The 141,270-nt window shown below is 31.2% G+C and overlaps 19 protein-coding genes and 2 pseudogenes across 30 annotated transcripts in view; 12 read left to right on the top strand and 9 right to left on the bottom strand.

Annotated features, from left to right (window-relative positions):
• Positions 1–2,788, top strand: part of LOC126674196 (protein CHROMATIN REMODELING 20) — a 15,421-nt gene extending 12,633 nt beyond the window's left edge. For all 3 annotated transcript variants that reach the window (XM_050368605.2, XM_050368606.2, XM_050368607.2), the window contains 6 exons: positions 140–201; positions 423–649; positions 750–953; positions 1,072–1,150; positions 1,229–1,488; positions 2,010–2,788. In XM_050368605.2, the coding sequence (XP_050224562.1) occupies positions 140–201; positions 423–649; positions 750–953; positions 1,072–1,150; positions 1,229–1,488; positions 2,010–2,451 (1,274 nt within the window). In that variant the 3' untranslated portion in view covers positions 2,452–2,788. The remainder of the gene's footprint in view (positions 1–139; positions 202–422; positions 650–749; positions 954–1,071; positions 1,151–1,228; positions 1,489–2,009) is intronic.
• A 178-nt stretch (positions 2,789–2,966) lies between these two features.
• LOC126674197 (hypothetical protein At1g04090-like) lies at positions 2,967–6,359 on the bottom strand. The gene is made up of 2 exons (XM_050368608.1): positions 5,902–6,359; positions 2,967–4,957 (listed from the first exon to the last, which is right to left on the bottom strand). Exons 1-2 carry the CDS (start codon positions 6,011–6,013, stop codon positions 3,354–3,356), a joined length of 1,716 nt encoding a protein of 571 aa, XP_050224565.1. The 5' UTR covers positions 6,014–6,359; the 3' UTR covers positions 2,967–3,353.
• A 3,818-nt stretch (positions 6,360–10,177) lies between these two features.
• Positions 10,178–13,234, top strand: LOC126672136 (F-box/FBD/LRR-repeat protein At1g13570-like). Its single transcript, XM_050366079.2, has 4 exons — positions 10,178–10,472; positions 11,353–12,172; positions 12,261–12,419; positions 12,694–13,234. Exons 2-4 carry the CDS (start codon positions 11,381–11,383, stop codon positions 13,054–13,056), a joined length of 1,314 nt encoding a protein of 437 aa, XP_050222036.1. The 5' UTR covers positions 10,178–10,472; positions 11,353–11,380; the 3' UTR covers positions 13,057–13,234.
• An 818-nt stretch (positions 13,235–14,052) lies between these two features.
• On the top strand, positions 14,053–16,440 carry LOC126672138 (F-box/FBD/LRR-repeat protein At1g13570-like; annotated as a pseudogene).
• Positions 16,441–20,872: 4,432 nt separating this feature from the next.
• LOC126672137 (F-box/FBD/LRR-repeat protein At1g13570-like) lies at positions 20,873–22,460 on the top strand. The gene is made up of 2 exons (XM_056104986.1): positions 20,873–21,827; positions 21,909–22,460. The coding sequence occupies exons 1-2, from the start codon at positions 21,054–21,056 to the stop codon at positions 22,458–22,460; spliced, it is 1,326 nt and encodes a 441-aa protein (XP_055960961.1). The 5' UTR covers positions 20,873–21,053.
• A 596-nt stretch (positions 22,461–23,056) lies between these two features.
• Positions 23,057–25,549, top strand: LOC126672157 (uncharacterized). The gene is made up of 2 exons (XM_056105175.1): positions 23,057–23,829; positions 24,629–25,549. Exons 1-2 carry the CDS (start codon positions 23,530–23,532, stop codon positions 25,469–25,471), a joined length of 1,143 nt encoding a protein of 380 aa, XP_055961150.1. The 5' UTR covers positions 23,057–23,529; the 3' UTR covers positions 25,472–25,549.
• A 4,666-nt stretch (positions 25,550–30,215) lies between these two features.
• LOC126672156 (uncharacterized) lies at positions 30,216–32,794 on the bottom strand. The gene is made up of 4 exons (XM_050366101.1): positions 32,198–32,794; positions 31,538–32,111; positions 30,809–31,422; positions 30,216–30,647 (listed from the first exon to the last, which is right to left on the bottom strand). Exons 1-4 carry the CDS (start codon positions 32,792–32,794, stop codon positions 30,216–30,218), a joined length of 2,217 nt encoding a protein of 738 aa, XP_050222058.1.
• A 5,177-nt stretch (positions 32,795–37,971) lies between these two features.
• LOC126672139 (F-box/FBD/LRR-repeat protein At1g13570-like) lies at positions 37,972–41,062 on the top strand. Its single transcript, XM_050366080.2, has 6 exons — positions 37,972–38,030; positions 38,112–38,152; positions 39,228–40,046; positions 40,135–40,293; positions 40,395–40,628; positions 40,793–41,062. Exons 3-6 carry the CDS (start codon positions 39,255–39,257, stop codon positions 40,871–40,873), a joined length of 1,266 nt encoding a protein of 421 aa, XP_050222037.1. The 5' UTR covers positions 37,972–38,030; positions 38,112–38,152; positions 39,228–39,254; the 3' UTR covers positions 40,874–41,062.
• Positions 41,063–42,322: 1,260 nt separating this feature from the next.
• On the bottom strand, positions 42,323–42,944 carry LOC126674160 (mini zinc finger protein 1-like). The gene has a single exon (XM_050368548.2). It carries the CDS (start codon positions 42,804–42,806, stop codon positions 42,393–42,395), a length of 414 nt encoding a protein of 137 aa, XP_050224505.1. The 5' UTR covers positions 42,807–42,944; the 3' UTR covers positions 42,323–42,392.
• Positions 42,945–45,145: 2,201 nt separating this feature from the next.
• Positions 45,146–46,783, bottom strand: LOC126671606 (uncharacterized). The gene has a single exon (XM_050365387.2). The coding sequence runs from the start codon at positions 46,637–46,639 to the stop codon at positions 45,494–45,496; it is 1,146 nt and encodes a 381-aa protein (XP_050221344.1). The 5' UTR covers positions 46,640–46,783; the 3' UTR covers positions 45,146–45,493.
• Positions 46,784–50,731: 3,948 nt separating this feature from the next.
• Positions 50,732–57,399, top strand: LOC126675246 (histone-lysine N-methyltransferase SUVR4-like). Of its 6 annotated transcripts, none has more exons than XM_050369854.2 (10): positions 50,732–50,949; positions 51,118–51,333; positions 52,271–52,428; positions 52,557–52,738; positions 53,197–53,984; positions 54,630–54,895; positions 55,344–55,410; positions 55,804–55,863; positions 56,673–56,767; positions 57,145–57,399. In XM_050369854.2, the coding sequence occupies exons 2-10, from the start codon at positions 51,121–51,123 to the stop codon at positions 57,224–57,226; spliced, it is 1,911 nt and encodes a 636-aa protein (XP_050225811.1). In that variant the 5' UTR covers positions 50,732–50,949; positions 51,118–51,120; the 3' UTR covers positions 57,227–57,399. The 6 variants fall into 6 exon arrangements, 5 of the variants coding, with proteins under 5 accessions (XP_050225811.1, XP_050225809.1, XP_050225808.1 ...); XM_050369852.2 differs by having other exon boundaries at positions 53,188–53,984; positions 55,813–55,863; XM_050369851.2 differs by having other exon boundaries at positions 53,188–53,984.
• A 16,657-nt stretch (positions 57,400–74,056) lies between these two features.
• Positions 74,057–82,772, top strand: LOC126672155 (histone-lysine N-methyltransferase SUVR4-like; annotated as a pseudogene).
• Positions 82,773–84,269: 1,497 nt separating this feature from the next.
• On the top strand, positions 84,270–86,663 carry LOC126672153 (uncharacterized). Its single transcript, XM_056104985.1, has 2 exons — positions 84,270–86,069; positions 86,220–86,663. The coding sequence occupies exons 1-2, from the start codon at positions 84,270–84,272 to the stop codon at positions 86,661–86,663; spliced, it is 2,244 nt and encodes a 747-aa protein (XP_055960960.1).
• Positions 86,664–87,127: 464 nt separating this feature from the next.
• Positions 87,128–87,967, bottom strand: LOC126672152 (uncharacterized). Its single transcript, XM_050366099.2, has 2 exons — positions 87,453–87,967; positions 87,128–87,374 (listed from the first exon to the last, which is right to left on the bottom strand). Exons 1-2 carry the CDS (start codon positions 87,965–87,967, stop codon positions 87,128–87,130), a joined length of 762 nt encoding a protein of 253 aa, XP_050222056.2.
• A 710-nt stretch (positions 87,968–88,677) lies between these two features.
• LOC126672151 (uncharacterized) lies at positions 88,678–91,228 on the bottom strand. The gene is made up of 6 exons (XM_050366098.2): positions 90,968–91,228; positions 89,804–90,631; positions 89,481–89,702; positions 88,967–89,398; positions 88,850–88,900; positions 88,678–88,701 (listed from the first exon to the last, which is right to left on the bottom strand). The coding sequence occupies exons 1-6, from the start codon at positions 91,226–91,228 to the stop codon at positions 88,678–88,680; spliced, it is 1,818 nt and encodes a 605-aa protein (XP_050222055.2).
• A 1,736-nt stretch (positions 91,229–92,964) lies between these two features.
• LOC126671930 (protein PHR1-LIKE 1) lies at positions 92,965–99,063 on the top strand. 3 transcript variants are annotated; one of them, XM_050365760.2, is made up of 8 exons: positions 92,965–93,136; positions 94,496–95,005; positions 95,432–95,615; positions 95,708–95,784; positions 95,893–95,932; positions 96,195–96,252; positions 97,159–97,228; positions 98,377–99,063. In XM_050365760.2, the coding sequence occupies exons 2-8, from the start codon at positions 94,517–94,519 to the stop codon at positions 98,746–98,748; spliced, it is 1,290 nt and encodes a 429-aa protein (XP_050221717.1). In that variant the 5' UTR covers positions 92,965–93,136; positions 94,496–94,516; the 3' UTR covers positions 98,749–99,063. The 3 variants fall into 3 exon arrangements, with proteins under 3 accessions (XP_050221717.1, XP_050221716.1, XP_050221715.1); XM_050365759.2 differs by having other exon boundaries at positions 94,443–95,005; XM_050365758.2 differs by having other exon boundaries at positions 94,396–95,005.
• A 1,026-nt stretch (positions 99,064–100,089) lies between these two features.
• LOC126671931 (peroxisome biogenesis protein 12) lies at positions 100,090–104,884 on the top strand. The gene is made up of 10 exons (XM_050365761.2): positions 100,090–100,315; positions 100,506–100,611; positions 101,466–101,614; positions 101,852–102,101; positions 102,673–102,782; positions 103,290–103,364; positions 103,475–103,561; positions 103,897–103,983; positions 104,135–104,272; positions 104,413–104,884. The coding sequence occupies exons 1-10, from the start codon at positions 100,208–100,210 to the stop codon at positions 104,482–104,484; spliced, it is 1,182 nt and encodes a 393-aa protein (XP_050221718.1). The 5' UTR covers positions 100,090–100,207; the 3' UTR covers positions 104,485–104,884.
• Positions 104,885–105,200: 316 nt separating this feature from the next.
• Positions 105,201–106,976, bottom strand: LOC126674017 (uncharacterized). Its single transcript, XM_050368367.2, has 3 exons — positions 106,750–106,976; positions 106,594–106,667; positions 105,201–106,200 (listed from the first exon to the last, which is right to left on the bottom strand). Exons 1-3 carry the CDS (start codon positions 106,831–106,833, stop codon positions 105,570–105,572), a joined length of 789 nt encoding a protein of 262 aa, XP_050224324.1. The 5' UTR covers positions 106,834–106,976; the 3' UTR covers positions 105,201–105,569.
• A 10,653-nt stretch (positions 106,977–117,629) lies between these two features.
• LOC126675310 (uncharacterized) lies at positions 117,630–122,380 on the top strand. Of its 2 annotated transcripts, XM_050369930.2 has the most exons (9): positions 117,630–117,729; positions 118,154–118,572; positions 119,304–119,683; positions 120,242–120,491; positions 120,825–120,990; positions 121,074–121,176; positions 121,373–121,501; positions 121,628–121,843; positions 121,937–122,380. In XM_050369930.2, exons 2-9 carry the CDS (start codon positions 118,335–118,337, stop codon positions 122,213–122,215), a joined length of 1,761 nt encoding a protein of 586 aa, XP_050225887.1. In that variant the 5' UTR covers positions 117,630–117,729; positions 118,154–118,334; the 3' UTR covers positions 122,216–122,380. The 2 variants fall into 2 exon arrangements, with proteins under 2 accessions (XP_050225887.1, XP_050225888.1); XM_050369931.2 differs by lacking the exon at positions 117,630–117,729 and having other exon boundaries at positions 118,066–118,572.
• Positions 122,381–122,479: 99 nt separating this feature from the next.
• Positions 122,480–127,465, bottom strand: LOC126675309 (uncharacterized). The gene is made up of 3 exons (XM_050369929.1): positions 127,110–127,465; positions 124,876–126,840; positions 122,480–123,307 (listed from the first exon to the last, which is right to left on the bottom strand). Exons 2-3 carry the CDS (start codon positions 126,469–126,471, stop codon positions 122,918–122,920), a joined length of 1,986 nt encoding a protein of 661 aa, XP_050225886.1. The 5' UTR covers positions 126,472–126,840; positions 127,110–127,465; the 3' UTR covers positions 122,480–122,917.
• Positions 127,466–133,134: 5,669 nt separating this feature from the next.
• Positions 133,135–138,890, bottom strand: LOC126674140 (diphthine--ammonia ligase). Of its 2 annotated transcripts, XM_050368530.2 has the most exons (12): positions 138,657–138,890; positions 138,478–138,549; positions 138,308–138,387; positions 137,627–137,852; positions 137,503–137,535; positions 136,888–136,970; positions 136,716–136,788; positions 136,049–136,394; positions 135,616–135,947; positions 134,939–135,276; positions 134,168–134,525; positions 133,135–133,705 (listed from the first exon to the last, which is right to left on the bottom strand). In XM_050368530.2, the coding sequence occupies exons 1-12, from the start codon at positions 138,732–138,734 to the stop codon at positions 133,490–133,492; spliced, it is 2,235 nt and encodes a 744-aa protein (XP_050224487.1). In that variant the 5' UTR covers positions 138,735–138,890; the 3' UTR covers positions 133,135–133,489. The 2 variants fall into 2 exon arrangements, with proteins under 2 accessions (XP_050224487.1, XP_050224488.1); XM_050368531.1 differs by lacking the exons at positions 138,308–138,387; positions 138,478–138,549; positions 138,657–138,890 and having other exon boundaries at positions 137,503–137,602; positions 137,691–137,782.
• Positions 138,891–141,270: the final 2,380 nt, after the last annotated feature.

The raw sequence follows: 141,270 nt of genomic DNA, 5'->3' as shown, positions 1-141,270 counted from the left end.
TTTGAGATTGATTTAATATTGTAATTTAAAAAAAAAAATTATATAGTTAGAAACTAAGTGAACTTTATTCAATGATTCATATCTAAATACCATATCTGCTCCATGCTTTTATTTAGTGACGGTGTTTAATTATTCACAGAGAAGCCGAGGAATGCAAATGATTTGTTGCAGGGAAAAAGCGGGAATGGATTTTTTCAAAAGGTATGATTGTTATGAACAATGATGGTAATTTGTTGATGGGCCCTATTACAGTTTACATAAGGTTTAATTGGCGCACTTCTTAATTTTGCTCACTCACTGGAACCCAGAAGTAAATTTGTCGTGTCCATATGATTTATTTCCGTATAGGTGTACTTTATTATCATCTTCCTGTCTTCTAGTTAATGGGATCTTTTTTTTACTCATTCTTTTTCTTTTATTAGGGTTGGTGGCATGATCTTCTTCAAGAAAATAATTACAAAGAGCTTGATTACAGTGGCAAAATGGTATTGCTGCTTGACATATTGACTGCCTCTTCTCATGTGGGTGATAAGGTGTTAGTTTTTAGCCAGAGCATACCAACTTTAGATCTCATTGAATTTTATCTTTCAAGATTGCCTCGGCATGGGAAGAAAGGAAAGTTATGGAAAAAAGGAAAGGATTGGTACAGGTAAGTACTTATTTTGGCGTAAATTTCTTGAAATGGACATGAGATTCCTTATAGTTAAAATACAATGGATATAAATTTTCCTCTTTTATTTATCCCACAGATTGGATGGAAGAACAGAGAGTTCTGAAAGGCAAAGAATGGTTGAGAAATTTAATGATCGTGAGAATAAAAGAGTTAAATGCACTCTCATTTCAACCAGAGCTGGGTCTCTAGGGATTAATCTTCATTCTGCTAACCGTGTAGTTATTGTTGATGGTTCGTGGAATCCAACATATGATCTTCAAGCTATTTATCGGGCTTGGAGGTGGGTCTCTTAACTGATGATTTCGTCTTTTTAAAAAAAAAAAAAGGATGTTCTCTCTATTTAAAAAACTGATATATCTAAATCAATAGAACCTAATAGGAATCCTTCCCTTCTTCAGGTATGGCCAAACCAAACCGGTGTTTGCTTATAGATTGATGGCACATGCAACCATGGAAGAGAAAATCTATAAGCGTCAGGTACTGAAATCACAATTTGCATTATTAAAGTAGTCGTGTTTCCTGAAGGGATTTTTATTAAGAGAATGGTGTAAACAGGTGACAAAGGAGGGGCTTGCTGCAAGGGTGGTTGATAGACAACAAGTCCATCGGACTATATCGAAAGAAGAAATGTTGCATCTCTTTGAATTTGGTGATGATGAAAACTCCGACCCTCTAACTGCGCTTGGCCGAGAGGATAGACAAATAGATGACCAGAACACGAGCCACCTAGTTGGAAATTCATTGAAGCAGAAGGTGCCTGCCAGCTGCTGCTCTGACAAGTTAATGGAGAGCTTACTTAGCAACCACCATCCAAGGTTTTGCTAGAATATCTTAGATTTTAACTTAATTCATTTATAATACTGATTCGTCTTTGGACATTTGCATCAATTGATGAAATTGGTATTAGATATTATTGTGATTTTTTTTGGGTTAATTACTTTTTTTTTTTGGATAAATAGGTTAATTACTATTACCCTCGAGTTTAGCTATGAATTACTATTTCCCCATGAATTTTGAAAATTACTTTTTCCCTCCTAACATTTCAGTTTTCTTTAACTAAAACCTTCTTTTATAAGGCGGTTTCAGTTATATAAAACATTAAAGTCGAGAGAGAAATAGTGATTTTTCAAAATGAAGGGAGAAACCAGTAATCCATACCTAAACTTAGGGGATTATAGTAATTATCTCATTTTTTTGAAAGAAAGATTCTTTAGTTTCAACTTTCATTCTGCATGTGAGTTAATTTTGTTACTTATTGAATCACTATAGTCTGCTGGACTCTGGATTTGATTTGACTTTGCCTGTGGTTGATACTGATAAACTGCGTCCCTTTTAGGTGGATCGCCAATTACCACGAGCACGAGACTCTTTTGCAAGAAAATGAAGAGGAAAAGCTAACAAAAGAAGAGGAAGACATGGCTTGGGAAGTATATAGGAGATCATTGGAATGGGAAGAAGTGCACCGAGTTTCTCTCGATGAATCCACTTTCGATCGAAGGCCATTTATACCGAACGCTGTTCCACCTGCACCAGATACAAGCAAACTACCAACATCAAGCACGGTCCCTCCTGCACCGGATATGTCCACCTCTAATATTGTACCTTCTTCAAAAGGCATTTTGAGGAGTCGTATGGCGCAGCGAAAATGCACTAATCTTTCACACTTGCTAACACTTAGAAGTCAGGGCACAAAAGCTGGTTGTACTACCGTGTGTGGCGAATGCGCCCAAGAGATAAGCTGGGAAGATCTCAACAAGGACAGCAGGGTAGCACGGTGAAGGGTACCGTTTTTTGTGCATTGCTGTTCTTATTAATGTAACTTATGGTGATCGTAAAGGGCAGCAATAATTGTATCCATTTCATTAATTTGGCTAGCCATACTTGTTGTGCCTAATATTTCTCATTTTGGCTGTTTAGTTGTTGATTGATTATAGCAATCCAGGGGGTTTTTGGCGGGTTCGATATTGTAAATTTATACCTGAGGGAAATAGGCATATGTAAATTTGAGGTCATTGTTGTTATTCCTGACTTGTAGTTGTAATGAATGTTAAATCTCATTTCTAATGAGTAAAATATTGCAAAATATGTCTGTTTGGCCGTTATAGCCGTTGTAAATTCTCACTCTATAACATTTCAGTCGCACATTACTTTGATTCATTTGTGCAAGCACATCAACTCATTAGAACTCATGTTTTGGTAAGAAGTTCTTACTAAGAACACATAGTTACTCTATTTTTGTAAGAATTCAAGTCCACTAACTACACAGTTTTCTATTCCAAATGCATCAGACTACTTTGATATAACAATCATTAAATTTCTTTAACAATTCACCAAGTACAATCCATATATTTATCTAGTAGTTATCCCATGCAAATGTTCTACATCATTTTACAACACACCTCTTATATGTAATAGGACACGTGTTATACAAGAGATGTGTTGTAAAATGACGTAGCACATTGGTCACATTGGATAATCTCTCATATCAAAATACACATTATCGACCAATGCCATTGCGTTGATCTTAGTGAAAGCGTAATCGTACCCTGTTCTCGACTCCTTTGCATCCTTGGGAAAGCATACCACAAATAGAGGATGGCCTTCCTTATAGCATTAAGAGCATACTGTACATAAAGGGGTCAGTCCACCTGCTTAAAACTAACATCTGCATGCAGCTGAACTAGCATATTTCATCTCCCAGCCAATTATCTTTTTCCTTTGGTCCAGTTGGCCCCTCCTCTCCGTAGAGTTCCGTAGGGAACAGGTCAAAGATGTTCTCGACTGAAAATCGAACAAAAAATGGAAGCAGATTAATAATTTTCTCTGCTTCGGATCGCGAATCATATACAACGGTCGGACCCCATTCTCTCATATACTGCAACCAACATGGTTCTTTGACAACTCCCTCTCCGAGATACTCAGCAGCAACAAGCTGATATTTTGTGCTTGAATCTATATAATATTTGCTTCGAGCAACATCATTTCTCACTCCGACTCCAAACTTTGTTGACCCTTGAAGAAAAGTACCGGGATGTGGGAAGCTAGCATGACCATGTTTTGATGAGTAAACAACCGTCTTATTATCTTTGATAAACTCTAACTCGGAAACATCTACCCATCGCCCTCCACTGTGCTCGGAGAAGAAGATTTGCCACAACTGTCCATTGAAGTTGCTTACACGAAGAGTGTAGTGTTCCCAATCACCCACATGTTGTCCGATTCTGGTCATAGGTATACTCATGAGCCCAACTTTAAGCGTGGCTGGTCCGTTGAAGGGACAAAATATCCACATTGCAATATCCGTAAATGTTCCTCCGAATGCTGGTTTCACATTAACATAAAGCTCGGCGCTATCCATATCTCCTCTTTTGATGCTATCTATAGCATCATTATCCCTCGGTAAATCTATCCAAAATTCCCCATCGTTTTTCCCTCCGGCAGGCAAGTTTGAGCCCCTATAGTCAATTGGTTCACCTTTCTGCTCGCCATCTCGATATAAAAGTGTTCCATTTTTAAAGTACCACTGTACTGATGATGGCAAGTACTTTTCGTCAGGATGGAAATACACGGTAGGACCATAATTCTTAATGAGCGCATGGATTTGGTCCAAATTTGGCATTGCGTTCAGGGTGCTGTCGCAATTCTTCAAGCATCTAACCTCTATCAGATCATCTTCGGAATTCAAGTAGCTACCGCAGTAGAATGTCCCAACATTAACACCTTGAGCAAACATCCCCCTTTTGCAGGGTGTTGTGTTCCAAACCTGAAACTGGTTCTTTACAGTTTTCGAATCTGAAGAAAACATGAGATTACAGGTTTCGCATTTTTCTGTAAGATCTTCACGAACACATCTAACTTCATCAACATCGGGCTCCTCTGAATCATCTGTTACCACAATACCCATAGCCTTATAGCCAGATGGGGGGTTTGGCAGCCAAAAGTAAGCACTATCATCATCATTTGAATTGGTACTCCAAATCAATGAGTAATTACACGGTTTTCTTAAAGCCGGAAAGTCTGCTTTTGAATTGCAGATCTGGCCAACTTCATTGTCATGAGCATTAGAGTCACGAGCCACAAGAACATACCCGTTCAATGGTTGGTCACTGGACTGACAGTAGTGGCCTAGGCTGTAAAATCCATCCGGTATATCAACAGGTCTATAAAATATGATTCTTTTCTTTTTAGCATGCGGTAATTTACAGCTCCAAATGCTCTCAAATTCAGTGATTTGAATGACTTCTATTTCTCCTAAGTTTATCCTTTTAGTAGCAAATCCTTTACCTAAAAACACAAGAGCAATGTAAGCAAGCGGAAATATAATCTTCGATTGCAGGTTCATAAAATGTGGTTATCAATCAAATACATGAACACACAAATGAGCATATTTATAATAAGAAACTCATTGAAGAAATGACATTCCAACAATCAAAAATCATCTCATAGATTTTACAAATGAGTTACCCCATATCCAACACTCTTGCAATTACTTACCCGTTTAATGTACCAAAAACAAACTTGGTACATTAAAACAGATCTTAATAGCAGATTCTCCCTAGCATCCATCACAACCGAAGATTAAAAAACTTTGAAATCACATATAGAAAATAATACAAACAAATTTTGTCCTTTCGAAAAGGATAAGTTTGGGACTACAAGCTTTGAGAATTTTAAAATGTTTAAAATTTCAAACTATCTACAAGCCTAAAGACTTAGCTGTCCAGGCATGCCAGATTCTTCAAGCTTCGACAAAGTTCTCCAATCTTCAAAAAATTATTACTTTAACAGCAGGTTTTTAAATCATTTAACCAATTTATACCGTATATTTCTAGCAAAGTCAATGAAAAAGATTCTTAAAGCTCAAACATTACTTGGTTTACATCTCTAACAGTCTTCTTCATCATACACCAAAGCATCCTAATCAAATTACCCTATCTTGATCAAGATTATAAGCAAATAATTATGTAGGAGCCATAACCACAATAGTTTAAGCTTTCAGGTAACCAGACACCATTATTATCTATTTATAGAAAGCTGATCCACCAGATGATCCTAAGAAAAATTACCTTTCTTGGCGCCAACAAAGAAATTTCTATAATTAACACAAAATATCATAATGAATGAACATAAAAAAAGTCAAAAAATTTAAAAGAAAAACATTTCTTGATCATCTTAGTATAAATAACTAAAGAACCCCAACAGCAAAATTCAAAGGACAAAAATAATACCTTGAGGCCATTGAGGTAGAGGAGCAGGCAAAGAGAAAGGTTTTGGTTCATGAGAAATAAGTTCAAAATCATCAGCAACTTGATTCCAGTAAAAACACTCACAACCAAACATCTCTACTCTCCTTTAACTCAAAAAATATCAAGAACCCACCAACCAGAACCAAATTTAATTTGCAAATTCTTGATCTTTATACACACCCTCAGTCTTGAAAACAGAAATAAAGTCAAAGACTGGTTCTTTTTTCACAATTTTCAAGAAAAATTAATGGGTGAGAGGGATTAAGAAGAGTAAAGAAGGGTTCTTTTTCAAGAAAACAGCATCCACTTGAATACAAACTCAGCTTATTGAAGACACTTTAAAGTGCAAGAGAGAGCAAAAGAAAAATCAAAGAGAGACATTTTTGTGGTTTAGTTGGGTTAGTTAAAACTCAAAAATCTTTTTTGGGTTTGCTTGTAATGTTTTCATTTGATGCCTTAAATTTAATGCTTTAAATTAAAGACTGTTTTGGATGATGCTATCACTTTTACTTTTCTCTACTTCTTTTGCCTTGTGCGTGCAGTCACTCGGGAAAAGGGTCATTTATGCCCCCAAGGTTTGTCTACAGGATCAAGTGAGCCCTTAACGTCTGGAAAGGTTCAAATATGTCCCTAACGTCTTAAAAAATGAACAAACATACCCTGATTTTTACTCATAAATGAGACATTTGGAGTCTAGTTGTCAAAATCGAGGAGTCTGATTGTTCACTTTTTAAGACATTAGGGGTTATATTTAAACCTTTTGGGACGTTGAGGGTTGACTTGATTATCGAGTTAAACGTTAATGGCATAAATGACCATTTTCCCTTTTTTAAAAAAACTTTTGATTCTTCTTGCCTCTAACTACTTGTTTTTGAATAAAGATTAATCCGACCCTCAAATTTATAATCGGGATCAAATGATTCATTTTTCATTTTTATTTTAGTAAATGATAATATTATACTATTTGGACACTCTATCATAAAATGTGTAAAAATGTTTCTATTTACTTGAAAATGTGAAATATTTAAATACCTAATTTAGACTTCAATGATCTTAAGACAAATTAATGAAAATGTCAAAAGCAATCAACAACGTTGAATACCTAATTTTATGAAGCATTTAGGAAGTCAAGTCAACAAGAGCCGGCTAAGTGATGTTCACGCGCTTCAACAACGGGTATAAGTATCATTGAAAAGAAATACTATCATTTGTCTATCTAAAAAAGGGACAATTTTGTCCCTTAAAAGAATTTGTCTATTATGCAAAAACAATTTGAAGAAATTTATTCAATTTATTTTAGAAAAAAATTAAAGAAGACCCCACAATCTTTAACAATTTTAATAAATTAAGTTCTAAAGAAGATTATAATAAAAAAAGGGTTTAATTACTCAAAAACTCCTCATCTATACTTTTTTTTCAATTGCTTTCCAACATAAAACAAATTCCAATTTTATTCTAATTTGTCTTTTTATGTTTAAATTGTATCCCAAATTAAAAATTTCTGACTATTTAATTACTCTAAATATGAAATTATTTAAAACAACTAACGAAAAGGGTAATAATATACTATTTTTTATTTAGAAAATTACAATCAAATCCTTGATCTTTAAAAACATTCAAATAAGTTCTAAATGAATAATTAAATTTTTAATTTTATTAAATAAATAAATAAATAAATAATCGCTTCTGATCCCACCATCATCTATCGTACTCCTCCGATTTACGAACCCGCTGCCGTCCACCGGAAAACCCATCTCCGAACAACCTCGTCTTCTCCACCAGCTGCTGTTGTGATAGAGAAGGAGCAACTCGCCCACTTAGCACAAAATTCATACAGAGCAACTCAAGAAGTAATGACGGGATTCCATAGGATCCGGCAAACATAGATATTCCGAAGATTCAATATGAATCTTATTTGAAAATTTAAAATCCCAATTAAAATATAATACTAATGCGGAGATTCTAAAAGACCCTTATCTTATAGAAGAATAAGAAATACATTTATATTTTAAAACACATTCCTATTTAAGAACACAATCCTATTTAGGAGTTATATTTTTATTTGGACTTATATCGCTAATATCAATCCTTTTTTTATTTGTATTCTACTAAGTATTCCATCAACCATTATATAAAGAGATTGAGGTATTCTCTAAACACATAATTACAATTATTCTAAACTTTTTTAAATTCGATACTGACTTAAGCATCAGAGTGCTTATCGAACAACCACCCATCCGATCAACAGTCTAACATCTGATTTGCAGGTCGAGCCGCCGAGAAGACATACTACATCAATTGGTGCCGTTGTGGGAAAACTTATAAAAATTTCATTGAACGTGTTTTCTGCGAACTAAACAATTTGTCATTGAAGGATGAATTCTGGCGGAGCTGACCTCAGGAACAAACAACCGATGGATCCGAAAAATCTGGAAATCACCCTACCACCAACACTGCCCAGCGGAGGAGGAAACTCGATTATCACAGGGTCTACCCATAGCTGCTCAGTTGTGGATCCACTGTATTAACACTTGAGTACCAAACTCAACAAATGAAGGGATCAAACCCCATTTCTATCTCTAGACGGACCAGGAGGACCAATCCCATACGATGGTCTTCCTAAAAATATATCGCCAGGAACTGATAAAGATGGTTGAATATCAAGTATAAAAATACAACAAGCACTAAATAAAAATAAAGCTTAAGTCTAAGATCGATTTTAATTTTTTTATCAATTTTAATTAAACGTATAAAATAAATTCTAAATGTATAAGTAAAGTTTATTTTAGAGGATTTATCGTCTTGAATGGCCTATAAAATCTCTAATTATATTTTTAAATTAGATTCTAATTGTTGCTAAATGAATTAATTTTAATTAGAATTACCAGATTATCTAGCCTAAAAACTAACCTAAATTATTTGATTTAATTAATAGTGTGATCATACATCGATTTCACTACATTTCACGATTATATATAACCCTTTAGACAGAAATGAATACAGATTAAATAAAATACATGAAATGAAATTAACCGTAGTCGCTAAAAAAGTTGAAGGTCGACAACTAAATGGCTGGGAATGAAACAATGACAGAGCTTGCGAATGACAGACGATGAAGACAAGCTAATAAGGGGCGACAACAACACTCAGACGACCGTTGTTGATGACGGTGCCGCCGGCATAATGACGGTCCTCTGACATCGACTAATGTGTGAAAATAACAGTTCAAAACTCAAAAAATGTAAAAAAACACCTAAAAACTTTGAAAACGTCCAGTTAAGTCTAACTTGAATTATTTTTTATAATTCATTTATTCTAAGTTCTAAATTTGTTTTCTGACTGTCACTATTAGATATTAGCGTATCTTTAAAAAATTGTATTAAAATTACGAGTTTACAAGTATGTTTTTGATAGATTATTGGTAGATTAAAAAAAGAGCGTATTTTTGTAAAAAAATTTAAAATAATAAAATGTATTTTTTACAACAGAAAAAATCAGAACATATTTTTACAATTAAAAAAATAAATAAATAACGTAATTTCCTCTTTTGTAAATTCAATTGACTAGGCCAGTAAGACCTAGCCCGAGCCCAAATAACTTCTAGCCCTAGATGGAGTTCAACTTCGAACTCTAGTCTAAGCCCAAATAACTTCACATACTGGCACACATCTGCAAACAGTATGGCCTACACTCCACTATCAAAGCTTCCCATAGAATCCTCTTTACTTCCTCACTAAGCACATCTTATGCTAATACTCATCACTTTTAATATAAATAATGAATAAAAAAAAACATGAGTTTTTTTAACTCTTTCTTAATTTTTTTTAAGGCAAAAGATAAAAAAAACTCGCATATACAAATTAGCCTTTTTATTTTTTGTGATATAATTAAACTCTCTTTATTTTTAAGTACAACAAATCTCCTTTCTCCAACATTATTAAAAACATTCGTTAACGGCTGACATATCTCTAATAATCATATAGGAAAAACATTTAAAAATAATTTTAATGTTTAAAATATTTACTAAAAATTTAAGAGGATAAGTGTGCCAAAAGTAAAATAAAATAGTTTGTTTGTTCGATTTTAAAAGAATAAGAGTTTAATTATTCAGTTTTAAAAATATAATTGTGCCTGAAAAAATAAAAAAGCTGATCTATATTTTAAAAAAAAAGTGGAGGATTTTTTTGTGCCTTCTACCTCTTTTTTTAACCGATCTGTATAAATAAATTATTACTGTTAAAAGTAGTTGTGCGTGTGAATGAGTTGATGAAGCTTTTGGGGTCATTTTCTAATTTGATAATATTTGTGCCTCAATTTTGACTTTAGGAAAGTGTCCCAGAAACACTACGGAAATCACAAATCAATGATCATCATTTAATCAACTAATCAAAATCGTGTGGTGCAGATTTCAAGAAATTTCCTAGCTTTTGATTCATAAATTAGCTCGCAATTTCATTTTGCCTGTCGTCTGATCTCTATTCAAGGGTTTATAAATAGTGGAAGAAAAAAAAATCATCTCAGACGTGGAAAATCAGTGGTTTTGTTACATAAAGGTACCTTTTTATGCTCTTATCTTACTTTGATTTTGTTTTAATTTTGTGTTTTATTTCTAAATTTGGGTGTTAAATTAGATTCTTAATTGGTGGTGTTGTTAATTCGTTTTCTTTTATTTTATTTTAGTATTGATCAGATTTATGAATAATTCTTAGGGTTTAGAATAATATGCTCAATTATCAATTGAGGTTCATGGGTTTGTTTGGAATCGGTAAAAGATTTATCCTTTTCTGATTTTAATGTTTGCCACAGTATTGTAATCTTGTCAAATTTTCCCAAAAGTTTCTTGGGAATTTTCTTTAAATATTATGGTTTAATAATTGGATGCTGCATATGGGTATTCACAAATCTAGTTGTGGAATTAGCTAAAATTGAAGACTATTTGACAAGTGTGGACTGTGGAGTGATTTTCTTTTTATGTTCATATTGTTCTATGATTCAATTTGGATCTTCATGAAGTAAGTTTGATACTTTACAACTGGGACTAATCAAGTAAATTCATCGCTTCAGTAATATAGTATATCGTCCGTATATATGCGGACTCTGAAAATAAAGAAACGAAGTACTTGAGCTACTCATGTTTTTTCATGAAAGTTGTGCATGAACATTGTTGGTAGGTTTTACCCAAAGTAATAATGGTCATGTTGAAGGAAAGTGTTTGCACGGTTTACAGTTTTTATTATCGTATAGCTTTAAAAATGTTGTCGTGCATCCGTTTGGGATGATCACCGTCTATATTTTTTATGCTTTAGATGTGTAGTTCATGCAAATTTTGATTAATTGTGTAATTGGTATCTGTCAATGCCAACGGTCATGTCATGTCATCTATGAAAAACAGTTGAAAAATGGTTTACTTAAGATTTGGTTTTCCAATTTCAGGCTTTGGGTTCAGATCCTTTAAATTATTATGGAGAGAATTTGTGCTGGTTCTGGCATTGACGGAATCAGTGACCTCCCTAGCAATGTGATAGATCACATCCTGGCATGTTTACCATTAAAAGATGCTGTGAGGACCAGTACCCTATCAAAGAAGTGGAAGGAAAAATGGTATACGGTGCCTCAAATTATTGTCGACGAGAGCTTTTTCCATGAACGATCTCAAAGAAAACTGGAGGGTATTATCAGTTATATTCTTACTCGACATGAAGGGAAAATAGAGACTTTTTCTGTGTCCGTGGAGAAAGTTAAAGACCGTTACAACATGAAGTTGTGGATATGGAGGCTATCAAAGAAGTCTATACAAGAATTGACCCTCCTAATCCGAAGAGGTCGCCGCAATGAAGTCCCATCTGGTTTGTTTTCTTGTCAGCAGCTGCGAAAGTTGAACCTCCGCCATTTTGAGGTTAAGCCATCACATTCATTCAAAGGATTTCAGAATCTTATTAGCCTTCAGTTGAACAAAGTCAACATAACAACTGCTGTATTTGAAAAGCTTATTGCTAGCTGCCCTCTGCTTGAACAATTGACAGTAAGAAACTTGAGTTGTATCGACCATCTTCATATCAATGTCCCAAGTCTCAAGTACTTCTCATTTGATGGAGAATTCAAATCTATTGTTTTCAAGACTCCATTACTTGAGGTATTGTCTATCAATTTTTATCGGATTGGATCTGAGAATAACCAGTTTGATCTAAGATTCAAATTCCGTGGTTTACCACCTGCAATTAAGGAGCTCTACGTGCGATGCCAATTTCAGAAGGTAAGACAACTTTATAATTTTTGTCTGGGCACATGTTTTTAGAAAATTGCGGGCACTAATTTTGTTAGTTTTCTACTTTTGCTTTTAGTTCTTGGCCGCAGGGGATACATTCACTGAAGTTTCAACTTCTTACAATCATCTCAAGACGCTTGGCATAACTGCATTTTGTTTCGAAAAGCTAGATGATATCTCATGTCTCATCTCTTTGATGGAAAGCTCCTTAAACTTAGAAATACTTGATATTACTGTGAGTATTAAGTTGGAGATGACAATTCTAATTCTTTTATATATAGCTTTTTTGTCTACTATGTAGCATGTACATGGATACGGGAAAATGTGACACTTGGACACAAACACTTTGAAAAGGTGTTATTTTGAGGTTGTCTATGTTAAAAGTAAAGTTTGATATCCGAAACGCCAAGTTTCTAAAACAGAAAACGTTGGATGAATGAAGTGTCCGTGCAACTTAATTTGTCTGAATCGTCATCTATAATTGTTGATGATCTCATTCTGTTGTGCAGGCGTGCAACTGCAAAGATGGAGCTGTACCTGAAACAGTTTTAAAATTTTGGGAAGACCAAAACCATTCTTCAGTGTCGTTGAACCGGTTGCAGAAGGTAGCAGTGAGGTCATTCCACGGTAAGGATCACGAGCTGAAGTTTGTCCAATTTCTGCTGGCTAATTCACCTGTACTCAATGAGCTGACTGTTGAGTGCATGAAGAATCCCGATTTTGACGAGGATGAAATAAAATCAGTGCTGTCACTTTTATGTCCTGATTCCGCAGAATTGAAGTTCATTGGAGGTAATTATGATTCGAGCAGTGATGATTCATCAGATTCCGATGACAATTCAAATGGTTCCTACTCTTCCGATAGTGATTAGTTAGCTAGCATTTAAACTTAATTCTGTTTTAGAGGTGAGAAATAGATATGTGAAGATGTTTGATCTCAATTTTTTGTACTTTTATTTGGCTTTAGAATCTGTCATTTGGGAGTAAGGTCGGATTATGTCACTGCGGTTTGCAAAGTCTATATAAATAAATCAGGAATGCTTCTGTTTATATTATTGTGCATCAAAGCCACCTTGAGTTTTTCATATATGCCAGGAGTGAGCTAGGTCGCTTAAATCGAAATAATTGGTTTAATCGATTTATTTTGGTTAAATTTAATTAAAAGTTTTGGTCAATTGGACTCCATCAATAAAAAATTTAGTTCGGTTTAGATGAGAATTTTATAAATTAAGTTAATCAAATTAATTGAATTTTTTTTTATGTGTTCAACTGATTAATTTGCTAGTTCGGTGAGTTTGATTTTGTGTTTTTAAGATTCTTAACTAGTTTAGTTGAATCAGTTTTGGTTAAAATTGATTGGTCGGTTGATAAAAATTATCCATTATATAATTGAGTATTTATATTTATATGATCTCCAATAAACTCTTTAATTTAAAGAATGTATATAAAAAAAATTAAAATTAAATACTATCAAATATCTGGTATATAATAAGTGCAAAAGAAAATTATGAGTAAAATAAACAAAAAATAATCAAAGAAAAATATTAAAAAAATGATAGTTAGTGTAAAAAAACATTTAAAAATGTAAATTATTCAATTTATTATATTTTTGATTGTCATTAGTTGATAGTTAATCTTAAAACCGTCGAGAAAGATGATATTGTACCTGGAAAAAATTAAAAAAATTTAATAAAATTAAAATTAAAAATATGATAAATAATAAATGCATAAATATAATAAACCAAAAAACTAAAAATAATAAAAAAAAATATATTGAAAAACTTGTCTAAAAAATAAATTTAAAAATGTAAAAAAATTTCAAATATAATAATTTAAAATTTTAAAAACTAAAAAGGCCCTAAATTAAGTTTGAAAATGAGGCCCCTACTTAATTTGAAACACTTACCATTCACGTCAAGCTTCAATTTTGCCTCATTTCAAAACCAGTGGTTTTGTTACATAAAGCCGCCATTTTTTTCCTTCTGAAGATTATCGTTCAGGTACTTTTTTTATACCCTTCATTTTGTTTCAATTTTGTTCTAGATTTCCAATATTGAGTGTTAAATTAGATGCCTACTTGCTGTCTTAGAGTTATAGGTCTAGGGTTTAAGGTTTAGAATTTAACGACTCTAAATTCAAATTTGGAGTGGGCAACTATACAATTTTGAATCTTTTAAAAATGAGTATCAGTATAGAATTGAATGATATAGTTTTGCCAACTTAAAATTTATAGAATGCTCAATTTAAATTTTATATTTTGCAATTTTTCCCATACAATCTTGCCCACTTTATATAAATTTTCTACGTCCGCCGCTGATTATAAGCTCGTCTTTTCGATAGTTATTCTTTGGGAAAGTAGTTTATAGATTCTGTGTTGCTGAAAAGTTGATGCTAGCTAGCTAATCACTAGAAAAGTATTATGATGTGATATTGATATTGCATATTAAACACATTCTCACAAGTGTGTGAGTGGTTTACCGAAAGGACTGAGTACTGAGAATGATGAATTGTTGTCGTTCGTCCACCGGGGATGATCGCCATCTATCTTCTTGACGTTTTAGGCCACTTCTTGCGAAATTTGATAAATTGGTTTGGTTTTTCGATTGCAGGTTTGGAATAGATGGGGATTTGTGTTCGTTCTTATTCTGACATAATAAGTGACCTCCCTGGCGATGTGATAGATCGCATTCTGGCATGTTTACCATTTAAAGAAGCTGTGAGGACCAGTACCCTGTCAAAGAAGTGGAAGAAACAGTGGTACACGGTGCCTCAAATTATAGTAGATAACAACCTTTTCCCCTCACAATATCAAAGATCTATGGAGGGCATTATCGGTTATATTCTTACTCGACATCAAGGGGAAATAGATAAATTTTCTCTATCTTTGGACCAAGTACAAGACCCTTTCGACCTGAAGATGTGGATATGTAGGCTATCGCAGAAGTCTATTCAGGAATTAACGCTGCTAATCCGGTGGGGTCTCCGCATTGAAGTCCCATGTGGTTTGTTTTCTTGTCAGCAGCTGCGAAAGTTGAATCTCCGCTATTTTGACGTTAAACCTGCACATTCATTCAAAGGATTTCAGAATCTTATTAGCCTTCAGTTGGACGAAGTCAAGATAAAAACTGCTATATTTGAAAAGCTTATTGCTAGCTGCCCTCTGCTTGAACAATTGACAGTAAGAAACTTGAGAATAACCAGTTTGATGTAAGATTCAGATTCCCTGGTTTACCACCTTCAATTAAGGAGCTTTACTTGCGATGCCAATTTCAGAAGGTAAGACAACTTTTTAATTTTTATATGGGCACATGTTTGTAGAAAATTGCGGGCACTAACTTTGTTAGTTTTCTACTTTTGCTTTTAGTTCTTGGCTGCAAGGGATACATTCGCTGAAGTTTCAACTTCTTACAATCATCTCAAGACGCTTCGACTAATTGCATTTTGTTTCGAAAAGTTAGACGATATCTCATGTCTCATCTCTTTGATGGAGAGCTCCTCAAACTTAGAAATTCTTGATCTAACCGTGAGTATTAAGTTGGAGATGACAATTCTAATTCTTTTATATATAGCTTGTTTGTCTGCTATCTAGTGCACGGATACGGGAAAATGTGATACTGGGACACATATAATGCGAAAAGGTGTTATAGTAAGGTTTTGTATCCGTAAAGGCAAGTTTCTGAATCAGGAAATGTTGATTGAATAAAGTGTCCGCGCTGCTTAATTTTTCGGAATCGTCATCTATAAGTTGATGATCTCATTCTGTTGTGCAGGCGTGCAACTGCAAAGGTGGAGCTGTACCTGAAACGGTTTTGAAATTTTGGGAAGACCAAAACCATTCTTCGGTGTCGTTGAACCGGTTGCAGAAGGTAGCAGTAAGGTCATTCCACGGTAAGGATCATGAGATGAAGTTTGTCCAATTTCTGCTGGCTATTGCACCTGTGCTCAATGAGCTGACTATTGAGTGCATGGAGAATCCTAATTTTGATGAGGATGAAATTAAATCAGTGTTGTCACTTTTATGTCCCGACTCTGCAGAACTGAAGTTCATTAAGGGAGGTAATTGTGATTGGAGCAGTGAATCATCAGATTCTTCTGATAGTGATTAGCTAGCTAGCATTTAAACTTTTTTTTTTTTTGAAACTAGCTAGCATTTAAACTTAATTCTATTTTAGAGGTGAGAAATAGATATGTCAAGATGTTTGATCTCAAATTTTTTTACCACCTCTATTATATTTTGCTATATTTTGTGCTTTTAACTCGCATGATGCTATATTAAATGATAAATTTTAAATTATATAATATCCGCGCGATGTAGCGGAATATTATAATTTATTTTGTTATTATAAATTTAATAATAATTTTATTTATATTATTTAAGTTTAGTATGCTATTTTCTTTATAAAAATATTATGAAAATCTTTTACAATTTATTGCAAAAATAATTATTGAACAAAAGTTTATAACATATGATGGCAGTTTTATCAATATTATCCACCACTATTTATTATTCTTATTTTTGAAATTCATGACTGTAGGAAAAACAATAAGTTAGTTATTTAAATTGTAACTTGTGGAAATGATTTGGTGGAGATGGGAATGGCATCTATAGACTAATATTTTAAAATAAATATCAAATTTTAAATGCTCATATTAGATAAATAAATACAATTATGGAAAGTGTAGTATGAAAAATTTAGAAAAATATTTATCGTGAAACTTTTAATATTATGCACAATTTATTTTGATTATTTTAAATGAAAAATATCTTTGGTTTTCTCTTTAAACTATTGCATATTAATTGTCTTTTTTATTAAATTTATTGTTTACATGTTATTTAGTTTGTTTGATTGTCGATGTAAACATGATTTTATAAAAAAAATCACATTTAATAAAGAATTATTTGTATAAATTATATCCACCATTTATTAGTAAATAGAGCCAATTTTATTTTACCATATTATTAAAATACAAACAATGATATAATTTAATTATTTAAAATTTTCACACATGTAATTATATGTGAAATATTATTGATTGTGTCTGCAAAGGATGTGATAAATACATTTTATTTAAATTTCTTTTGTTTGGCAATGATATTTTTCTCATTTACAATTTTTAAAATTGAAAAAAACAGTAAAAAATAATATAAAAATGCAGATATGATGAATAATGCTGAAGTTAGATGAAAAGAAAAGGAGAGCCATCTCACAGATAAACAACAAAAAATTAAAGCTAACATTCTATTTTTGTTAAAAAAATAAATATAAATACTAATATCAAAGAGAAAATTATAAAACTTATCATTTTAAAAATTCACCTTATTTCACCTCCTGCTAAAATGAAGTTATAGCGATTTTGACTAATATATCCTTATAAACAGCTATAAGGGCAATTTAGGGCTTCAGAGTTAGTTTTTCATCTTATTTTGACTTTATTGGAAATACCATACTTGCTATTAGGGGTGTACATGGGTTGTTTTGACCGGTTTATCATTGATATTTAGTCCAACCGAATTATACTGATTTAACAAATTTTCAAAGCAAAATCAAATCATACAGATTATAAACCAGCAAAATTGGTTTGATTTAATTTGATAATTTTTTCTTTAAAACCAACTCAAACCATCATCAAACAATTATTTATTTATTATCTAAAATAAAAATTTAATAATTTAAAATTATTTATTCATCATAAAAATAAATATTATATTTATATAATAAATTATAATAATGACTAACAAATGAGAAAAATATTTTATATTATAAATTTTTATATTTTATTAATATGATAGCTCAATATTATAGAAATATAACATTTATTGGTCGATAATATACAATATTAAAATTATAAATAATTATAGTTATTTTATCAGATAATATTTAAATATATTATTTTATCAAGTACAATTTAAAAAAAGGTGACCGGAATTTTATTTTTAAGTTATACTATTTATAATTTTAATAAGAATATATATGTATGTATGTATATGTATATAGTGGTTTGATTTGGTTTATGTTGCTTTATAATTTTTGAAACCGCAAATCAAACCAGTAATTACTATTTTTTATTTTCCAAACCAAAGTCAAACCAACAATTTTTTAAACCGTAATATTTGGTTTGGATTGGTTGAAATTGTTTGATTTGGTTGGTTTGAATTTTTTCTGTACAGCTCTACTTACTATTGTCGTTTTGTGTTGCTATATAATTTTTTTTCTTTGACCAACCGTTTTATACTTCAATCAGATGTGTTTTGCCCTATTGTTTCTGTCGTTTATATCTTATGTCGTTTTTGTTTCATTTTAATGTATAGTATAATAATTGATTTTTATGTTATATGTAAAATATATATTTATTAATAATTTTAATTTTAATTTAATTTCTAAATTTCATTAGTGATTACTATCTAAATATTAAAATATATATTTGTGACAGATAATTTTAATAAAAAATAATAGTATTTTTAAATTTAAAATATACTATAAATTATATCTGACTCTTTCTTTTATTTTTTCATAAATATTAATTAATTAATTTTTTCATTATTTTATTTTACTTTTTTATATTAAAAAGGAAAAAAAACATTATTAATTTAGCTTAAAAAATAATTATAATTGATGAAATATGAAATAGAGAGTGAAAATGATAGAGAGACAAACTCAGTCTTTTTCTAAATATACATACATTAGTGTAAAATTAAAAAAAAATTGTGTATTTTTTTTCCCACAGTAAAAAAACTCCAATTCTGTAAAACAACAAAAAACAAAATAAGCTAAATTCAGTTTGGTTTTAGAAGGAAATGTGGTTAAACTATTAGTGGCAAGAGTTCTGGAATTAGGCAACTTCCTTATAGTTATTTGTTGAGAATTTCTTGAAGGGTGGGGATTTTTACACTCCACATTTTGATTTCTGCACTCCAATTCTTTTCAAGTGGACAATAATATCCTTTTCCTTTTCCTTTTCCCTCTCTTCTTTAATATAATACTTCACCAATTTCCCGATCAAACCTTCAATACTGATAAACATTTTACTTTTGCTTCTCTAACTAAATATGTAATCCCATAAGCACCATATAGCTTTATTATTATTATTTTCATACTTTAATCAAAAGTTTTTCGGCAACTTCATTATTATCATATTTTACTCGTAATTAATATCACAATTTTTTTATTTATAATGGTAAAATCTCTTAATTATGTTCAGAAAATTTAAATCTAAGTAAAATTAAAATTCAAGCAGCACGAAATTAACAAAACTAAAACAATGTATTCTTTAGTTTATTATTACTGAAATTAAAACCTATTTTTGAAAAAATAAAATTGTTTAGATATTCCGTGAATTTAACTAACAAAAAATAATTGAAAAAAATATATTTATCTCATATTATCACTCAATTTTAATTTCCAATCCTGCACTTCTATTTTTTTCAAAAATTACAACTTTGCACTTATATGTTGGTAAAACGTAAATACAATTTTAGTATTGCACAATTGTTTTCATTGGAAAACATATTCATATGAAATAATTACCTTATTTATTTTATAAATAGATATTTATAATTAAAGTGAATGAAGAATAAAAATTATAATACTATTAAAAAAATTGATAATTTATGCTGATTACATAACAAAATTATGAATTTATAAAATTTTAATTTTTTTTTATAATTATAGTTGGACAAGTTCTGTTTGATCTAAAGATGAAAATAATTAACATAAATTTTGCATATTTAACATATATATATAATTACATAATTATTGAAAGTTTAATATTCATAAATCCATAATTTATATAATATACAACAAATAAATAAAAAACTATTCAAAATTTTAAACTTTTTTAATAAATTTATTTGGGTTTTCTTTAACAAATTTAATATGAAAAATCTAACTGATTAAAAATAAAATTTAAGAAACTAAATATAATAATATTAAATTATAGATAATAATTTAGAATATTTTTAGTCTAAAGTGAAATCAAACATTTTTTTTATAACAAAAACACTTATACTTTCTCAAAATTAAGACATAGGCTGTTACTTTAAAATAAAAGTACAAATATTAAAAGTAAAATTTAATGATAATACAGCAAGTTATTATATATTTTGGCAAAATATTCAAACAACTTAGGTCTTACCGCCTTAGGCAGTTAGGCGAGTCCACATAAGATAGAAGATAAATAAGAATAAAGGGTAGTATTGTCTAATTTAAAAAAATATGGAGTGCAATCATCAATTGTGGAGTGCGGAAATCGCTACCCTTTCTTGAATGATCATCCTTCCTTAATTATATCCACTCAAATTTGAAATATTTTTACAATTTGTAATCACCAAATATTAGGCAACCTTGCCATTCAAGTCAGCTTCATTATTTCGCCTTACTTCAAATCTTTATAAAAGGTGTGGAAAACCAGTGGTTTTGTTACATAAACCAGCCTTTTTTTCTCCTTCAAAAGATAATCGTGCAGGTACTTTTTTGTATCCCCTTGATTTTGTTACAACGAGCAGCGGACCTAGGAAAAGCGTATAACAACTTTACAATTTTGAATCTTCTAAAGAAATATTACTATATAATTGAATAATATAGTTTCGCCAACTTCAAATTTATAGTATGCCAACCTTAATTTATATTTTACGATTTTGCCTGTCTTATAAATGTTCTGTAAAATCTTGTCTATGTTATATAAATTTTCTAGGTCCGCCACTGATTATAAAAGCTCGTCTTTTCGATAGTTATTTTTTAGGAAAGTATTCTAGATTTTGTTTTGCTGAAAAGTTGATGCTTTAGGGGAGTTCTTGCAAAATTTGATAAGTTGGTTTATTTAAGATTTGGTTTTCCGGTTGCAGGCATTGATTTAGATCCTTAAAACTATTATGGAGGGGATTTGTGTTGGTTCTGATTCTGACAGAATCAGTGACCTTCCGGGCAATGTGATAGATCAGATCCTGGCATGTTTACCATTCAATGATGTTGTGAGGACCAGTACCCTGTCAAAGAATAGGAAGGAACAGTGGTACACGGTGCCTCAAATTATATTGATCGATGACGGCCTTTACGACAAACGACGTCAAAAAACTATGGAGGGCAATATCGGTTATATTCTTACTCGACATCAAGGGAAAATAGATAAATTTTCTGTATCTTTGACGCGAGCAGACCCTTTCAACCTGAAGATGTGGATATGTAGGCTATCACAAAAGTCTATTCAGGAATTGACGCTCCGAATCCCACTCGGTCCCTGCAGAGAAGTTCCATCTGATTTGTTTTCTTGTCAACAGCTGAGAAAGTTGGATCTCGATCATTTCAAGTTTAAACGACTACCAATTTCGTTCAGAGGATTTGGTAATCTTGTTAGCCTTGAGTTAACCAGTGTTTACATAACAAGCGCTGTGTTTACAAAGCTTATTGCTAGCTGTCTGCAGCTTGAACAATTGACAGTAATACAGTTGGATTATTCCGGCCATCTTCATATCAATGTCCCGAGTCTCAAGTACTTTTTGTTTTCTGGAAGATTCAAATCTATTCCTTTCAGGACTCCTCTTCTTGAGGTATTGTCTTTATGGCAGTTGGACTCTGAGAATTTTAAGTTTGATCCACAGTTCCGTGGTTTTCCACCTTCAAGAAGCTTTATGTGGGATGCGGATTTTGCGAGGTAAAAGACAACTTTGTACATTTTGTTTGGGCAGATGTTGTTAGAAAATAGTGTGAACTGATTTTGCTGGTTTCAGTTATTTGGTGGATGGGAAAATACAGTCCCTCAAGTTCCAACTACTTACAATCATCTCAAGACTCTTGAACTATCTTCATTTTATTTTGACAAGGTCTTCGAAATCTCATGTCTCCTTGCTTTGATGGAAAGCGCCTTAAACTTGGAAACACTTGATATAACTGTGAGTATCAAATTGGAAAAACTTGATGTTGTAAGTCAGAATCTTGGTCTAAAACTTGTTGATGATCTCCATTTTCTTGTGCAGGCGTATAGGTTCGGGTACATTTACATGTCTGGAGATGAACCTGGAAAAGTTTTTAAATTTTGGGAAGACCAAAACCATTCTTCCTTGTCGTTTAACCGATTGCAGAAGGTAATCGTAAGGTCATTCTGCGGAAAATATAATGAGATGAAGTTTGTCCAATTTCTGCTGGCTAATTCACCTCTGCTCAAGGAGCTGACTGTTGAGTGCATGAAGAATCCTGATTTTGATCAGGATGAAATAAAATCAACGTTGTCACTTTCGTGTCCCGATTCCACAGAATTAAAGTTCATAGCAGGATACCATTGAAAACTATGAAAGACCAAAACTATGATTCAATCGGTGGCGAATCGTCAGAGTCCGATGGCAACTCAAATAGTTCTTACTCTTCTCTGATAGTGATTAGTTAGCTGCCATTTAAACTTAATTCTATTTTCTATCGGTTCAATCCGGGAGTTTGATTTTATTTTTTAGGATTTTAAAATTTATTTAACTGAAAAGGACGCGATCTTTTCAAGTTTATTGAACATGATCGGTGTTATTCATATATATATCCTATAACATATTTAATATATAAACGAATTAATTGTTCAATCGATTTACAGTTACTCTGTACTCTTCATTTTATATTGAAGACTGTAGATCGACTGAACATCATACATTATATTTGATAAATTCATGAGGATATTAATCCGATTGATAATTCGATCGATACAAAATTACCCATTATCTTTATATCATATGGAAAGTAGAAGAGAAAATTAGGGAATACACTCCAATTTTGAAAATATTTATATAGATTACCTCCCTTATTAAAAGATATAAAAAATACTTCCTCTTTTATTGTTATTTGTGTATTTACTCCCACGTGTCATTTTTAATTATATTTGCGCTGTTTCATTGTTTTTTTACGCCGTTTTATTTAAAAGTTTTCTTTTATACTCTTAGGGCAGTTATTGCTCATTATTTCCTGTTTCCCTCTTTTCTCTTCTCTTCTATTCTCTCTCGTTCTCGTTCTATTTCACTCTTCGTGTTTTCTGATTTATTTGCTCTTCACTGTATCGTTTTTTGATTGTTGTATCTTCCATTGTTACTGCTCTATCATCTGCATTGTTCATCGGTGAGTGATTTCTCTAATTTTTTTTATTTTTAACGGTTATGCTTTTGTTATATCTTATTTTTTGTTGTGTTAGATCTAGGATTGTGTTTTTTTTTATGATTTTAATAGTTTTTTTTATCTTACAATATGAATTGCAAATGATTTTGTATTAAAAATTTGTGAATCTGTTAATGCATGTACAATTATTTGATATTTTGTTAGTTCTTATCACTGATTTTGTTTTTTTATACTTTTTATCTCCAGTTTTTATTATACATTATGTCTGATACTGATTTTGATCAAACATTATCGGAATTCTTGGTTCAATTGAAGAATCCTGACATTGCTCCTAAAGAAATGGAGGAAGCTTCTGATTCTCCGGTCCGTATGAGTTTGAGGAAAAAGACTATTGGTAGTAAACCTGTTGCTCCTAAAATAGAGAAGAAAGCAATAAAGAAATCAAAATCTGTGCAGAAGTCTGTTGCTGGAAAAAGGAAAGCAAATTTTGTGGTACCTAAAAGAGATATTAAGAGGAAAAGGCTTGGTACTGATAATTTGGATAAGAATGATTCATTTCAGGTATTTTTTTGATTAATTGTGTTTTTTTCGTATTGTACTGATAATCGAATGATAATATGATTATAACATGATGACAAGTTGATGATAACATGATGATAGCGTTATGTTAGTATAAATGTGTATACTGATAATATTATGATAATATGCTTTTTTGTGATAATATTGTGCAACTTGTATGTGTTCAGTTGTTTGGTAATATGATGATAATATAAAATATTTGTTTCTGTTGATACTCTTATGATAATAGTATGTCATTTTGAGAGTGTTGTTTTTTCTGGTAGTTGTATGTGTTCAGTTATTTGATAATATGATGATAATATAAAATATTGCTTTTATGTTGATACTCTTATGATGTTTTTAATAGTTTTTGTATAACTGATGACAATTTTATGACAGTATGATACCATGATGGTAAGTGTACTGATAATCGAATGATAATATGATTATAACATGATGATAAGTTGATGATAACATGATGATAAGTTGATGATAACATGATGATAGCGTTATATTAGTATAAATGTGTATACCGATAATATTATGATAATATGTCATTTTTTGTGATAATGTTGTGCAACTTGTATGTGTTCAGTTGTTTGATAATATGATGATAATATAAAATATTTGTTTTCTGTTGATACTCTTATGATGTTTTTAAATACTCTTTGTATAACTGATGACAATTTTATGACAGTATGATACCATGATGATAATGATGTTTTTTTATAATAATATTTTTGTATAACTAATAACATTATGATACCATTTATAATACTCTTTGTATTTGTGTTTATTGCAGACATTTGATTTGTTACTTGGTCCAAAGGATCGATTTGTCGGTAAAGTTGGAAATGCTTCACAGAATGCAGTGCTGAAACATATTAAATCGAAGCTTAGTGAAGATCAGTTAGCAACGTTCAAGAACAGTAGGTTTGGTGTCTTTCTAGAACTTGACAAGGATGTACTGAGTCTTAGACTCATACATGCCATACTTTTAAGGGAAGTTCATCACAGCAATTTGTCAGAGCTTTGGTTTCATTACGGTTCGCAGAATATGCGATTCAGTCTATATGAGTTTGGTCTTGTTAGTGGACTTGTTTGTGTTGGTGATGAGTCAAGGTTTTCTGGTCATTTTAAGGACAATAATTTTTTTAATAAATATTTTGGTGATGTGAGCAAGATTACCCGTCAGGTTATTGAAGCGAAATTTAAAGAGGCTGTGTGGGAGAATGATGAAGATGCTGTAAAGTTTGCAAAGCTTTACATGGTTCAGTGTTTTTTATTGGGTCATCTTGGAACTACTTTGGTTGACGATCGGTTCATTCACTTGCTTGACTGCCCTGATTATGATGATTTTCCATGGGGAAAATATTCATTCCAGTTATTTGTTCAGTCTACTAAGAACAAGCTGTGGACTAAACATAATGCATCAAGTCAATCTGCTTTCTATCGTTTGTATGGTTTTCCGCATGCTATTCAGTTTTGGTTTTATGAAACATTGGTTTCTGTGCCTGAGTATTTGTGTACTTTGAGCAATGCTGCTGTTTATCCTCGATTACTGCGTTGGAGTCCGAAGGATATTAAGAAAATGCAGAACTTTGATTTTCAGGTTTTTGATGATGGAACCGAAAAGGTATTATGATTCTTATTTAACTTTTTTTTCTTTTATTGATTTGTGTGTTATTTGTGAGCTAATTATTTTTTATTTTTTATAGGTCTCAGTGCTTTCAAATATTGTAGCAAATGAGTTTGAGTCAAGTCAACTTATTGTTACTGGACTAAATTATCAAGGTCAAGTTGTGAAGCGAGCAAGAACTTCTGCTTCTGATTCTGAAGATAAAATATTGGAAGTGGCAAGGTCTGCTTGTATTAAATTTGTCCATGAATTGAAAGCACTAATTTTTGATAACAAGGCTGATTATTCTGATGTGGAGTGTGACGTTCGAAAGCGCATTTGTGCTTCTGTGGTTAGTTTTGAAGAAAATCAATTGAGTGATATTTTTGATGACAAATCTGGAAAGGTATGTGTTTTTATAATAACATTACGATAATAGTATATTATGATAACTGTATGATAATGTGAAAATACTGATACTTATATGATATTTTGATGCTCATCTGATAATGTGATGCTCATCTGATAATATGATAATTGTATGATAATTGAATGATAACTGTATGATAACATTTTTGCATAAAACTGTTACTGTTTTAATATTACATATTTATTGTTAGCATTGCAATGATACCTCTATGATAATACTTAATTGTACTGTTATTTTTATGCTTTTTCATGAGTTGTGTTTTGCTGTTTTGTTAATGGCTTATATGTTCATGATAATGTTTTTAATTAATGAGAATATGATGATACTTTTATGATAATCTCTTTATTTTATAATGATATAATCATTGTTTAATATAGGCTGATACTGTAGAAGAACTGATATATTCTTCTGACGGTGATTCTGAGGTAAATATTTTTATATATATTTTAATAATATGCATTATTCTAATTATTAATTTGATTAATTTTCGTTTTTGCAGACTGTTAATGAGAATAACAGTGGCTCATCGGAGGAAACTGTGAGTGATGATGATGTGAGTCATAAGGTCTTTAAGGAGAGTGCTGCGATTTTAAATAATGAAAATGTTGTACCTGTTTCTGAATCAGTTGGAGGAAAGGTATTTTTTTTATTGTTGTTGATTTCTTTATAATTAACTGTACATTTTACTAATTAATCTTTTTCTGCTATTAGATTGATGCTGAGGTAAATGTTGAGGAAGTGAAATCCTTGTCCAATGATAATCCTGAAATTGATGATTGTGGTGTAGAAGATGTGGCTGAAGATGTGGGAGAAGCTGTGGCAGAAGTTGATTCTATTGCTGATGATTCAGAGAGGAATTTTGATGTGGATGCTTTTTTTGATAGCAATCCTAGTCAGTGTACTAATAAATTTGATGTAGTTAAGGAGGCTGAGTTACCTGACATAACAGAAGAAATTGAGGATGCTGATTTAGTTCAAAAAAGGGATGTAATTGGGGATGCTGAGAATGTAAATGTAGCTGATGATATTAATCAGGCTGAGAATTTTAATTCCGTTGAGCCGTTGGAGCAGGTCGACAATGTCAATTTCGTTGAGCCGTTGGAGCAGGCTGAGAATGTTACTGCTGTTGAGCTGATGGTGCAGGATAAGAATATTAACGAAGCTCTGGATTCCGTTGCTACTGAGCAGTCTATTTGTACTGATGGTGTTCCAGACAAGGAACAATTGAGTTTAAAAGAAAAGGAATATGACTTGGAGGTATAAGCATACAAGTTTGTTAATTTTTTGCTCTCTTCTTTTTTTATGATAATGTAATGATACTGTTCTTTTTTTTATTTTTTGAGTTGTATGGCTACTTGTAAGTTAATTACATGATACTGTAATGATAATGTATTATTTTTATACTGTTATGATAATATAATTTTATTATTTTTTAATTGATACTGTATTGATAATATGGTGTTTATATGAGCTGATTTTTTACATTTATGTGATACTGTTATGATAATGATAATTACATGATAATGTCTTATTTTTTACATTTATGTGATACTGTTATGATAATGATAATTCTATGATAATATGTTTTGATACTGTTATGATAATGTAATTTTTTTATACATTGAGTGTGTCATGATAATTATATGATACTATATGATACTATTATGATAATATGAAATATTTTTGATTATTTTTTATGTAACAGAATGTTTGTAGTGCTGCTGGTGAAAAAACTGATATGCACAAACAAATTGAAGTTGAACTTGAGATGCTTGGTGAAGTCTGTAGTGATGAGTTTATGACACCTCCTGTTGAGCAATCAGATTTAGATGTTGCAAAGACAACTTTAGAGAAGAAAGTGGATGATAATTCTGATACTGAGATGGATGGTCTTGCTGCTTGTGAGCTACAAGTATCTTCTATTGTGGCATCTTTGTCTACCTGGATTTCGAATGAGGTATTTATTAAATTTAGGTTTTGTTTATTTTTCAATTATTTATGCAAGATAAGTTAACTGAACCTTCTGTTTTATGAAATAAGGTTCCTAAAAAAACAGTTATAAAAGAAGAGAATGTCATTGCTGAACAAGATATACCAGTTAAAACAGTTACTGCTCCTCCAAGAAGGAGATTGAAAGTAATGTTTTTAAATTTATTTTATTTTTAATTAGATGTAATATTTTTTGATATTGTAATGATAATGCAATGTTTTGTTTTCGTATTGTAACAGCTTCCCACAAGGAAAGCTAGTGAAAATTTGAAAAAGGAGACAACGTTGACAAATGTAAAAAGTTGGGCAATTCCATCTTTTGCTTTACTGGAAAAAGTTCGAAACTTAGACAAACCTGAAAAGGTTAAATCAGTTGGTTTGGTGTTTGTAAATCGCAATCCGTTGCTCCTAGAAAGTGTGTCTGATATGTGTAATCAAGCATGGCTTTCTGAATTTAATGATTGGATTTGTGTTGGCACATACAAGAGGAAAACAGAACAGTAAGCTTTCTGTCATTTTCTTATTTTAATATGTATATTTTTTTTATCTTGTTGTAGTTAACACAATTTTTTTGAATTTTTGTAGCCATGAAATTTATTATCCAAACTATAAAATTTTAAAACCAGTTATAAGGCTTGGCGGAGAGGAAATTCGTGTGAAAGATTTCTTTTTCAAGCTTCATACACCTGGAGCTTATTTGGATTCAAGTGTAAGTGTATCATTATTTGGATAACAATATAATAATATAGATTGATAACATTATGATAATCACTGGTGATGAAAACAGTGGATAAAATAATGAGATAATGTTTTCTGATAACATTATGATAATCTAATTATAACATTATGATAATATGTGTTTTTATGATCATAAATGTTTTTATGATACTTCTATTATGTCTTCTTACTTTTGGTTTGTTTTATTATTTTATTTTCAGCATATTGACTGCCTGTTTGCATATTTGAGGAAGAAGTGTTTGTTTCTGAACAATGGTTACAGTAAATGTGCAAATTTCTTTGACCAGTATGTGCAGAATGGGTATTTAATCTATAAGGAGGTTGGCAGTGTGACTGAAATACCGCAGTTCTCTGAATTGTATAATATCATTGTTGGTGAAGATGGTGTTTATAAGAGGGCTTGGGGAGATGTGAAGAATGTACTGTTCCCAGTTCATCTTAAAGTTGATGGTGAAAATCAGGATCATTGGATTCTTGCTAAGCTCAGTTTTGAATATAGGACTTTTTTTATCTACAACTCTCGCAGGAGTGAGCTCTATGACAAGCATACTGCTATTGCTATGAATGCATATGCAACATTGATCCCATTTCTATTGGATACTGTTGGATTTTATGATCGAAGGGACATCGACTTCAAATCTGTTTATTATATGGGCAAGAAAAACACTGATCCATTCGTTGTAGCTTATGTTAACAACCTTCCTGTTCAAGAGGATGCGTAAGTCTCTATCTTTTGGTCTTTTTTATATTTTTTGAAATAGTGATTTAATGAGATAGTTTCATAATTATTATACCACAATGCAGAGATTGTGGCGTTTACGTTGCAGCTTTTGCTGAATACTTGATAGAAGGGAAGGCTATTCCGAGACAAATCAGTTGTAGTGTTGTTCGTGAGCGATATGCAGCAAATCTGTACATTTATGGAAGGTGGAAGATCAAGAGTGGATATATATCAAATGAATGTTAATGTTTTAGTTTTTGGTTTAGGTGTTTCATTTTGTTATTCTGTAAAAAAAAATGGTTGTGTAGATTTTTTTTACTGTTAATGACTTTTATTATGATGTAATGACAATTGTTTGATCAGTTTTATGATAATGAGATGATAAGTTTGTGATACATAAATGATGATAAACTGTTTGTTCATTATCAGATGTTTGGTTTACTGTGACTCATATGATAATTGTATGTTTAATATTTAGATGATTTTTATATATTTTAATGATTAACATATGATAATATTTTATAATATTTGTATATGGTTGATAATAAGATGATAATGTAATGATAATATTATGATAATAACATTCATAAATGATAATAAACTGTTGTCCATTTATCAGATGTTCGGTTTACTGTGACTCATATGATAATTATACGTTACTATTATCAAATTTATGATTATCTGATTTTATATATTTTAATGATTATCATATGTTTAATACTTAGATGATAAACATATGATAATATTTTATCATAATGATATATGGTTGATAATAAGATGATAATGTAATGATAATATTATGATAATAACATGATATTACTCCATCAGATATTGAATGATATTTTTTTATTTATTGAAAAATAGTACTATTGAAAATCTCAAATCACAGTTTTCTATCTGTTTTTTGGAATATTTTTACAAGTTTTACGATTATGTCTATAATATCCACATCTGCTGCACTTGTTTTGATTCTTTTGTTCTTCTGCTCCTTTTATTCTTCTCTTTTTTGGTCTTCCTGGCTTAGTTCTCCCTATAGGAGGTAAGACAATGATATCCTCAACCTCTGCAGTGACTTCCCATGTTTCTTCTTTAGGAACTGGGTATACAGTTTGTGCATATGTAGCAAGCATTGCTTCATTTGTGAAGTACTTTGAGCAATATTCAGTTGGGTCTTGATGTTTGTAGTTTAATACAGCAGCAGCATGTTTACATGGGATCATTTCTTCTTGATATCTGTTGCATGTACAAGATTTTTCCTTGATGTTAACAGTAGAGGTATCACCATTTTCAGTAACAGTGTATATGTCATCATTAGATGGCTCTACCTGATATACATGTGATAATGTCAAAAATATTAAAAGATAATAGCATATGATAATAGAATGATAATAAACTGATAATAGCATATGATAATAGAATGATAATAAACTGATAATAGCATGATAAGATGAAAATATTTCTAACTGTGATAAGAATGAATCCGTACCTCTATTTTGAGTGAATCTAAATAGTTTTGCCTTAGGACAGCATCATATTTTGAAGACAATTTTGTAAAGGTTCCTTTAGCAATATTTCTGTTCTTGTAGCTCCACCTTTGAACCAAATTTCTCAAGTATTCCATAAGCATCGTAACTGGTAATTTTCGTGCTCTATTTACTGCTGCATTAAATGACTCAGCAGTATTTGAAGTCATTATGTTGTATCTTTTGTTCACAGAATGTGAAACTGCCCACCTTTCAAAACCTGCATCTTTGAGATAAGCTGTAACTCCTGGATTTACGTTGCTCATTTCTGCCATATGAGTATTGAATTCTTCCTTTGTATAAGCTCTTGCTGCTGCTTTGAACAGGTCTTTAATTGTCTTCTGATCCTTTTTAAATCTGCTTTTCACGTTACTTAGTAAATGATATAAGCAAATATCATGTTGAACTTCTCCAGCAAAAACACTTTCTATTGCATTTTTAATACTCATATGTCTGTCTGAAATTATACACATTCCTTCCCTTACACCAAAAACAGTTTTGATTTGTCTAAAAAACCAATTCCAAGATGCATCATTTTCTGAATCTGTTATTGAAAAGGCAAGAGGGAAGATTTTTCCTGTAAAATAAGAAGCAAAATAAAATAATGATATTACGATGATACTGTAATGATATTATAATGATACTGTAATGATAATATGATGATATCGTGATGATAATGATATTAATCATACCTGCTGCATCAAGAGTTGAAGCTGAAAACAGAGAACCTCCAAATGGTCCTTTCAAAAATGTAGCATCAACAACCATAATAGGCATACAGTGACTCCATCCACTTATTGATGCATTAAGTGACATGAATGCATAAAGAAAAGTATGATCCACATTTCTTTGTAAGCTTACAACTGATCCTGGATTTGTTTGCTTCACCATGTGAAGATATCTCGGTAGTAGACCAAATGAATTTTCTGGTTTCCCTCTTAAAAGCTCTAGTGCAATTTCTCGACATTTCCAAGCTTTCCAGTAATCCAATTTAATGCTACAATCATTTCTCATGTCTCTGATTATGTCATTAGGTGTGTAAATTGTCTTGATATCCAACAAGTTTGACTTTATTATTTTTGCTATGGTTTTTGAGCTGACAAACCTCAGGTCTCCCATTCTCATCTCCAAAGAACATGTATGATAATTGTTGAACTTACGTACTCGAAACATTTTTGTATGACCAATTTTCGAGGCATAAAATTTCCAATCACAATGGTCATCTATGCATTTTAATCGGTACTGTCTTGCGCATGATTTTTGGACCTGTAATTATTAATAATATACAGTATCAGTTTTTTGTGAAACTGTTATGATAATAAAATGTCAAAATCAGAATATTTGAAATGTACCTTGAACTGAAAGTGTTCTTTTAGTCCATATAGGCTCATCTCTGATATTAATGTTTCTTTATCTGTGAATATACCTCCTTCTTCTATTTTCTGATTTGCTTGATTGGTTGCAACATGATCTTCATCAAAATCTGTTTCTGGAAGATTTTCTTGAAGTGTGCAGAGAAGGTTTGCATATTCAATCATATCCAAATTTGAATAAGACATTTCTGTTTCTTTAGAGTTTTGTTCATCCAGTTGCGTTATATTGTCTTCATGAACAAGAAGTGAATTGTTTGCAGCTTCTGATGATGATGTTTCCAAAAAAGAAGCAGATTTATTCAATATGATACAGATTGGATATCTTGTGAAGTTAAGTTCACTCTTCTTTAACTGTATATAGAATCTGAGACTTCTTTCATCTGCTATTTTGACTGGAGGATAATCATCACTGATTAGATATTGAATATCTAATTCAGTTTCAGTATCTTGAACTTGCAAACTTTGATATACTAATTCGATAAAACTATTGAATGTGCAGTTCATTTCCAATAAAATTCCTGTCATTTTGAAGTCAGTATACTTTCCATCTTCAGTCCATTGCCCATCATGTTGCATTAGTACTTGGATAAATTCCATCCTGAAAATGATAAACAGATGATTATCAGTTGAAATATTATCATATGTGTATCAGTTGATACATTATCATATGTGTATCACATTATTAAATAATCATAAGAGTATCACAATAACATATGATAATCTGATGATACTGTATCATCTGATAATCAGACTGTCAGATACTCATATGATAATCAGTTTTTTCAGATAGTCATATGATAATCAGACTGTCAGATAGTCATATGATAATCAGACTGTCAGATACTCATATGATAATCAGACTGTCAGATACTCATATGATAATCAGACTGTCAGATACTCATATGATAATCAGACTGTCAGATTATCATATGATAATCATATGACATTATCATATGACACTCACAGCTTCAATATGACTATCTGATTATCATATGACTATCTGACAGTCTGATTATCATAACAGTATCTGACAGTCTGATAGATAGTCAGATACTCATATGATAACTGTCAGATAATCATATGATAATCAGACTATCAGATACTCATATGATAATCATATGACACTCTCAGCTTCAATATGACTATCTGATTATCATATGACTATCTGATAGTCTGATTATCATAACAGTATCTGACAGTCTGATAGATAGTCAGATACTCATATGATAATCAGTTTTTGTCAGATACTCATATGATAATCAGACTGTCAGATAGTCATATGATAATCAGTTTTGTCAGATACTCATATGATAATCAGACTGTCAGATACTCATATGATAATCAGACTGTCAGATACTCATATGATAATCAGTTTTGTCAGATACTCATATGATAATCAGTTTTTTCAGATAGTCATATGATAATCAGACTGTCAGATAGTCATATGATAATCAGACTGTCAGATACTCATATGATAATCAGACTGTCAGATACTCATATGATAATCAGACTGTCAGATAGTCATATGATAATCATATGACACTCACAGCTTCAATATGACTATCTGATTATCATATGACACTCATAGTATCAATGACTATCACATTATCATATGAGTATCAGATTATATGCATCACAATATCATATAAGTATTTTTTTTTTCACATTATCATATGAGTATGAGTATATCAAATTATCACAAGAGTATCATTTGAGAATCACATTGTGTCATAATCAGACTGTCAGATACTCATATGATAATCATATGACATTACATTATCAGACAACATCAATATGAGTATCAGATTATCAGATGAGGATCACATTATCAGATTTGCATCACAATATCATATAAGTATCAGATTGATTTTTCTTATAGGTTAAAATTCAAATATCATCATATTTTTATAATCGTATAATCAAAAGAAGATAATATAAAAAGCAATTTTATTCACGAATATAGTCAATTACCTTCAAGAATCTCTGTTTTTTCAAGAGCGAGCTGTTTTTCGAGCAGATTATGAGGAACGAACTATTTTTCGAGATCTGGAAGTTGTTACAGAGATCTGGATTTAAGAATTTGCAGAATCGGAGAAGATTTTTCCAAAACAGAGAGTTTGAAAACGAGCTGTGAGAAAATAGAGAGAGAAAATAGAGAGAGAAAATTGAGAGAGAAAAGGAAGGAACCTCGTTGTTAGTGAAATTAATGAGCTTATATAGTGGAAGTAAATTTATAATTATAAAAGTGAGGAGAGTAAAAAAATAAAAGGTTTAAATTCGTGATGTATTTTTTGTAAGATTTCCGCGCTGATGTATTTTAACATATTATTTTTGTATTTTAGGTAAATATGTATTTTTCTCAAAGTAGAAGGAAGTATAATATAAAAATAGCCCAAATTAAAGCTATAAAAGTTTACCCAAGTAATTAGAAAATAAATTGTATTTTTGAAATCAAATTTCATCTTTAGTAAGCACATTTATAAAATTATATTTTGTCCACATGCAAAAATATCCCTTTTACTTTATCGATCGAGACATGAGTTAAAAAGAAAAAACAAGACATGTCTCGATCCAATGATAGTTTTACGGTTTTTTTATGGTATGTTTATGGTGTTTTATGGTTTTTTTTAAAATAAAGTATTGTCTCCATCGAGACATGAGTTAAAAAAAGATTATTTTTAAAATTATTTTTCAAGTGAAATTAGCTATTTTTTTTAAAAAAAAAATTATAGTTACTTTCCAAAATAGGATAGTTTTGAAATTATCCCAAAAAAATTATGGCTAAGCTCATAATTAAATTCTTTAATCAGTCTTTGAACTTTAATTTTGTCCTTTTTAGTCCTTCAACTAGGAAAAACGTTATTTTAAATCCCTCATTGAATATCCGTCAAGAGCATGCTTTCATGATCCGTTAACTAATAAAAAATTATAAAAATGATTTTTCACTTAGGAAAATTATAGGAGTTAAATCTATTTAATTAGGTCTCTACACTATACATGTTTTGATTAATTAGTTCTTAATTTTAAATTTTATTTTTTTCTAATCGTTGAACTATAATTATCTTTAAATTAGGTTCTTCCTTAGATGTTCATTTAATATGTTCATTAATAGAAAAATCACATATTTCCACGTATGATAAAGAATGCACTATTTTAATGTTACGCTTTTGTATCTAACTTTCTCTTTCTATTTTTTTATTTTTTCATAATAGAATTTATCGATCTCATAAAACAGACAACAACAAATAAATAAATAAAAAATTCCTTTTTTCACAAATTAATAAACATAATTACATTTGAATTCAAACTCGAAATGAATTCAGACTATCTAATTTGATTCAAAAAAATTCAATAGACAGTAAAGAATAATTATTAAAAATAATTATGATTTTTAATTTATTTATTTTTTACATATGCAATTCAAGGAACTAGAATAGTATATATTTAAATTGAAAAACATTTTAAAATTAATATAATATAAAAATAAATTATTGTTCATATTAGTGATTCATTTAGACTCATTTTGATTTTTTTTAAAATAATTATAAATAGTCCAAATTCACGTACTTAATCTATAAGTTTTTTTTTTTGACATAAATGGAGTTCTGACCACTATATTCTCGTATTACTAGATGTTAGTTACAAAAGCGGGGTTTGAACCCGCAACCTTCAAATGTACTTGGAGACGCGTTAACCAATTAGGCTAGGCACACACCATCTATAAGTGTAAAATTCTAAATCAAAAGACATATACATTCATATAAAAAATTTGTTTACTATTTTTTGCTCCACATATAAAATTAAATACTACTATTTTATTAAAAAAATATATTCTTACAATAGGGATCAGATAAATAAATAATATATTGTACATGTACTTAAAATATGTTTAAACTTTATCACTCGCTAGCTTTAGAGCGTGTAAAATCACTCATGAGAGACATCCAACGAGGGACTTACAATAACGTGTTTTTTTAGTTGATGGACTAGAAAGAAAGAAATAAAATTCATGGACCAGTTAATTAAAACACGTATAATTAAAGGATCTAATTATGGATTTAGCCGAAAATTGTTTATGGAAATTCATCATTAATAAATGACTTAATTACTTAAAAAAACCTCACCTTGTAATATTTTTTCGTTTATATCCCGACCTAGGAAAAAATTCATTTTTACCCTTTTTTTGGTTTTTCGTTTTCAACTGTACCCCAAAGCATTAAATTGAACTTTTTTCATTTAAAAAAAAAATTAAAATAGTCCTTCATTTTTTAACCTATATTCTAATTAAATTTTAATATTATTAATAGTACAAAAATACCTTCTTCTTTACAAAATTAATTTTATAATCTTTAAATACAAAACCGTAAAAATATATTACCTTCAATTTATAAATCCACTACCAAAACCCGATAATTATTTTATAAAAATAAATAATTTTTTTTAAAAAAAAATTCAAAAGGTGCTCCTCCTCCATGGAGGAGGAACAGCTAATGCTCCTCCTCCATGAGGAGGAGCAGCTGCTACTGCTCCTCCTCCATGCTCTGCTCCTCCTCCATGAGGAGGAGCAGCGATCTACTCCTCCTTATGAAGGAGGAGCAGCGATCTACTCCTCCTCATGAAGGAGGAGCAACAGTTGTTCCTCCTTCATGGAGGAGGAGCAGATCTGCTCCTCCTCCTCCAGATCTGCTCCTCCATGGAGGAGGAGCTCCTCCCGGAATTTTTTTTTTTTTTATTATAAATTATCGGGTTTTGGTAGCGGATTTGTAAATCGAAGAAATAAAATGGTAGGTCGAAAGTTTTTAAATGAAAAAATTTAAAACGATTAAATTTTTAGAATTTATTTGAATAGTTTTAAAGTTAAAGGACTTATTTGTATTTGTACAAATCGAAAAAAGTATAATACAACCCTTCTATTTTATTGTTTTTAATATTTGCATCCTTTAAATATTTAAATTGTCAAAAAATTAAATTTCGGGGTACAGTTGAAAACAAAAAATCAAAAAAAGAGTACAAATGAATTTTTTCCTAAGTCGGGGTATAAACGAAAAAATGTTACAAGGTGGGTTTTCTTTAAGTAATTAGGCCTTAATAAATAAAAATATAAATGTTTAGAAATTAAGACTATTAAAATTTAAATGTAAAAAAAAGAGTAGACAAGGAGAGGGAGTTTTGCGTTTTCTTTTTGGTTGTGTGCGCGCCAGTTTTGTAATATACTTATAAATAAGGCCTAATGTCTTAAAAAATCCCGACCTTTTAGCCCCTTTTCAATCATACCCTGACGTTGAAAATTTGTCTATTTTACCTTATTTTGCATTTTTGTGTTTCAATTGTACCCTGAAAAATTAAATTAACGTCTTTTGCGTTTGGAAATTTGTTTAAAACATTCTCCATGTCTCGCATATATTGATTGTATATTTTTAAAATTTATTTAAATTTAGTTAAATTAATTAAGAATTTAAATTAGTGTTAATTTGATTATGATTTTTGATTAGTTTTTAAAAATAAAGGACTTATTTGTATTTTTTGAATAAAAAAGAATTTAATTTCATGTTTAGACTTAATTAATTGAATGATTTCATCATTTAAGTAAAAAAATTAACAAAAATTAAAATATTGGGGTACAATTGAAAACGGAAAATTCAAAAGTGGGTAAAATTGACAAATTTTCAACGTCAGGGTGAAATTGAAAAAAAGTTTAAAGGTGAGGGTTTTTTGACTGATTAGGCCTATAAATAATGAAAAATTTCCGATCATCGACTTTTCTTGACCCAAAACGCCGGTGGAATTTTGTCTGCAACGGCTACAAACACAGGTCTGATTAAATAATATTTATGAGTTGATTTTGACTTTTGATTGAATAACTTAGCTCAAACTTTCACTTTGCCTTTCTTAGAATGAAAAGAAGAAAAAAATCACTTTTCCTACAGAGTACAGGTACTTTTTTATGCTCTTATCTTACCTTAATTTGTTTCAATTTTGTGTTTGATTTCCAAGAATTAGTGTTAAATGAGATGCCTAATTTCTTTGTTTCCTTTCATATCATTTTAGAACTGAATGGCTCACCTTTTCGACCTTTTTCATTCATGGCTTCACCTTTTAAAATCTTCAATTTTAGTCTATTTTTCAGTTTTCAGTTTCAATTATAGCCATTTGTTTAGATTGGAGTGGAAAAAAAATTCAAACATGCCGCTTTATATTATTAAATGTGCATTTTTATCATAAAAAATATCAAACATGAAGTAAAATGATTGATATGTTTGAACTTTTCTCCATTCCAACTTGAACAAATAGCTATAATTGAAACTAAAAATTGAGAAATGAGCTAAAATTGAGGATTTTGAAGGTTGAACCATAAACGAAAAAAATCAAAAACGATGTCGGGTATTTTTAGATGTTTAAGTCCTTTAGAATGATTAGATTCATGAATAGTACCTCAGGGTTTAGAACAATGCCCAATTTTAGGTTATCAATTGAGGTCCATGGTTTTGTTTGATTTATCTTTTCCTGATTTTAATGTATGTCACACTATTGTAATCTTGATGTTGCAAATTGGTAGTCAACAAATCTGGTTGTGGAATTAGCTATAATTTAAAATCATTCTGACAGTGTCTGAGTGTTTTTCTTTTTATGTTCATTTTTTCTGTGATATCATTTCGATCTTGATGAAGCAAGTTTGACACTTTACAATTGGGCTAATCAAGTTGACTGGTCCTTTCAGCAATATAATAAATTGTCCGTTTATGCGATAACTCTGAATAATGAAAATTGAGCTTACTCGTATTGCTCATGAATGTGTTAAAAGAATAATTGCCGGTAGGTTCACCCAAAGGACTAAGTACTGAGAGTGATGAAATGTTTATGTTGAAGGAAATCGTTGTTATTGTATCACTTAAAAAATGTTGACGTGCATCTACTGGAGATGATCGCCATCTATCTTCTTGACGCTTTAGGCGAGTTCTTGCAAAATTTGATTAGTTGGTTTACAAAAGATTTGGTTTTCCGATTGCAGGCTTGGATTTAGATCCTGAAAACTATTATGGAGGGGATTTGTGCTGGTTCTGATGTTGACAGAATCAGTGACCTCCCTGGCAATGTGATAGCTTACATCTTGGCATGTTTACCATTAGAAGATGCTGTGAGGACCGGTATCCTGTCACAGAAGTGGAAGGAACAATGGTACAAGGTGCCGAGAATTATAGTTGATGAGAGCATTTTCCATGAACGATATAAAGCAGAAATGGAGGGCATTATCAGTTATATTCTTACTCAACATGAAGGGAATTTAAAGAAATTTTCTGCATATGTGGACCAAGTGAAAGACCATCACAGCATGAAGTTGTGGATATTTAGGCTATCCCAGAAGTCTATTCAGGAATTTACAATCCTAATCCAGAAGGGTCGCTGCCATGAAGTCCCATCTGATTTGTTTTCTTTACAGCAGCTGAGAGAGTTGAATCTCCGCCATTTGAAGGTTCAACTACCACATTCGTTCAAAGGATTTCATAATCTTGTTTTCCTTCGGTTAGTCAAAGTCGACATAACACCTTCTGCATTTAATAAGCTTATTGCTAGCTGCCTGCACCTTGAAGAATTGGTATTACAGAAGTTGAATTGTATTGGCCATCTTCATATCAATCTCCCAAGTCTCAAGAACTTCTCATTTAACGGAGAATTCAAATCTATCTCTTTTCAGACTCCACTTCTTGAGGTATTGTCTATCAATTTATTCTGGATTGGTTCTGAGAATAATCCGTTTGATCTAAGATTCAAATTCCGTGGTTTGCCATCTGCAATTAAGGAGCTTTACGTCCGATGCCAATTTCAGAAGGTAAAGAAAACTTTGTAAATTTTGTTTGGGCACATGTTTTTAGACAATAGTGAGAACTGAGTTTGTTGGTTTCTACTTTTGCTTTTAGTTCTTGGCTGCAGGGGATACATTCACTCAAGTTTCAACTTCTTACAAGCATCTCAAGACTCTTGAACTGAGGAAATTTTGTTTTGAGAAGTTAGACGATATCTCATGTTTCATTTCTTTGATGGAAAGCTCCTTAAACTTAGAAATAATTGATATAACTGTGAGTAAAAAGTTGGAGATGACAATTCTAATTCTTTTATGTATGACTTGTTTGTCCGAATTGTTATCTGTACTTGTTGATGATCTCATTCTGTTGTGCAGGCTTGCGACTGTGAAAATGGAGCTGAATCTGAAGCAGTTTTAAAATTTTGGGAAGACCGAAAAAATTCTTCGTTGTCGTTTAAGCGGTTGCAGAAGGCAACAGTACGGTCATTCCGCGGTAAAGATCATGAGGTGAAGTTTATCGAATTTCTTCTGGCTAATTCACATGTGCTCAGGGATATGACTGTTGAGTGCATGGATAATCCTGATTTTGATGAGGATGAAATAAAAGCAGTATTGTTACCACTGGCGGACCCAAAAATTTATATGGAGTGGACAATATTGTACTGAAAGTTTGTATGATGGACAACATTGATAAAATATTAATTTTAAGGTGGGCAACACTTTAAATTTTAAGACGGAAAAACTATAATACTAAATTTGTTAGCTCTTTCTAGGTCCGCCTCTGGTTTTGTCAGGGTTCCTCAAAATTAAAGTTCATTGGAGATAACTATGATTCGAGCAGTGATGAGTCATGATTCGTCAGATTCCGACAACAACTCAATTGGTTCTTTCTCTTCTGGTATTAATTTGCTAGTTAGCATCCAAACTTAACTTAGTTCTGTTTTCTAGAGGGGAGAAATAGATATGTGAATATGTTTGATCTGAATTTTTTTGTACATGATTTGGTTTTAGAATCTGTCATTTGGGAGGTAGGGTTGCATTCATCTGTGCTGTTTAAAAGTTATAAATAAATCATGAAGGAATCTGTTTATATAATCATGCACCAACCCATTCTTGATCAACTGTTTAATATAATAGGGTTGAGCTCGGAATTTAATTAGATGGTGCTGGTTTTAGTTTTCTCGGATAATGTTTTTTCTTGAATAGGGCTGCCTACTGTGGGCAGAGGGTTCCCACCATTTCAGGTTTTAGCGATTACGACTTACGGGGCGTCAATAAGGGCCTAGCTTGGATGGCTAAGGCACCTCCGAGTGCATTGAGAGGTTGCGAGTTCAAATCACGCCTCCGTAATAACTGACAATTGAGACTCCAAGAGCCGATCACCATCTTTGACGGAAAAAAATAATATTTATGGGCTGTGTTTGTGTCTTGTTGACATAGTCTAATAATACACGAACACAATCCATTTAATAGTTGGCACTTATATCGTTCTCATATGGGTCAAATGCCTAGCTTGCAAATGTTGCTAATAACATAATCAATATATTGTGTTTGTTGTAAGGTTTGGTTTGTTTTCTATAGAAATATATTTCCTCTATTTCTAATTATATAGTATCATTCTACAGTTTTTAAAATATTCCTTATAATAAGATATTTTTTGAGTGATTTTAAGGAAACAAAGGTTCAGTTTGCCCCCTCTATTTGGCACACAATATGAAACAAATTTAATTTAGTTTGGTTAAAATATTTGGTTAATTTTGTTCGAGCAATTAAAAATTGTGCTTCGATTATGGTTAATAATTTTAAAAACAACGTTAACCTAATTATTCAAATATTATATTTATTTTTAATTATTTTGATATTGTCTTTTATTAGTTTAGTGAAATTTACTGACTAATTTGGTTGGTTCGCTTTTTTTTTTTTATATATTTATTTTAACTTTATTGATTAATTTGGTTGGTTTGGTTGATTCTTTTAAGGAATTTAAGTACTTTTGGTGTTAAATTAGTTTTTATTAATTTAATTAGTTTTTAATTGAACCGACAGTTTGCACATACCTTCTATGTTGCATGAAAATATTGAAATGTTAAAACGAAATATAATGAAATAATATTTTATACAAAAATGAGATATAAATATAAAATTTTGAAATTTAAAAGTATTTTTAAAGATAAAAGTAAAATTTCAAATTATAGAACTTGATAAATTTTTGTACAATATGAACATTCATCTTCATATATAAATGAAAATTGATCAAAAGAAATCGAAAAGCTCCACAAAAATTTCAGAATCATTTCCAAAAATAAAAATAAAACGTCAAAATATAAAATTCGATAAATTTCCGTGCAATATAAACAAAAATCTTCACAAGGCTTAATCTCTTTTATTCCTCTTGTTTTTCCCCCTCTCCATCTCATCTTGACTTCCACTACAAGTAACAGACTCTTCATCACTTACCCTATCCTTCTCCGGCAAACAAGACTCAAAACCATAATCACTGCCTCCACACCACCGCCACATAGGCGGAGGAATATGGTGGCTGCCGTGAAAAGCTTGTCCATCCTCAACCAACTCTTTCCGATGAAAATTCCGGTGACAATCACAAGCCTCACAAAGAAGAAATTCTTTGGTACCTTGATCACCTTTTGGAATGAACTCTCCACAACCGTCCGATGCATAACCGCCGATCGAAACGGCGTGATTACGCCAACACTCTCTGTACTTGATTCTTGATTGTTGGTTTGATTGTTGGTTCAATAATTTGGAGTTTGAATTATTGTTAGCCATGAGAATATAATGGAGAGGAGAAGAAGTATGGAGAAATTTTATAATTGTAAAAGTGTAACTGTTTTTGTTATCTTTTATTATGTGTGTGGTGGTCCTCTAGCTTTATGAGGGGGAGGTTTGGCTATGAATGAACTTTAAAGGAATCAAATTCAAGATGCATGTGTGTGAGATGATTATGAATGGTAGCCTTTTTTGTGGACGTGTCGCTCAGTCGCCGTTAAATAATTAACAATATTCTACTTTCAATTTCATGTGATCTATTTTTTCAACGTATCGAATTATGTGATTATTTAAATTCGATCTCGCGCATGTTTCATGATGAGTGTAATACACGCTTTTTCTATGTCCGGAAAATGACCTAAAAACTAAATTAAATTAAATATATGGACCGGATAAATACGAAAATTTGAAAAGATATCAAATGAATAAAATTTAAAAAGTATAGGAGGCTTAATATGGATTTGGCCAATTTTAATTGGATGGTGTTGGTTTTAATTTTCTCAAATCATGCTTTTTCTTGATTAGGACTGCCTAACTCTTTGGGGGGTTGAAGATTAAGTGTTTCTTGATTGAATTTTGTTTTATTACAAATTTCAATTATCATCGAATTATAAAGTTTTAAAACTCAAGCTAATATTAAATAAAAGGGAAAAGAATTACATATCAATATATTTTATCAAAATAATAAAAAGAATCATAAAAAATTATTATATTCTATTTTTTACTTTAACTCGTTCTCGAACACATAACTTTCAATTTAGACCGACCAGTTTTAGTAATTCTTATCAAAAGTTAAATAGTCTAATGATGCCAAAAAATTATTTTTTGTTGTTTTTATAAATTTATTCAAGATTTTTAAAATTTGATACTATATCCAAATTGAACAATTCCGTTATAATTCTATTTAATTATTTTCAATTAATTTAATGGCAAAAATACTGAAAACTCCCCCACTTTTGAACTTTATTTCAATTCCACCACCACCTAGGAGAATTCTCAATTGCACCCTATTTAGGGTTTTCAGTTTTCATATTTACCCCAAAATAAAAAAAAATGATAATTTAATTAATTTAATGATAAAATTATTAAAACCAACTAAATAGAGGGATTGTATTATTATTTTTTCTATTTAAAAAAACAAATAAATTAGTATATGAAGAATTAATTTAAACTTTTTTCTAAATAAAAAGAGGTCATTTTAGTCAATTGGGGTACAGATGAAAACTGAAAATCCTAAATAGAGTGTAACTGAAAATTCTCCTACGTGGTGGTGCAATTGAAAACAAAGTTAAAGGTGGGGTTTTTTTTAAGTATTTTTGCCTAATTTAATTGTATTAATCTTTCATCTCAGTACAATATCCATTGCTATTCTTGCTCATTTTGAACTTAAAACTTTTTTTTATTTCCTTCAATCATTGAAATAGAGGATTTATAATTAAATTTTGTTACTTTGATCAAAGTATAAGTATCTAAAATTATTATTTTTTTTAAATTTTAAAGAAATTTAATTTTACTGGAGACTCAATTTAATGTAAAAGAAATTTAATCATATCACTCATCTAAAAAAATGAGAGATTCAAACTAGTAGAGACATTTCATAAATTTTTACTAAAAGTTTGCTTTCTTATCTCTTTATCACAAACTAATCCTTTGGCAATTTGTAATTCTCAACTTCTAATTTCCATATAGTTTTTGAAATTAAAGTTTAGGAAGGGATGAAGGTTACAATTTTTCCTTGTTGCGTTAAGGTAGTTAATTAGTCTATTTCGTTAATTATGTCCAACAAACACATCCAAACAAAATATTATTACTTTTTGTACAAAATTAAACTATAGTTATTTTAACTAATAGTAATCAATCAATTATAATAGGAGGGTATTATCTCTTAATCTCAAGATTGATCATACTTGAAATCTCAACTACTCTTGTATTTATGTAATAACATCCAACTAGTACTCATTATGTTCGTAAAATCTTGAATTCGAGTCGTAATTTAATTAATAAATAATAACGAAAAGCATAAAATAACGAGAAATACTTGTGTGAACCAAGTTCGCCACATAGGATTATGAACTATCCACTCATCGAGGGACACGTGTCAATAATAAATGTGATAGCCAATCATTAATTATTACATTTATTGATCATATTTTAACTATAATTAATATGGTATTTAATGATTGGCTATCATATTTATTATTGACACGTGTCTCTCGATAAGTGGATAGTTCATAATCTTACGTGGCGAACTTGGTTCACACAAGAATTTCTCTAAAATAACATAAACAAAAAGTTTAGATTTCAAGCCATAGACGAATCAAACTAAAAGAAGAAAATCATTTCTTGATCTCACATATTAAATTTCTTGTAGATTAAGAATTTAAACAAAATGAGAATAACATAAAAAAATAAACAAATAATTAAAGCTCAAATAATATCCTATCAAATATCAACCCTTTTATCGGTATGCATCCTTCAACTTTCTACAAAGTCTTTTGGACGGCCTATATATATTTATATGCACAAGAGAATATTCAATTCAATTCGACTCAATTCGACTCGATTCTCGCATAAACAATAATAAACCTAAAATATATATATCCTGCCATGATCTGCTGAATTAACGTACGGATGCCCCTTCGACATAATCACCGTCAATCTTTAATTTTTTAATCCAAGTTAATGACTCATAAATAAGATTGACTATCCACAGAACTTAAATGGCAAACCTTGCCGTCATATTTCTTGCTGCTACTTCCACCGCAAGTAATCGAAATCTCACATCCGAATGCATTTCCGAAACACGTAAACAACCCTGGATTCTCCGACCGTCTCCGATTATGATGTTTCCGTCTGCTTTTCGACTTCATTTTCTTCGCATCGCTGTCGTAAATCGGAGGCAACTCTGTGCGCCACCTTTCAAGCTTTGTTCTTAGCCCTTCAACGCTGTCGCTCTCCGTCCACCCTTCGATTATCGATGTGCTCTCTCCGCTTCTCGTCGGAGTACTTGCGTTTCCAGGCGGTTTGATTAACCCCTTTGCTATTGCTGCTGCTACTACCGAAGCTGAAGGTCCGACATCCGAGCAAATGGAGCCGTTAATCATGCTTCCGTGTCCATTACCAGCTACGCTATGGTCTTTATCTTTATCTTTATCGTGGCTGGTACTGGTTCTTGCTCTGACCAACGATGTATTAACTAACGAACCGCCGTTTACGACGGATGACCTAGCCGCCGCGCTTCCTTTGACTCCGAATTCGTCTGTCATTGTTAAATCGGTGTGATCGCTCTTAGTCCGGCGTAATTTTGCAGTTTTTTCTTCTGTGGACGGAATTTTATTCGTTTTCGCGTCGATTAGATCGTTGAATCCGATACCTGAGGCGCTAAGCTCGGTGTATAAAGGCATACTCCTCATCGTATTATCCAAAAGCTGAACTCCCATATTTAATATCCCCTGCGGACGACCCGAAGGACGACGAATCTGAAGCGCAACGAATCTCATTTTCGAGTTATTATTCGCAGGAGAAGGAAACAAGTTACTTATCAGAACCCTGACAGAGCCAATCTGAACATCGCGAAGCCAAGCGGCCGCGTAGATTTCGATCATAATCGAGGACGTTTCAGAATTCAAGAACGTATCATCCACTCGAAACACGAATTTTTCGTTCCATTGCGGATTTGTATGACCATTCTGATCAATCCTGGTGGTTAATTTCCTCTCAGGATGAACCCAAACGACTGCGTAAGTACGCATAGACTTCGAAACCGGAGCTAAATCCTGAGCAGAAATAACATTAATTTCTAAAAGCTGAAAAGGGTGAGTATTATACGTCATTTTAACGACTCTCCGGTGCGAAAATTACGTTCCCTCGCCGTGCCTAAGCAGAGATCAGGCAAGGCAAAGGGGTGGTAATGGTAAAGGGAAAATAATTAAAAGTGATGAGATATTTAATTTAGAGGAGAGAATGAAGAACATAAGCGAAATGTATGCGAAGATTGTAAATAAATGATGGCTAGTTTTAAAGTATAGTTTTAGCGGTTAAATTTGAGTTATTGTTTTTAGTTACAAAGTTGCAGGAGTTTTTAATTGCGGCTTTACCTCTATTCCAGAGATTTCTCAGATATAACCACCCTGTTATTTTTATATTTTTAATTATTTTTAACTGTTTTAAGGTTAAATATTTCCTAATTAACATGTTTTTTCTCGTTATATTAGTTTAAATATTAAGTTTAATTAGTTATTCAACTGCGTATCTTATATTATACACCTTAGTTTGTTTCATGTAGTTCTTATCAGATTAATTAGTTACTTAACTGCCGTGCGTTATATGCTATTGAGTAACGGTATTAATTTTTGAGATTATCGTTTGATTTTTATTTATTAATGGGAAAAGGATCATTCATGCCCCTAAAGTCTGGGTCTAGATCACGTAAGCCCTCAACGTCCAAAAAGATTCACCCATGCCCCCAATGTTTGTAAAAATGAACAATTAGACCCCTTGCTTTAACGCCGTCTCATTGCTCCTGAACTCTGTTAGTGTGATCCTACGTGGCAGAGATAAAAGGATCATTTATGCCCCTAAGGTTTGGGTTTGGGATCAAATGACCCCTCAACGTTTGAAAAAAAGTTCACTTATGCCCCTAACGTTTGAAAAGGTTCACTTATGCCCCTAACGTTTAAAAAATGAACAGTTAGGCCCCAGTTTAACTCTGTATAAAATGTGATCCTATGTGGCTAATTTTTTTAGTGTTTACCATTAATCGAAAGATAGGCGACCAGAGACGGACAATTGAACGGTAATAATTGTCATCATTAAAGATGATTAAACATAATTAATTATGAAACATAAATTATAAAAGGGAAAAGGGTCATTTAAGCCCTTAAGATTTAGCCTTAGGATCAAGTAAGCCCTCAATGTCCGAAAAAGTTCAAATATACCCCCAACGTTTTAAAATGTTGATAACCAGGCCCTTGATTTGGACAACCAGGCCCCTAACGTATCATTTATCCGTCAAAATTAGGGGCCTGGTTGTCAACATTTTAAGACGTTAGGGGCATATTTGAACCTTTTCGGACGTTGATGGCTTACTTGATCCAAAAGCCAAACCTTAGGGGGCATAAATGACCCTTTTCCCATTATAAAAATCACTTTATTCATTTTCTTCATGTTTTTCGATTCGACAATTGCATTTTTCCCAAAATTAAAAACCCAACAATTATATAAAAACTTAACAAAAATTAGAAATCCAACATCTCATACACTGCCGCTTTCTACCTCAATAAACACTTCTTTTTCTCCATTTCTGGCATTACAAGTTTCATCAAATAAGATACTGATTAATAAGGAGAATTCTTTATTCGATTTTTGGAGAAGAACAGTCTATCGGTTTAGCTCGATCTTGTAATAAAATGAATTTGCAACGACAGACTATTGTTACTTAGAGAAAGACCGTTACCATAGATAAAATTTTGATGGTAAAAATTAGCCACGTAAGATCACTCTAACGGAGTCTGGAAAGCAATGAGATGGTGTTAAACTAGAGACCTAACTGTTCATTTTTCAAACGTTGAAGGTATAAATGAACCTTTTCAAACGTTGGGGGCATAAGCAAACCTTTTCAAACGTTGAGAGCTCATTTGATCTCGAAACCAAGCCTTAAGGGTATAAATGATCCTTTTATCTTTTCCACGTAGGATCACACTAACAGAGTCTTAGGAGCAATGAAACGGCGTTAAACTGAGGGGCTTGATTTTTACAAACGTTGGGGGCATGGGTGAACATTTTCTGACGTTGAGCGCTTACTTGATCCAGACTCCAAATCTTAGGGGTATGAATGACCTTTTTTCCTTTATTAATTGTTTGATGGATTAGAAAATTCAAATATTTTTACATTTTTACAATTCTAATTAAAACTTTAATTTTTTTTTCAATTTTAAAATGTTTATAGCGATTTTAACCAAAACAATTTCAATCTAAAATTTGTGTGTTCAATTTCATGGCCTTCATGCCGTCAAAAAATTATGTTGATGTGACCAGCTTAATAGATTAGGATGTCCAAAATTTTAGATCTTTTGCATTTTTAATCAAACCTTTAAAATGTTTGCAATGTTAGCCAACAGAAGTTGTCCATGAATATCTTTTTGACAAAATAATACTATATAACCCTCTATTTTAACCCGCCTAACGTGGTATTAAAAAAGTTGATGCATTATAAATTGTTTTTTGAGGTATACATTTTTGAAGGGGAATTAAACGAATGAAATGATGTCACGTAAAGAGGGACATTAAAAGTGGTATAAAATGGTGAATTAAATATCATTTTCCTTTTTGACAATATGGAAATTATATGAAATTTGGCATTTCCCTATTGAATCGATTGGGTCGAATTGGCTAAAGTCGAAGTTTCAAATAGACAAAATCCTAAAGTTTTAAAGCTTTGATTACAATAAAAAAAATCGACAATATTTAGATTTTCTAATCCGTTAGGCTTTTATTAATTTATTATTAATTCTTAATAAGTTTGAAGGTTGGACTCTATATGTACGTATATGCTAAATGAGTTTAGATTTAACTAAAATGACTAGTTATTTGAGCAGTTAACTCATCTTATTGTTCTCATAAAAAAAAAACTTCATCTTACTGTACTTTGTTATATATATTGGCAATTGCAGTTGATCCCTCATTCCTATAAATTCATTAGATATGTTTTCTTATTTTATAATCAAAAAATCGCGTGAGGCGCGTTTTAAAACCATTATTACAAAATTTAATCAAATTATTGAGTAATAGATTAAGGCATAATAAGTCACGTGCGTTTTAAATGAATTTCTTTTCGATAAATTTAAATGCATTTTAAATGAATTTGATTCTAGATATATTTAAAATGGATAAAGTTAGTTAGTATTTGGCTAACTATCTCTTGATCATTACAAAATTTACTATTTGTAAAGAGTTTATTCTAGAAATACAGAATAAATTACACTAATTGTCTTTGGCTAACTCTCTCTTTTGGGACCATTCAGTGAATTTTAATTCATATTCTGACAGTCTCTAAATTTTTATTTAATAAATTAAATCATATCATTACCGGTGAGTCATTTTCATCAATTTTATTGATGTGACATTTGTCATGTTGAAATATTTAATGATAAAAATAATAAATAATAACAAAAGATTTTTCCTCGCAAACGCTCAATTGCTTGTTTTGGAAATGACATGGCACAAATATTACGTGGATAAATACTCCTCCAATTGACATGCCACGTCGTTAAATTGACTAAACGGCACTAACTAATTATAAAATCAACAAATTTTAAAATAAAATTTTAAAATAATTAAATTATCAATTGAAATTTATGGTCAATATGAAAAATGAGATAATATTCCGATAACAGTTAGAATAAAATTAGTTGTATAATTTTACTAATTTAAGAAAGTTTAAGAAAATTAGTCCGTTAACTGAAAAGTTACTGAAAAAAAATTAAAGAAGACAAAAATATTTATATTTATTGTGAAATTATCTTCATCAGTATTTATTAGTACAATAAACTGTTTTAGTAGATTAAACATAATTTTTTTTGAGGAAATATTAAACATAAATAGAAATATTGTTTGACAAGTCAGATTCATGTTTTATATTTTTTTTTTATAAAACAGTACAATGAAATGTGTATTAAACATATATATTAAATCTCTCCATATCCACTTGGCACTTAAAATATTATAAGTATACATAGGGGTTCAATACGTTCAGAGGTTAAATCAGATTATTTAACAAGTTCAGAAATTCAATATGTGAAACCTTAACTTTAAACTATATATTCAATCATTATATAAGGGTAGTATAGTCTTTTTCTTCTTTAGCTCAGATGAGACTATATAAATCACTTTTAGTATTGTTTTAGGGTTAAGGTTTTCTCTTCTAATGTTAGCCTCTATCTTCTTATATCTCTTTCTCAATTATTAATGTTATCCACAATATTTTTGCAGTATAAAAGATCAGAATATTAAATTTCAGATACACTCCAACGGTAGCAAATGCAAACAGCCTGACTATATAAAACGCAGCATTTACACATTTTTAGCAGCAACAGAAGCAATCCGTCCGCTTTTCTTGATCTCCGACGACTCAGATTCTGACACAGTGAGTCAACTCTTCATCTTCTCCGTTTATATCCGCTAGTTTCAGTTTTTTTTCTCAGGTTTTCAAGTTCTGTAAAACTCTGGTTTCTTTCAAATATCATAATCAAACAAAATGTGCATAAATTTGATCCATTATTTGTGTTTATTGAATTAATTTCTTATTTGAAAGACAATGGAAACCGGAAAGAGAAATAAAGGTGAGCAAATGATGAATGAGAGAGCTTTAAACGCTTTTAAAGCAGCGGAAGCTCTAGGTATTCATCGCGAAGAGGTGAAGCCGATTTTGAAGAATCTTTTGAGTGTGTTTGACAGGAATTGGGAGCTTATTGAAGCTGATAATTATCGAGCACTTATCGATGCTTATTTTGATTCCAAGGAAAATAAGGTATTTCTAACAAATCTATGTACAACTCGTTTATTGAGATTTTTCTGGTTAAATATTTTTGCGGTTATCAAACTATAATTTTTTTATAAAATCATGAATTATTAAAAATTATAAATGGATATCAAATAAAATGGTTATCGAACAATAATTTTTTTATAAAACGGTAGTTTTTAGGCAAAATGATTTTTTATATCCATAATTTTGACTATCTTATCAAATATATCCCTAGAATATAATGTGAACATTTTGGAACAAATATATCTAAATCTTAAATTATACCTATTTTTAAAATATATTTTTATAAGTTTTTGATTCTACAAATAACTATTTTACATAATTAATTTTTAATTTCGCTTCAAGAAGAGTTATTTTCCTTTGAAAGGAGGAATATGTGCCTGAAAATAGGTATTAATTGAGTCTTGGATATATTTGTCTCAATTTGCAATTGGGATTTGCTCTTATAGTCGATAAATTAATTTTGATTCCATGAAAATTATTTTACACAATTAATATTTCATTCTAGTAGGGAAGAATTATGAAATCATGGTGAGGGTTATTTGTCAAAAAAGTAGGTTTAAATTGAATGTTTAATATAATCGGAGAGTGTTATCCCATACAAATGGTTGTGCCATGCTATATTTACAATAAGCCGATGAGCATTTGCTATGTAGAATCTTTAAATTATTGCTTATTTTCTTTATCATTAAAAATAACACATTGTTAATGCATAATTGGTTTGTTATACAAATGACATGGCGCAACGGTTGTGTTGTATAATTTTTCATAGTTGTAACATGTCATAAAGTTAACGGATGTAGTTGTCATAATTTAAAAAAAAAAAATATCTGTGTCATTTTGATTAAAGATATAAATATATAAAATTATTTTATTTATTCTTTTATAACTTGATAAGTTTTGTGCAACAAATATTGAATAGGCAACTGAAGGTCAGAAAGTAAGTAGTCTCATAAGAAATGATGAGTCAAGAAAACCTTCCAAGGGAAGCCATGTTGAAGAGCAACAGGCTCAGACCAAAATCAAAGCAAAAAAAGTAGAAGGTCAATCATCAATGACTAGTCTCGAACCTGGAATCAGGTCGGGGTGTAATGTTAAGCATTTTCAGAAATAGTTTAAAACTCGGAGATTCTATATTTACAATGTATTCTTGTTTGTAAATAATGTCTCCTGGTGGTTTTCATTTTAATGTTTTTGTTTCCGTGCAGGGAGAAACAGAAAGGTATTGTCAACTCCGGAAAAAGAAAGGCACCTATAGACATGATTTCAATTTCTGAGCAACCAGTTGCTGTATATGACTCTTCTCATCCTCAACGAAAGTATGTTTTCAGCAACCGTAATAGCAGAGACACTACAGAGAAAAACACCGTTCAATTGCCTGATATTGCAGGTATTAGTTCATATGCATATGAATGTCTTTATGAGTTATATAGATACTTTTGTAGCACGGAAACAGAAACACTAAACTAACATGAAAGACGATTGAAACGGCAGTTTTTTTTTACTACCTTGTATTGTCATAAAATTGGCCAATTTCACTCTTTTAACTAATTCGGGAAGCATTTGCAAATTGATAAAACCTTGGCGGATTTTCCATCTCCAAGGAAAACTACTCTGATCTCCTATCACAAAATCCACAATTCGCCTTTTGGGATGTCAACTCTAACATAAACTTCTATAAATATATGTTATAACTTGTAAATACAAAGTTTCAGAATTTCATTAGCATTTTATGAAAACAGAGACAAAATGCTGAAAAATAAGATTTGACAAGTTTCCATTACAACATAACATGTGCTATTTGTGTTCTTCAATTGTTATAATTTTGAAGTGTATTAGATCTTTCAGGTTCAGCATCCAATGATAAAAAGAACTTGGCTGTTGCAAAATCAAGCCTGCAGGAAGAAGTGCAATTATTGTTAAAGTGTGACTATGCAGTTACCCATCCAAATTTTAAAATTCCTGATCTAAGTTCAGTTCATAAATTTTTGGAGGCTGAATACCTGAAAAACGATCTCATTACTTCACGATTTTCATTGAGGAATCTGTTGAATGACTTCTGTAAAGCGTATTTACAACTTGGAAACTTTTCGGATTCTGCTAATGTGGCAAACAAGCAAGAAGAAAATACGAAAAGGATTTTTCGTAAAATAAACGACATATCAAAAGGATCAGAGCCTGTCAGAATTTCATTAGTGGATGAAATAGGAAATGAAGTTCTTCCAGAATTCAATTACATGTCAGCAAATACAATTTATCAGAATGCTTACCTGCAATTCTCGCTCGCGCGGATTTCAGACGAAGATTGTTGTGCAAGCTGTTCAGGAAACTGTATTTCGTCTCCGATACCATGTGCTTGTGCTCGTGAAACTGGCGGCGAGTTTGCTTATACAAAGCAAGGCCATTTAAAGGAAGAGTTTTTGACAGCCTGTCACTCTATGAGACGAAATGCGAGACCGGATCAATTTGTTTTCTGTCAGAATTGTCCACTGGAGAGATCTAAGAATGAGTATATGCCTGAGAAATGTAAAGGCCACTTGGTTAGGAAGTTCATCAAGGAATGTTGGAGGAAATGTGGATGCAATATGAATTGTGGAAATCGAGTCGTTCAACGGGGCATTACAAGCAATTTGCAGGTATGATGCTTAAAAGTTAAAAGAATTCAAAATATGCCATTTATGGTTTGAATTCTTGATGGTAAAAGGACAAATTGGAATAATTGAAGCAATATGAATGACGTAATTTGAACTTTTTTTACTTTAATTTGAACATATGGCTACAATTGAAATGAAAATTGATAAATAGGCTAAAATTAAGGACTAAAAAAGTTTGGACCATAAATGAAAAAAGTCAAAAAAGTTAAGTACTTATTAATGATTAAACCTTTTGTATTAGATTCTTGTATTGATGTATAGCTCGAGTACATATTGTTCAGTTCAAGATCCATATTGCTCGGTTTATGACTTGAGTTTCTTGGGTATAGATATTTTTTATTCGAATATAGGTATTCCTTGTTCGGGTATAATCAGATGTTTATTTTTCGGATATAAATAATTCTCGGTTGAGTATAGGTTTTTCTTGCTCGATAATAAATATTTTTAAGATGTCGTGTTTGACGGTGCGAACTTTAAAAAATTGTATATTTATTTTAGGAATGTGCTATTATCAATATATAAAATAGCATGATTTTTTTCTTTCTAAACAGCATAGTTTAATACATTTTATGAGAGAATTTTATGAAGAAAATGCTGATTAATTTGCATAATGTGGTGGTGTCTCAGGTATTCATGACCGGTAAAGGTAAGGGTTGGGGTCTGAGACCACTTAAGGACCTGCCAAAAGGAAGTTTTGTTTGTGAGTACGTCGGAGAAATATTGACTAACATGGAATTATATGACCGGAATCTGTTGAGTAACGGCGGTGACCGGCACACATATCCGGTTACACTTGATGCTGACTGGGGATCAGAAAGAATTCTAAGTGATGAACACGCCCTTTGCTTAGATGCAACTTTTAGTGGAAATGTTGCAAGGTTTATCAATCATAGGTATCATTCCTGTCTTTTTTACATTTTACATTTTTTATTGAAGATACCAAACTTTTTCGGGTGATTTCAATTCTAATCAAACTTTTCAAAAACATCAATTTAAGCCAACTTTCGATAAGTACATTTACATTTTAGTAAATCACTTATTCTTTTACATATAAAAGCTAAAAAATTCGATTTGTTTAAGTTATGACTATTTCATCAAATATATCTTAACTTGATGAGTATGTTTAAATGGAAAAAAATAGATTTGGTTAGAATTAAAAAAAATCGAAAAGTTTGACATTTTTTTGGATGAATGGGCTATTAAATAGGATAGATACCTATAATTGAAAACTAAAAGTGCAAATATGCTAAAACTATTGTTTTTTGAAAGATTTGGTTAGACTTGATTTCACCTTTTATTACAAATTACTAAGAGTTTGATTTCAATTTTATTGTTTTGAAGATGTGAAGATGCAAACGTAATTGATATTCCAGTTGAAGTAGAGACCCCAGATCGGCACTATTATCATGTATGTATTCTATCACATGATATTATGAAGGGATAATTGCTAAAGAAAGCGTGTTTTATAATTTTGATATGGATTTTAAAATTTGGAAATATATAACATGAAATATAATTTTTTCATAATTCGAACACCAAGGAATGTTTTTATAAATAATATTGATGTGGATGTTGAAAAGTGGCATGATAATATATAATTCAACGTCTATACCGGCAGTTTTTTTTATCAAAAATTTGATTGAATTGCAAAAATCTGATATTTCATGTTTTAAATTGACAATATTAAAAGTTGATTTTAAAATTACAAAACATGATAAAATTTATAATTTGTTTTGCAGTTAACCCTACAATTCTTTAATTTACGGGGAGGAAAAGTTAAGTTATAATTTGCTTATGATACTTTATGCAGCTTGCTTTTTTTACTACAAGAGAAGTTGGTGCATTGGAAGAATTAACTTGGGTAAGTTAAGTTTCATATAGAATGTGTTAGAATTAGGCTTAAATGCATAAAAAATCACCAACGCGTATTTTTGGTATTTAACACGAACTTTTAATTTTGGCATAAAAATACACAAACTATCTGATTTTTGCAATAATAACACGAACATCATTTTGGGCATAAAACGACATCGTTTCGCCCCTAAAACAGCACCGTTTTTGCCTTAAAACGACATCATTTTTTGAAAAAAATGCAAATTTGGTCTTATATGCAAAAATTTGATAGTTCATGTATTTTTACGCCAAAATTAAAAATTCGTGTTAAATACCACAAACACGCGAAAGTTGGTGATTTTTTGTGCATTTAACCCTTAGAATTATTAACTAATATTAGATAAAAATCATAATTAATTACATAAATTGGATTGAAGTATAAGAATATGTATGAATATAAAGTGAGTTATATTCAATCATATTTAAGATGATTAGAATTAGTCTTTGCACGAAAATAAAAATGCTAAAATGTAACACAACAGAGCATTTTTTTTTAAAAAATTATATTATAAATATAAAATTTCAAAGTTTTAAAATATTTTTAGAAACGGAAAGAAATGTAAAATTCAAAAAAAAACTAATCAATGGCGGTTTTAGAAAGTAAAGAACTAGTTGCTGGCTGGTATCTTATTATATATCTTTGTTTTAATACTTTGAGATATTTTAATACCTCCTTTCAAGTGCAACGAAAACTCGATATCCGATTAGAAAATTAAAATTATTTCTAAGATTAAAATTTAATCAATATGTTTTGTTCTTGAAATGGACTAATTACAGGATTATGGGATTGATTTCAATGATGAAGATCATCCAATTAAAGCATTTGGATGTTGTTGTGGAAGTGCTTCATGTAGAGATGTGGCTGGGAAGAGGTCAGTATATACTTCAATTGTCCGTGAATGAAAAGTTTAAGGGAAAAGGTGCAAAAATGATCCTAAATATATAGTCCGCGTCTCTTGTAAGCACCTCATGTATTTCAAATCTCAAAAATGACCCTAACGTCTTGAAAACGCATCAAACACCGTCCACATTTCTGTTTAATGCCATCCACTTTTTTGTGTTTTTTGATACATTTTTACAGTGTTAGGGTCATTTTTATGATTTGAAATACATAAAATGTTTACAAGAGACGCATGTATAAACATAAGGGTCATTTGTGCATCTCTTCCCAAAATTTTTATGGAATATATGCCTCTACTTTCCTAAAAGGTCCTTTTTTTAATTTATTATTGCACTAATTTATCTTCAGGATGGGGAAAGAACAACAAGCAAATGACAAAGCACTAAAATTCCCTATTGAAAAAAGTATGAGTCGAATGAAAGGTATATAAGTGAAGAAAATTATTACAGTATATTAAACTTTTGAAATGAATATGGTGTTCTGCTCATAGTTGTTGTAGTTTTTGTAAAAAAATTATGAATATATTCTCTCTAATACATAGCGCCCAATCTGATTGGAACATCAATTTTGATGAATTGGACCATACAAAGATGGTAGCCATCAGTAGTGTTGTCCCTTGATACCAAGTGAAATTTTGTTTTTATCCTTTAGAAAATATCTATCCCTTGTATGGTACTGCCATTTTTTATAGAGCAAATTATTACGACAATCCTCATATTTGATGTAATTTACAGTTTAGTCTTTTTTATTTGAAAATCCAATGATATAGCCCCTCATTTTTATTTTTTTCAACGATATAGTCCTTCTGTCTATTTTGGATGTTAGTCAACAAAACTATATGGTCCCTAATTTTTATTTTTCTTAAAAATTAATTTATCTCTAAATTCTTTGACTTCATTGACTAACACTAAATGGATAGAAGGACTAAACTGTTGACGAAAGTAAAAGTGAGGGGCCATATAGATTAGTTATCAAACAGGAGGGACTAAAGTGTGAATTATATCAAATGTGAGGGGTCATATAGATTTTATCATTTCTTTAGAAGTTGCTTTATTTTTTTAACTATTTAAGTAGCAATTTGCCCCTTCAACTTGTAAGCAATGGGCAATTAACACATAAATTAATTTATTGGCAAATTAGTACACGAACTTGGTGATTATGGGCAATTAGCCCATTTTGACAAATTAACTTACAAGTTAAGGGGGCAAATGTCAATTTAGGAGACAATTAACTTATAAATTAAGGGGGCAAATTGCCCATAATCAACAAGTTCGTGTACTGATTTGTCCACAAAATTAATATATGTCTTAATTCCCCATTGTTTATAAGTTGAGGGGGCATATTGCCACTTAAGTCTTTTTTTAACAGATGATCATTCACCCCCTTGACGTGACACGAAAAATTAAAAAAGTCTAAATTGGTGAAATTGAATCAATTCAACCTACAATATATATTATGTCAAATCTGTCACGACCCGATTCTCGGATCGAGACCGGCGCTAGGGAATGGGAGTGGTTGCTCCGAAACCCGTAGCAAGCCTTAAAATAAAATCCATTTTTCCCATTAAAACAATTTAACTTTTCTTTAAAAAGTTTTCTCATATAAATTTGTTTCGAAATTCACTATAAATTTTTCGCGGAATAAAATCATATATTTTAAATTCTGAAACATAAATACTAGGTCAACCATTTCACGGGACCGCCTTTCCATTTTCACAACATGTCAACTTTTATAACCCTTTTTCAAAACGTTTTTAGGGTGAGACATGCAAATCACATTCATGCCACGTCGGGCCCACATATACATTTTTGCATCAATGCCAACAGTTTCATTACTGTTTTCCACATTTATCTCGGTATCTCAAATACCCGAGAGGCATCACAAAATAACCATAATAAGCATGCATATATAAATATAATAATAACAAAGCGATGATAATTAAACAGAGTATTATCGTGGCAGTTCATCGCAAATTAAAGCATGCTAAAGAGTTCCGTCTATCTAGACATTACTACTGCAGCGCTAAGATAGGAAAAATATTTACAAATACCACATCGCCCAAAATAGAGACTTCACGAAACAAGAATATGAAGCCTCACCAAAAATGACAGTCTACGTACCTGAAAAAAATTGGTACAACAACGGGGTCAGATTTACTGGTGAGTTGACATCTTACAAACACACATTAAATAATTTTAACTCGTCATAAAATAGGTATATTTAAATATTTACTACCGGTTCAATCACAGAAACGTTAAAGCTTTTGAAATGAAATGCAATTTCTAATCCATATTCCTCTAAGTCTCCTTTCAGACTTAGATTAATAAACTAGTCGGCTGAACCCGTAGATTCACTCGACTCTAGTTTATTTTCCACTATCCTTTACAGTTCTAAACCTTTCTTTAGACTGTTCCCAACTTTTCTCATGAACTCAACGACCGATAACATTAAGTGTTCCATGACGCCGTTAGTTCTTAAATCAATCGGCCGAACTCTATCGTTCTGTCACCGTTAACTTGTTCGGGGTTCTAGACCGTCGTCTTAGAAGCTCTCCCGCAATGTCTGGACCGTCGTCTCAGACTTCTAGACCGTCGTCTAGATTTCCACATCCACTTAACGTAAAAATAAATATGCATGCAATAACTAGTGATCACATAGTCCTATTATAGCCCAAATAGGATGGCACGTTTCATAGACTCATTCCATAATAATTTTATTTACTCAAAATAAATATACGATATATTTAAAATGCTTTATGATATTAATTTTCCACATTAAAGTAATAATAGTAATTTTATTACTTTAATGTATGCATGTAATAATGCAAACTCACAGACTGTCGTTCCACAATTAATTACGCACGCTAATCCACAGTTAGCTCCTCGGCAATTACTCAATTATTGCCCCGTGAATGTCTCGCATTCCGAGATTGACCTTTCGTCAATTCTCTAAACGTTTGTTAATCAAAACGTTTCCCACTAATCATCATGATCGACATCGTGGCCCGTACACATACTACGTATCGGGTTCAATCTTAGGAATCCAATTAAATTCATAATTTGGTCCATCTAAACCTTAGGTAAATTTTACCATTTTATCCTTTCGGAAAAATTCCCATATTTTAAAAATATTATTCGGTCCTTATAAATTTTCATATTCCAAAATACCCTTATTCCAAAATCCTCTTTATAAAAATACAATATATATATATACATCCTTTAATTAAAATTTTCCAATTTTAATTAAATAAAACATTAATTAGTTTATATCTAACTAATTAATTCCAACTCATTTAAAAATATAAATCTTTTGGGTCCAAGCCCAAATTAAAAGTTTAGAATCTTAAAAACTTTTAATTAAACAAATTCAAGGTTTCACTTACCTTTCAAATCCACCAAAAATCCATTTAGGACATATTAGTCCTTATACTTTCAAATCTTGCGTTTTAGTCCTTTTACCAAATTTTAATTAATTACTTACCTTATTAACTTTTTAACTTTGGGTCCAAATTATTTAGTCAAGTCTAAATAAAAGTCCAAAGTTCTAGTCCGGGATCTAATTACGGTTTCGGCCCCCTCTTGGCCTTGGTCCATTTTGGTTCGGTTTCAACCCGATCAAATCTTGGCTCGGTTAAACAGAGACACCGTGCTCCGTTTACCGGCCGGTAGTGGTTCGCCGACCACCACCCCACTCTCTAAACAACCTATACCAAAATTAGCCAATCAATTTCAAATTGAATGAATTAAACTCTACTAAAATATTTAATCACACTTGATTAAATATTACAACACTAACCACATTATAAACAATTAAACAATCACACCATATAGCCATCTATTCGGCCAACATACCAAATTTACCATATAACACAATTTTTAACAATTAAACATTTCCATGGCATGCTTATTAACTCAACAATTAATCAAGAAATTTAAAAGTAAAATTTATTTTAAATCATAGATTTATTCGGCTTCAAGCCACAATTAAGCATTTGAACATTTAAATCCACATAACCATTTAAACATAATCTCAAACTCATTTAATCACCAAATATCATACCAACTAAACAATAAAATTATTTATTTGCATTTTTCATATAATCGGTTAACAAGTATTTATCATTCAAAATTAACATGTAAATCCAATACATATAATTTCAACAAATACCCATAACCAAATTTTGTATAAATTAAACATGCAATTTCAAAGACATATTCGGCCAACCAAGAATTTTACAAACAAAATCTATAAATTCCTACTATCAACATATAACATGGAAATTCCCATAAATCATTTTACAAAAATCACATAAATCACACATGTATACATTTTGGCATACCCGCTAAATAATTTTCATAATATTTTCATGCCATCATAGAATTATATTCGGCCACATTAAAAATTCTACTAACATTTTATCAAAAATTATATCATGTATCACATTTAAATTGATCTTTTAAACAATCTAAATAATCATGCAAACATTATAATAAACACAACAAATTATCAAGGAATAGAGAATCATAATACTATTCGGCAATCACAAATAAATTACCCACAAATCTTTAAATTAAAAATTTTAAATATATAACACACATATTCACCCATTTAACAACTTTTAAACTCAAAACAATTTATCTCATAAATATTTCTTTTTAATCCCATTATTTTCGGTTTCAAGGAAAAATTATTAAATTTTCACACTTTGATCTTTGAGACCACCAAATTTTTTAAGAAATTTTAAATCATTTTAAACATGAAATTTTAAAACCCTACTTCATGATTAATCATGAAAATATTCGGCCTTTTAACACCACAAATTAACCCTTTAAATTTTTCTTTTAAAAACCTTTAAGTTTCCTCAAGAATCAAGCTTTAACACTAAAATATAAATTTCCAGCATTTTTAAGCTTAGTTCAAATACTTGTTCAAGTTAAAATGAAAAATTTAACACATAACTATTTTAAAAATTTTGAATCTTTTAAAACCAACTCTTACCCATGTTTTATCTTACTCATTAAAACCACAATCCATGATTGCATGTAGGTTTTAAACTCTTGAACTAAAATTTTATCAAAACCGAAATTTTTCAAAAACAAACAACACCCAATTATTTAATCCTCTTAAAAACCCACATTTTAAAAGAAAGATCATAAAAAAAAAACTTTGATTAAATCCTCCCATTTAAGCATGAAACCGTAGAAGAAGGAGACGAATAAGAACCCACAAAAATAATCACATAACACCCATTGAAAAGCTTTTAATCTTACCTTTTCAAAAGCTTGAGTTAAAAAAATAATGGGGTTTGTTATTTTCCTAGGGTGTGGTTCGGCCAAGACAAGAAAAATGAGAGAGTGACTTTTGGGTTTCTCTACAATTCTACTTTTTACTCCTAAGAAAATGGGGAAGAAAAAGATTTTCCACTTATAGCATTTTAGATTGAAAAGTTGTGGGGTCTAATTTACCTTTTTTAACTTCAATCATTAGCTCCACTCTTAGGCTACATGCATGTTGACAAGTGTCCAACATGTGTCACCTCATATTCACTTGCTTTCTCCCCAAGTTAAGTTAATCTTAGCTTATTTAAATTATTTTTACGGTTTTCGAAGTTCCGTAAAATCTTTCTCGAAAAACGTTTCCGAACTAAATTAATCTCTTACAAGATCAATTCTTGAGCAAATATATTTATAACTTATTTTTTTAAACGTTTTAATTATTTAAAATCGGTTTTATCATTTAATGGCCGAAAATTACAAAAATGCCACCCATGCACAATAAATCAATTTTCGTAGCCATGCACACGTAAACATTTAAATAATTAATCACACATCGCAAATAAATCAATCACATGCATTTAAACACCGAAAATTAATTTCTAAGCCGGTACTCTACCGCCGCTAATTTCCGATTCACCGCATTTTCAAAAATTCCATATTTTGAAAATTAGGGGTATTACATTCACTCCCCCTTATAAAAATTCGTCCTCGAATTTTCATAATCCTTTTCCTCTCAACTTTATACCTTTTCTTTCGATTTCCGTAACTCGGAACTTTTCCGACACAAAGGTAACTCCACCTTTCACATCACGACTTTGCCTTTACGGAAATTCTCACATACTAAAGCACACTTGCTAAGGCTATACTTAATCATAAACTAAGCATACCACCAGAATAACGTCTACCCCAAATTTTAATATTCTCATGGGATTTCTATAGTCAAGTTTAACTAGTTTCTAGTTATCACTTAACTACCCAATTATCCTATATTCACTTAGGATAACCACATAATATCTATATTATTCTATCTTCTATTACCTTCGCATTTTATTTTAAATTTTTCTATAGACTTTCCAAATCATACATACATTTTTCTTTAGGATAATCTATTCTCATTATTCTAAAGATTTTAGAATTTAACATACTTAACCAAAATAAAAAATTTAACTATACAAAGTTTTAGTTATTTCCGGGAGTACTTGCCCGTTTTTACTCACTTTAAAATTTTCAAATTTTTTTTTTAAATTTTTGGCCGACACAACTTTTTCTTGAAAACATAAAATTTTCGTTCATCACTTCTCATATAACCGTAGCTCGGGATAATGACGGCTCTCACTATCAAAGAGTTGCATTTCTCTTTTAAATTTATTTTCATGATGAATGTAAATATTGTCTTTATGCATTTTCAAAATTTTACATGCATGCCAAATACTTTATGTTGGGTCCGAGCTTGCTATACCGTTTTTAAATACAAACCTTAAAATTTCATAGAAAAATTTTCGTAAGTTACTTTTGGATTTGTACTCCGAGAATAATTAAGATTTTCTTAATCCTAAATTTCCCTTATGATTTCTATTGCCCCTTTTCTTTTTATCTTATTCCACTATTTCATTTATTTACCGTAAAATTCACATTCTACTCTACAACCGAATTATACTCCATATTTTATTTATACTATATTACTCCAATTACTAATTCATTGAGTGAATTTATTTACTAATTCCATTTTACCTTTTCATTCATGCTTCATTTTTATTTTGTTTTCTACTCATTTTATCATACTATTATTTCTATTTGCCAATTATCTAATCTTTAAACTTAAAACGAAACTTAATCTTAAAGAATACCTGTCGCTACTCCCGAGATCTAAATCTCACTCCTAATCCAACGGAACATACTCCTCGGGATCCTCCTCCGGGTCTTCTTCCGGATCCTCCTCTTGCTCCTCATCATCGGGTATCATCGCTCTAAAAATAGGATTCTCGGTATAGGGATAAAAATAAGCCTGCGGTGGTGTTCCTCGGGCTAACATATACTCCTCTAATGCTAACGCACGTCCATATAAGTACGGAAGTGGCCTCGCCCTCTCGTTCAACAATCCGTAAAACTCATCACCTAAACCGTAAATGAAACGGGAATGAACATCCTCCGTATTCATCATCAAATCCGGTACCGCCGAATTAAACCTCATGAACTCCTCCATATACTCTCGAACCGACTTGCTTCCCCTAGTCAAAGTATCGAGATAACCTCCCAACAACACATACCTATACCTCTCACGGCTCTCGGTTCTAGCCACATCATCTAAAGCTTCGGCAACCCTTTCCTTAGCCTCAATAGCATTCATCTTAGCCTCCTTAAACTTGTCCACTCCCTTGGTGAACCAATCGGCTCTAAAGCTAGGGTTCGGTGGTTGCAACCCAACCGATTCCGATTGAAAGCCATTTCCAATAGCATTACTACCATTTTCAGCATTTGCGGTTTCCGGGGTCACACTTCTTAAAAACTGCTCTACATTCACGTTGACCGATCCGGCATCCGCAACATACCGATTCCCTTGTGACATGTTATCCGAAAATTTAGACATACTGTCACAAAATAAAACCCACGTGAATCCCGTGCACATTAAACACACAACAATCACAATAATCACAATTTTCACATCATTACCGAACACATTTCGGTTCGACCAACACATCATGCAAAAATTAAATCACATACTCACTTTGCACATTTTTCACATAGCAATTACACCACAAATTTTCGGTTTCAATAACCCAATCAAATCTCAATTATCAATCACGTAATTGCAAATATTCACAAAATCACATTCCCAATTATCACATCAAACAATTGCAATTAATCACCAAATCACATTCTCAAGCATTAAATCACATAATTGCAATCAATCACAAAATCACATTATCGTTTAATCACAACATCACAAATTCAATTCCTAGGGAACACTACGGAATAGAATTTTGAAAAACGATAACTTAGTCAAGACATGACATCGATTTCCTATTTTGCTGCAGTAGATTTCCTAGGGATACTCATTTCTTCCTAGGAACTCGATAAACAACTCAACTTTTCACATCACGCCACATCATCAAAAATTTCGATTCGCACATCGAAATAAAATCACAATTTTTCATTTCTCAAAAATTTTCGATTCTCTTTTCGAAAATAAAATCACTTTTTCACGCAATGGCCCAATTAATCGACCATTGCTCTGATACCACCTTTGTCACGACCCGATTCTCGGATCGAGGCCGGCGCTAGGGAATGGGAGTGGTTGCTCCGAAACCCGTAGCAAGCCTTAAAATAAAATCCATTTTTCCCATTAAAACAATTTAACTTTTCTTTAAAAAGTTTTCTCATATAAATTTGTTTCGAAATTCACTATAAATTTTTCGCGGAATAAAATCATATATTTTAAATTCTGAAACATAAATACTAGGTCAACCATTTCACGGGACCGCCTTTCCATTTTCACAACATGTCAACTTTTATAACCCTTTTTCAAAACGTTTTTAGGGTGAGACATGCAAATCACATTCATGCCACGTCGGGCCCACATATACATTTTTGCATCAATGCCAACAGTTTCATTACTGTTTTCCACATTTATCTCGGTATCTCAAATACCCGAGAGGCATCACAAAATAACCATAATAAGCATGCATATATAAATATAATAATAACAAAGCGATGATAATTAAACAGAGTATTATCGTGGCAGTTCATCGCAAATTAAAGCATGCTAAAGAGTTCCGTCTATCTAGACATTACTACTGCAGCGCTAAGATAGGAAAAATATTTACAAATACCACATCGCCCAAAATAGAGACTTCACGAAACAAGAATATGAAGCCTCACCAAAAATGACAGTCTACGTACCTGAAAAAAATTGGTACAACAACGGGGTCAGATTTACTGGTGAGTTGACATCTTACAAACACACATTAAATAATTTTAACTCGTCATAAAATAGGTATATTTAAATATTTACTACCGGTTCAATCACAGAAACGTTAAAGCTTTTGAAATGAAATGCAATTTCTAATCCATATTCCTCTAAGTCTCCTTTCAGACTTAGATTAATAAACTAGTCGGCTGAACCCGTAGATTCACTCGACTCTAGTTTATTTTCCACTATCCTTTACAGTTCTAAACCTTTCTTTAGACTGTTCCCAACTTTTCTCATGAACTCAACGACCGATAACATTAAGTGTTCCATGACGCCGTTAGTTCTTAAATCAATCGGCCGAACTCTATCGTTCTGTCACCGTTAACTTGTTCGGGGTTCTAGACCGTCGTCTTAGAAGCTCTCCCGCAATGTCTGGACCGTCGTCTCAGACTTCTAGACCGTCGTCTAGATTTCCACATCCACTTAACGTAAAAATAAATATGCATGCAATAACTAGTGATCACATAGTCCTATTATAGCCCAAATAGGATGGCACGTTTCATAGACTCATTCCATAATAATTTTATTTACTCAAAATAAATATACGATATATTTAAAATGCTTTATGATATTAATTTTCCACATTAAAGTAATAATAGTAATTTTATTACTTTAATGTATGCATGTAATAATGCAAACTCACAGACTGTCGTTCCACAATTAATTACGCACGCTAATCCACAGTTAGCTCCTCGGCAATTACTCAATTATTGCCCCGTGAATGTCTCGCATTCCGAGATTGACCTTTCGTCAATTCTCTAAACGTTTGTTAATCAAAACGTTTCCCACTAATCATCACGATCGACATCGTGGCCCGTACACATACTACGTATCGGGTTCAATCTTAGGAATCCAATTAAATTCATAATTTGGTCCATCTAAACCTTAGGTAAATTTTACCATTTTATCCTTTCGGAAAAATTCCCATATTTTAAAAATATTATTCGGTCCTTATAAATTTTCATATTCCAAAATACCCTTATTCCAAAATCCTCTTTATAAAAATACAATATACATATATACATCCTTTAATTAAAATTTTCCAATTTTAATTAAATAAAACATTAATTAGTTTATATCTAACTAATTAATTCCAACTCATTTAAAAATATAAATCTTTTGGGTCCAAGCCCAAATTAAAAGTTTAGAATCTTAAAAACTTTTAATTAAACAAATTCAAGGTTTCACTTACCTTTCAAATCCACCAAAAATCCATTTAGGACATATTAGTCCTTATACTTTCAAATCTTGCGTTTTAGTCCTTTTACCAAATTTTAATTAATTACTTACCTTATTAACTTTTTAACTTTGGGTCCAAATTAATTTAGTCAAGTCTAAATAAAAGTCCAAAGTTCTAGTCCGGGATCTAATTACGGTTTCGGCCCCCTCTTGGCCTTGGTCCATTTTGGTTCGGTTTCAACCCGACCAAATCTTGGCTCGGTTAAACAGAGACACCGTGCTCCGTTTACCGGCCGGTAGTGGTTCGCCGACCACCACCCCACTCTCTAAACCACCTATACCAAAATTAGCCAATCAATTTCAAATTGAATGAATTAAACTCTACTAAAATATTTAATCACACTTGATTAAATATTACAACACTAACCACATTATAAACAATTAAACAATCACACCATATAGCCATCTATTCGGCCAACATACCAAATTTACCATATAACACAATTTTTAACAATTAAACATTTCCATGGCATGCTTATTAACTCAACAATTAATCAAGAAATTTAAAAGTAAAATTTCTTTTAAATCATAGATTTATTCGGCTTCAAGCCACAATTAAGCATTTGAACATTTAAATCCACATAACCATTTAAACATAATCTCAAACTCATTTAATCACCAAATATCATACCAACTAAACAATAAAATCATTTATTTGCATTTTTCATATAATCGGTTAACAAGTATTTATCATTCAAAATTAACATGTAAATCCAATACATATAATTTCAACAAATACCCATAACCAAATTTTGTATAAATTAAACATGCAATTTCAAAGACATATTCGGCCAACCAAAAATTTTACAAACAAAATCTATAAATTCCTACTATCAACATATAACATGGAAATTCCCATAAATCATTTTACAAAAATCACATAAATCACACATATATACATTTTGGCATACCCGCTAAATAATTTTCATAATATTTTCATGCCATCATAGAATTATATTCGGCCACATTAAAAATTCTACTAACATTTTATCAAAAATTATATCATGTATCACATTTAAATTGATCTTTTAAACAATCTAAATAATCATGCAAACATTATAATAAACACAACAAATTATCAAGGAATAGAGAATCATAATACTATTCGGCAATCACAAATAAATTACCCACAAATCTTTAAATTAAAAATTTTAAATATATAACACACATATTCACCCATTTAACAACTTTTAAACTCAAAACAATTTATCTCATAAATATTTCTTTTTAATCCCATTATTTTCGGTTTCAAGGAAAAATTATTAAATTTTCACACTTTGATCTTTGAGACCACCAAATTTCTTAAGAAATTTTAAATCATTTTAAACATGAAATTTTAAAACCCTACTTCATGATTAATCATGAAAATATTCGGCCTTTTAACACCACAAATTAACCCTTTAAATTTTTCTTTTAAAAACCTTTAAGTTTCCTCAAGAATCAAGCTTTAACACTAAAATATAAATTTCCAGCATTTTTAAGCTTAGTTCAAATACTTGTTCAAGTTAAAATGAAAAATTTAACACATAACTATTTTAAAAATTTTGAATCTTTTAAAACCAACTCTTACCCATGTTTTATCTTACTCATTAAAACCACAATCCATGATTGCATGTAGGTTTTAAACTCTTGAACTAAAATTTTATCAAAACCGAAATTTTTCAAAAACAAACAACACCCAATTATTTAATCCTCTTAAAAACCCACATTTTAAAAGAAAGATCATAAAAAAAAAACTTTGATTAAATCCTCCCATTTAAGCATGAAACCGTAGAAGAAGGAGAAGAATAAGAACCCACAAAAATAATCACATAACACCCATTGAAAAGCTTTTAATCTTACCTTTTCAAAAGCTTGAGTTAAAAAAATAACGGGGTTTGTTATTTTCCTAGGGTGTGGTTCGGCCAAGACAAGAAAAATGAGAGAGTGACTTTTGGGTTTCTCTACAATTCTACTTTTTACTCCTAAGAAAATGGGGAAGAAAAAGATTTTCCACTTATAGCATTTTAGATTGAAAAGTTGTGGGGTCTAATTTACCTTTTTTAACTTCAATCATTAGCTCCACTCTTAGGCTACATGCATGTTGACAAGTGTCCAACATGTGTCACCTCATATTCACTTGCTTTCTCCCCAAGTTAAGTTAATCTTAGCTTATTTAAATTATTTTTACGGTTTTCGAAGTTCCGTAAAATCTTTCTCGAAAAACGTTTCCGAACTAAATTAATCTCTTACAAGATCAATTCTTGAGCAAATATATTTATAACTTATTTTTTTAAACGTTTTAATTATTTAAAATCGGTTTTATCATTTAATGGCCGAAAATTACAAAAATGCCACCCATGCACAATAAATCAATTTTCGTAGCCATGCACACGTAAACATTTAAATAATTAATCACACATCGCAAATAAATCAATCACATGCATTTAAACACCGAAAATTAATTTCTAAGCCGGTACTCTACCGCCGCTAATTTCCGATTCACCGCATTTTCAAAAATTCCATATTTTGAAAATTTGGGATATTACAAAATCGTATCAAATTTTTTCTTTTCCGACTCTCACATTCCGAAAGCGAAAAAACCCCCCATTATGAAATATGAAAAAATGATTTAATGTTTATTTTATTACTCAAATTAAAGGATAATAGACACTGGGGGTAACCAAACTATTAGAATAAATCATTATGTCGATCTATTATTTTCCTTTTATATTTTTGTTACTAAATTATAATTTCATTTCAATTTAGTTGTTAAACTTTATTTTTAATTTGGCTATTAAACTTTAACTATCAACTAAATTATACCTTTTTTGCATAATTTGCCCAAAAAAAATCTCCTCGTTGACTTGAGATTATAGATAAATGATGAATTTTTATGAAAATACAAGCATAAAAAGACTGCCAAGTGGTAAAATTTGGCTACTACGTCATCATTTTAGTCTAAAAATCTTTGTTGAAATAATTTTAAGTCTAGTAAACAAAATTAAAGCGCGGTCACCAAATTGAAATATCGTAATTGTTTGGATACCTAATGTCTAGTACCCCAAATTAACTCTTAATGATATTCAAATGTTAATATAATCCTTATTATTCAAAAATTCATATATCATATAAAATTTTATTTAAAAATCTAAAAACCTTTTTACACTTTTTACATTCATCTTCTAAATCAATTTTTTTTAAAACCCTGTTTTTCATCTTCTACATTTCATTCCTCTCCGCCATGGCTAGCCGCCTCATCTCGTCAGCCCCCCTCACCTCGCTACCCGTCTCACCTCGCTACCCGTCTCACCTCGCCACCTACCTTGTTCAATTATCACATTGTAATAAATTATATATAAAAAAATAAACTAAAGCAAAAAACATTATTAAATTTAAAATTTGTCATTTAATATAACAATGTTTATTGGAGTCAAAGTGTAAAATATGTGCTATACTTAGAACGTCGATATGTATTTTATGCTAATCATAGTATAAAGTATAGGATATGCAATGAAAATGCTTTTAACAAAGGGGCCTAATCACTCAAAAACCTCACCTTTAAATTTTTTTTCGATTCCACCCCGACGTTGAAAATTTGGCAATTTTACCCACTTTTGAATTTTCCGTTTTCAATTGTACCCCAATATTTTAATTTTTGTTAATTTTTTACTTAAAATGATGAAATCATTCAATTAATTAAGTCTAAACATGAAATTAATTTTTTTTTTATTCAAAAAAGTACAAATAAGTCCTTTATTTTTAAAAACTAACTAAAAACCATAATCAAATTAACACTAATTTAAATTCTTAATTAATTTAACTAAATTTAAATAAATTTTAAAAATATACAATCAATATATGCGAGACATGGAGAATGTTTTAAACAAATTTCCAAATGCAAATGACGTTAATTTAATTTTTCAGGATACAATTGAAACACAAAAATGCAAAATAGGGTAAAATTGACAAATTTTCAACGTCAGAGTATGATTGAAAAGGGGCTAAAAGGTCGGGATTTTTTAAGACATTAGGCCTAACAAAGGAATATATGTATTGATAATATAAAGTGAGATTTTTTCTTGGAACATCAAAAAAATTAAAAGATTGATCAACAAAATAGAATGGAGGAACTACTTATTAACAAAAATTAGAGTGATTTTATTTTTAGCATATTTTATTAATTTGACAATTGAATGTAAATTATAAGTTTTGATGGTCAAAAATAACAAATAAATAAATTTTGCTTTGAAAGAAATAAAGTAACTGCAAATAGCCCCTTTTTATTATAATTAACCTTTTTGTATAGTATTAAACATAAAAATAATTTTTCGTATTTGACTTTTTAATTTTTAATCTTTTACAAATATTAAATAATCTTATTTATTTTTCTTTTCAATTTATTTAAAAAAAAGTTATATTGAAAAGAAGTTCAATTTGTTTTTAAAATTGAAATGTCATTAATAATATATGAATATAGATAGTAAAATTTATCTTTTCATATTTAAATAGTCAAATTACTCTTTACTCTAAAATTATACCGCCTTACTCTTTACTCTAAAATTATCTCTTCATATTTAATTTTTAATCTTTTACAAATAACCCTTTTTATATTGAAAAGGAGTAATGCTATATAATCCACCTTTTTATACCGTTTGAACCGTTTGACGTGTGAATCAAAAGTTGATACATAAAATTTTATTTTTTGAGATAAACACTTTTAGGTGATTGGGACTTATAAAAGATGAGTTAAATAGATGTGTTATAAAAGTATTTTGGCTAATAGGCTCAAAAACTACCCACCTTTACTTTTTTTTTCAATAGCACCACGACGTTGTAATTTCGTCAATTGCACCCTATTTCGTATTTTTACGTTTCAATAGCACTCTAAATTAAAAAAAAATCGATGATTTCATGATTATAAGGATTAAATTTTATAAAACAACCAAATTTAAGGGTCATTTTATACTATTTTCTACTTGGCTAAATTTTAACAAGTCCCTTAACTTAAAATATGTTCAAATAAACCATTTTCTCCACTAATTCAAAATAAAGAAAAAAAAATCTTCCCCGACATCTTTTCCGCTCGACCCGCTGCCGATTCCGAATCCGCCACCACCCGCCGCCGCTTCCGGGACCAGCAGCTGGCCTCCTTCCGGCCATGAAAGACCAGCAGATCTACTGGTCTTCCGGCCGTTGAAGACCACCAGATCTGTTGGTCTTCAACGGTGAACACGCTCGTCTTCCCCGTTGGATCTGCTGGTCTTCAATGGCCGGAAAACCAGCAGATCTGCTGGTCTTCAACCGGCCATAGAAGACCAGCTGCTGGTCTTCCTTTGGGGAAGACCATCTCGTCTTCCCCAAAGGAAGACCAGCTGCTGCTAGTCTTCTATAGCCGGACCAGCAGATCTGGTCTTCCTTTGGGGGATACCATCTGTTGGTCTTCCAGCGGGAAAGACGAGCAGCTCGTCTCGGTTGTGACGGAGAGCAGCGGTCCCAAAGAGACGGTGACGGAAATATATTTTATTTAATTTATTAATTTATATTTTTTTTATTTTGTGGAGAAGATAGTTTATATATATAATTTAAAACATCATATTGATATTTAGGACTTTTGAAAAATTTGAAGGATTTATTTTGAATTTTATCCAAATGAAAAGAGTTTAATTTAATGCTTCAGGGTGCTATTGAAACATAAAAATACAAAATAAGGTGCAATTGACGAAATTATAACGTCGTGGTGCTATTGAATAAAAAAATAAAGGTGAGTAGTGTTTGAACATATTAGCCAAGTATTTTCTATTGAGAAGTGAAATATCAATAATTATATTTAGAATATAGAGTGTAGTGCAGTTAATTGACACTCCAAATACTTCATATTCATTAATGTACATCTCAATTTTCAAGATGAAATCATTACTTACTTACTTTGAATACACAACTTTTGTAAGCATAAAAAATTGGAAAAATAAATTATATGTAGATACTCTATAATACTAGCAAATGCAAAGAGCATGAGTATATAAATTTCTTTTCTTTAAAACGCATCATTTTTACACCATTTTGGAAGCAACAGAAGCAATCCGTCCGCATTTCTTGATCTCCGACTCATAATCAAATTCTGCATGTTCGTGTTTTATCATAAATTTTGATCGATATTTGCATGTGTTTTATTTTCATGATTTATGTTTATCAATTAGTTAAGTTAAATTATAATTAATTTCTTAATAGATTTACAAGAGCCAGAATATGAACAAACGTAAGCAAATGATGCGCGAGAGAGCTATAAATGCTTTAAACGCAACAAAAAATAATAAAACGGATACGGAACTATTGTGTCTTTACAAAACGATTATCGGACTATAGTTTCTCTACATAATGGTTATTTCGTCCTGTCCATAATATTTGTCGCATTTATCTTTTAGCACATTCGTTACATTTCTGTTAATCACAGGTAATTCTGCGAATCGCAAGTAAAAGAGGCACAAATTAAGAAATAGTTAAAAACGAGGTCTAATTTAGGATATTTTGTTAATTTTAGACACAGATACGAGATTAACCCAAAAATATGAGTACATAAAATTATTTTACATACATTTTATAAAAATAAAATAAAAAATTTAACATTTTATAGTACTATAACTCGATAAGTTTTGTGAACAAATGTTGTATAGGAAACTGAAGGTCAGACAGTAAGTGATCTCATAGGAAATGATGAGTCTGGAAAACCTTCCAAGAGACGGCATGTTGAAGATCAGACCCATATCAAAGCAAAAGTAGTACAAGGTGAACATCAATGACTAGTTTCGAAACCGGAATCAGGTCGGTGTGTGGTATTAATAAGCATTATTGAAAATAATTTTATAACTCCGAAACTTTATATTTACAATCTATTCTCGTAAATAACATCGATTGGATGTTTTCCTTTATTAATGTTTTCGTTTCCGTGCAGGAAAAGAAAGGAACCTACATACATGATTTCAATTTCTGAGCAACCAATTGTTGTATATGACTCTTCTTACCAAAGAAAGAAAGTTTGCAGCAAACGTGCTAGCAGACTACAGAGAAAAAATCCGTCCAATTTACTGATTTTGTAGGTATTGGTTCATATTCATATCTATGTCTTTATGCGTTATATAGATAATTTTGTAGCACCGAAATTGTCATGATATCGGCCAATTTCATTCTTTTAACTAATTCGGGAAGAATTTGCAAATTGATAAAATCTCGGCGGATTTTCCATCGCCAAGGAAAACTACTCCAATGCTGCTCAATTCGCCTTTTGGGGTTTCAACTCTCACATAAAATTTTATAATATAAAGTTTCGGAATTTCAGAAACTTTTATGAAAAAGGAAACAAAATACCGAAATATAAGACTCGACAAGCTCCCCCCATACAACATGTGCTATTTATGTTCTTCAATTGTTAGAATTTTGAATTGTATAAAATCTTTCAGGTTCAGCAACCAATAGTGAGAACAACTCTGCTGTTGCAAAATCAAGCCTGTCAAAATTGCAACAAGGAAAAACGAGAAGTTATTTTCGTAAAATTGACAACATATCAAAAGGATCAGAGCCTGTCAAAATTTCATTAGTAGATGAAATAGGCTACGAATTAGACCTTCCAGAATTCAGTTACATGTCAGAAAATACAATTTATCAGAACGCCTATCTCCAACTTTCACTCGCGCGGATATCAGATGGAGATTGTTGTTCAGGATGCTGTCTTTCTTCTCCGGTACCATGTGCTTGTGCTCGTGAAACTGGCGGCGAATTTGCTTACACACTGCAAGGCTGTTTAAAAGAAGAGTTTTTAAGAGCCTGTACTCAATCTATGAAACAGAACGCGAAATTGGATCAATTTGTTTTCTGTCAGGATTGTCCATTGGAGAGATCTAAATAGGGCTATATGCCAGAGAAATGTAAAGGTCACTTGCTTAGGAAGCTCATTAAAGAATGTTGGAGAAAATGCGGATGCGATATGAACTGTGGAAATCGAGTTGTTCAACGGGGGGATTACAAGCAATTTGCAGGTATGATGCTTAAAAGAAATCAAATCTTGAAAGTTTAATAAGCTGTAACAATCTAACATTTTTCGGTTTAATTTATTACTTTTTATGAGCATGATTGATAAAAAAAATAAATTCTAAACGGGTATTTTATGAAATTCTCTTACAAAAAGTCTGCTACCTTATTATGGTGGAGTACATTGACCTGAGAGTGTTCCACCAATAAACCGAATTTTAGGGATATTTTTCACAAAATAATTAAAGTTCTGAATATAAAAAATTATTATCCTCAAGGACCTGGCGAAAGGAAGTTTTGTTTGTGAGTACGTCGGAGAAATATTGACTAACATGACCGGATTCTGCCAAGTAGCGGCGGTGACCGGCACACATATCCGAGTTACACTTAATGCCGACTGGGGATCGGAAAGAATTCTAAGTGATGAAGAAGCACTTTGCTTAGATGCAACATTTTGTGGAAATGTTGCAAGGTTTATTAATCATAGGTATCATTCTTGTCTTTTTTACATTCTCCATTTTTCTATTACATATTAAATACTACTAGCTTTAACCCGTGCGTTGCACGATAGTTATTTAATTTTTATTTTTTTTATTAATTTGTAAAATAATATATAGTAGAATTTTGTATTTTTTATTTGGATAGATTCTTATTTATGAATCAATAGGTATTTTGTACCTCTTTTAATTTTAATAAATAATTATGTAGCATTTTTAAAATGTCTTAGCATTTCTTAAATGATTTTTAAAAGGTATATAAAAAAATTAATTAAAAAAGTTGGATTGTATATTAGTAATTATCAATTTAACCAAAAACTACTATAATTATTTAAAATTTAAAATTTTAGTCAATAACTTTTTAGTTAAAGGGTTTGTTATATGCTTTTATATATTCACTCATTTCAAAACAATAATTTTTAAAAGTAAAAAGAAAATAATTAAAATAATATCTATTATTTTTTCCTTTTTTTTAATTTTTTTAATTTTATGAAATGAATGTTATTAAAACTATAACATTCTGAACATAAAATTAATCTAATTTTCAGTTGTTATCAAAACTAAATATATTTTTAATTATTATTTAAATTTTTAATTATTACAAAACAAATGCATTTAGTAGTTTTTATAAACTTTTCAATTTAAATAACTTATAATTTTTTTTTGAATTAACATATTATTTATAATTTATCTAAAATTGCACTTTTTTTCCTTGCAAGTGAAAAAAATAAATGTTAGCAAAATTATCACCTTCTAAAACATGAGAATCCTTGACTTGATACATTGAATTGACTTCTCATATGTTTTTTATGTTTTTTGATTGATTATTTTTTTGAAACATTTTAAATCAATGAAGCAAGTAATCCTTAGTGTGAGTAAAACTTAAAGAATTGTAAATAATTAATTTTATTATTTACAATATTTGAGAAAATAAATTGACAAATCCATCAATCCAACCAAGTTTCATCATTTGGCAATATTATTGGATTAATAAATCATAACCCAAAAAGAGTTAGTCACTCATTTATATGAAATACATAGAATAACTGCAAGAAGGGTGTATGATAACATCATCGGTTTTATTATATTGGAACGATCACCAACAACACATTTCATAAGGCCTTTTTTTGCAAAATTTTTGAATTTTTATTTTATAAAACATTTCTAATGATCAACATACACAAAAAATTTACTTACCTTTGTTTTGTGATCGAGCTTATCACCTACAATCAAACACACACTATACGATTAACATTGAATCAAAATTTTTGTTATTTCATTTGTCTTCACCTACCATGAAACAAAATATATATTAATAATGAATAAAAATTCGATAGACTCATGCAGAAAATAAAAATAATGATCTTCAATGTACCTTCTTTACTTCATCAAAAACGAAAGTCATCCCAACTTTTAAATTTAGTTATACTAACAAAATCTGCAGAACTAAATCAACAATAAAATATTCATAAAAATTTAAAAATTTATTGTATCGAAGATTATAAAAATTAAGAGTTTACCTGAAAAGTACTTATGGTGTAGAAGAACAAAAATATGGGTATATATAATGGTGATTTATGGGTAGATTAAAAGTTTTTTTAACATAAATGCATATTATACCGTTTTTTTAAGTTTTTAATATTATCATTATTAGGAAACACAATAGTCTTGATTATTGTAGTTATGGTGAGATAATGACCTAAATTAGTGGTAGTCATAATTTAGGCTGAACCAAATTTATTTATTATTAAATTTGGTATTTTAGTCAATAATTTCTTACTCATAGAAATTTATTATATGCTCGTTTATTCTTTAGTTCAAAATAATTTTTTTTGAATATAAAAATGATAATCAAAGTATACTTAAGTTATTTTATTTTATTTTAATTTTATATAATTCTGTATTTTTACAAATATATGATTATGTGTTTTTATTTTTTATTTTATTTATTAACATCAAATCCATATATAAGAATAATTAAATTGTGAACAAATTAAACGTTGATAGTCAATTGTTTCCATACCAAATTAAACGTTGGCCATTAGGTTTCCATATATTAGGTTAATTATGTTAGCATTTTAAATAAGGCTGATAAATTTCAATTATTAGCATTTATTAAAGTAATCAATTTGGGGTTTTTTTTTACAAATATAACATAATAACATTGCCTATTTTGTAATTTATGGTGGCAAATCCCTTGTGACGTATTTATTAAAAGATATTTGTAGATAATTAGTATTTAGGTGTTAATATATATATGAATTGTCTTTTTGTTTAAAGAATATATAAATGTATGAATTGTCTAAAGAATAATGTTAAATAATAAAATATTTAATTTAATTGTTTCAATTTATTTATTAAGATGTGTAGTCATAATCATAGTATTAATGGTTTCTAAATAATAATAGATAAAAAGCTGTAAATGAAAAAGATAAAATGTTTTTTTAAATCAGTTAATTTAACTATTTCAATTTATTGATATACTTTTAAAATATGAATTAAATAAAAATTTAAATAGAAAGGCTAAGAAGTTTTTCATTGGTGGCTTACCTAGTCATATAATCATAACTATAAATTTTCAAACTATAAAAGAATAAGAATCAATAACATTAAAATAATAGATGCTAATTTTTTATGAAAAGCTTATTTTTTTATTAACTTTTAAAAATGTACAATTAGTGTGTTTATTTTTTTATTTGTATAATTTTTTATTTATAAATTAATACATAGTTCATCCCTACTTTCAAAAAATTCAGAAAATTAAAAAAGAAATATTATCAAATATTATATGTATTAGAAGTAGATAGTAGTAGGAAGCATGTGAAAAGTTAAATTTCAATTAAGTATGCATTTTTTAGGAAGTGTATTTTTATATAAATATTTATTATATGATACAAAAATTAAAAAAAATGAAAATCTTATAATAATTGGTAGATTTTTTTTTTGAAAATGCAAATGAAAGTTACTAAATAAATAATTAGTCTATTATTAGCAATATTCTTATTTTTATACCAAGTTACCAATTTATGATGAAGGTTAACAAATCAATCAATGTATTAAATTGTGAGAATAATGATTAAAGCAGTTAAAGTAATACTATAATTTTAAGACCAATTGGAATGTGCCAAATGTCAACATATCAAACCATGGGAAAAAACATCCTGCTTTATATATATATAGTAGATAGATTATTAGAGTTTGATTTCGGTTTTGTTTGTTTGAAGATGTGAAGATGCAAACTTGATTGATATTCCAGTTGAAGTAGAGACCCCAGATCGGCATTATTTCCATGTATGAATTTTTATCACATTATATTATAAAGGCTTAATCATTTAAAAATATCTCATCTTTTCGACTTTTTTTGTTTATAGCCCAAACTTTCAAATCGTCATTTTAGCCAATTTTTCAATTTTCAATTGCAATTGTGGCCATTTCTTTAAATTGGAACGGGGATAAATTAAAATAAGTATCTATATTTGAATTTATAAAAAAAAAGTATCTATAATTGAAATTCTTGATGATAAATAGGCAAATTGGAATAATATGAAGCAATATATATGAAGGGGATATATTTGAATTTTTTTTTCACTCTGATGTGAAACCGAAAGTTGAAAAATAGGCTAAAGTTGACGATTTTGAAAGTTTGGCCATTGTTTTACAATTTTATTACGAACTTTAAATTTTAGCAATTTAACATGGACTATTATTTTTTTATAGTTTGAAACACTGAGTAACATTTGTGTAAAAAAATGTTGATATATATTTTGGCGTCCAGTATTTTTTATCGAAAAATCACTCGGTGTTTTTAAATTAATAAAAAATTGTAGTTTGTGTTACGAATTGCTAAAGTTAAAAGTTTATTTAAAAATTATTAAACTCACTGAAGGTCATAATTTGCTTTACCATTAACACTATTATAAATACATTTCAATTCTTTAATTTATGAGGGAGCAAATTAAGTAAATTGTTTGCATATGATCCTGAAAGCAGCTTGCTTTTTTCACTTCAAAAGAAGCTAGTGCATTGGAAGAATTAACTTGGTTAAGTGAGTTTCATATAGAATGTGTTAGCATTATTGATTAATATAGCTAAAAAAACATTATTAATTATAGGGTTAATTGCATATAAAATCACCACCTTTACACGAAATTGCAAAAATAATACGACCTTTAAAACGTGGCAATTCAGGGCACCACCTTTCATTTCTTTTCAAAAATAACACGGGCACATTTTTAGTGGCATTTTTGCTGACGTGGCATGACACGTGGCACTTCCATCGGGTGTTCAGGTCAGCAAAATTTTATCAAAAAACGCGCCCATGTTGTTTTTGAAAAGAAATGAAAAGTGATGCCCTGAATTGACACGTTTTAAAGGTCGTGTTATTTTTTAGAATTCGTGTAAAGATTGTGATTTTATATGTAATTAACCCTTAATTATATTGGATTGAAGTATAAGAGTATATATGCATATAAAATGATTTAAATCATATTCAAGATGATAGAATTTGTGTTTAAAATCAATCATATTAGTTTATGTTGCCTGGAAAATGTTGAAATAGAAACAACATAACTTATAATTTAAATACAACTAGATTATGAACATAAGATTCTAGAATTTTAGAAGTGTCACAAAAACAAAATATAGAAGAGGAATTTGCACAAAAAACCCCTTTTTCTAACTTATTTGTTCTAAATACTTCAATTTCAAAAATTTATTTTTATACTCTATTTTTCTATTGTTTTTAGTTGTACTCTCAATTAGCAAAATAACTTATTTGTATTTTTACTCTCCTTCTTTTAAACACATGCATATCGCATTCTTCTTCTTTTTTCTCTCTTCTTTTCCTCTCTCTTTCTTCTCCTTTTTCTTTTTCGTTTTTTTCTTTCTCTCTCCTTTTTTCTCTCTTTTTTTTTCTCTTTTCTTCTCTTTTCTTTCTTCTTCTTCTTTTTCTTCTTCTTCTTCTTTTCTCTGCAACTTTTTTTTTTTCGTTTTTTTCGTTTTCTGCTTTTTCTATTTTTCACACTATATAAATAAACTCTAAGACAAGAAAATTTGAATAAAAAGAAGAGTTTAAGAGATAATATGATGGGTGATAGATGATAAAGTGCTTCATCTTCTTCTTCTTCTACTTCTTTCTTTCTATGTTGTTTTAAATTATTAGATCATCGTTTTCTGTAATTTTTTACAACTTTTTTTGAAAAAATCGTAATTTTCTTCATTGATGATGTTTTGACCTGGTTTTCAAATGTTTAAAATTAATTTTAGAAATCGTTTGAAACTGTTTTTTCGAAACTGTTTTATACTGTTCGAAACCTTTGTAAACGGTTTGAAACTGTTTTATACTGTTCGAAACTGTTTCAAACTGTTATTTTTTTAAGTGTTTGAAAGTATTTTTTAGAAACTATTTTAGATTGTTTGAGACTTTTGTAAACGGTTTGCAACTGTTTTATACTGTTTGAAACTGTTTTTTTGAAACTGTTTGAAACTATTATTTTTTTATGTAAACGGTTTGAAACTGTTTTATACTGTTTGAAACTGTTATTTTTTAAACTATTTGAAAGTATTTTTAGAAACTGTTTGACACCTTTGTAAACGGTTTGCAACTATATTATACTGTTCGAAACCTTTGTAAACGGTTTGAAACTGTTTTTTGAAACTGTTATTTGTAGACTGTTCGAAAGCGTTTTTTAGAAACTGTTTTAGACTGTTTGAAACCTTCGTAAACGGTTTGAAACTGCAATTGAAACTGTATTTTGATACCGTTTGAAACCGTTTTTAATAGATTTTTAATGAGAACAAATAAATTAATAATTTACAGTTTTCTTTGTTTTTTAGAAAAGTTATGATCGTTAGATTTGAATTCGAAGTGAAATTTGAAGCTATTTGATTAGGAATTAAAAATTCGAGCGGATCGAAATTAAATTTGAAAGTCACAATAAATTTTTAAAAAGTAAAATGATAGAATTAGAGAAATCAATTTCTTGAATTGTTATGAGCTGAAGATTTTAAATTTAATTGTTGATTTGTTGTTTTTTTTCTTTTTAAATGAGCTGAGAAGAAGAGAAGAAGAAGAAGAATAAATTTTGAATAAAGTGTATTAGGTATAAGTGGAGTATAAAAAATAAAGAGCAGAGTAAAAAAATAAATGGTTGACACGCTTGGGGTATGAAAATCAAGGTAGAATTTTAGGGTTACTAAATGCTAATATTTTTTTAATCTAGGTAATTAGCTAATTCTCTTAATATAGAATTCGATAAGTTGATGTGCAGCATGAGAACTAGTCAATGGTTGGTATCTAACCATAACATTATATTCTTTTATCTTAGTAATTTGAGATATCTTAATACCTCCTTCCAAGTTCAACGAGACGATATATCTGATTACCACTTAAATTAAAAACTCATTCAAAGATTAAAATTTTATTAATACTATCAGACGACAATAAAAAACATAACCATGCAATAACTAAATACGTATAATTTTTGAATTAGAAAGTATGAATTCTGGTATTTAATTAAGGAAATGTATTTGAAATGCATTAATTACAGGATTATGGGATTGATTTTGACGATGAAGATCATCCGATAAAAGCATTTGGATGTTGTTGTGGAAGTGCTTCATGTAGAGATAAAATACAATTGTAAGTGAATAAAAAGTTTCTAGGAATATATGCCTTAACTTTCCAAAAGGTTCCTTTTTCTGATTTATTTTTTTTGCACTAATTATTTTCAGGATTGGGAATTCAACAAGCAAATCATAATGCACGGATTTATTTTTGGTTTTATGACCTTTTCAATTATCGGGTATAGAGCGTGCTTGAAATTGCATAGTAAAAGTACGAATAGAATGGAGAATATATATATATAAATGAACAAAATTTCATTAATTATAATTTCTTTTATGAATTTATAAATACATTTTTTGTATACATTCTGAAATATCAATTTTGATGGAATGGTCCATGCAGAAGTAGCCATCAGGATTGTCCGTTGATACCAATAGATGTTTTGGTTTTAAGCTTTAAGAAATATCCATCATTGTAAATTATGGTGTCTTACAATATCTATTTTATTCTAACAAATGTTTGTTTTGTCGTTGTGAACTTGGCGCAAAATATTAAATTAGACTAAGTTCATAGTTTAAAAAAATACCTCTAAATTTAGCATATTTGCTCGTTTTTTCCCCTCATATGAGATGACAGAAAAAGATTACATGATTTAATTTAGAGTCCGCTTTCTCATCTATTTTAAGAAAAAAAACATTCGAGTCACCATCTTTTTGAATTACATCTGAGGTGGTTAAAAATTGTTGAACAAATTAGAAATTAATAGATAAAACGAATCAAACTATTAAATTTGAGGGTGTTATTTCCAAAGTCACTTTCTTTTGTACTGTATAACCATTTATATATACTCACTGTCATACTAGGCAGTAAGCATGATATGAGTTTTCTTTGGCAAAAAAAATTTAAACTAGTTAATTTATTATTTAAAATAGGCATATTAAAAATGTAAAAATCTCAAAAACTGTTTTTGACATCAATAGAAAAAGTATATAATAATGACATTTATATTATATATTCCAAAAAAATCTATACCAAACAACACTTTCATCTCCAACATCTTTTTCATGTATAAAAAGATTCTCTTGAATGAATATATACAAAATAAGAAGTTGACCTATTAACAATATATTGAACAATGCACTTAAAGTTGGCCTGTTGATATACACTTGATTTAAATCAAATTTGTTATTTCAATTATAATACTATAGGTAGTTTTTTGTTCATTCATATTATCCATTATTTTAGATAAAGGTTAAAAAAACAATTATTATTTTATAACATATATTTATTAAAATAGTTTTTATTGAAATATATATATGCAAAACTTAAGCTAACATTATCTCATTTACTCCATATCTATTTTTTTGAACATCATTTACTCCATATTAAAATTCCATCCCTTTTTCATTTTATTTTATTTTACTGTAGTTCATATGAATTATACTATCATTATTATAATATGTGGAAATTAAATTACAATGTTATATAAGTAAAAGTTGAATATTTTAAATTTATAGGTAACTTAAAATTATAATTGCAATTGATTAATGAGAAAATCACATTTTTACCACATTAATTAATCAGTATTTCACAAATTACCACCTAACTCTCCTATTTTACATTACTACCAAAAACAATCAAAACTTTTCACCACCACCATCCCTATCATATGATGCCACGTGTAATAGATAGCTCATTACTGTTAGTGAGAATCTACCACGGGATCCGCGCCTTATTTGTTGTTGCATTCTCTTAAAACACGGGTTTCTTTCCTAGCTGATTCAAATAACACTTGATTTTTTCCTTTTTAAAAGATATCAAATCAAAAACACATCACAAATACACAAAATATACCATCGTCTTCTTCTCAAAAATAGCATCGTCTTCTTCCTCAAATCTTTTATCTCAAATATTGTATCATCATGGAATCTATTCCAGTGATGATACAACACAAAGGCAATTGGATTGAAGCAAATCAATATGCAGATTTTGAAGTTATTGGTGTCATGATTCCTCAAAATTCTACATATTTGGATCTTCTACATATAATAGCACAAGAAATACAAGTAAATTTGGAAAAACAGAATATTGAGATAAAATATCAAGTAAAGATTCAGTATCCACCACTCAAAATCAGTGATGATTCAAGCTTCAGATTTTACTTAGAAATCAAGAAAAAGGAAATCGACTTCACTATGTATCCTCTCTGCATAGTAGTTATCAGTGATACTAGCCAGATACAGACAATTCTTCCAGATGCAGCAGCAAGTATTTCAACAGCTATTTCAGAATCAAACAGAGACCAAGATACCATATCGATACACGATAGATACATGTTTGATACATTCGACGAAATAGGTCAGTATACAAAACTTCTTGCAATTGATACAATAGACTGTAACGATGATCAAAATCAAGAATCAGTATCAGATCCACTACAAGATATAGATCTGACAGTTGGAAAAACTTTCAAAGATAAAGCTAATCTTCAAGCATGCTTACGACTTCATGCAATCAATAATCACTACCAACAAAAGACAGTTAAATCATGCCAAAAGAACATTTTTGTAAAATGTATCGATGATACATGTCAATGGTATCTGAAAGCGTCAATTAATGTTCACACAAAACAGTTCATCATTCGTAAACAAGACATGAACCACACATGCCCGATAGAGACCAGATTCAGCAATCAAAAACAAGCATCAGCATCACACATAGCGGCATCCATCAAAATGAAGTATCTCAATGTCAAAGCAACATACACACCAGTAGATATAAGGAATGATATGCAGACTTTACATGGAGTCAAGATCAGTTATATGATGGCTTGGAGATCAAGAGAATTGGCATTTGAAATGTTAAGAGGAAAGCCTTGTGAATCTTACAAATCGCTGCCTACTTTTTTATATATGCTTGGAACTAGAAACCCGGGATCTAGCATAGACATACAATTGAGAGATGACAGCACATTTTTGTATGTATTTACAGCATTAAAAGCTTCAATTACAGGATGGCAGTATTGCAAACCAATAATTGTAGTTGATGCTACATTCTTGAAGGCAACATTTGGTGGCACACTTCTTGTTGCAACAGCTCAAGATGCAGCTGGAAAGCTGTTTCCTCTAGCATTTTCTGCTGTGGATTCAGAAAATGATGACTCATGGCATTATTTCTTCACTAAAATAAAACAGGCCTTTGGAACAAGAGAAGGTATCTGCATTGTATCAGATAGACATCTCAGCATAGAGTCAGCTATTAAAAGGATTTATCCTGAAGCTACTCATGGCGTATGCATGTTTCACCTTCTCAATAACCTCAAGACAAATTTCAAGAGAAATGCCAAGAAACTTAAAGAACCTTTCTTTGCAGCAGCAAGAGCATACACTGAGGTTGAATTTGACTACCACATGAAAGTGTTGGACAGCTTAGATGCTCGAGTAAGACCATTTCTTCAGCAAATCAAATATGAAAGGTGGTCAAGGGTACATTCTCTCAAAAACAGGTATAAAACTATGACATCTAATTTAGCTGAATCATTAAACGCAGCAATATTACATGCAAGAGAACTGCCGATCACAGCCTTATTTATGCACCTACATGACCTCCAACAAGAGTACTCATACAAACACAGAAAAATTGCTATCGATACAGTCACAACACTTTCAACCATCCATGAAGATATACTTCTGCAAAATTACATTAATTCACTGAAACTACAGGTATGTAAAACTCATATTAGATAGTACAGCACTATTTTATGTTGTATATATTATATATCTGCTTTTCTGTGAAGTTCATAAATTTCTGTCTTTTTTAATGTATCAAATATGTATATAAACGGTATCTTGCTATTGTTTTTATTATACTAGGTGAAACCATCTTCAGATGATATCATAACAGTTCTCGAGAATGGTAAAAAGTACACAGTCAACATGGTCGAGAGAACATGTACATGCAAAAAGTTTGATATCGATGAAATTCCTTGTAAACATGCCATAGCATTTCTAGCCGACAAGAAGATTGAACCTTATGCGTACTGCTCAAGATACTGTACAAATGCAGCTATGTTAGCGACATATTCTGAAACTGTATATCCATTGGAGAAGGAAGAAGAATGGATTATTCCAGAACATATCAAGAACATGATTGTCAAACCACCCCAACATAGAACACGAACTGGAAGGCCTAAAAAGGGTAGGTACCAGTCAAAGTGGGGAAATCCGAAAAACGATCCAAATCAAGGGCAATGTGGAAAATGCGGACACGCTGGACATAATAGGAAGACATGCCGAAACAAGCCAAAAGATACCTAGATTATTCATTTCTTTCAGTGTTTTTTATTATAGTTTAAACTTCCAAGTATTATATACAATTCTGATACATTAAAGAGTGATGTATGTCAATTTCTAATTGCGTAGAACATACATATCTGATATTATATTAAATGTCAGATACATATATTATACAGGTTTGATACATATATGATACACAAAATAATACATACAGCATCACAAAAACAATTACATATGTATATCTGGTAACATGTTAAATTCAGATATATATATATTATACCTGTAAGATACATAAATGATACATTCAACTTAAAAAAAAGTGCAAGTGTGAATAAAAAGAAATATTAAAGTAAAAGATTACTTCATTAATTCAAACAAAAAACATTGTTTACTTCATTAATTCAAACAAAAAACAGTGTTCAAACAAACCTAAAAAATAAAACACACAAAAAGCATAAAAAAACATTGTTCATTCAAAATAACAACTACAGTTTCAGTTTTCCAGCTCGAATCTTGTATCTTTTTGCTTTCACATTCCCATCCTTTTGGTCCTTGTCCTGATAACTCTCTGATTCACTGACAACATGAAACATATTCTTCCATTTTCCATACTTATAAAGACAAAAAGCCAAACGCTTTCGATGGGAATTCACATCAAACTCTTTTGTAAGCTCTTGCTCTCTCCCATGCACAATATATTCAGCAAAAGAGAATGCAAAAACTCCACAATCACTGCATAAAAAAAACACAAAATACATGTCAGATACAATATATATGTAAAATAAATAAAATTACAAAAACTATACTTACTTGAACTGTTGTTCTGGCAGGTCATATTTAACAATCAACTGAAAAGAATCTTCTAATCCTTGACTTGTATAGAACGGTGAACGCAAATCAGAAAAGGGATTATCTTTGAACACATCTAACTTGGAAAGAAATAAAGGAAGATAAGAGGCATAATTATTCCCAATCAGTCTAGTTGACGAAGCACTCAAAGTTGAACGCATGGAATTATAGATTGTGATCGTCCTGAGCTTAAAATCCAGTACTGCAAGGGCCCAATGATTATTTGAAGACACATGGAAAGGGATCAGCACAAATTCACACTCAGCCCATGGAGTATTCGCAATCATACGTTTGCCACGTATATACTGAGAAATTGGATGATCTTCATAAATCAGGTCTCGGTCTCCGGTATCCTTGAAAAGCCTCACAAAAGATTGAAAAGTTTGATCAAAATAATTGTCAGTTGTTGTGAACTTCATTTGTATGCTACTATTATATTTTCCTTTCTTCCTCAGATAGTAAAATAAGATATCCATGTGCTGCATTAACAAAATGTATTATAAGTGTACTAAAATTATCTTTAAGTAAAATACATGTATCAAATGTGTATCACAACTAAATAATAAACAACAATTACCCGTGTATTCAATGACTGTCCACCATACTCCAGAACGAAAAAGAAATCTTTCGCATCAATGACATCAACACCAAAATTGAAAGGAGGATTGATAGAATTTTCTGTTTCCTTAATAAATCTTCCTCTGCAAACAAAAGATATCAAAAACTATAAAATATCAATAAAAAAAGCTTAAATCTAAACAAAAAAGAGCTTACTCTTTGGCCTTGGGATATCTCAAATGTCCTTTACCAATCCAGTCATGATACTCCGGATATTCATCGCACATTAAAACATCTCCTAAATTATTGTCCAATGGACACAATTTAGGAACAACAAAAGTAGCATTCTCTATGCGGTATTCGTTGTTTCCAGAACTGAATTCAGCAAGTATGGAGATTTCAATAAAATACTCGGCTTGATATTCCGTTTGTTATCCATAGGAGTAGTAAAATTCTTCTTCTCAGAAAATAGAACCTCATCAGCAACCATTTTCACATCAGCTTCACTTGCTCTCCCCATAGAAAACTAAAATTTAGAAAAAAACAATTATAACATAAATATACATAACTGATACATATTTGATACCATATTGATACACAACATACCTCGCCAGCAGCCATTTTCACATCAGCCATTTCCAACCCAACCTGACTTACATTCTCAACAGGGGCCTAAAAATTAAAATACAAATAAAAAATAAAAAATTAAGCATGAAAAAATTAATTTCAGGAAAGTAACAATTATAACATAAATATACTTAAATGATACATATTCAATACAGGATTGATACACAACATACCTCGCCAGCAGCTGTTTCTAAACCAACCTGATTTACATCCTCAACAGGGACCTAAAATTAAAAAAAATTAAAATATAGATATAAAATGAAATTAAGCATGAAGAAATTAAATTATACCTCAACATGCATCGATCTACCATCACCGCCATCATCATCTTTCTTATTACCACCACCAACACCACCATCATCATCTTTCTTATTACCACCACCAACACCACCATCATCATTTCTATCATTATCCTTCTCATCTTCTACATTTTTTTGCTCATCCTCTTTGTCCTCCTCAGCCTCATTTTCTTTCTCCTCAGACTCATCTTTTTTATTCTCAGCCTCATTTTTGTCCTTCTCAGCCTCATCTTCTTTCTCCTCAGCCTCATCTTTTTTATCCTCAGCCTCATCTTTTTTATCCTCAGCCTCATCTTTGTCCTCTTCTTCATTTTTCTCATCCTCATCTTTGTTCTCTTCTTCATTTTTCTCATACTCATCATCACCGTCCTCGCCATTATCAGCATCATCTTTATATCCAGTTTGAAAAATGTAATCAGAAACCTGAAATACAGTTTAAATACACAAAATGATATACAATTTGTATGATACATAAAATATACAGTTTTGATACACACCATGATACATTAAAATACACACCATTAAGTCGACTCTTCAACAGATTAAATGTTTTTCTTCGTCTCGAAGACTCAACTTGTTTACATTTGAGGTAATCAGCAAGAATAGCGTCATCATCAGTTGAAAAATCCAAATCTTCAACTATTTTCTTCTTTCCAGTTTGGAAAAAACCAGATATATCAAGAGACATTTTTTCTTGAGCTGTAGGAACAATATTCTTCAGCATCAACTGACAAAAAGAAAACAAAAATACAGTTAAGATACATGAATTATACATAAATGATTCATAAAAGTAACAGAAATTAAATTTCTGTTAAAAAAACAGCATACCTGCTCACGCGTCTGATCAAAAAATGCCTCATTCAGATATTTGATTGTTAATTTGTCCTGACTCTTGAGCCATTTTAGCATTCGAGGAACTAACATTGGTTTAGTAACAGGAAAACATATCTTATTAGTAGCAAAAGGGCAGACTTCATAGAACCAGATTTGCAAAGCCAAAGGGAAACTGTTAAGCCTATAAAACTTGAGTCGTCTTCTTGTAGCAAACCTCTTCTTCATATCAGCAATGGTAGATCGAAAAACCATTATCCCCCAAGGATATGAGTTATAGTCCCCACTATCAACCATATCCATAAAAAAGCGACTTACATTTTGAAATTTAATCTCATTTGAGCACAAATAGCACTCAAACAAGTAAATTACGGCCAATTTAACCGCATCTTCATCCGACTTGAAAACCTTGTTCAGAAATATGACACCCAATCCATCTCGAGTAACTTCACTATTTGGGAAATAGGTATCAATCAACTGATTCTGTAATGGAGCATAAGAAACAGGATTGAAATCACCAACACAATTTAACCCCGTAATCACAGCAAATTCATCAATACTAAACCGCAGTTTATGTCCAGAAACTTTAAACCACAATTCCCTATTATTTGGATGCTTCACTTCTCGCAGCAACAAAGAATGTATAAGCTGAGACTGATTACACAACGGGGACAAGTCTAAAAAATGACCAAGAAATGTCTTCTTGAAAAGTTCCAGCTGAGTATCAGAAAGAGTTTTCTTGATGTCCTCAATATATTTGAAATTTAAAGGCATAGTCACTCTACAAGTGTAACGATCTTCCGCATCTAACAAGTAGTCCCAGTTCTACAAATATACACAAATGATACACAAAAAATACATAATTAGTAAATCTAAAATACAATATTTGTATACAAAATAATTTTACATGAAAAAAAAACATATAAGATGCATATATAACATTTACAAAAACACAGATCTTAGAGCCTACTAATGTAAACTTAAAATGAAAAACACAAATCTTAGAGCCTAAAAAAACACAGATCTAAGATACATATAATATACATAAATGATACAAGGATTAATAAACTTATTTTATAAACTAATCTTAAAATGGAACATGACATTACATATCAAAATACATCTCTTATACATGCAAAATACAGATATAAAAAAAATTACCTGAACCAAACGAGTTGGTTCTTCAATATGCAAGGATTTCTGAACTTTCTGATGATCAGGTACAGCATCAAAAGCCAAACGCCTTTTTTTCAAACCAGTTTCATCCACCTTTTTTCCCTTTACTTTGACATTCTCAGAGGCAGAAGCAACACCACTTCCTTCAACATCTTTTTCAGCTTTTTTTACTAATTTCCGCTTCATTTTTACAGGAACAATAAAATCCTTCTTCTCTTTTGTAGGAGTTGATCTTGTAGAAACCATGTTGCTATTTATAGATAAAATGCAGTTAATAGCAAATGTGGAGCCTAAAACCTAAATGCACGTTACACACTACACTGATAATGGCTAAAAAATAGGAAGTAAAAAGAAAACTGTAAATGAAGAAGGATAAACGATTGAAATCATGAGAGATCGTGTGCGAGAGGGAAGAAGAAAAGAGAGGAATCAGCATAAGTTTGAAAAAACGGTAAAAAGAGCAATAAAGAAGAGAAGAAGTTGAAAATTAACAGAGCACGATACATGTGTGTTTTGCTAGACACGTGTAGGCTTGGGATGAAGGGAGGAAAGTGGTGCTGGCTGAAAACTATTAAAGGGAGCTGGTAATTTGTGAAATTAATGTGGTAAGAAAGAAAAACAATTAATTAACATTGTATTGTCCGAAAATAGAAGGTTTTTTCTTGGCTTTTCTGTTATTTTCTCTTGATTAATCTTATAAATAAGTGATTCAGTGAAACCCTTCTAATATAATTATAAGACTTTCAAATGAATATTCAATTTTATCATATATTTTTCTGCTAGAATTTAAATTCTTACATACCGTATAAATTCAACATAATTATGAAGTTGGATATCTCTTAAAGTACAGAATTCCTATTTTATAATCATGCAATTTTTGTTATTGTTTGTAAAGATCATTTTAAATTAAAAAAAAAAATCTCCAAAATGATAGATGAAGAGAGAAAAATACTTTTGAATTAGTATATTTGGTTAGCCTAGTATACGTACATATACTTTTTTGGCTTAGAGAGCAAAATGCGTTCCTTTATTCTTTACTTTAAATATAACTTTATGGGAATGATTAAACACTTGGGATATAGATCAAATGATTGAAAAATCAGTTTACTTTGTAAACATGTTTAGTCAACTTCTCTTCTGATCTAAACAAATTTCACCTAAAAAAAGGATGAACAATAAGGATGAACAATATTGATCCCCTAAAAAAATATAGAAAAGACTCAAAAATTTGTGTATGTATGTATTTAATGTTTGAATTTTTATAATATAAAAATTGAAATGATTAAGTGTTAATTTGAAAAATAAATTTATTATAAGAGTTGTTTTAAAACCTTTTCATGTTGTAAGTGGAGAGTGAAACTCACACGAGGAAGTGTGACTAGAAAAGGGTGGGCAAAGGGCTTTTTTATGCTAAAAGCGTAATCTCCAGGTCTATGGAATTTAAAAATCTTGAAAATGACTTTTTTAATATTTCGTGTTAACTATAGAGAGTAAATTGATCTTTTGTTCAATGTATTTGTTCATTATTAAGAGGCGAACCACATGTGCTGAATTAGGTGTGAAATTTGAATAAATTAATAAAAAAAATAAATTTTGAATTAAATTGACTATAAATTAAAATTTATATTAATTCACCATCATTTGTAAATTGAAGTAATAAATAGCCACTTTAAGTGTTAGGTTAAACATCTCAAGATGTAACAAAACAAAATTGGATTAGGATCCTCATTTGACCTAATTTTTTTTTAAAAAAAAAAACAAAAACAACTTAAAAAAGCATTACCCAAATAGGATGAAGCAAAAAAAATGAAAGAGTAGCAAAAGAAACCACTAATTTCAATTAGGTCCCACATAAGAGCCAGCAGCCTTTCCTAATCATCCACGTCAACATTCATCAATTATTTTGTTTTTCATCCCTCAATCCCCACCGTTAAAAATGATGACCAAAAATCAAATATTACAAAATGAGACATAAAGCCAAATACGCATTCTTCTTTGTAAAATATGAAAGAAATTAAAACATTCATGAGACAAAAAGCTAAAATCAAGTGTCAAGATTCCATCTTTTTGCTTGCGTTTTAGCCCCCTCAACATCCAATTCTTATCCAATTCAATCCCCACTTCTCAAATTTATCGATTTCTGCACATTTTTAGGTACAATTTATCTCCACCCATGTCCAATTTTTTGTTTAATTTTGTTTAAGTTTGTATCTTTTGATTGATTAGAGCTGTTTTAGCTTCTAATTTTCGTAGCCCTTTGATTCTCCTGTTTTTAATTATATTTCTGCAAGTGAATTTGAGTGTTTTTTTTGTAATTGAGATTCTGTTTGATTGTGAATTTGGTTAAAGTTGTTTAGAAAGCTAATTTATTAATCTGGTTGCTTTGTAAAAAAAAATTATCTGTATTTTGGTTTTGAATTTTATGAATTTGAGTGAGAATTTAATGGTGGGATTTGATACTGGATATGGTTACTTTATATTAGTAATTAGATGCCTTACATACCAAAAAGGATAATTTTTGGATGTTTTTTAATGTCTGTTTTCTCAAAGCTTTTGACTTTGTAATGGATATATATTTTGGTTCTAATGGTAATGCTAGAAGCTTAAACTTTTTTTTATTTTACTTTGGTGTAAATGTGCTAGTTTAGTGATTGTTTCCCATTTTTTTGGAGCACTTCAACTAGTGTGACACTTGTGATTGTTTGCTTCTTGTTTGTGTGTTGGTGTTCGATAACTGCCTCGGTTTTCCATCAACTAGCTTATGTGGTTCCATACTCTTAGAACTTGTATTATGCTTAAAGCTGATATTTTGATTAGCTTGAATGCAGTTATCCGTGTTATATCTTCCCTTTTCTCGTAATCTACGTTGCACGGAAATTTCTCTTATTCTTATGCTTACGTTTCGAAAACTCTGAAACTCTATAGTTATAACTTATTTTTGTTAAAATTATAGTTTCACGTTTTTTCATTTTGGTGTTTTTATATTTCAGGTTTTTTTTTTAATATTTGTACTACATTACATAGCTCATAATAAATTGTATAAACATATGGTACAAGATATCCATTTTAATGTACATTTAATTCTATTAGCTCCTTATCCTTAACTTATAGTCCATTAACCTTACAAATGGCGAATGTGCTGAACTGTTGATACATTGAGGCTTCAGTATTTTACTGTCTTTTTTTTATCTACGTTGCCATTTTAAAATTGGCTTGTTATTCTTGCAAGATTTTTATTCATTCAACAGATCACAAAACATACTTATTTGGGATTTAAAATCTTAGTTTTGTTTTCCTTTTCTTTTTGTACATTTGAGTTGGCAAACACGGGTTTGCAGCAAGAAATAGAGTTAATTCTGTTTATGATTATGTGCACACAGCAATAATGATGCGTGCTATGCTTTATTTATTAGGGATCAGGTGCAAAGCAGCTAACTAGCCATGTCTTCATCTTTTCCAGTTCTTCCGATCCCTCTTCAAGGGAAGTACCCTAAACTGCCTGATTCTTTTCAGGTTTCTTCGGAGAGGGAAGTGATGCGAAACTCAGTGCCCCATCAAGCATCTCCATTAGGTTGTAATAGCGGGACTGTTGGACACTTGTTTTCATCATCTATGAGACCGTCCAATGAAGTTTATGCTTCTTCATTTTCACCACGAGCAGAGCAGTCTCAACATTCTCCTTTTATATCCGAGTCACTGAGGGACCGAGGAACTTTTCCAGTGCCACCAACTCATTCTTCCAGTTCCGATGTGCCGTCCACAACACTAGTTAATCACTCTGAAGAAAATAAGGATATGTCGTGGACTATAATTCCATATAATGACTTGCTTGAAATTCCAGAAGCTGTGCATGTGCAGAATGGCCAAGTTGAAAGCAGTATCGGTGTCATTACATCTGAGGACCTTATTAAGAAAACGGATTGGCAGGAATGGGCAGATCAGTTGATCTCTGTTGATGATGATCTGGAACCAGATTGGAGTGAAATTCTTAATGATGCTAACACAGCTGAAGCAAAACAAAAGGTTGGGTCCTATGTGTAACAATGGTTTTAGTGCATACACGCATAATAAATTAAAATTTCATGTGGAGCATACATTTTAACCTATCCATTTTCATAGTGTCTCTGCTTTTTAAAGCTAAATTTCTCTCTCATTCTCCTCACTCTAAGCCGTTATCAAAGAGAAAAGAAAATTTTATATGTATTATACAAGGTGTTTGTAAATTATGTAGTTACTCCAACTGTGGATAGCAATGCTTCTATCAGAATGTTCTGTTTGATGACTTCTGTGACAAATAATTTAGAATTTATTCAGGATAATTTTATGTTTTATTATAGCGTTAGCTGATGACTGAACTGAAGCAGCTCTGTAAGCTGCCAACATTGTTTATTCTTATTTTCTTGTAGTTGTTTGTTACTTATCTTTTGTTAAAATTAATTATTGTTACAGGCTCTGAAATCATCTTCTCAAATTTCACTTCAGCCCCAAATTCTTCAGCATCAACCTGTACACAATGGAGAGCTTGTTGCTAACCCAATCTCTACTACAGCCCCAACAAAACCCCGAATGCGCTGGACACCAGAACTTCATGAGGCTTTCGTAGATGCTGTTAATAAGCTTGGTGGCAGTGAACGTGCGTAGTTATATAGTGTATACTATTTACAAATCTTAGGGAAATGGAATAGGGTTCATATTGCCATGTTGACTTAGAGTTTTGAATTACAGGAGCTACCCCGAAGGGTGTCTTAAAGCGCATGAATGTTGAAGGCTTGACTATCTACCATGTTAAAAGTCACCTGCAGGTATGTAATTTGGTTTCATCTTAAACACTTGAAGGTCTCTTTTGGTTTCTTTAGCAGCAAGTCATACGTGTTTCTGATTTAGCTAGTTTATTTTTCTTTAAATTTCAGAAGTACAGAACAGCCAGATATAAACCAGAGTCATCGGAAGGTAACTATCTTTTTATCCAACGATCAGAAAAATATGGGTCCTGATTTTCTTGTTTCTGATGTTAGACTTGCTAGTTGCTACTTGCTAGCCTCCAAATGTTCTTACTTTAACTAAACATTGTTTGTATTTACATTTCTCTGTTATGTTATCTTATCATTTTTATTGTATTAACCCCACAGAAAAACACTCTGCGCAAATTTTATATTTAACTGTATGAGTCATAAATTTGCAATTGGTTGAAATTTTTTGCTCTTTTTCTCAGGATCTTCAGAGAAGAAGTTGAATTCCATTGATGAAATAACTTCTTTAGACTTGAAAGCGTAAGTTCTTTTGCTCCACTCAGAGTTAGAAAGAGTGGTCATCCCCGTTTTTAGCTAGAGAACGTGCCCACTTCTCATAGTTTAAGCTATGCAATATTCCTGAAATTTATATCTCATATTTTACGCCCTTTTAAATTTCAATTCTCAATGCAACACTTTTCATTCAAGCGTATCTGCCGAATTCTCCATGTTCCTATGTGATCCTGTACATATAGTAACTACACTTCCTCTAATGCGAGAGCAAAAATCAACGGTGTTAGACAAGGATTAATAGGCTAAAACAACAAAAATAACAACATTGTCATTATTGTTAAGACTGCTAAAATTTCAAACCCATCTTTTTGGCCATCATCATCATAGCTAAGATCGCGAAATTTTCAAAACCATCTTTGTGGCCCTTGTCACTAGGATCTTTCAACTTTTGGGTTTGGAGTTATTATTCTTATTCATGCTTATGTGAGGAAAAAAAACTGCATTTTTTTCCCTTCTATATTTTCTCCTTTTCTAGTCCTACTGATAGTCTGAAACCTCGTTTGTATCTGTGCAGAAAAAGGAAGCAAAGAAATGAACTTACCTTTTCCCGTACATCGAATGCTATTTTCTTGCTCAAATTAACTCCATGATTTTCCAGCATTTGCTGCATTATGTCCTTGTGCTGTCATTTCCTTTCAGTCCTCTTTCTCTCACATGTTTTCTTGATCATCACATATAATCATTTTTCGCTCCAGTCATTTGTTTTTGGTGATATCTACACAGCTATTCTATGAAAATTACATATGGAGATCACCCGATTAATGCAATTGAGCTCCTGTGCCTTTATAAATGCTCTATAACTCTTTTCATATGTTATTTGGCAATAAAAATGGACGATTAAACTGATGTTACGCTGGATTTTTGTTCAAACAGGAGCATGGGGATCACAGAAGCCTTGCGATTGCAAATGGAGGTTCAGAAGAAGCTCCATGAACAGCTTGAGGTATGCTATTAATACGAGCTTCACTTCTCTCTTAAGAGTTTAGAACCATGCAACCATTACCTAAGTTAGTTGATACTCTAATCCTAGACATCACTCAGTTATTGGTCTACTGTGAGGTATCATATCATATGGTACATTTGGATCTATTCCTGACTTATAAAAACACGCTTGACCTCAAAATTTGGGAACCTCCATAATGCAGTCAGCATATTGTGAAATCTGCAGTGCCTTTCTTTTTTTTCCTTTTCAGGCTTAATGACAAAAAATAATCATAAACTATATCCAAATTTTTAATTCTAGTATGAACTATTAATTTTATCTTATAAATATGTAAGCTTTTAAATTTACTTAACTTTTATAATAGTTAGGATGAGATATGAGTAATTACTTCTGAATTTCTCCGGTGAAATCTAGTTGAAACTCTATATTAGATGAACCTTATGACCAGGGCTTCAGTATGGAGAAATGGTAGTGGTGGCTAGACTGATGCCATAATATAAGAAAGACAAATGAAGTTGCTAGCGCCAATTTCTACCATTTCTGGCAACATTGTTACAGGTTCAAATGGCCCTTGAATCTAAGAGCCTCTATAGGCTTTCTTTCGAGACTGAATCAATAAAATTGTTTCATTTTAGCCAGTTGCTTGATTAAATTGAAACAAATGTAAAAACTGATGTGCTTTATTGGTAAAAGAAGTTGACAGTTTGTGATAGAAATTAAAGTATAAAGAATTTTGTGACTTTTCATCATTAGATCATTTATTTCAACATTGGCGTCAATTAATGCGTCTTACTAGTGTCATTGTTTCATTATGTTTGATGGTCAGGTCCATTAGTAACCAATCTGTTCCCATCAAAAGTCCTTAAGATTCTCTTATTGATTATTTCAAAAAAAAATTACATTTACCTGGACAGGCTTAAATACGATAATCGTAGACTGGTAAAGTTGCAGATGAAGGAAAAAATGGTTATTAACTCTTATAAAAACTTTCATTTCGCTGTTTCTAATTTTGATGTTTTCGTTTCCGTGCTACATATGGTAATCAGTGCTGTACGGACCTATTCCTTTTGCGAACAGTTGCCAAATTAATGGATTCTACACCCAAATTTTATGAATTTGCTGATATAATGTTTCTGTCATCCTTGCAGATTCAGAGAAATTTACAGCTGAGGATTGAGGAACAGGGTAGGAATCTTCAAATGATGTTTGAGAAACAAAAGAAGATAGACGATGAGAAGTTCAAGGGTTCTACTTCTTCCTCCTCCCTGGATGCCCCATCACAGTCAAATGTAGAGCAGCCATCCGAAAATGGTAAGATCGGAGTTTCAGAACTTGATAACCCCAAAACAGGACTTGACAATAGGGACAATGATCCAACACCGGATGGAAGTTCTAAAAGTGGAAGTAGAAAGCACAAGGCGCCAGAACATGGAGCCGATGAAGATACTGAGAAGAAGGAGGACGAGTCTGGTCGAGCATCAGCAAAGCGTCCGAGAGTAGATGAAACAACAACAGACTGATCAACTTCCTGAATTTGTTCGAAAAGCTCTATCCGTTGACATTTTGCATCTCGGGAAGACGACATGCTGAGCATGGAAATCGATATTAAACTGTGTGAATCACAATGGGGCAAAATGATTGATGGGTGTTATTTTAACATGATCTAACTAGCTTAAGAAACAAAAGAATTCAGAATGAATTTATTGACATGTGATTTTTCCAGTCTAGGGATATTTGCATTAGGAATTGGTGTTAGAAGATGAACTTGTATATGTATGTGCAATGTTAATAGTCAGGAAACTTTGTAGTTCTCAATAAAATTATGTTCCAAATGAGGGGTAATGATCCTAAAAAACTTTAAATGTTTGCTGCTTTTATTAATTTTAACCAAATTTGTTAAGAGGTAATTATGAAATGAGGTTTGATATATTACACTAGTTAGACCTTAATATTGAAAAATTACACTAAAATGTCTTTCATCCCATGAGGTTTGTAATACTATTATACTAAAATACTGCACTGTTATATTTTCCATTAATCAACCGTTAGTTAAGAAAAATAATATATTATATGCCCTTTGAAGTTTGATATATTATGCTAAACGGCTTTTTATTATCAAATCCTTATTTTCTATTATTTACTATATTTTATTTTTGTCTTATCAGTTTTTTTTTTGCCAAAGATAGCAATATATAAATATATAAAAAGAAAAGCCATCTCCTGAAGATGATGAACCAATCTTAAATAAAAAAAATAAAAGTGGACTTCGCGGCTACTATATATAGTGACAAAGTGTGTAATATTGCAAAATAAAAGGTTCAATTAGTATAATATATCAAACTTCAAGTAGCAAATAGTATATTATTTTCCTTAACTAACGGTTGATTAACGGAAAATATAACGGAAAGGTGTTATAGTATACTATTATAAACCAGAGCAATATTTTAGTGTAATATTTCAGTGTGAAGGTATGTCAACCTCAAAGTAATTACCTCTTAATATTATGACAACTTTATCATTTTTTATGGGACACTAGAAGTTTTATCTTTTATGAGATGGAACTAGTATTGTTTTTAAAAATTTATTTTTTACATTTATATAATTTTAATTCAATTTTGTCTCTCTACTTTGATAATTTAATTCTTTCTCTCTTAATTTTTAATTTTTACTAATTAAATATTTGGACGAGTGTTATAATTATTAGTTTTATTGAAGCACTTGTTGAGAAAACTGAACTTGAAAATTGCCCAAATAAAAGATAATGTACTTAAATGCACAGTAAAAAATATAAAAATACAATACATTCAGAACAAAAAAATAATAATAAACCACATATTTATAACTTGGAATATAAAGTTTAAAAACAAATATTGCAAAGATAAGAACTTTAATAAGAGAACTACAGTGAAGAAGAAGATCAAACTCAAAACCACCAAAATTTAATCAACAACGAAAAACCAAGAATCAAAAAAAATTAAAATGTTGTTTCAGGTAGGAGGGCAAGGGACACGGCCTACCTTCTTCGAGATGGCCGCCGCTCAGCAACTTCCGGCGAGCCTCCGTGCAGCTTTAACCTACTCCACCGGCGTAAGCAAATTTTCATACCCATATAAAAAAAATCACCAAGTTTCAAAATTTATCTGCGTCCCTTATTTTTTTCTTCAAGCTTTTATGTGATGGGTATTTGTTATTTTTGAGATTTTTCCATTGGGTTTGTTTATATGAAGCTTAACCAGTAATTTTTTAATTTTTGGTTGGTTTTTTTGTGATGTTAAAGGTACTGGCATTAAGAAGACCTGTACTGCATAGAGTGTTGGACTATGAAGATGAGTTCTTTGCTTTGCTTATGTTGGTGCTTGAGACACACAGTTTACGAACTACAGGTTTATTTGCTTCTACATTGAATAACTTGTGTGTTTTGTATTTTTAGTTTGATGTGTTTTAATGTTGTTGCTGTCGTTGCATCAAAAAGTAATGTGTTAGCAATTGTAGAGCTCGTTTATGTAATTGAAAGCTCGGTCTTTCTGTAGTAAATACTAATATTCTTCTTAGTTTTGTGCTGTTGTATTGCTAAACAGTTTATACTGTGTGTTATTTTGAATTAAGAAGAAAAAGTTATCTTTCTCTTTGTGGAATGTTAGGTGGTCTATGATGAGAACTGTTTTGTTATGCGGACGATCTATCGTACTTTGAATATTTTGAGGTCGTGGTCTCTATTTGGAGTTTTTGAAAGTAAAAGATTAGAGAAATTGGAATAAATCCCTTCTGCAATTTGAGATGGGGAACTAGAAGTTGGTTGGATTTATTATGAACTAGGGTTTTCTTTTTAGTGGAAGCATCAATTTGGTCTAGAAAGCAGTATTCGCTAGAAGAGGGCAGTACATGTGAAGTATGTGGGATTTGATGTGCGGTGTAGTCCATCTACGACTAATATCTATGGGGGGTAAGTTGGTAAGAAAACGTAGGAATGTGTTGTTATGAAGTAATAGGCTTTTATTTGAAGGAAAAGAAAAGGAGATCGGCATTAGTTCAAATTTACTTTTCCTCCCATGAATTATTTCTTATTTATAGGGCTCTATGATATATTCTCAAGTTTCATGATACATCACATTGCCTCATTAAGCCTAGTAAATCTGAGTATTTTATTTCTAATTTCTCTCCCATTAGCATAGAAGAATGATTAATGATTAGTACTTTTTGCTCATGACTTACTCTGTTATGTGTTATTCCTTTTTAGAGGCTTCTTTTTCTGAATCTTTGTATGGATTGCGGAGAAGAGCAGTGACGATAAGAGCAAAGAAGATTGATGCTCGTCTGAACACTGGGGATGGGATTGAGCTCTCTGGATTAAAAAAGCGCCAAAGGATTCTTTCAGTTGTATTCCTGGTGCTGTGTTCTTCTTGTATTTTATTATTTTTAGATACTTCTCTTTAAGTTTCCTTCATTTTCAATGGTTTTTTGAATGGACCGTGGCTGGATTTCTCAATGTAACAAGTACTTGTCACAAAAATGTTATGGAATCAAATTCATTGTAAAAATATATTTTTTGCTAAGTCAACTATGTATACATAATGTGATGGCTCTATGAGGGTGATGACCGGCTAGTTTTGTATATTTGATTAGGTTGTGTTGCCTTATTGTAAGTCAAAGCTGCACTCGGTATATAACAAAGAAAGGGAAGCCAGGCTTCAAGCAAGTTTATGGGGAGATGATGCCGGAACATTAGAAGATAATGGCTCTTTTGATAGAGATGATGGTTCTCTTGTTTCTAGAGGAAGTACGGAGTCGGAAACAACAATGAGAACACGCCTGACAAAGAGAATACAAAAGATTATTTTTGCTTGCTACCCATGGTTACATGCTACTAGTGAAGGTATATAAACTAGAAGTTTTGCATCCTTTTTTGCAACATCACAAAGTATAGGCTTATAATATGGCAAGTATGCTTTGAAAAATGTCTTTATATGGATTAGACCTTGTAATTATCTGTGGAATGGAAAATGCTTTATGACCTTTCATTTTGTCACACCATGTTTATGTAATTTTTCTGGTGAAATTATCCCAAACAGGAAAATGCAGCTAGATTATAGTATTCTACTTATTTCTTAATGCTCCTTGTTTCTGGAAAATTAATAAAAAGATTAAAAATGAATGATTAAATCAACATATTTGGTTATTATAAATAATAATGATCTTCTTAGCATAAATATGTATTTTCTCTTTATTTGCAACATTTCTCTTTAGTTGGTGGCTCTTTCCCTTGGATACTGAATGTAATGCAATGAGATCTCTTGAAGTTTTTACTTATTTGTTGCATTAAAAATTGGAAAATTGCCAAATGGTCTATTTCTTGACGTTTTCCTGCATGTGGTATGCAAGTCTCAAAATTTTCAAGTCATTATCAAACAAGATTTCCAAGTCTAATCTAGAGGTTTATGATGCAGGATTGTCATTCACTTATCAACTCTTATATCTGCTTGATGCTACTGGGTTCTATTCTTTTGGATTACATGCGCTTGGGATTCATGTTTGCCGAGCAACAGGGCAGGAACTGGTATTTTATTTTGCAAGAATTTCTCTTCTTTGCGAGAATTATGTTTGTTGAGCAAGTTGCTGCCACTGCCCCCATTTTCTTTCCTTCCTATTTTTTTGTATTACATGCAGAACTTCAACCCTTGACATAAGCTTTGTGATTTTGATGGATAGTAGCATAAAAAATGTATTGTTTATTGAAGTCATTAGATGCACAAATGTCATAGTTACCAATCAAATAGTATTTTGATTATTCTTAATTAGATTTGTTAAACCCCTATTGATATGTAATAATGTCTGGTAGATCACGTCTCCAGATGTTAGGAATTCAATTGCTTAGTGCTTTATGCTAATGAAGGAATTGGGCGCTCAATAAGTTACATCAGAATCAGATAATTTCTGAAATTAGATAAACCCTTGATTACAATATTGCTATCTATTGACAATTTATTTTCCTTTACACGCCTTAATCTTTGTTTCCGGGAAATTATTGGTATCTCAGCCCACAATTATTTCCATGTCAAGGTAGATGGATACTTCTTCTCGAATTTCAAAAATAAGAAGCCGCGAACGAGAGAGACTTCGTGGCCCTCCATGGCTGAAGGTATCATTTAGACATATGTTTTTTTTAGCAATTTTTGTTTATTGTAACTGGCAAGTCAGTTCAGTAGTATTGCATTTTAGGATACTGATTAATCAAGATAACACTCGCAGACATTACAAGGAGCATTACTCAGGTGTACGTATACAGTTCTTGACTATTCACAAACTGGTCTAATTGCAGCAGTCTTCTTTTTTAAAGTGAGTATGATTTATTTGCCTGTGGTGTTATGTTCTTCATTGATTAATAATTTTCTAGACAAAAGATAAATATTGAAGTTAGATCGCATGGACCTGCTTGTCTGTTGTTATTCCAGGATGTGGAAATTTATATAATTACATCACCATGGTGTCAAAGATGTTATCTTCTTCTTGAGCATTCATATTATTTTAAAAACAGGCTCATTTCTTGTTCTTTTTTGTTTATACTGGTATCAAGGTACCTAATATTAAGTTTCATCAATATCTTGTATTTCGCTGCTTCAGTTTATATTTCTTTGTGTACGAGTGCTGATGTTGTCACGTGTATAACACAGATGATGGAATGGTGGTACCAATCTGCTGAGGAAAGAATGTCGGCTCCAACTGTGTATCCACCGCCACCACCCCCTCCACCCCCTAAGGTGAACATGGAACTTCTATTTTTTTTCAAATGCAACATTATCAGGAATTTTCAGCTCTTACCCCATCTCCATAGTAGAGATCTGCTAGATCTCATTAGAAAAACAGGCTACAATGTACAAACATATCACATTTTTTTGTCGTTATTTATAGGTTGCCAAAGAGGGAATTCCACTTCCACCTGATAGAACAATGTGTCCATTGTGCTCTCAGAAGCGTGCAAATCCTTCTGTGGTTACAGTATCGGGGTTGGTCTTCTGTTACACTTGCGTCTTTAAATATGTGTCTCAGGTAAGCGCTTTATTGTCTGTTCTGTTGAAACAGTTAGCTCAAAATGGTTATATTGTCATCGAAAAACTTATTTCGGAGTGTATGGATACATAGAGTGCTTAATATTAATGGTTTTGCTTTGTTATGTTATATTTCAACAGTACAACCGCTGTCCTGTCACATTGATGCCTGCAACTACTGACCAGATACGAAGACTTTTCCATGATATGTAGGGAGGGAACTTATAGAGTATATGGCAATTCATTTCGCGTCTGAATGATTCAACGCAGACAATGATGCTCAAATTCAGGCATCAATTTGAACCTGAATTCAAGTAATAACAGGATCATGTGACATAGACGGACGCTTTGGGAGGTTACTGTCACCATATTCTTGAACATGTACGATACAGAGTGTTTCTTTTTTTTTTATTAATAAATTCACACGATAGTTAGGCTAGTCTTTAAAATGGAAAGATGTTTTCCGAGAGAAAAAAAGAAGCATCATTATCTCGCAATCTCTTATTTTCCCACTTTCGTCCCGTTTAGTTTCACACATTAAGAAAGTTTAGTTGATGTATAAATGATATATTATATTTAACTATAATACTCCATTGAAAGGCTCTTTCAAATATTTAGTGTTTGTTTGATACTGATGCAAAATAAGTTTGAATAATATAGACAATTAGTTGCTCAAAAAGGAAATTTATCTATTAATTTTTATGATAGAAATAGCATATTATTTTCGTTCGGTTTGTATTAAAATCTAACTTAAATTTTTTTATCTCCAAAATTAAATTGATCTGTTGCTTCGGTTCAATTATTTGGTTTGATTTTGATCTGTTGCTTCGGTTCAATTATTTGGTTTGATTTTGATTTTTGCATGGTTCAATCATTCGGTTTGATTTTGATTTTTGCACAGTATCTATCTAGCTAGACTTGAGAAATAATTATGTCCAAGATTCTATCAAGCCTTGCTTCAAGTGGTGTAGAATTCCATATAACTTGCTTATTTGGTTTAATCATCCAAAAAAATTGGAACTTTCTGGATGTTAATCAATTACTAAAAATACAACAGATACATGAGAATTTAGTAAAGAAGAATGAGAAGAATACAACATAATTTATCCTACACCAACGTCCGAATTAAAGCTTGCTTCAATCTCTTGCAAATGACCAAAAGTTCTTTGGTCTACTCAATTCCCCGCGTAAGATTATGAACTTTTAATTGACAACGTAACTGTTGATCGAAATATTAACTAATTACGTTACCTGTCACATGATCAATGAAAAATTCAAGTGAGCTTTTTGCTTCATCATCAGCTAGCATCCATTTCGGCCATTATTCGCCTTCCTTTGCTAGAAGAAGAATCTGAATCTGATTCCATATGCTGTCCGGTGCGACTCCAGTAGCTCTGTATAGTTCCTATAACCGGCGTTCTAGGGCAAGTATTTGCAAAAACTTTATCAACTTCCTTCGCCGCTACTTCTCCCAAAACAGGCCTATTTTCGAGATTAATATTCTCCTTGTCTTGATGATTAGTGTGCACTGTTCGAGCTGCTTTCATGTCCATAGCTTTACATTGATTCAGATTTTCAACAGAATTCAACACGAAATCAACATTCCGATGATTCCTATCTTCACATTCAGACTCAATCGCCTTTAATACCAAGCGTGATGAACTACATTTTGGCATCGGACTTGACACCTCCTTTTCACCAACTTCACTATCCGAATCAATTAACAAAATAGAAAATAATGATTCCGACGACTCTTCTTCAACCCGGTTTTGATATCCGTCTCCATTTATTGAAATCGGATTAGAATCCGATTTCATGCCATTTGACGGCTCTTCTTCTTTTTCATGTTCGAGCTCATGGACCTTCACATTCGGATCAAATGTCACCTTCTTTTTCTCATTGCTGATGCATTCTTCCTCATGATTCTCTCTACAACACCAAGCCCAAATAATAATAAGAGAGTCGAGCCAACTCGCCAGCTACTCAAAATTGACTCAAAATATATTCCGAATCACTCAATAATAACTGGATCACACTCGAGTTCGAGCTACTCATGGAGTCGAGTTCGAGCATCAATATACAAATTTGCAAAACTAATGTAGCTTTGGTTAATTTATATTTTTATCCTTATCTTATATTAAAACTTACATTTAAAATATTTTTATAAATAACTAAAATCAAATCGAATTAAAATATCAACTATACCACCAAGTTCGAGCGTTTTTTTGAAAAACAATATTGAATGGAGTTCGAGTCGATTTTAAAGTATCTCAACTCGAACTCAAACTTGACAGTGTTTCAACTCGACGGGAAATGACTTACTTGGGTTGTGTAACAATAATGGGTTGTTCTTCTTCCGTTTTTGCAACATCAAGCTGATCATTAACTCCAGAGATCTGATGAAATACATTAATAAATATATCTCTAACTTTAAGACAGAAATATAATTACAGAAATTGAAGAATCAAATGAACTTACTTGGTCCGTATGAGGCGTTACATTCGTCGAAAGCCGCCGTTTTTTATGGTTCAAACCGTTAAAACAAACCAAAACGCAACTCATTATTGATATTTACTGTAATTTGCAATGATTTTCGTCCAAAGAAACTGAGGAATGAGATGGTTATAGAGAAAGAAGAATCCAAAGAGATTTAGTATGACCTCTAAATTTGACCGTTAGGATTTGATTTTTAAAATCTTGTTCTTTAGTTTATTGGATAGAGAGAGGATGAAATAGTTATTACATTTGTCAGCCTATGTTTCTAATAATAGAGTGCAGATTATTAAAAAAATTATGCAGATTAAATTTAATACGAAACTTTTACTAGTACATGTATTTTTTTAAAATTATTAGTTAAATTTTTTTAGTTAGTTTTTAAATAATAATTTTAAATTAACTTATCAAAAAAATTAATTTTAGCTAATTTAGTTCGTTGATAAAATTTTAAGGGTCTAATTGAGCTTTTTTTTGGTAGATGTGAGAAAGTCACTCTGTGCGTCTCGCATGAAAGTTTGTACACGTACTCTTTGTTGACTAGTGTTTATGTGTTTAACTTTAAATAGTTATCACTTAAGTTTGAGAATGTAAATAACTAAAGGCTTAAAGTTTAGGGGTACAAATGGACATTTGGCCTGCAATAAATTAAGCTTGCGTTATTTAAGGATATTAAACACCCTAGATCATTAAACTTATCTGTTATTACAGAAAGGGTACTAAACTTCATTTTGTTACAAAAAGGTCATTGAGTTATACCTTTCATTACAACGGGAGGTCACTACGGCAGATTTAGTCAAATTTTGTTACAAAAAGGTCATTAAACTTATCGTGAATTACAAAAAGGTCACTGCGTTATAGACCTATTTGTAATTCCGGCTTGCCACATAAGCAAAAATGGTGCGTCTTAGTGTCAAAACGGTGCGTTTTATACAAGTGACATCTCGTTGTAACAAAATATATAGTTTAGTGACTTTTTTGTAACAAACTGAAGTTTAGTACCCTTTCTGTAATAACAAATAAGTTTAGTGACTCGTAGTGTTTAATATCCCGTTATTTAATGAAATATATGCTCAAAGGTTGCTTACAAGTAAATTATCGATCATTGATAAAATCATTTTTATGATTTAAAATAGGAAAAATCTATATATTATATAATTGAGAGTACCAACGGAGGTCTCTCATTCATTCTCAACAAATAAATCATTTTCGTAGTTTCCAACTTTATTAAAACACTTATTTTATCTTTTATTATTTTTAAAAAGTTTTCAACAAACTATTCTTCTAATATTTATATTTATTTTAATTTTTACTCATTATTTTCTTTATTCCAGCTACGCTTGCAGTATTTGTATCTAACAAATAGAGCATTTTCGTAGTTTCCAACTTTGTTAAAAAACTTATTTTATCTTTTATTATTTTTAAAGAGTTTTCAACAAACTATTTATCTTTTAATATTTATATTTATTTTCATTTTTACTTATTATTTTCTTTATTCCAGCTACGTTTGCAGTATTTGTATCTATCCAAAACATGTAATCTCATCAAATACAAACTCTCTTTCCTTTGAACTTTATATAATTTCAAACGTTTTCAATTTAGTTGCTACTAACTCACCATAGTGAATGGTTGGAATTAGTGATTATACCCAGCCACCGCCACTTTAACACTTCCAGATTATGAAATCTATAATTTTTTTTAATGCATATTTAAAATAAATTGTATATCATGGTATTGATTAACACTATAAATTTATTGAATTTTATTGACAGTATGAAGAAATTATTTATTTTAGGAGTTCGACGACCTTCTATTACAGCATGGAGAAACTCTTAAATCAGTTCGATCTTCTATTGCGAAGCAAACGGATCGTTAATTATGTAAAAATTCTGACTCGAAACTCAGTCACTAAATTTGTCTTTTATAGCAAGATTATTATTTGCTTATTCATTTGTATTTTATTGATAATATTTTGGTATTTGCATAAATGCTCTGTGTACATATATTCTCAAATTTATAAAATTCATGATGATATTTTTTTTTCATTTTTTTTTGTATTTTACATTTCATCTTCTGCTACTTTTTGTTTTGTACTTTTTTTTATTTGTAGTTGATTTCTTAAATGTTTGTATATGTATTACTAAATGATCTTGATTATTGTGTATGTATTAATGTTGCTTTAGAGATTGTGGTGGAGGTGGAAATTTTCCTAATTCACTAAAGTGCTACAAATAGTGTTAGATTCTAACTGAAGATTTCTCAAAAAAAAAAAAGATGGTGAATTTTTTTTATTCTCTTTTTTTTAATGTGAGTTGTTTAATTGTTATAAATTAAATTTATTATGACCAATTAATAGTTGATTAAGTTTTTGCTCTATTTGATTTTTAATGAATACTTTATGGTTGCGGCCTCTTGAGCGTTTATATTCGGTAGTAATTTTTTTCCCATCAATTAAAACCGTATATAACCCATAAATGTTAATTTGTATAAAATTTCACTTTTTACTCAGTTATTATAACAAACTTTAAAATTTAGCGTGAAAAAAATACGAGAACTTTATAATCTAAAGAAGCTTATAAAATGAAAAATAAATATGCGGTCTTTGCATGTACGAATGCACATATATTTTATAATAGAAAATGAATATGAATTTTATTAAAAATTATAGAAAAACAAATTACACAAGTATATTTGATAAAGATTATATAATATTTAAAAATTATGATGCTCGATCAACATTCCATTAAAATAAGAGATGCATGTGAATTTGCAAGTAAACTTATAATAATTATAGAAGAAAATAAATAAATTTCAACATAATAAATATATACAATATATACAATATAAACATTTTATCATATATATCATATGAAAAATCCATTGCTATTATATTAGAATATATATTTGTTTTATTTTATTAGTTTGCAAAAAATATTGCTGTGAATTAGTTTTCTAAATAAATTATTATTTAAATTAAATATTAATTTGATTCCGCGCAAATGCGCGGGTTTACGACTAGTAATTAAAATAATTCAAACCTTTCATGAAAATTTTAGAAAAGTCTAAACCTTTTAATTTTATCCAATTTATCCTGAAACGCATGATTTCATTTCAGTTATATATAATTAAACAATGTTTCTTATGTGGCGCAGATGTATGGCATAATGCGTTTCATGACAAATTGAATAAAATTAAGGCTAATCCCTTTAAAAACCCCCTATCTTTCAACCCCCCTTCATTTGCACCCTCACCTTTCAAAATCTCCAATTTTACCCAAATTTCCACCTTTCATTTTCAATTACACCCTAAAAATATTAAATTAGCTCTTTTTCACTATAAAAAAAGTTTAAATCGATAATTTATATTTTAATTCATATTCTAAATAGTCCTCAATGTTTAAATTTCAACAATAAAATCATATTTTCTAAAATTTTAAAAGTTAAATTTTTTTATATAAAATATAAATCAATTAAAATATTATTAAATATGGTTTTGTTGTTGAAATTTAAGACTATTTAGAACATGAATTAAAATATAAAGTATCGATTTCAACTTTTTTTTAGTGACAAAAGCCCAATTTAATATTTTTAGGGTGCAATTGAAAATGAAAGGTGATAATTTGGGTAAAATTGGAGATTTTGAAAGTTGAGGGTGCAAATGAAGTGGGGTTGAAAGGTGGGGGGTTTTTCAGGGGTTAAGCCTAAAATTAAAAGGTTTGGACTTTTATGAAATTTTTATGAAAAATTTGGTCTTTAAAATATGATTATTGAGAAGATAATATCTTTTAATTCAATTATAGTAAGCTTAAAATAATAAGATAGTAATATTTCTTTAACTAGACGATAATAGTGTATTAGTTAAGTTTGGAAGCTTAACTCATATACTTGAGTAGCTTTAGCCCAAACTCTAATCTAGTATCTACCAACATTTCAAATTAAGAAATTAATCATACTTGAGTAGCTTAACCCCTAACACTAATCTATCAACTACCCAACTTAGAAATTAATAATGGGTAATTATATTAAAGCTTTTTTAGTTTATTTTATTTCTTGTTGATATTGCTACCAATTAAATTATATTAAAGCTTTTAAAGATATACTGAATCACCAAGAACTTGGCTTTGCTTTGCTTGTGCGTCAAATAAAATCAAAGGCAATAACTCGTCAATTTTAGGCTGCTTTAAGGTTTCATTAGTGATAATTAGAAGTTAGTCATTTTTATATTAGAATTTTATAATCACTTCTATAATCATACTACTTGTTTTTCTATTGATAGAAGGTCATATATTGTCGTGTGACTTCACCATTAATCATTTTATTTAAATGAATGTGTGAAGTAGTATATAAATTGTAATCGGTAAATTTTAATATTTTAATATGTTAACAAAATTAAAAATTAATGAAAAGTCTTTAGTGTTCGAATCATATATTTTTAGTGGTTTACACGAGCATAGTGCGGTTTATTGTATAATAATTTAAACAACTTATGATATATTTTAGGCTTATCCTCTGAAAAAAAACCTCAACTTTTAGCCCCAATTCGTTTGCACCCTCACGTTGCAAAATAGTCAATTTTACCCAAATTATGACCTTTCGGTTTCAATTGCACCCTCAAGTATCAAATTTGTCACGATCCAAATTATTGAGCCGAGACCGGCGCTAGGGAATGGGAGTGGTTGCTCCAAAACCCGTAGCAAGCCTAAAACCGTTATAAATTTTTCGCGATTAAAACATATTACTATATATAATACATTATCAGAAATCTTCTTTAAATATTATAATTCAATTATTAAAACATCGTATTTCTTTTCTGAAAACATTCGCGAACAAATTCTTAGAAACCAGGGTCTTACCGAGCGATATCTTATATCCAGCACCGCCCTGTTTCTGATCACAAACATAACCAATTCCTCTTAAGGCAATTGGTACACAATTCAAACGGATAAAACATCATCTTTATAAACAACTTATTTATAAAACTAAATCAGAGTTTACTTTTCAAATACCGTTTGAAATTGAATCATAAACCTTATACTGACACCTATTGACTACTGCAGCTCTATAAAAACCCGTACTTTGTGTAAGCCAAAAGGCTGCCGACACAAAGGAGATGGTCTGTCTGATCCGACTCCGATAACCTGAAAACAACAATGGTGAGGGGTCAGTATTTGGGGAAATACTGAGTGAGTTGGCATTTACTGACAGTATTATAAAAATATAACATCGCATCTTAAGAAAACAATATTATAAAACATATAAACATGTATTCGATCCATACGAAACTAATATCCTAGTATGCAACACAACTCTCAAATAATCCTCAATCATATACAAATCAATCGAATCACCCAATCGTAACTATCAATTGCGAGTCCAACTCGCTGGTGGCCCAGCCACTAGATACGGGGGCTCCGACTACACCGTAGCCGAGCACTCACTCGTATCAAAATCATAACCCAATCGTAAATATCATATTCATCATCAGCTCCCAGCTGAGTTATATCAATTCATCACTCATATGCAAACACGTTAGACTGACTCGATACTGGTGATCACACAGCCTATTAACACCCAATAGGTAGCTAGTTTCTTTAGATCGCATACTAGTTCTCGTATATAAAAACTTAATAAAACAAATAACATTTCAATCGAATCATAAAACATGCGATGCGTATAAAGCAGTATAAAATAATTTTAATATATAATACACGAAAGTAAATACAACTCACAGTGACCGCTATCCAAACTGCATTCCCAAAAACGTAAGCTCCATATGTCTTTCGATCCCGTAGCTATTCCAGCTCATCAGTCTGGTAGCTCGTCGACATATCCATATCCTATTCAAATCGTATGTACGTTTAAATTGATAAACGTAGACTAAATACTAAAACCTTAAGTTATTAACTTAGGTTAAAACGATCGTATTCTCAAATACGACTCTTCATATTCGAGAATCATGGATCTTAATCGATGTGTTCCATTATCGTTAATTGCTCAAAACGTCGAGCTAATCTTAAAACTTATGATTCTCAAATCCAAATTGTCTTTTAGGGTCTAATACTCAAAACATCAGTTACCTAGGTCGAATATGGCCCGAATACGCGTTGGGGCAAGTCGGGATGCACATACGAGCGTTACCACAGCTAGTACACGTTCGTGCACTTTAGTGCACGTTCGTGTACTCTGGCTGGTACACGTTCGTGCACTTTTGTGCACGTTCGTGTACCTCGGCTGGTACACGTTCGTGCACTTTTGTGCACGTTCGTGTACCTCGGCTGGTACACGTTCGTGCACTTTTGTGCACGTTCGTGTACTCTGGTACACGTTCGTGTACCGAGTGCACAGCCCCCTGAGAATCCGATTCCTAGGGTTTTTCGACCATTCCGACGTGCTTAAACGTCCAAAATCGATTTTAACATGATTTCCATTAATAACCACTTCAAATTTCATCAAAAACACCGATAGAAACGCGATTACGATTCGTTTAATCCGTTAAAACGAAATAACCCTTATTTATCAATTCTCATAATAAAAACGTCAAGCTTACCTCGATTTGAAGCTTAGTGATGATAGAGAATCGAATTCTGAACGAATCGATATATAGAACACGCGATTTGGACGAGAAACGGCAAAGCGGCGACGGATCGTAATCGATCGTCGAAAGCTTCTGTTACTTTCCCAATTCCTCTGCGCATCATTTCATTCCCTTTCTCTTAAGGAAGGTTATCATATATCTTGGCTAATTGTCCATTTTGATCCTTCATTTCTTTAACTTAAACCATTTCTCTTTTAAACTTTCTAATTTAACCAAATGGTTAAATTATTCTTTTAGCTCAATTACTTACGTATTACTTATATTCAAATAAATAATACTAACACAAGATTATTATTTTCCGTCAATAATCTTTTAATTACTATTCTCGTTATTTAATTGGCTAACTTGCACTTTAGCCCTTAAACTTTTCAAAAGTTGCATTTCAGTCCAAAACGCATCCGCATCCAAATTTTAAAAGGTCTCTGATTGACCTGAAACTTTTACCACATATACTATAAGACATTTCGCGGACCTTGGCGAAATAATTTCATTTTCGTCCCAAAGTGGCTAAATTACCACTTTGGTCCCTATACTTTATTTTGGGCTTTTCTTGACATATTTCCTTACAATTCCAATTCTGACTTTAGAATTGAAATACATTATTAAATTCTTCACCATAATCCTTTCCAAAACCGACCTGCTAAAATTTATTTATCGGAAAACTTTCCGATTTTGCCACTCTAACAAATCCAGACTGGACACGTGGTCCAATTAGGTACTTAACTATTTTGGGGTATTACAAAATTGACCTTTTTTCACTTGAAAAAGGCTCAAATCAATACCTTATATTTTAACATATATTGTAAATAGGACTTATGCTATATTTAAAACAATAAAAAAACTCCTCTTTTCAAAAATTATAAAATTTCATAATAATTTTGTATTTAATATAAATAAATATTTTTTTTAATTAATAATATTCCGATATTTGAATGACTCCGTCGCCGCCATCCGACCCGCTGAAGAAATATATTATTAAATAAAAAAATGAATAATTTTTTAAAATATAAATCAATTTTTAATTTAAAACTCGCCGGCTTCCTTATTCCAGGCTGCATTTTCAGTGGTATCAAAATATACAGCACATTGGATCACAATTATACTTTAATTGGAGATTAACCATATATTATACCTGATGCTCATCAAAATCAAAACCCACATCTTTACTTCCCAAATATTCCTTAATTACAATTCATTTATGTAACAATCAGACATCTAAATAAAGTAGGGTAAGAAAGCTTAAAGAAAATCTAGATCAGAAAATAATACAAACAAGAAAAAGAAAGAAAATGCACAAGAATTACTCTAGCACTCTCGTCGGCATTAGTGAGAACAAACTCATTTCTGTTATGAGATCCAGCAACGAGTCGACCTCCAGTGTTCATAGCTGCAACTAGGTGGCTGATTCACTCAGCTACCTCCCACAAACAAAAACAAAGATAAACCCAGTTCAACAAACGAGTCCTTCTCAACTGGGTCACTCAGCTTATGCTCAAAAGCTTCCACTTTTGCATCTGTCACCCTCAAAACCACGTAAAAACTCTTTTATTTGGTTTGGGGTTGCTTTGAACTCTCTCTGTATTTGGGATGGTCTCAATGATAATGAGAAATGCCAATAATAATGGTAGACCGGACATATGGGTTTGGTCTTTAGATAGATAAATGTGGAGGCGTAAGAGAGAAGAAGACAAATAGATTTAGATACTGAAAATCAAAAATAATTACCCATTTTAATTGTTTATGTAATTCAATGTTAATAAACTAAATTAAAAATGACGGTGGGGTTTATAGAGTGATGGTGGCGGCGGAGTTCTGTACCCACTACCGGAGTTAGGTGGTGGAGATTAACTTTTTTTATGTTTTAAATTATTTATTTGATTGATATATTTTTAATAAACAAATTATTATTAGTTTTTGAAATTTTAGGGAAGATGGTTTTTATGTTTCAATTATAACATTGAGGACTATTTAGAATATTTGTTAAAATTTGAAGTATTGAGAAAAAGGTCAATTTGATGTTTGAGGGTGTGATTGAAATCAAAAGGTGTGGATTTTAATAATTGAGGGTGCAATTGAAACCGAAAGGTCATAATTTGGGTAAAATTGACGATTTTACAACGTGAGGGTGCAAACGAATTGGGGTAAAAGGTGAGGGCGTTTTCAGAGGATTAGCCTATATTTTATAAAATCAAATCAAAGCTAATATTAAAAGTTTAAATTTTTTAATATAGTAATCTTTATCAATTAATTAATATACTAAATAAATAAAATACTAATAAGCGAAATGCTTTCAAAATAAGATAAAATAATTTCTGTTTATATATATAAGGATCGCCAGAGTATATAAATTTGTGCTTCAAAATTAATTAATTTATGTTTAGCTATTTTATTTGACTAGGTATTATATTATCTATCTCTTGGTCGATTAATTATCAAATTATATAAAAGACAGAAGGCTCACTTTAACTTTTGAGATCGAAATAAAAAAATAAATAAGTCCCTAAAATCGAGGTTGGCTCACTTCACAGTTCACACTCTATAGTTGTCCAAAACGGCTCACATCACACCGAAAACTTGACTCCGTTAGTTTCTTCTATCAAATGACGATGTGGCACATATAAAAAATGTTCAAAAAAATCTTTAATTTTTAAAATACTTACCAATTTTTTACTTGCAATTTTTTTTTAAAATTTTCACCATCTTTTTTATTTATATATCAATAATTAAAAATATTTAAAATTAAAATATTTATTAAAACAATTGAAATACAATTAAACATTTCAAGATAAAATTAAATGCTTCAAACGGGCTCGTCTCGTTCGTCTTCTTCGGTGATTTTTTTTATTATTTTACCTTTTAGGTTTATTTAGGTTTATATTTTTAATTTAATCAATTTTAAATTTAATTTGAATTGGTTTAATTTAATTTTGAATTATTTAATTGGATTTTGAAGCGTTTAATTAGGGTTTGAAGTATTTAGTTGTTTTTTATTTGTTTTAATAAATATTTTAATTTTAAGAATTCTTTCTTTTTCTTTTTTGCTTTACAATACTCTATTTAATTTTAAGAATTCTTTAATTATTCATATTCTAATGAAAAAGAGGGTGAAAATGGTTAAAAAATTATAAATATAAAATTGGTAAGTATTTTAGATATTAAGGATATTTTTGAAATTTTTTCTCACGTGCCACGCCATCATTTGACTGAAGAAACTAACGGCGTTGTAATGTGAGCCTTTTTGGACAATTACAAGATATAAAGTGAGCCAACCTCGACTTTAAAGACTTATTTGTTCTTTTTGGTCCAACTTCAGGAGCCAAAGTGAGCTTTTGTTTATACAAAACGAATGAGTTCGGGACTGGAAGGACCTAATTTCAGAGTTAATTGGGCTCGTTTGATTGAGGGTAAGTGGATAAGGGAAGTTTTATTTTCCAAAAAGTCGCAAAATATTCTTAGCTGATTCAATTTATGTATTTTATTTCTCGGAAAATTAGCACTTTAACTTCCATTTGACTAGGGAAGTAACTTCTCCGGACAAATCTAGTTAAATAGAACTTCCTAATTACCTTGATGGAAAATATAATTATCACCTTACATTTAATTAGTCTAATTAATTATAAGGAATACTATTGTTTTTATATTTTAATTGACTAAAATTGAAATACAACTTCTTGGTAAGTTAGCAAGTAAACCAAGCCAAAAAAATATTCATTTAATTCACACTAATTTATTCAACAATTAATCTTTTTAGCTAATTGTAATTTACTCTTTTATATATCTACCTCTGTTAAAAAAAAAAAAAAAAAAAGCATACCATAACTTCCAGCTAACAACGTGCCGATGAAATGTTGAGTTGAGAGTAGACTCAGTACACAGTGGAGTAGTGCAAAAGATCACACTCCTCTTCTTGCGCTCTCTTTCAACTGCTCTTCCTTCTTTCTCCTACTTATCTACTTTAAAATGCTTAAATTTATTTAAGTTTGTTAAATTATTATTAAGCAAACTTTCCTTTCTAAATCAAACCAAACTTTATAAAAAAAAAGTAAACTTAATTCATGAAGTTGGAGTTATGCATGATAATTGAGTCATGAAAGAGATGTAAGTAGACGTGTACATCAAACCAAACCAAACCAAACCAATTAGTACTATAATTTGTAGTATTATAAATTGGACCCACTTGGAATATACTTGCTTGATTACACCAAAATGACACGTCTCTTCATTTTGTTTTGTGGGCTGTGGCAAGTTTTATATATTAGCTTGGCTAGTAGGAAGCTGCACCAACACCAAGTCAGTTACTCCTATAGTAGAAGAATAAATAATTGTCTGTTTGTTTCTCGAGAAACTCAAACTCAATGGTATTTTTGTTGGGTTAGTTTCCCAATGCTCCCTTTGCATGTACACATTTCTGACAAAGCTTTCATCTTTGCTTGCTTTTTCCTCCTTTCATTTTCAGTTTTTTCTTTTTAGAGCAGTAATAAAAGATTAAAGCTTTACTGCTCTCTGCATTTTTCTGCTTTCTTATATGGCAAGTGTCTTTATGCATGCTAATTTCTTATTGAATTTGCATAATTTTTAGCTGTGATCAACTTTTCATGACACATGAGTATTACTATTATGTATGTTTTTGTTTAATTTGTGCGACTTATAATGAAATCAAAATATATTTGTTTGCATTCCAATTAGAAATGGACCACACTCATTAAAAGAAGCCAGAAATTATCAAGATTTTAATGAAAGGTTGAAACTTTAGATTATTTTTGTGAATTTGTACTTTTTCTTGAGTTGCTTTCAGGTAAAACCCATGCTGATGTTAGGTGAAAGTAACTTGCTTCGCCTTTCATGTGATTGCTGATGCAAAGTAGTTGGCAAGCAATAAAAACACAACTAGAGGAGGAGACTGATTCAAATTGTTCTTTATTTGGGTTCTCTTCTTCATCTTTGAGTTCAACAAATTGTTGATCAAGAAGAGAGTTATGGAGGCACCATTAGGTCAGAAATCTCTTGAAAGAATAGTATCACAGAAAGCTTTGCAAATGGGGAATTCATTTCCATGTCAAATTTGTGTAGTGGGTTTTCTGTGTGGTGTTTGTCTCACTTCTTTGTTCTTGGCTGCTCTTACTTCACTTGGGAGTTTTGTTCTTGGCGGGGTTTCATTTTCTGCTGTTTCTATGAGAAATTCATCACCTTGGAATTCAAGTTCTGAGTTGCTCAGTAAGTTCATCAACTCTTAATTCATGTATTTGTTCTTCTAAAGTTTTCATCTTTTGTTTTTATTTCTAGTTTTGATTGAGATTTGGATGTGATTCTGTGAATTTGTTGATCATTATTACATTTTTAGTCAGATAAAACCAAAACAGAGTAATCTTTTTGGTGTTAAGTGAAGTTTTGGCAGTAGGAAGGTGAAAATAGAAATGATTAAAGAGTGTAATGGAAGAAAATTAGTGTTAAAGACAATATCTTTATTTAGTTAGCTACTTTGACTATAGTGATCAATTGTTAATCATACTTGGTTAGTTTGTCCAATTAGTTCCTAAATACTTCAAATTTAAGCTAATAATCCTTTCATTTGAGAGCTTGTGATTCTTAAGTTAAGATACTTAACCAATCTTGAAGGAAGATATTACTGAATGACTTTAACTGAAGTTTCTAGATTACTGTTTACTGTAATTAGTGCATCCATGAGCCATTGAAGAAGTGACTTTTAAGGTTTATAAAGAATCGTGGTCCTTAAAATCTATCCTTTCAAAAGAAGCAAAGCATTTTAATATGATATTTTGAAGTCATTCATTTATAGAAATAGACTTATTTCAATCTTCCTCCATAAACGAGAACAGTACGAGTTAATTACTACTGATGTTTGTTAAGTGAATGTTATACCTCGTAATTTCTTAGTTCATGATGGTGGAGTTCTATAAACAAAATGCATATTTGTGTTATTGCAGATGTTGTTACAAGTACAGACTGTAAATTTAGATTAGTGAAAACGGAAAGGTGGGACAATTCACGAAGAAGAGACGATGAGAAAGTTACATTACTGCGTTCAGCTTGGAGTTCTTTATTATCTGAATCAGTAGGTGAAGAAAATGAAATCCTTCGGAATCTCAGACTGAGCAAGTCGACTATACCTAAAGCTCCTCATTTGGAGAACTGTAAATTGAGTGCACAAATAAGCAAACGTCTTGATAAGCAGGCGGAAAATGAGAGCTTCCCTCCTTGGACTACTTGGATAGGATTACTAGACTGGCACCCAGCATCCGCAGCCAGTGAACAACTTAAATACTACAGGCATCGATCCATGTCAGAAGGTGCTTATCCTCCCTGGGTATGTCCTTGAGTTTCCGCTAAATTTTGCTATGAACTTGTAACACAGCTAGGAATTTTGATTTTTTTGAAAATCGAACCGGATTTGTAAGGATTTAAGATATTTCTAACCGAACTCAACCAGTCGGTTCGGTTTGGTTTGAACAAAAAATAGAATTGACATGTTTTACTTTCCACCCCGAATTGAACCGAAAAGTCCTTTTTTTGGTAGTATCAAACCGCAAACCGAATTTATCAGTTCTGTAACTGTTTAGTTCAATTTTTGCACACTCCTAAACACAGCCCGACGTGCGATCTTTAATTATTTAGTGATAGTTACCTATATATTTTGCATGTAGGCGTGCATAATTGAGCTTTGCAACTCATTGGCCAATAAATAGACCTGCATTTCCAAATTTTATAAACTTTGACCATTTCTGGTCATAATTTATGATCTATAATATTGAAGGCCATGAATAAGCTGTTTGTAATTATCCTTTTTATACGTTTTTTATGACTTCTCATTTTGTTCTTACAATGTTACATCAGAATGATTTAATTGTCCATTGTGCTTCATCAGATTACTGGATCAGATGAAGAAAATTACCCTCTTACAAGGAAAGTGCAGCGTGACATATGGGTGCATCAGCATCCACCGGACTGCATGGATCCTAAAGTAAAATTTCTTGTAACTGACTGGGAAAAGTTGCCTGGCTTTGGCATCGGAGCACAGCTCGCTGGAATGTGTGGACTTCTCGCTATTGCAATCAAGGAGAAAAGAGTCCTTGTCACCAGATACTATAACCGAGCTGACCATGATGGCTGTAAGGGTATGAGCCGAAACAAATTATTGTTTTTAAATTTCTTCTGATCGAACATTCCTACGCGTTTTCTTGTCATTGATAGCTATAAAATTCTCCAACAAGGGCCTGTTCCCTTGCAGAATTTGAGTACCTTATAATTAATAAATCTTCAAAAAAACTTAGAGCTAAAAATTAGTTTTTTTTCAAGTCTATTACGGCTTCTAATCACGTCAATTACTTGGAGTTCAAGGAACTAATAATTTATTTTCTGGATTAAATCTTTAGATGATATTGACCAATTCACTTAAAATATATGTTGCTACCGATAGACTTATGGCACATAAATGTATGTTCCTATAGGCGCATCTCGCTCTAGTTGGTCCTGCTACTTCTTTCCAGAGACATCTCAAGAATGCCGAGATCATGCCTTTGAGCTCATGAACAATAAAGAAGCTCGAGAAAACGGAAGCATAACTACAAAAGACAACTATACCTCAAAGGAAATATGGGCTGGACGAATTCCAAGGTCAGTACTGCGTAAGTAATTGGTTTCATACTTCTCAAGAAATATTGTCTTGTTTATTCTTTAATAGTTGCCGTCTAATTCAGAATATGGGGTGATCCTTGGAGTTACTTGCAACCAACAACAGAGATAAATGGGAGTTTGATTGCCTCTCATCGGAAGATGGATCTAAGATGGTGGAGAGCACAGGTAAGACTTAAAAGCTATATTAGTATGGAAGCAGAAATGCGGAAACAGAAAATGGGAAAAATTCAAGTTTTTATAGAAATTGGTTATGAATATAGAGTTTCGAAAGTATTTCTAAAAGCAAAAATGATACGCTGAAACATAAGATTGCAGATCATCTACTCATTTTTAAATTTTCATCGTCGGTAATGTTGGACAGGCATTACGTTACTTGATGAGATTTCAAACGGAGTATACATGCCACTTGATGAATGTTGCCCGTAATGCTGCATTCGGAGAGGAAGCTGCAGAGAAGGTTCTTACAAGTCTTGAAGATAAATGGCCAGAGGTTTGTCAGATCGTCCATTCTCTATTATATGTTAGCACTGAACATGGTGAACAAAATTACTTTCTTTCAGTTACCCGCCAGAGTTTTCATTCTAAAATGACTATAGTAATAGATCTCTTGTCACAGGAAATGACTGACAAGCCAGTGTTCGATATTCAACAATTCGTTTGGTCGAACCACAAACCATGGATTCCTAGGCCAATGCTAAGCATGCATGTAAGAATGGGGGACAAGGCCTGTGAAATGAAGGTGGTTGAATTTGAAGAATACATGCACCTTGCTGATCGAATAAGGCAGCAGTTTCCGCACCTCAACAGCATTTGGTTATCGACGGAAATGCAGGTCACAACTCAATTCTGACAATCAATGATCTCAAATTCTTGATTTGGTTTTTCGGTAGCCTTTACTAATACTAGTAATGTTCATCTTTTTCAGGAGGTTATTGATAAATCAAAACTGTACACATCTTGGAACTTCTACCACAGCAATGTAACACGCCAGGTTGGAAACTTGACAATGGCCTCGTATGAAGCCAGTTTGGGCAGGCAAACTAGCACAAATTACCCTCTTGTTAATTTCTTAATGGCAATTGAATCCGACTTCTTCGTCGGAGCATTGGGTTCAACGTGGTGTTTTCTGATAGATGGCATGAGGAATACCGGAGGGAAAGTAATGGCTGGTTACTTGAGCGTTAATAGAGATAGATTTTGGTAGAATTCTGACTTGTAAAAAGTCGCATGTAAATTTGATAGACATGGTTAATAGTTGTCCATAAATAAGAGTCCAATTTTGTATTCTAATTCCTCTAATGTACATTCTCTCCATGTACACCGAGGCAAGGCAAGTTATAAAATAAGCACATATATCTTTTACAGTAAACTGTAAAGTGAAGTTACAGCAGTAGAATTTTTTCTATTACTGTAAATATATAAAAGAGACTATAATGAGAGAAAAAAATTAAAGAACTGTTAGCACAAATTACCCAACAGATACAATTAGAGCATTGTATTCTCTATCACTCAGAATCTGTTACAATGTCTCATACAACTGTTAGAAACAGTGCCATAGTTTCTCAATTCTAAATCAAAAGTGCAGGTCAAAACGATCCAAGGAAGAAAGAATTACCAATCACAAAAGTGTAGGCTACATGAGCACCTGATTTTGATACAAAGATTAATGTCAAAGGAATCAAATTAACATATTTAAGCGGCCGGAGAACGGAGACTTTGCTCCTCTCCGATTTCACATCCACATCACATAACAATACAACAGATGAAGACAATAGTCTTCATAATCAACAAGAAGTGATTGCCCGGACTGGGAAGAATCATACGGTCAGATGGGCAAGCAGGGCCCCCATCTCATTTCCCTCGGAAATAGGAATTTTGAGGTCGAAAAGTTCTGATAATTATGCAATTATTCCTCCACCTCTTCGCTCAAGGGATGAGCTCCACCATCCCCATTTCTGGCTGCTGCCTGTTTCCTGTGTTTCTTGGCCTTGGATTTCTTGGCCTTCATTCGACGCTTCTTCTCATTGGCATCAACCCATGTATAGTCTGCTGGAATGTGAAATGGATCAAGCTCATCCTTGTACCTGTGACTATCACCATCGCTTGATTGCCCACCGCGACTTCCTCTCATCCACGAAATCCATGACGATGACCCTTCTGCGGGTTCCTTTGATTTGGCATCCTGGAAATGTGCTGGACTCGAAAGAGGGGTTGAGAATTCCTCCACTGGCTGAAGCTCCTCAAATTTTGTAAAAGTAACAAGCACCCGAATTGTTGGGACAATGGGGATTGCAACCTGCAATAAAAAGAAAACTAGATGTTATCAAACGCTCATATAATATAGTATTCTATCAACAAAAACTTTTCATTAAAGACAATGTTAATTTTCATAAATCTCCTCAGTTAACTTTCCTCCAAGGAGAACACTTCATTCTGACATTTAAAACCAATCAGCAAACGTTTTAATTCTCAAGTTGGACATCTTGCCATTATTCATCAAAAATTAATGAAAAAGCATTTAGTTAATGAACAGGCTAACCAATCACCCAAAGAATGCCACAATCGATATCTCAATTTTGCACCTACATAGCAGCAGAAAGTGCACATTTGACACGTTATTCATTAATAAAATCCATGATGCTCTATCCTTTATGTAGTACAACTTTCTCCACAAATGGAATGGTGCAATTAGAACTCACGTTTGGCTACTTGTGCTTGCTGCAGCAACATGTAAAACCAAGTCTAGACTCAAGTTTGAAGCTCACAACTCAGAATCCAGTTCAATAAATTCTGCAAACCTTTACTTTACCTAATTACCAGTCAAGAAGAAGCAATTACACCTCTACATAATGAATTAGATACACAAAAAGAGCACATGACGCACGTCTTTATTTCCATGCTTATCTAGATAAGGCTGTGCATCACACTTTCATGTCTAATAATTATCCCAGTTCTGCTCATTTAAGACCTAAAACGTGACTGCACTTCCACATTCAAGACTAAGTAGGTGAAAAAGGGTACTTGTGACAGAACATGGCTACTATTTTTTAACTTAATTTTAGAAAAAACGGCTCATAAAGCTTCGCGAAATAACTACAGCTAACTGTCAGTGCATTATTGTCATGAATTTCCCACAATAAAACACTCCTTTGTAGGAAAAATTGGATGCCGTCCCGATTCTTTCTAAGATTAGCAATAGACATTGAAGAATTAACAAAATTCACATTCTTCTAATTACAAAATCCACCACAAGTCCATCATCACAAGCATAAAATTCTTGATTACCGGGAAGATAAGAATTGTGTTAGTTAGAACCCAGTCTATATGTAACTAACTGTCACATAATAAAGTATAGCTTTTGTGCATGCACCATGAAGTTTCCTCAATGCCAAGTCCCGAATAACAGCACAGCCCATTTCTTACTATATAAAAAACTCCCAGGAAAATGCTTTTGGGCCTTGGCTACAGCCAAAGATAAAACGCCGCTATATTTAAAAGACGGTGAATACCAACAGGTAACATTCTTATAGTCCAAATTGCGCAAGCGAATGAACTTGAAACATGTGGTTGTGAATTTTCAGATTTTCCTTTAAAGAATTCTCAAAAACAAACTCTACGCTCATCTTAAGGATCCATAATAGCAACAGATTTAATACAGCAAATCAATGGTTATGCTGAGCTCTAAATCATTTATTCCCTAAGAAAGATGGATCCAGATACACATAGGAGGTTTCAACCAAGAGCCTAAACACCCCTGGATCCAATCTCCCCACGACAACCAAATTCTCCTAGATCGCAGAAAATAACAAAAGATAAACAAATAAATGTAACTAATATGCTGGAGAAAGAAGATATTCAACTTACCTTGACAGGAAATGTTCCTACAGGTAGTTTAGTTGTCAAAAGCTCTCTGAGCCTCCTAATAGCCTTGACCTTGTTAGCTAATATATCAAGTAAAGGCAGAAGCTCCTCTGTTGTCAAAGGAAAATCTGGTGTCAACCACAAGACAGGTCTTAACCCTTTCTTGTACTCACTCTCGAGCTTGGACTCGGTACCAGGCATTTTCTTCTTTTTCTTCTTGCTGCCTTTATCTTTACCCTTCTTTGCATCTCCCAAATCCTCCCTATAAAATTCAGATGAAGATCTTTGATTATCAACTGATTTTTGGGTTCCAGCTTCAGGAGCCAACTTAGAGAACTTCTTCAAGATCTTTGAATCTTCAGGATCATCATTATTGTTCTTAGAACCTTTGTTTTTCCAACCAAACCAACTCTTCTTATCTTTAACAGAGCCATTTGATTCCCCATTTTCGTATGAACCTCCTGAACCATTTTCTTGATACTCAATTAACCCAGGTTCCTCATCCTCACAAACACCATCTGAATTTCCCATACGAAGTGCAGAATCCAACTGCTTCCTCTCCTCTGCTGTCAATACATCATCAAACTCGTCATTTTCAGCACCATTTGCCAATCTTTCATCATCATCTACCGCAAAAAGCTCTTCATCTGTCATAGCACCAGGCACCCTCCTTGATTTTACACTTACCATTACATGAAGCATGTCATAAACTTTCCCTTTCCAATTTCCAACCATTTCTGTTCTCTCTTGCCGCCTCCAGTTCAAATGTGGAACAAGCTCTGCCTGAGTGACATCAATGCCCGGCCTGTACATATTAGTTTGAGACATTAATGTCACTTCATGGGCAACTTCAGCTTCTGTCGGTTGGGCACCTGCGCCCTCCAAAGCATTAGTAACTTCTTTCTCCTTGTGAGCAAGAACAATCAAAGAACCTGGTGCCAAAGACCTATTACCATCATCTGAAGTGTATCCCTCTCCCAAGAAGAGAAATGTTTGATCTGACCTTTGAATGCGAAAACCATCAAACCCAGCAAGGGTCATATCAGCGCGAAGGTTCGAACCACGCTTCCAAATGCGGTAGGTATCTGATGGGGCAATGCGACCAATAAATGGAATAACTGTACTTTCAAAATGAAAAGTTATCTCCATGTAAAAATCACGAATACGAGCTGCTGAAGCAACAATACGTGGAAGCCTGCGGCACCATTTTGCCCAAGCAAGAGGCTGATAGTGCCGAGCAATTATCATTGCTATCTGTTCCTCCCTAGTACAAACTGCTTCTTGAAGAGCACTCCAACCATGCTCATTCTGCAGACTCCAATCTGCACCAGCTGCCATCAAAATCTCTGCAGAAACTGGATCTCTCAATTTAACAGCAAGATGTAAAGGAGTCTCACGACCAGGGACATCCCGACGATCAATAACAGCTGAAACAGCATCAGCCCGTACCTCAGCAGCAAGAGATTCTTCTTCTGTAATAACTTCACCAGCCTTGGCTAGACGAGGGAGAGTTGAAATAGTACGCCTTAAAGCTGCATAATCTCGCCGTGCAACTGCAAGGTGGGCAGGACTGTGGACATACTTAGAAAAATCTTCCATCGACCTTAATTTACTCGTTCACGTAGCCAATCTATGAATTTACTTCCATTTATGGGCAAAAACCATAGAGCTCTACTTAGTAGAAAACACCTACTAAAACTAGCGCTTTTCTATCATTAAGCCACGATTCTATGGCGAATGAAGTTCGAATCTTTCTGAAAAAACAAATTATACCCAAACGGAAGAGATCAATTACAGCCAAATAAACCTCTAATCCAAAACTTTCAATCAGAACATTATCCACTGTCCTCAATATTGCTCAATATTCTTCCACAAAATTTTCTCAGCTTCCAAACACAACTAAATCACACTACCATCTACTGATCTTGAGCTCAATAGACTGCAATCAACTTTCCAATAAGCTCAAATCTGAAATAATTAAAACAACAAAAAACACAAAAAAAATTAAAATTACTTCAAACAAACTTTTTAAAAAAGCTTAATTCTTTTGACCTAAAAACCAAACCCCAAACAAGTAACCACCTTTAACTAACTAAATTCTCCCAACATTAAATAAAAACACACAAAATCCCCAAAAATGAACTTTTTCCCATTTCTGCTTTTGTTCACTACTTCCAACTCCTAGGTTTAATTACCCACAAAAAAATAGAAATTAATTAAATAAAACCAATTATTACCTTATACAAAAAAGGACCCGTTTCAGTATAAACCCCGAAATCCGACCCGATCTTCGGGTTTGAAGTTTGAAATTTGTAATGCTGTTGCTGCTGTTTTTCGAATTGTGCAGAGATAGAGAGAGGGGTGATACGGAGATGGAGAGAGAGGAGAATCGGAGAGCTGAGAATGAAGGGATTCAAATGAACGGTTGGGATGTGTTGTGGTGATTAAATATAATTTAATGCTGACGAGATGAAAGAAGAGAGGAGATGAGTGATGTGACCCTAACTCGGTGGTGACTCGGATCACTTGACTCAAACTCAGATCTCTCGCTTTCTCTGTGTGTTTTTAAAGTTTTTTTAGTCACTTTTCTCTCATTTTTATCTTTTCCAGTTTATGCTTTGTTTCTGCTTTTCTTTTCTTTTTTTTTTTGTAATTTCATATAGAAATACCCTTCTGTCTTGATCTTTATTACGGGGATGCCATCATAGTACAATGCCTTTTGAATATATTTTTGCTTAATCACCACATAAATACACTGTGTTTTTATTATTTTTTCACTTATAGCTTCGGCTTTTAAATTTTTTAATTTTAACTGAGAAAAAAAAAATTAAAAAGTTATTTATATCGCTCCATATTGATTCAATATGCATTTTTATTATGAGGTTTTTAAATATAAAACAATGAAAAAAATATATTTGAATATTTTTCCTATTCAATATAAATAAACGGCTAAAACTAAATTAATTTGAAAGATAGATTGAAACTGGAGATTTTAAAAGGTGGAGTCGTAAATAAAAAAAATCATAGAATTGAGATATTTTAAATGATCAAACCAATTTTTTTTACTTGTTGTTAATTATGTATTTATATGTAATAACTTAATAATCTCTAGTACTTTTCTTATGAATAATACTTAAAGATTTTTGTAGTTGTGAATTGTTTTATAAATTATAATAGTAATACTAAAAAAACTATTAATTTTAATTTATAAATCTCATATAATGATTAAAATTTAATGATATTTATTATGTTTATTTGTTTACGTATATTCAACCCAAAATGGAACTGGTGGAAATAAAATTAATTAATTATTTATAATTATATGTTAAAACACATAAATATTACCACATAGCACTTTGCAGTATTAGTTCTTAACTATGTACTACTTTTAATTGGAATATAACGGATTTTTTTATTACTATTAATTAGTGATTTTTTAAGAACATGTTCTTGCTTTTTTCAACAGACAGAATATATATTAGTTTGTTCATTTTTTGTGGGAAATTTAACATTTGATAGCTAAAAACATTGTACAGAACAGAAAGGGTGATAATCATAGGGCATAGTGAGGGATCCGATAATGTCTGATGCTAATAACCCATCATCTATTTACCCACCCAAAACTGCATCGAAACTGATAATTGCTAGTGAATCCTTTAATTTTGGGAAAAGGGTCATCCAAACCCCTATCGTTTACCACTTAGCTCACTTAAACCCTTAACGTCCTAAAAGGTTCAACCATACCCCTACTCCCATCAAAAAAAGATCACCCAAGCCCCTTAACTTAACTCCGTTACCCTCAGACTTTAATTGATTAATCCTACGTGGCTTTTGCTGATGACTTTTGGAATTAATTATGTGGCAATTAATTTGCCACCTACTCATCTGAACACAAAATTCCAAATTCTAATTACTCCAAATTAAAAACTTAGGATTTCCAATTAGAAAAATGTTTTCCTTTTTTCCTTAACAGCAAAAGGTCTAATTAAAAACTAAGGGTTCGATTTTCGTAGCATCGAACACGACTACTGGATCATCGGTGATAACATGCCTCTCATTTATATGACATTTTTTAAAGGATGCGATTAAAATAAAAAATCGTGCAAGGGTGGTGATTTTATATGAAATTAATCCCTTTTTTTTTTATAAAAACAAACAATATTGAATAACAAACTTCAAGTAGAGACCCAAAAAAATAAAAAATTTAAAGGGGATTAGCATTTTATCATCCCTATATAATTAATTATGTGAAATGTGACGTCACAAATAGTTATGTAATTTAATGGCGACTGCATAACATGCTCACAACTTCAATTTATAAAGAGATATATCAAATAAAAAATAAAAAGTTATTGAATAATCAATTTTGAAAAAAAGATCAAATAAATGAAAATTTGAACTAAAATAGCTTTTTTATTTTAAGCCTTAAATCTACATGTCTTAAATTTGAATCTTTTTTTTATCATAGTCTAATATAATATGATCATCTATATCTATGTTGGAATTTAAATTAAAATATTGACAAATATTTTCGAAACTGAATTTATTAAATGCATATGTTAAATATGAAAGTAAAATAAAATTATTGACCTTAAAATCTATGATATAGAGACGTTTTGAACACTGATTATGAAAATAAAATTCGCATGCTAAGTTACTTCTATGAAACTTATTTGGAGAGAGATGATGAATTCATCACCTTAGCCTCACGTGAAATCTGATTGATATGGTACAAACAATAATATTTTATTTGGCATGTGAATGGTTTTGATTATTACTCTTTTTTTAGTTTTCTGCCTTACTATAACTTAATAATTCAATTTCTTTTGGAAAAATAAAAAGAAATGGAAGGACACATTGTACAAATAGAATATACCTTGTATTAGAGGTGGTCACGGTTCATTAACCAGTAGGTTTGATTCAAAATTGTCGGTTCACGATTTAAAAAAATTAAAAGTGTTTGATTCTAGTTCCGGCCGTTTTAAGAAATAAATATAAAAAAAATTGATTAAAAAATGGTAAAATTTAATAAAATAATAATTATCATATGTAATTTTTTATGAAAGAATAAATGAAAGAAAATTTAAAAAAAAAATGGTTGAAGGTTGAAATAAAAGTGAAGAAAAATGAGGAAGGCTACAAAAGATATTTGGGTTAACATTTTTTTTAAGTAGATAGGTTTGGAATAGGATATAAATTTATTGTTAAATCCGGTTCGAACTAAGACTCGTCGATTTCAAGAGATTTGAAACCGAGCTTTTCATATTTCCAGATTGATTTTGGCTTGATTTTGGAGTTGATTGGTTTCAGACAGAATCGACCGATGACCACCTCTACCTTCTATTATTGAAAGTACGCATGGTAACCCCAAATGTTCCCAACCTGATTCCAAATTTGGATATAGGAAGGAGGATAGGACCAAAATTTTGTTGTTCTCAAATAAAAAGATGATTTATGCAATATGAGATTTTAGGTAAAGTTGATTAATCTACAAATCCCACTAGCAACCCAAGAATCATGTCATTTTTAAATAGTTTATGGACAAAATAAGGAAAATCATATAAAAAATCATTGTATTTTTAAGGCAAATTTAGGTGATCAATCTCTAAACCTAAACTAATAATTTGTAAGAACCAAACAAATGGGCTCTTTTGCTAAATTTTCCTTAATTAAATACTCTTTTTTTGTTCAAAAACAAAATGATGAAGTTCTGTTGTGGATCATATATGGGCAAAGGCTCATTTGGTTTTATTGATAGTGAGCTTGTGCTTACACAATATTGTCCCTTTTCTGTTTCTCAACAACTAGAAATTTAGCTATAGTGCCCAACCTACACATGCTTTGTTCTTATACTTTGTCATATGGTCCCCTCAATTTCATGTGGCCATGGCTCACTAAAAAAAGTTATAAGTTTTTTGGTTGAGGGAAAGTGTCCCGAAATCAAATAAATAAAGAGAAAAACAACGGACGACTGAAAAATAAAGAACGGAAAAAAGTGAATAACGGATAAAATTATGTGAAAAGAACAAATATAATCGGTGGATAGCGGTCAAGAAACGGTTGGCCGTTCTATTCCCCTTAGTTCCCTAAGTAAACAACTTTAACTTATCCATGGAAAAAAATTCTATGAAAAAAATTCATTTTTCAATCATCATTCTAATTTTTATTAATAATACTAGTCTTATAAATAAGTATTATGAATAGGTTTTCTTATCATGGATATGGAAATTATGTATAATGGAAACAAGCCTTGAACGTAAGGTAACACTCAACAAGTCATAATTTTTAAGAATAATATCACAATCCTTTTCCATATGATGTTGAGCTTCTTCTTCTTTTCCTTTTGTACTTTTTTATGAAATAATTCTTTTGTACTTTTAAGATTAATAAATTTTATAATAATGCAAGAGATGCCCCTTTATTGAAGGCAAAGATTAATGAGAAACCAGTCTTTCAAACTTATCAAATCAAACAATAAAAAAAAATTGTTGCCACAGTTTGGATCCAACAAATGTAATTAACATTTTGATTAAAACTACTCGTCCAAAATAATTATTTCAAATTTCTCTTATAGTTGAATACTGAATATTATAAATCATTCACATTTTCATTGTGGAATGTTTTATTCACATTCCCTTGAAATTCATGATGTACTTATTGCCGCTGCATTTAATGTTGGTAAAAAGAGGAAAAATGCTATTTAATCCACCATTTTTTACCTCCTTTATTGTCTCTTCTTACGTGGTAACATTTAATTCGTCCAATTCCCCTCCAAAAATGTACTCCCTCCGTCCCGTTTAAGAAGGGGCAAATGACTTTTTCACATATATTAAGAAAGCATTAACTATTATAATATTTTCTTATTTTACCCCTATTTATGATAGTGTTGTATTTTGTGTATAGACTAATACTCATTAATTATGGAAAGAGAAAAGGGGGTATAAAAGGAAAATTCATATAAATTGGCACAAAAAACACGATATGACCTTCTTAAGTGGGACAAATAAAAATGGGATATGCCCCTTCTTAAATGGGACGGAGGGAGTATATCTCAAAAAACAACTTTTAATGCATCCACTAGTTAGTTGCCACGTCAGGTGGGTTAAAGAAGGTGGGTTATAAAGGAGGGTTATATAGCATTACTCGTAAAAAGAGTGACGTTTAGCAATATATCATAACTCCCAAGTAGAAATGAATGTCTCGACGCATTCCAATGAACCAATATTCAGAATTAGCATACAAACAGTAATAAGTTAGTATTAGATAATAAATACTGAATAATAATAGCATCGTCTTGTAAAATGTCAAAAAATAAAACTTTATAACGTGAGGTGACAAGTTTTGAAAAGGTTTAAAAAGCGTATTTAAATTGCTAAAAAGGTAAAAGATGAATTTTTTTTACAAATAACCCATAGATATAAACAACTGGAGTTTGAAATAATACGGCCTTATCATGATAAGAGGAGAGTTTTGGGGTGTTCCTTTAAGTTTTGTTCCCCAAAATTACTGGAAATGGACTAAAATCCAAAACATAAGTTAGAATTGGGAGCATGTCAATCTCCGTCTATGAGTAAAAAATGGCAATGGGTCCTTGAAAAAATGACAAATTGATAAAAAGCAATTTTGTTTCCGATTTCACTGATTCTCAAATTCAGAATGTGACATTTATCGTCTTTTTCGAAACTCAGTTTTTTTTTTCTATAAATTTTTGCTTCTTGCTAAATTAAGTTTTAAGCAAATATTCATTTCGCCCCTCCAAATTGTCATAACAGATCAAAAGAGTCCAAATTCGTGAGTTTAGATAAAACACTCACAACTTGTCATTTTTGGTGAGTTGACACCTTTAACCATAAAGATTAACGTCAAATTACCATAATTAGTGGTCGGTTTTTGGTTCAAAATTACGTACTTCGACTCTTGATTTTTTGTACTAAATACGAGGGGCGAAATGAAGATTAGTTGATTAAGTTTCATTGATATGTCAATAGATAATCAATTTTACAAAATTATTTTATACATATAAATCTATTATTTGATTCAATTATACTATACAATTTCTTCCATTTTCAAATTAATATAGTATTTAGTAATTCATTTGATATAAACATTGATCAATTCTATAGAACTTAAAAGGTAAGGTTACTAATAAATTTCTAAATATATTAAACTTGACGATATTCATTTATAAATGAATTCTGCAATTTTATAAAATTCATTTAAACCAAACACATCAACCTCTAAGTAATAAGAAAAAAACTGCTCTTAAAAAAAAGAAGTCAAGCTCCAAATATGTAAAGCTCATAGCAATAAATAGGGTAGACAGTTGCAAGTTTAGCATTACAGAAGAATAAAAGCAAGGAAAAAGATCATGATACATATTACCTGCTTCCGGAATAGCGACCGACAGTTACAGACACTTCAAATTGCCATTGATCCACCGCATCCGCAAAAAAAGTAAAACATAGCACAGAAAGAGGCGATGGAGCAATGGAGCAGCTGATCAATCGACGCTGACGAGCCATATAATTCTGTGCTCAATAATTTTGATAATGTATCCTTCATGAATTTCTCATGATGAAAAATTAATTTTACATGATTAATGGAGGAGCAACGAGGTTCAGGATTTCTGAGCAAATAATTCACACGTGATCAAATCATCCATCGATCCAGCAGATCTGCCTGCACCTAAGACCGGAACAATATTAAACATAGGTTCTGCCCCAGTTTGAACCTTTCTGCCCATTTCAGAAAGATCTTTCAAAGCACTTGTGAACATGTTTGATACTGTCTCCACAGTCATGCCGAGGCTTGTTGGGAGGTAGAACCTCAATGTCTACAAAAACCAAGATAACAGATCATCAATTACCAGTTAAGAGATAAACTGAACAAGAGAAATAACAAGAGCTGAGATTCCTTCGGAATGTAAAAAGCCGTAAGGATATGTATGTTTGCTTTCCGCGGAGCTTAACTCAGCAGTATTACAGTACATAAACACACATGGACCTACGGGTGTGCATCCGGTTTGATCAAAACCGAACCAAAATTTTGCATTATTTAAAACCAAACAGAATCTGGAAAGATTTAAATATTTCAAACCGAATCGAGCCAATAAAACCGTTTTTTTAATGTCAAACCGAACCGAACCAAATTTATCAGTTTGATTCAGTTATTCAGTTTGATTCGGTTATTACACCCCCCTACATAGACCAGTTTCATGAACCTCTAACATACCAAAGTAATCAGAACCTTACAACTAAAATAAGAGGTGATAAAAAAAAAGATTTTAGAAACTGACCACTGTGTCTTCCCAAGAAAAATCACCTTCCGCAACCACTTTATCAAGAAGATAGATACAAAATCTTGAAATCCTTTCCATCTGCACCTTATTGAGAGAGTGGTGTTGATCCCCATCATTATCATCGCCACCAAGAGACTCCAAACAGATTTTCGCAACAATGTCATTCCTAATAGACAAAAGAACTGCACATATCTTCCCACTAACAATACATTTCTGAATGCAAGAGTCATGCCATGGCGCTTGCTGAAAGCCCCAACAATTAGGCAGGATGGCAGAAGATAGATTACACACAGTGGTCTTTTTTATGCTCATGTCCTTTAAGGCAAAAAGAAGAGGCTTTACTTCAACAAATGCCCTGCAAGAACCAGAGAGATGATGAATGCACTGGAGTAGCCATTTCCAGACAGTTTCCAACATACCATCCAAGTAAAGATATGATACAGCATGACTTTCATTGGCATATATTTCTTATCTTAATTTCAAGGATATGTGTTTCATCGGACAACTAGCAACAATAATGAAAAAGGAAGGCTGTAGGTCTATAATGTTGTTTGTTTTACATAGTTTTCTCACAAAGAAATCTGGAAAATATATTTTAATGGAAGGTCGGAAAAGGGTACTAAGCATTATTGTAATAATAGCCTTTAAGGTTGCATAAGTAATGGTTAATAAAATATATAATGTAGCCATAATAATAATAAATTAGAATACCATGGCTTATTTGGAAAGAAGCCAGATGAACAAGAAATATGCATGCACAAGAATTACCTTTTTGGCAGATCAGGCACAAGGACATATACATATATCGGATCAAGAGCTTTACGTGTGTTTCCTTCTTCTAGTTCCAGTATTCTCATCTTCTTGATAAAGGACTCCTGCTTTTCCTTAACCATATGTCTATCAGACAATGGAATTTGTTTTGAACAGTATACGGTAAAGAGAACAGTAGAGCTACATATCGAACAGTCAAAGCATTTTGCCACTGCTTCACTATTTTCTAGTGCTTGTTCTAACTCAGCGGCAGGGCCTCCGCTGCATAAAGTCATTGTGGGAGGGTCCAAACCTAACTGCCCAGCCATGTAAAGCATCTCATTATGCAAGGTTGCCTGGAAAAGTAACATTCAAACGAAGAAAAGTAAATCAGATTTGTAAGAGCTAATAAAGTTAATTTCACACAAGAAATACCACTAGCTTTTGTATTATGGATCCCAAATTTATAACAAGTTCAATGAATAATTTAGCAAACAGTCATCCACCATACTATCATACTATGCTCATGAATGCAATTATCTTTTCATTGTTTAAACTCAAAGAAGTATTTATCATCCTTATTTTCCAGAACAGATAAGTGCAGCCTCTATTCCTTGCAAGCAATTTGATCATTCTCACACAATAAAACTCAAGAACTTAGTCGAGTGAAAATAAACTCTAGTAAGTTTACATACCTGACTATATGGTCCAATGCAACTAGGTGCCCATGAAGAAATACTTTGTACATGCAAGACATTTTTGCTTCCATCATTTGACACAAGAACCTCAATACATGCCCTTCCCAAACCCACTTGCAATAAAGGCACTTCAATTGTACTGCGGGATGGAACACCAAAGGGGCACTTCTCCTGTGTAATGAACCGAACGTACATCTCATTTGCTGTAGTAAACTCATTCATATCAGCTATATAGAGATGGATATATAAGACGTGCTCCCAGCCAAAACCATATCTTACAAGCTGTAATTCAATATGCTTTAGAACAATCTCTAGATCTTCATGCAATGCTGTCAATCAAAAAACAGAGAATCAGGAACAATTATCAAAATTGCATATACAAAGAACAAACTTTTCAGGAGAAAGTGTAGAATGATCATTATTCTTTAACCTGTTGAAGTATTGTCTGAATCTTGCAACCAGCATGAAATGGAAAATACATTATCCTTTTGTGTTTTAGAGACGCAAAGTCTATCGTTTTTAACTTCAGCAAAATCTGTGCTTTCAACAGTTAAATTAGACGTAGTCTCACTTCTGTTTGTGCAGTCTCCTTCAACTTCAAAAACAGAACCCGTTTTTTCTTGGCATGAATCATTCGTTTTGTCATTATCATTGACTAAAGCACCCTTCTCTTTATTTTCCAAGTGAAAGACTAAAGGATGAATGATGCCGACTGGAGCTATAGAATTTGAAGAGTGCATTACAACTTTAAACTCATCCAGCACAATTCTGCAATTCTAGAAATTAAAATGTTATGAAGATGACAAATATTTTAGAGCAAAGGATGAAGAACTATTAGTGCAAACCCGTGCAGCAATTTTGATGACGAGCATTTTTAAAGTACTTTACATAAAATGGTAAGAAAAACGTATCACAAGGCAAATCACGGCTCATATGGCAAGAAAAGAGATACATAAAAATTGAACTTAAATTTCCCTTGATCATTAAAAATAAAATACCGTCCACAAAAAAGTAGACAGGCAAAAGGGGTTTGTTGGACATTTAATAGGATCAAATTAAGCATTGTGATTCGTGAAGGATTTGCACAGTAAACTTACAACAAACAGAGGGCAGTCAAGGGTTAATGTTTCGTATTCCCCTCCTTCACCACATACATTAATCCCATACAATCTGCCAAAGGATAACAAAAAAAATTCCATAGATAAGCAGCTACGTTTCAACTTCCAAAAACAAACAACTTTCAAAAAAGGTGGGAAAAAAAAGACATACTCTTTCAACTTGTGAAGATATGGTTTCAAGAAAGCTATTTCTTTGCCCAAGTGCTTTGCTGGGTCCAATCCCATGGCTGCAACCTATTGCATGAAAAAGCAATCATCGTCATATAAGATTCATATGACATCCTTGAACTTCAAAGGTTGGCATTGAGACTTGTCATGCAAAGTAAAGATTTGCAAATAATTCAGACTAAGGTAAATTAGTGATGTAGAAAAAATAAAAAGAGCAGTTGTACATGCATAAAACTGAGTTGTTTCTTAGATCATATGAAAGAGTAGGTCATTTCCTTTACAAGCATTGCAACTCTTTACAATTAAATGATAATCTACTGCAAAGATTTAAAAGTAAAATAAAGAAGCATGTTCAAATTGGTAATCAAATGTAAATCACGTTTCACAAATAATAATGTGACAATCATGCCATAAATATTTTGGAGATATAAAGTGCAGTAACTAAAACTTGAAAGGGAGGTATGAGTTGAACTAAGTGTTTATGCTACATTTTATAAAATAAATCATAGAGATAAACTCAATAGAAAAAGTATATAGATAAAAGCTGCTTGCTATTACCAAGAACTAAAACCAACAAAGTGAAAAAAAAAATCACTACCTTTACAGTGATAGCTGTGATCTCGTTTGTTATCTGTTGAGCGAAAAACAACATTATCCAACAAGGAAATAGGAACGAATTTTAGAGATTTGACTAGCATCTGCAGTGATCAAATACAATATACCATTTCTTGAAGTAGCGTTGACTGATCTTGTTTCCATAAATATGCTAGAGAAACAAGCCCTAACCTTGAACAAACGCTTTCTACTCGTAGCCTCTGATAGTCAGACGCAATAGCACCAGAAGATACTGCTGTGATGGAAGGTATCTGTCTCTTAACTTCATTCAATAAATAAAACATATCTTCAACCTCATCACCAGCAGTTGTCTTGTAGTTAAGCTTTTGGAGCCTGTACAATGCACAAGTAGTAGATACCAATGTTCAGCTAAATGGAGGAATGCAGTTACCTTTATCCACTCAAAAAAAAATACAATTTCATAGAAAATAATAAATTTCCTTCCTAAGACCTAGTTTGACATAACCCAGTTCAAGTGTAGCACGATCTTTTTTTTCTCAAAATGCTTTAAAATGAAGTTCAAATAATATTAACTTTCCACATGTACAAGAATACGAGCAAATCAAATTGAAACAAATTGAGTTCTTTCATTCTTCAACTTTCTATTTCTAAACATACTCATAAGTTGAGCACCCTACGGACTACGATTATAAGAGTTTCAAACAACAATTAACATAAATTTCGCAACCTTATAGTTTAGACTTTAGACCATGAATTTCACAACTCTATTAAAGATATTAAAAAACGAGCACGCAGTCTTGGGAATCTTATAATTAATTAGTCCTTGCCTGCTAGATCCCTGTATTCGCCTTCGAAACAATGGAACTCCCATACACTCTGCATAGCTAACAACAATTTGATGCCCAACCTATCAAAATAAAAAAAAATCATTCATTCATCCCAAAACCACCTAAAAAAAATCCACTTACTTCGATAAAACGGAGGTAGAGAGACTCACAGTTTGATACATGTAACTATCTAATTCATCAACAGAGTCATCAACAGGTAACAAATTGGCCAATGCCACAACCTATTAAACATCAATTAAAGAAGCAAGACAGATTGAAGATGATTGATTAATTAATTGTAGGATTAAAGGACAGTTAGTGAGCTACATAAACTGTTTGATTTAGTTACCTGATGACCGTATTGGATGCATTTCATCATGGCATAACAGCTGTCCTTGCCTCCGCTTACTAGCGCCACCACCTTCATCTCTTCAAGTTGCAGGAGAGCTTTTTGCGTTTTCTCTGGTTTTTTTAGGGTTTTAGTAAGCTTTTGGAATAGAAAGCTTGAAATGTTGATCGCTCATTCGCTAGTTTTACTTTGACAACTGTTTTTTTAGTTTACAATGACAGAATGTTTAAGAGTAAAGGGCAACGTGGGCTTAACTTGAATAGCTAAGGCGTCTTTAAGTGTATTGAGAGATTGTGGGTTCGAACCACACTTCGGTAACTAACAATTAACAATTGAGATTCCAATTAAAGTCGATTACCATTTTTGACAAAAAAAAATGTATATCTCATCCCTATACTTATAATTCGTAATCAAATAACCCACTTTCAGACCATCTTCAATCCACTCTATAGTTGGAATTCTATTTTTTATAAATAGAATAAATTTTCCTCCAATCACAAACTCTATCTCTAAATAAATTTTCCTCCAACCACACACTCTATCTCCAACTCCAAAACAATATTTTAAAACTACACTATTTTATCATTTTAACAACTTAACTCAAATTGATTTTTTTTTTACATATTCATCCTAAGAATAAAAATATATATTTTTTATCAATAGTAAAATATAAAATTTTTAATAAATATATTATCATATAATAATATATATTTTACTAAATAAAATTGAATAAAATATTAATATTTTTAATATTTAAATTAAAAATTATATTTAAATAAAAGACACATATTAAACATTGCATAAAAATTTAAAAAAAATACAAAAATTAACATAAGAAAATATATTATTATTATTATTATTATTATTATTATTATTATTGTTGTTGTTGTTGTTGTTATTTTTATAATTGTTTATATTATTTATTAAAATATGTTTTTCGTTAATTTTATATATTATTAATTTATAATATATGCGTTTTTTAATTTTTTATAATTTTATTAGAAGAAGTCATATAAAAAATATAATATTAAAGATATAAATTTTTAATATTTGAATATATTAGGACATAATTGTACAAATTAAAATTAATGGGTTAAACTAGTAATTGGTAAATATGAAAAAGTACAAAATAATCATTATAGAGATGTGAATAGTGAAACTCTACATGTAGAGTTTACTATTCAGAAACTCTAAAAAAATGAGTTTATAAAGTTGGGTTGGAGTTATCCAACTCTAAATGGTGGAACCCAACTCTTTTTTATAGTTGGGATGGAGATGTCCTCAATCATTTTTGTTGTTCTAATTTTAAATTAATTAATGACCCTGCTTTCTATATTTAGGTCAATTCAAAAAAATTGATCATTTCAGGCCTTAATATTGTGTAGTTTTTATTTTCAATTGTTTTTTTTTTAAATATTTGATTAAAATTGCCAAAAGTAAGTTATTTGATCTTCAATCAAGTTTAAAAATCACATTGATCCTTTACTTGTAATTTTTAACCTTTTTTTATTGTTTGATAGTAATTTTTTAACCTTCTTATTCTTTTTTTACTGTTTTATTTCCTTTTTTGTTTTTTTTAATTTGATTTTTTAGTACATCTGCTTGTTTAAAAGGGATCATTATTGAAAAGTAATGAACGTAAAGTCAAATTAATTAAATTTTCTGATACATTCTGTTATTTATACTATTTTGAAGAATATTTTTTAAAAAAATTAGTACACCCAAATATTTTATAAGCTTCAAAAACAATAAAAGTCAATTACATACATACTTTGTTTTCTTAAAAGGTTAAATAATCGCAAAATACATTGACAATTAAGCTGAATTTTTATCAAAAGTAATTTAAACTCCTAACTCAAACTTGCTCCACTCCATTCTTAAAATGCCAAAATTGATATACATAATAAGCCCGTCAATTTTAAATAATAAAACATCCAAGCCCTTCATGTTTGACCAAGTGTTGTAACAATAAAATTAACCGGATTGGCTAAAAAGACCGATTTGCATTATTTTATTTCGAGGATCGTTAAAGCAAAGTTGAGTTTAGCAACTTCCATGCTATTTGAACAAAAAATAAAGAATTTGAATTCAGGAACTTGTATATACTTTGAACAAAAAAAATAAAGGCTAATATTAGTACCTAAATATTTATCAAGATGTTTGAGCTTAACCGATTGACAGACATGTAAATATTATAAACATGCTCAATTCACACTTATTAGTGATGAACTCTCATCGTAAACCTGAAAATTTTCATCAACTCGTCTGAAATCATTTCTTTATCAACCCATTAAACTACCAAAATCTTTTCAAAAACAGAAAGAAAGAAAACAATTAAGAAAAAATAAATCTACCATTACTATTCATTAGATTTTGATTAGTTTTTAACCTAATGAAGAGGGCACAGTGACATCATCCACGCATGCTGTGTGTCGTGTCCGACTTCGGACTTCATTCGAGTCCTTGCATCCCCTCCCAAAATCCACAAAGTTCCACCATTACTAACTACGAAAAATGCTAAAACCCCTCCTATTTAGCATACACAAGGCTTGCAGAATTTTTACAGACATAAGGTCAAATTCTCAAGTTCTGATTATGCCGGACTGGCAGCGGA

This window comes from Mercurialis annua, linkage group LG3 (genome assembly GCF_937616625.2).
Source record: "Mercurialis annua linkage group LG3, ddMerAnnu1.2, whole genome shotgun sequence".
Lineage (NCBI taxonomy): Eukaryota > Viridiplantae > Streptophyta > Magnoliopsida > Malpighiales > Euphorbiaceae > Mercurialis > Mercurialis annua.
This window is presented reverse-complemented; position numbering and strand designations above follow the sequence as displayed.

What these genes read in the sequence shown, in the direction of transcription:
- LOC126674197 (XM_050368608.1), bottom strand. Translation starts at nt 6,013, where the DNA reads ATGTTTGGTTGTGAGTGTTTTTACTGGAATCAAGTTGCTGATGATTTT. An exon ending in TCTACCTCAATGGCCTCAAG is followed by an intron (nt 4,958 to 5,901) that starts GTATTATTTTTG and finishes TTGTGTTTTTAG; the next exon opens with GTAAAGGATTTGCTACTAAA.
- LOC126672136 (XM_050366079.2), top strand. Translation starts at nt 11,381, where the DNA reads ATGGAGAGAATTTGTGCTGGTTCTGGCATTGACGGAATCAGTGACCTC. An exon ending in TGCGATGCCAATTTCAGAAG is followed by an intron (nt 12,173 to 12,260) that starts GTAAGACAACTT and finishes TTTTGCTTTTAG; the next exon opens with TTCTTGGCCGCAGGGGATAC. An exon ending in TAGAAATACTTGATATTACT is followed by an intron (nt 12,420 to 12,693) that starts GTGAGTATTAAG and finishes TCTGTTGTGCAG; the next exon opens with GCGTGCAACTGCAAAGATGG.
- LOC126672137 (XM_056104986.1), top strand. Translation starts at nt 21,054, where the DNA reads ATGGAGGGGATTTGTGTTGGTTCTGATTCTGACAGAATCAGTGACCTT. An exon ending in TTATGTGGGATGCGGATTTT is followed by an intron (nt 21,828 to 21,908) that starts GCGAGGTAAAAG and finishes TGCTGGTTTCAG; the next exon opens with TTATTTGGTGGATGGGAAAA.
- LOC126672157 (XM_056105175.1), top strand. Translation starts at nt 23,530, where the DNA reads ATGTCTGATACTGATTTTGATCAAACATTATCGGAATTCTTGGTTCAA. An exon ending in ATAAGAATGATTCATTTCAG is followed by an intron (nt 23,830 to 24,628) that starts GTATTTTTTTGA and finishes TGTTTATTGCAG; the next exon opens with ACATTTGATTTGTTACTTGG.
- LOC126672156 (XM_050366101.1), bottom strand. Translation starts at nt 32,794, where the DNA reads ATGCAACATGATGGGCAATGGACTGAAGATGGAAAGTATACTGACTTC. An exon ending in AAGAACACTTTCAGTTCAAG is followed by an intron (nt 32,112 to 32,197) that starts GTACATTTCAAA and finishes TAATAATTACAG; the next exon opens with GTCCAAAAATCATGCGCAAG. An exon ending in TTCAACTCTTGATGCAGCAG is followed by an intron (nt 31,423 to 31,537) that starts GTATGATTAATA and finishes CTTATTTTACAG; the next exon opens with GAAAAATCTTCCCTCTTGCC.
- LOC126672139 (XM_050366080.2), top strand. Translation starts at nt 39,255, where the DNA reads ATGGAGGGGATTTGTGCTGGTTCTGATGTTGACAGAATCAGTGACCTC. An exon ending in TAGAAATAATTGATATAACT is followed by an intron (nt 40,294 to 40,394) that starts GTGAGTAAAAAG and finishes TCTGTTGTGCAG; the next exon opens with GCTTGCGACTGTGAAAATGG. An exon ending in ATGAGGATGAAATAAAAGCA is followed by an intron (nt 40,629 to 40,792) that starts GTATTGTTACCA and finishes AGCTCTTTCTAG; the next exon opens with GTCCGCCTCTGGTTTTGTCA.
- LOC126674160 (XM_050368548.2), bottom strand. Translation starts at nt 42,806, where the DNA reads ATGGCTAACAATAATTCAAACTCCAAATTATTGAACCAACAATCAAAC.
- LOC126671606 (XM_050365387.2), bottom strand. Translation starts at nt 46,639, where the DNA reads ATGACGTATAATACTCACCCTTTTCAGCTTTTAGAAATTAATGTTATT.
- LOC126675246 (XM_050369851.2), top strand. Translation starts at nt 51,121, where the DNA reads ATGGAAACCGGAAAGAGAAATAAAGGTGAGCAAATGATGAATGAGAGA. An exon ending in TCAATTGCCTGATATTGCAG is followed by an intron (nt 52,739 to 53,187) that starts GTATTAGTTCAT and finishes GAAGTGTATTAG; the next exon opens with ATCTTTCAGGTTCAGCATCC. An exon ending in CAGATCGGCACTATTATCAT is followed by an intron (nt 55,411 to 55,803) that starts GTATGTATTCTA and finishes TGCTTATGATAC; the next exon opens with TTTATGCAGCTTGCTTTTTT.
- LOC126672153 (XM_056104985.1), top strand. Translation starts at nt 84,270, where the DNA reads ATGGAATCTATTCCAGTGATGATACAACACAAAGGCAATTGGATTGAA. An exon ending in TTAATTCACTGAAACTACAG is followed by an intron (nt 86,070 to 86,219) that starts GTATGTAAAACT and finishes TTATTATACTAG; the next exon opens with GTGAAACCATCTTCAGATGA.
- LOC126672152 (XM_050366099.2), bottom strand. Translation starts at nt 87,967, where the DNA reads ATGGATATCTTATTTTACTATCTGAGGAAGAAAGGAAAATATAATAGT. An exon ending in CTGCCAGAACAACAGTTCAA is followed by an intron (nt 87,375 to 87,452) that starts GTAAGTATAGTT and finishes TTTTTTATGCAG; the next exon opens with TGATTGTGGAGTTTTTGCAT.
- LOC126672151 (XM_050366098.2), bottom strand. Translation starts at nt 91,228, where the DNA reads ATGGTTTCTACAAGATCAACTCCTACAAAAGAGAAGAAGGATTTTATT. An exon ending in AACCAACTCGTTTGGTTCAG is followed by an intron (nt 90,632 to 90,967) that starts GTAATTTTTTTT and finishes GTATATTTGTAG; the next exon opens with AACTGGGACTACTTGTTAGA. An exon ending in TTGATCAGACGCGTGAGCAG is followed by an intron (nt 89,703 to 89,803) that starts GTATGCTGTTTT and finishes TCTTTTTGTCAG; the next exon opens with TTGATGCTGAAGAATATTGT.
- LOC126671930 (XM_050365758.2), top strand. Translation starts at nt 94,424, where the DNA reads ATGTCTTCATCTTTTCCAGTTCTTCCGATCCCTCTTCAAGGGAAGTAC. An exon ending in TAAGCTTGGTGGCAGTGAAC is followed by an intron (nt 95,616 to 95,707) that starts GTGCGTAGTTAT and finishes TTTGAATTACAG; the next exon opens with GAGCTACCCCGAAGGGTGTC. An exon ending in ACTTCTTTAGACTTGAAAGC is followed by an intron (nt 96,253 to 97,158) that starts GTAAGTTCTTTT and finishes TTGTTCAAACAG; the next exon opens with GAGCATGGGGATCACAGAAG.
- LOC126671931 (XM_050365761.2), top strand. Translation starts at nt 100,208, where the DNA reads ATGTTGTTTCAGGTAGGAGGGCAAGGGACACGGCCTACCTTCTTCGAG. An exon ending in CTTTAACCTACTCCACCGGC is followed by an intron (nt 100,316 to 100,505) that starts GTAAGCAAATTT and finishes GTGATGTTAAAG; the next exon opens with GTACTGGCATTAAGAAGACC. An exon ending in GTGGCCCTCCATGGCTGAAG is followed by an intron (nt 103,365 to 103,474) that starts GTATCATTTAGA and finishes TAACACTCGCAG; the next exon opens with ACATTACAAGGAGCATTACT.
- LOC126674017 (XM_050368367.2), bottom strand. Translation starts at nt 106,833, where the DNA reads ATGAGTTGCGTTTTGGTTTGTTTTAACGGTTTGAACCATAAAAAACGG. An exon ending in TAACGCCTCATACGGACCAA is followed by an intron (nt 106,668 to 106,749) that starts GTAAGTTCATTT and finishes GTATTTCATCAG; the next exon opens with ATCTCTGGAGTTAATGATCA. An exon ending in ATTATTGTTACACAACCCAA is followed by an intron (nt 106,201 to 106,593) that starts GTAAGTCATTTC and finishes TTGGTGTTGTAG; the next exon opens with AGAGAATCATGAGGAAGAAT.
- LOC126675310 (XM_050369930.2), top strand. Translation starts at nt 118,335, where the DNA reads ATGGAGGCACCATTAGGTCAGAAATCTCTTGAAAGAATAGTATCACAG. An exon ending in TGACCATGATGGCTGTAAGG is followed by an intron (nt 120,492 to 120,824) that starts GTATGAGCCGAA and finishes ATGTTCCTATAG; the next exon opens with GCGCATCTCGCTCTAGTTGG. An exon ending in GGTTATCGACGGAAATGCAG is followed by an intron (nt 121,844 to 121,936) that starts GTCACAACTCAA and finishes CATCTTTTTCAG; the next exon opens with GAGGTTATTGATAAATCAAA.
- LOC126675309 (XM_050369929.1), bottom strand. Translation starts at nt 126,471, where the DNA reads ATGGAAGATTTTTCTAAGTATGTCCACAGTCCTGCCCACCTTGCAGTT. An exon ending in TAGGAACATTTCCTGTCAAG is followed by an intron (nt 123,308 to 124,875) that starts GTAAGTTGAATA and finishes TTTTTATTGCAG; the next exon opens with GTTGCAATCCCCATTGTCCC.
- LOC126674140 (XM_050368530.2), bottom strand. Translation starts at nt 138,734, where the DNA reads ATGAAGGTGGTGGCGCTAGTAAGCGGAGGCAAGGACAGCTGTTATGCC. An exon ending in CAACGCTACTTCAAGAAATG is followed by an intron (nt 137,536 to 137,626) that starts GTATATTGTATT and finishes TTCGCTCAACAG; the next exon opens with ATAACAAACGAGATCACAGC. An exon ending in TTGACTGCCCTCTGTTTGTT is followed by an intron (nt 136,395 to 136,715) that starts GTAAGTTTACTG and finishes TTTAATTTCTAG; the next exon opens with AATTGCAGAATTGTGCTGGA.